At 38.8% G+C, this 144,179-nt stretch overlaps 7 protein-coding genes, 1 long non-coding RNA gene and 6 pseudogenes across 12 annotated transcripts in view; 7 read left to right on the top strand and 7 right to left on the bottom strand.

The window, feature by feature from the left end:
* Window positions 1–2,515: 2,515 nt before the first annotated feature.
* On the top strand, window positions 2,516–25,618 carry LOC149815860 (uncharacterized). Of its 2 annotated transcripts, XM_089989203.1 has the most exons (4): window positions 2,516–3,677; window positions 9,899–10,182; window positions 12,924–13,151; window positions 24,755–25,618. In XM_089989203.1, the coding sequence occupies exons 1-4, from the start codon at window positions 3,278–3,280 to the stop codon at window positions 25,259–25,261; spliced, it is 1,419 nt and encodes a 472-aa protein (XP_089845329.1). In that variant the 5' UTR covers window positions 2,516–3,277; the 3' UTR covers window positions 25,262–25,618. The 2 variants fall into 2 exon arrangements, with proteins under 2 accessions (XP_089845329.1, XP_089845328.1); XM_089989202.1 differs by lacking the exon at window positions 9,899–10,182 and having other exon boundaries at window positions 12,997–13,151.
* A 10,597-nt stretch (window positions 25,619–36,215) lies between these two features.
* LOC149815861 (uncharacterized) lies at window positions 36,216–38,769 on the top strand. The gene is made up of 2 exons (XR_016427891.1): window positions 36,216–37,312; window positions 37,407–38,769. It is a non-coding gene; the product is annotated as an uncharacterized LOC149815861 (long non-coding RNA).
* Window positions 38,770–38,950: 181 nt separating this feature from the next.
* On the bottom strand, window positions 38,951–41,331 carry LOC149815862 (uncharacterized). Its single transcript, XM_089990637.1, has 4 exons — window positions 40,999–41,331; window positions 40,033–40,287; window positions 39,803–39,940; window positions 38,951–39,097 (listed from the first exon to the last, which is right to left on the bottom strand). Exons 1-4 carry the CDS (start codon window positions 41,329–41,331, stop codon window positions 38,951–38,953), a joined length of 873 nt encoding a protein of 290 aa, XP_089846763.1.
* A 9,002-nt stretch (window positions 41,332–50,333) lies between these two features.
* LOC149815863 (glucosamine 6-phosphate N-acetyltransferase pseudogene) lies at window positions 50,334–50,837 on the top strand (annotated as a pseudogene).
* A 5,042-nt stretch (window positions 50,838–55,879) lies between these two features.
* Window positions 55,880–56,383, bottom strand: LOC149815864 (glucosamine 6-phosphate N-acetyltransferase pseudogene; annotated as a pseudogene).
* A 6,624-nt stretch (window positions 56,384–63,007) lies between these two features.
* On the top strand, window positions 63,008–76,968 carry LOC149815865 (glucosamine 6-phosphate N-acetyltransferase pseudogene; annotated as a pseudogene). Its single transcript, XR_016427897.1, has 2 exons — window positions 63,008–63,514; window positions 75,542–76,968. The product of XR_016427897.1 is annotated as a glucosamine 6-phosphate N-acetyltransferase pseudogene (transcript).
* Window positions 68,662–70,423, bottom strand: LOC149815866 (glucosamine 6-phosphate N-acetyltransferase-like). Of its 2 annotated transcripts, none has more exons than XR_016428068.1 (2): window positions 69,421–70,423; window positions 68,662–68,872 (listed from the first exon to the last, which is right to left on the bottom strand). XR_016428068.1 is itself a non-coding variant. In XM_089990060.1 (2 exons), exons 1-2 carry the CDS (start codon window positions 69,952–69,954, stop codon window positions 68,848–68,850), a joined length of 402 nt encoding a protein of 133 aa, XP_089846186.1. In that variant the 5' UTR covers window positions 69,955–70,423; the 3' UTR covers window positions 68,662–68,847. The 2 variants fall into 2 exon arrangements, 1 of the variants encoding a protein (XP_089846186.1); XM_089990060.1 differs by having other exon boundaries at window positions 69,578–70,423.
* Window positions 76,969–90,106: 13,138 nt separating the features above from the next.
* On the top strand, window positions 90,107–92,862 carry LOC149815867 (polygalacturonase inhibitor 1 pseudogene; annotated as a pseudogene).
* A 6,495-nt stretch (window positions 92,863–99,357) lies between these two features.
* LOC149815868 (uncharacterized) lies at window positions 99,358–104,742 on the bottom strand. The gene is made up of 4 exons (XM_089990639.1): window positions 104,728–104,742; window positions 102,613–102,718; window positions 100,947–102,044; window positions 99,358–100,091 (listed from the first exon to the last, which is right to left on the bottom strand). The coding sequence occupies exons 1-4, from the start codon at window positions 104,740–104,742 to the stop codon at window positions 99,358–99,360; spliced, it is 1,953 nt and encodes a 650-aa protein (XP_089846765.1).
* A 3,964-nt stretch (window positions 104,743–108,706) lies between these two features.
* Window positions 108,707–111,536, bottom strand: LOC149815869 (glucosamine 6-phosphate N-acetyltransferase pseudogene; annotated as a pseudogene). The gene is made up of 2 exons (XR_016428133.1): window positions 111,481–111,536; window positions 108,707–109,548 (listed from the first exon to the last, which is right to left on the bottom strand). The product of XR_016428133.1 is annotated as a glucosamine 6-phosphate N-acetyltransferase pseudogene (transcript).
* Window positions 111,361–115,714, top strand: LOC149815870 (glucosamine 6-phosphate N-acetyltransferase-like). The gene is made up of 2 exons (XM_089989996.1): window positions 111,361–111,615; window positions 115,034–115,714. Exon 2 carries the CDS (start codon window positions 115,046–115,048, stop codon window positions 115,547–115,549), a length of 504 nt encoding a protein of 167 aa, XP_089846122.1. The 5' UTR covers window positions 111,361–111,615; window positions 115,034–115,045; the 3' UTR covers window positions 115,550–115,714.
* Window positions 115,715–124,853: 9,139 nt separating this feature from the next.
* On the bottom strand, window positions 124,854–127,444 carry LOC149815871 (polygalacturonase inhibitor-like). Its single transcript, XM_089990640.1, has 2 exons — window positions 127,252–127,444; window positions 124,854–125,749 (listed from the first exon to the last, which is right to left on the bottom strand). The coding sequence occupies exons 1-2, from the start codon at window positions 127,442–127,444 to the stop codon at window positions 124,854–124,856; spliced, it is 1,089 nt and encodes a 362-aa protein (XP_089846766.1).
* A 798-nt stretch (window positions 127,445–128,242) lies between these two features.
* On the top strand, window positions 128,243–130,945 carry LOC149815872 (polygalacturonase inhibitor 1 pseudogene; annotated as a pseudogene).
* Window positions 130,946–137,197: 6,252 nt separating this feature from the next.
* Window positions 137,198–144,179, bottom strand: part of ATVPS33 (Sec1/munc18-like (SM) proteins superfamily) — a 150,326-nt gene continuing 143,344 nt past the window's right edge. Inside the window, exon 22 of the mRNA XM_089988369.1 lies at window positions 137,198–137,577. Coding sequence (XP_089844495.1) covers window positions 137,485–137,577 — 93 coding nt within the window. The 3' untranslated portion in view covers window positions 137,198–137,484. The remainder of the gene's footprint in view (window positions 137,578–144,179) is intronic.

The raw sequence follows: 144,179 nt of genomic DNA on the forward strand, positions 1-144,179 counted from the left end.
TTTGGCCATTTTTTTCTAAATTCCAAAAGATATTTTTTCTAAATAGCTGACAAAATACAACAACAACAACTACGCCTTCATCCCAAAACAATTGGGGTCGGCGATATGAACCAAAAAAGAAAATCATTCTGGGTCTTCCACATGAATAGCTAGCAAAATGGTACGGGGAAAACATTACTTTTGGGCAACTTTTGCGGCGGCGGGTAAGCCATCGGAGTTTTACACTGTCAGGACAGCGACCGTAAGTTCCGCAGGCAGAGCCAACATGATTAGGTGGTCTATGATCCTGGGGTGGTTTCTCCGAGTAAAAAAAAATGAAATTGATGTTACTTATTGCTGCAAAATAACAACCATCATTGATATGATAAAACAAGTTTTTGCATTATTTTAATATGGTACTTAATTTTGTTTAAAGCTTAATTTATGATTTTACCTATTCTTTATACTTTTATATGTGCCAATATTTTCTTGAATAATTTCTTGAGAAAAAGCAAACTACTCAAAATACCACAAGATTTTCTCAAGAATTATTTGCAACTTAGTTTTGTATTCAACAAGTTGTTTTAGGCTCGTTACCAAGGACATATCCCGTGCATTCAGTAATTTATTTTGTTTTCCATTGAATGTTGGATTGGGAGCAATTTGATTGGAACTTGATCCAAATCCAATGCCTATTGTTTTGTATCTAATCTCTATGGTTCTAGACCACCTTCAGAATCAGACCCTAATATCCAACAAAAACTCTTGGATACAGATCATGAAATAGGACCTCTTCCAAAGCCTGTGATTTTATAACTTTCACAGGTTTTTTTGTAATTTTGAATCACATTTTAGAACTTTCACAGGGGCATTGTGAAAATGAAACCCTTGAATGTAATTCCATATGTGAATGAAGCTTCAAAGCTTGTGAAAATTTTACATAAGCCTAACCCTGTGAATAACTTTTACAAGCATTGGATGTTTAACTACGAATGTGACAAAGCAGTGTCATGAGACCTCATGTGATTCACATGACACGACACATTCTCACATGATATATTTTCACACAAGCCAAATTCAAGTCCTAAAAGCAAATATGAGAAAATTAACGCCGGAAAATGTGAATCACATACAAAATTTTCACAGCTAAATAGCCTATGATCAAAACAAACATGCCGGCAGTTGGATTCCTTGACCACTGTGTTTGATTGAAATCCAACATCCATTCTCTTGAAACATGAAACTTGTTTTATTTCTAGATTTGGTATGTTACCTATAAAAAAAATCTTGGTAGCACCTGAACCCAACTCGTTTGAGATGTGCAAATGGATTTGAGTCGGTCAGATCTCTGATCCAAATATTGCACATTATTCTTGGATATGGATATTACATAAGATCTTATTGTATACTGTATATATATAATTCTCTGATATGGATGTTAACATAAAATTTGAATGCACATTCGGGTCAGATTTGGACTTAAATTATCATTTTCTAACTTGGATTCAAACTCGGATCATTACTTTATTTGGGATCTGTTTTCTCAATCCTTTTTTTTTCTTTTGCTGGATACCTTCTTCAAATTAGATATTCTGATCCTTATTCAACTCTACTAAAGTGGATATAGTTCAGGCCCAGATTCCAACTTTCTAAGTAATGTACCATTTTTGGATTTGGATATCTCGTAATCCATCTATATCCGACCCATTTTTGAAAATTAAAAATTGTCATGTCACAATTTTTAGAATAAAGAACAAAAGCTTGACCTAATTGAAAATTTTCATTTTTTTCTTTTGCCCCATAATTTTTTTTTATGAGATGGGATCAGGTCAGTGTGTGCTACGTCAGAGCACCACTGGATGCCGTTGATCTCAAGATGAACGACATCCAAACCTGTACGAATAAGATAACCACCAGTTGGATGGTTTAAAATGAATCGCTTACAATGAGCCTTATTCACTGTTTGATGGGTACCGTTAATTTTTAAGATGAACGGCATCCAAGGTGCCTCTGACCTGATCCTCTCTCTTTTTTGACATGAAGAGGAAGACGTCACAGTGCACGTCACATTCAGAGAGAATGCGAAAGGTCGGATACGAGCCGGATGATTCGAGATCCGGGCTTTAATCCAAAATACATGAAACAGATCCGAATCCGATTGTGGATCCAAAGCGTTTTGGGGGATTCAAACGTAACGTCGACATAGAACGCTGATGCAAAGCTGATCCTAATACGGAAAAATAATCATATTCGGATCGCAATTTAATGTATCAGAGTAGGATAGGATATACAACCGACTCGATCCATTTCACCAAAGATGAAAGAAAGCATTCTTACATGTAAAAAATGCAAATGAATTGGATTCCCATTCGAATTTGAACATAAAAACTATTATAACATAATGATCCGAATTCCGAAAGGCGTCGTTCCTAACCTATTTTATCCAGAAACAGTGTGTCGAAATTCGGGTCGGATATTCTGCAAAACCCAACCCATTTTCACCACCACCACAGCCTCTCCTCCCTAACGCCGGTAACTGGCCACCGTCACCCCCACCTTCTCTCCCTCCCTCTCCTTCTGTCTGAGTCAACCGGTCCCCGGACGGCGTCTGTCAATCGAGAGAGAGACTTTTCCCTCTTTCTCTTATTCCTCGCAGCTCCTCGTCTGAACGCGTTCGTTCCTTGCTCACGAAGCTTCCAGCGACCCTCGCCCGCCTTCTGGAGAAGTAGATTTTTGTCTTTCTTTTCTACTTTTCTCCTTAGAATTTTCTTCTCGTTCTTCCTTCAATTTTCGACGCTAAATTTAAATATACACACTTTTTTACGGGATGATGGGGGCAGTTCGCTATAAACCTCTGGTTTTCTGCGAAGGATTTGTAGAAAAACAGTTCATTCTTATGATATGTTCTGAAATCGCGAAAAATCACCGGAAGAATAGCGGAATTCCGATGTCTTCCGGCCATTATCGTGGGCAAAAGCTTGGGTAAATTTGCGAGAATGGATCTCGGAAAGTGGAAGTTGAATTGCTCTTAGAAACACGAGCATCGGTGCGTAAGGCGATCCTTAATGAAACAAATTCACACATCGATTTGCAGAGAAGTCTGTTAGAGGAGGGGTTCCGATCGAGGCGTTGTCTTCGTGAGAGGGATCTGCGATCGGGAATTTTGTTTTTTTGGAGATAGCGAACGGTAGGGGGAAATCTTTGGGGGAGCTTCTCGGGGAAGAAGGAGACGACGAATCCTTTCGGGAAGAGCAGGGTGTTTGATAAGTAGAGTCCGGCCGGGATAGTTAGGGGGAAGATGACGATGCCGATGGACAAGGCGGGGGTGGAGAAAGCGCAGGTGCTGGCGATCGAATGCCTGAAAGGGAGCTCGAAGGCGGACGAATGGAACGGGGACATGTTGCAGACGGGGGACATCGTGGAGGAGCTGCGTATCGGGAGCTCGGCGTCGGCGAGGTCACCGTTCAAGAGCGGGCGCAGCGGGGTGCAGAAGCTGCTGCACACGGCCTACAAGCAGAACGAGACGTCCATCACGGTCCGGGTTCGCAGGGGCCGCGACGAGTTCGTGGAGCTGGAGGCATGCATCGTTCCCAACGACGAAGCCGGCCGCAAGCAGTACATGCTCCGCTCCATCGACGACCCCAACTACGCCGTCGGCTTCGTCGATCGCACCAACAGCGAGTGCTTCGAGATCCAAGGCAAGCCCCTTCCCCCTTCTCCTCCTCCAACCTTCTCTTTTGTTTTTTGCTTTTCATATACATACTTTTTTGAACTAATTTTCTCTAATAATTCTTATTCTGAAAATTTTTATGTTCTTTATATTCTTCAGTTAGTCATTCGTGCCCTTCACTCAGTTTATATATTTCCAAATCTTTTCCCTGTTCGTTTTCGATTGGCAGAAAGGGCATTAAGAATCTCTCATCTTCGTTGTAATTCCACGGGTTCATTAACAATCTACGTTTTTTTTTTTTTTTATTTACACAGAGAAATCGCACAGGATAATCGGCTCTCTGCCTCATCACTCTTTGGTCATTAAGAATCTACATATTTTTTTTTTTATATTTACACAGAGAAACCGCACAGGATAATCGGCTCACTGCCTCATCACTCTTTGGCTTGCGCAAGAAGTGACGCTCATGAGATCCTAACCTAGATTGTTTGCCTAGCGTCATCTACCTACGTCAAACCCTTTTGGGCAAATATCCACGAGTAAAATTAGGGTTTTCTTTTTTTTAATCAAAGGGAGCTCCGCTTGTCTGGTAGGAGCAGCTTCAAATCCCAATGGTATCATTGTATAACTGGTAGGGGTCTCCCAAACCTAGGGGTGGCAAAACCTGACCCAACCTGCCTCTTAGGCGGGTTCGGGTTGGGCTTAAGCCAACCCGTTTAATAAACGGGTTGACCCGCCTAACCCGTTTATTAAACGGGTCAGGTTCGGGTTTGGGGTATGCCAACCCGCCAACCCGTTTAATAAACGGGTTAGGCGGGCGGGTCAACCCGCTAACTCAACCCGCCAACCCATCCGCCAACCCGCCCGCCCACCAACCCGACCCGCCAACCCGCCTCTTAGGTGGGTTCAGGTTGGGCTTAAGCCAACCCGTTTAATAAACGGGTCGACCCGCCTAACCTGTTTATTAAACGGGTCGGGTTCAGGTTGGGGGTATGCCAACCTGCCAACCCGGCTGACCCATTTAATAAACGGGTTAGGCGGGCGGGTCAACCAGCCAACCCGCCCGCTACCCGCCAACTCGTTTTCCCTACCCAACCCATTTATTAAACGGGTTGGCGGGTCATGTCGGGTTACCCGTTTATTAAATGGGTCGGGTTAGTGTTTGCCACAGCCGACCGCCAACCCGACCAAATTGCGACCCCTACCACAACCCCAGCTTGCTTTTTTTTTTTTTTTTTTTTAAAAGGACTTTTTTTGTGCTTTACAAAGTTTGTACGTCTTGTCATCTAATTTTTGGGGATCGTGTTTGGATACTTGGAGTTCCACAGAAAGGGGATACCTCTACGCCACGACAGTCTCGGACTTTGGTTGTCTGTAGAAAGTCTGAGGATTTTGAAGGTTGCTATAGAAAGTGGCTTTTTCTAGTCAGACGTCATTGTTGAAACGGGAACTCGGGTTGTACCGACATCCAACCAAGATTGGTCAAATTTTTGGGACCTGATGCGTGCTTAGGCTTGGGGTTTGATATTTTGGGCAAGGGTAGACTCGATTAGGTTAAGTCAAGGTCAAGGGACTACCTCGGGTAAATAGAGTCGGGTTTTCTAACTGACTCGGAGAAAAATATCAGAACTCCTTAAAAAATCTCAAATTTTGAGAGATGATTCTAAACACTTTCAAGTAAGTCTTTACCAAATTTGAGGGTTAGAGAACTCAGATAGAGAGAGATACGATTTTAAGAAGTTGTGGATAAATTCAGTATTAAGCAGGACATACCTGAATTGATAAACACAGTTCTTAAGCTGAAAACTCTATAAATCCAAAGAATTTAGGGGGTTAAAACTAAACACCCTAAAAAACAATGAGTCCAAATTGCAAACTCAAATCCTTCACAGCTTGGGTTGAGTGAGTCCGCGAAATATGAAGAAATTATGGGTTCCGCAAAATTCAATTTTGGGGCTGAAGTGGGTTCAGTATGTTCTAACATAGGTTTGGGTCTAGAAAAGGGGTTTAGCTGACTTATTGGGTTTAGGCTAACTCGGGTGGGTCTACTACAAAGGCTGGGTCGGCTGGTTGAGGTCGGATGCACCAAGAGATCAACTTGAAAAAATGAAGACCATTGGGGACTCGATTTGACTATATCAGTTTGAATGGACCTTAACAGCAGCCTTGTCCACTTAGTGAGCTAAACCTATGAGGGATCAACACACCAAGATAAGAGATTGGGACGAGCCCTTGAGAGAGAAAGAGAGATGAGAGGGCCAAAGAGCAAGACATCCTTAGAGAAAATAGAGATGTGAGAAGAGAAAGCGATGAATTTCAAATTTTATTCTTTATTTTTCCATTGAAGCCAAAAGCAAAGCCTATATAAGCCAATGAAGGGCTCATTGAGCCTTACACAAGGTATAAAACATTCTACTTTATGTGGATGACATGATTATCATAGAAGGGATAAGTAGGAAGTTTGTCATATTAAAGAAGTCCTTAAGGCTAATTTTGATATGACTTATCTTGAATTTCTTTGCTATTTTTTGAGTATTAAAGTAGCTTATTCACCTCGCTTATCACATATTAAATATGCACTTAAGATAATAGAAAGATCGAAACTTACTGATGAAAAGCGAGTTAATACTCTAGAGGTTATCTATCTATGCAAAAATGAATAAAGATAATGGAGAACCTTTGAAAGATTCAACTCCACTTATAAGACAAATGATTGGAGCTCTAACTTATCTTTATATTACTCGACTTGACATTACACATGTTATTCATATGCTAGTCAATTTCAACATTCTCCTACTATAGCACACATGAGTGCATAATATGGATTATAAAATATATTAGAAATATTGTTAATCATGGTTTATTTTTATCATCCTCTTTCCCATTAAAAGTAATTGCATATTCATACTCTAATTGGGGAAGTCAAAATATTAAACTCAATCATATATCTAGATAAACCTTGAAATGATCGAGCTATTCTTTATTAAGCCCTTCTTGAACCATTTTATTTATGGAGTTTTGCATCTCAAAAATAGACAAACTCTTTGGCTTACCATCTTTCATCTTTAGGAGAGGTCTTGAAGCACTTTGCACAACCTTCTTTGAGCTCCAAAAATAAGAGGGGTGGTACCATTTGAGTAGGTTCCACTAAGCCTTCAAGTCCAAATTTAAAAAGGGGTGTCCCATGAGTGAGTCTCACTAAGCCTTCAAGCCCATATTTAGGAGGGGGGCCTTGTCAGCTCCATATCTTGGGTAATTGGGTTCAGATTCATATCTTCAAAAATTAGATTTGTATCATCCCTTCTTCTTTGAGAATTGACTAGTCCACTAGATAATAAACACTATAAACAACTTAAGGGCTTTGTACTTGTGCTCTAGAGTCTACTTCTCATCATAGTTGTAACACAGTTCCTGGCTGCACCTTTCTGCCATTTAGTTCTTGATAATGAATTTGGTTTGGACGAGAAAACCGAATTTGGTGTTTTCACCCTCTTCTTTGCTTGAGGTCTCTATTTTTGGTCTACCAAGGGGTCGACTATCCCTCTTTACATATATAATCTTTTTCATGGGCTCTTTCATAACTCAAGCATTTACAAAATACTTTTATGAGGTCTGAGGGCCATGAGCTCAACCCCAATTTTCTCTCATGATCCTCTCATGAATATGCCTACCAAATCGAGTTCAGACCAATCTTCGCACATAGTATTAAGGTTCTCAAATTTTGTTTGGTACTCTTGGATGAACTCTTTTTGCTTTAAATTTTCCATCTCTATGTTATGATCAACATAAGGAGAGAGTCTAAATCTTTTCAAGAGTTCTCTTTCGAACTCATGCCAAATGAGTGTCTCATGGTTTTGCTCAGTACCACCTTAGGGTTTCACCTTCGCGGTGAACCATGATGCATCCTAGCCTATTTTTGAAGGGGTATTGCTTGGTTGCCATAATTTTGTTTTGCTTTGTACATCCACTCATGAGATTTTTTTTCTCGCAAAGGTAGGGAAGGGTATCTTGATGGGTCATGAAAGAGAGATGCTAAATTAATGCATCTTAATATCAGCTCCACAGTCCTCTCGGTGCCATTCAAGGATGGATTCATGTGTGTCCTCCTCTTCATGATCGTCATGCTTCTCATGATAGTCATTACCTCCATTAGTGAATTGAAGATGTTGTTGGGCAGCTTGGACTATCATTTGGAGTTGCTGCAGTATGTTAGTGATGTTCTGAAAGCTGATTTTGAAACTGACCATACGAGTCTCAACACCGAGTTGGTATTGGTGTCCTTCATAAACTTGTTTAGGATTTTAGTGTTCATTTTTTGAGATTTGGTCTTGAGTTTTTCTTAGAAGGCATGAGGTTTCACTCTAATACCACTTTGATGCATGCCTGGGCCTAGGGTTTAGAATTTTGAATAGGAGGTAGGCTCGGTTAGGTCAAGAGGCTAACTTGGGTAAACAGTGTCAGTTTTTTTGACAAACTCAGGGAGAAAAATCAGAATTCTCAAACTGTGCTACATTTTTTTTTTTTTATTTTGAGGTAAGTTCTGACTAAAGTTGATGGTCAGAAGACTCAGATCTAGAAAGATACAATTTTAGGAAGTTGTGGGTAAAATCAGGAAAGATTGGATTTTTGATCCGATAGACCCAAATTGATAAATAGACTTTCCAAAGCTGGGAATTCTATAAATCTTGAATTTCGGGGGGTGGGGGTAAAACTAGACACCCTAAATAACATAAAATCCAAATTGCAGACTTAGATCCTTAACGATTTGGGTTGGGTGAGTCCGCGAAGTTTGACAAAATTTTAGATTCGTCAGAATTTAGTTTTGAGGATAAAGTGAGTTCAATAGGTTTTAACCTAGGTTTTGGTCAAGGAAAGGGGCTTGGTTGACTTATTGGGTTTAGACGGACTCAGGTAAGTTTAATATAAAGTTTGGGTCAGATGCACCAAGGGATCGACTCGAAGAAGTGAAGACTGCCAGGGACTTGTTTTGACCATGCCAATTTGAATGAACCTTTGTCCACTTAGTGAGCTGGACCCACAAGGGATCAACACACCATGATAAGAGAGAGAGATGAGCGTTTGAGAGAGAAAGAGATTAAAAAGGGATATAGAGAGAGTGGGATGTGAGATAGAGAAGAGAGAAGAGAGAAGAGAGAAGAGAGAAGAGAGAAGAGAGAGAGAGATCAATTTCAAATTCTATTTCTCATTTTTTCATTCAAGTAAGCCTATATAGGCCAAAGAGTGGCTCATTAAGCCTTACACAAGTTACAAAACAAATCTAAAAGTCAATCATATATCTAGATAAACCTTGCAATTAGGGTTATTCTTAGTTAAGCCCTTCTTGAACAAATCTATTTATAAAGTTGCATATAAGAAATATACCAACTCTTTGGTTTACCATCTTCCATCTTTAAGAGGGTTTTAAATTACCTTGCATGACCTACTTTTAGCTTCAAAAATAGTATGAGCGCCATTTGAGTCGGTCTCACTAAGCCTTCTAAGTCCAAATTTAGAAGGGGCCATTCCATGAGCGGGACCCATCAGCTCAAGCACTTGGGTAATTTGGTTCGGATCTGTATCTTCAAAAATTAAATTCATACCATCTATTGATTGGGTCTAGATGTTGGATCTTATCATGTCCATTCTTATTTGCGCCAAGTAGGTTGGATTTGGTCTTGGAGCAACCTGGATACCCACTAACCGACCTAGGAAGAGCATGGTGTTCTATATAACGTGCAATGGCATGTAACCCCATCTCTATGTAAACCATAATGACAGATACAATCGATATTTTGCAAATATCATATGTTCTTATCATGACATTTTTTTTAAAGGCAAACTGGGGTTAGGCAGACCCTACCAGTTATTATTCAATCGTACCAACGGGGTTTTGAACCTGCAACGCCCAAACACAAGGAGACGTGCACTGACAGCTCCTACCAACCAAGCCGTGCCCCCGTTCGTTTCATGGTGACAAATTTACCAAAACTAAATGATATACTGATAGTGACTAAACCGTGGCAGTTTCAATTTTTATTTTAAAAAATAACCTAATATTGTGGTTAAATTTGGCATTTTTGTTTTTATTTTCTTAGATCTGTACATTTTTTATTTGTTTATGCAATTTCTTAAATTTTATTAGATTTTATATATGTCGAGATTTTACAGATTTTTTTTTTCTGAAGAACGATTTTCAGTGTTGTTCCTTCTGACAAAATCCGGACAACGAGATTTGTGACACTTTTCCAGGCACCAGGAATACAAGAGTGGCGACAGCACTATGCAGGGCTCAGCTGAAGGACGGATACGTGTCGTATCCTTGGGAAAAGGTGATGAGAGAGTACCTGCCCATCCCAAACTCCAGCTGCTTCCTCTCTCTGCTCGTCCTCCCCAGCGCTCCACACCGCGCATCGGCTCAATACAACGATCTGGACGACACTCTTGCTAGGGCCAACGCGTGGCTCGTTGCTGCCCAGGCCTCCGGCGTACCCATCGTTTTCATGAACGTCCAGACTGAGCCGTTATTAACAAAGGTAATACATCGCCTGTGCCCGGTGACCGCGTCCATCAGCTTTGTGTTCTTTAGGTCAACCAAATCAACTTGTCCTCTCGGACCTGGGGTGCCATATTATTTGGCTTTGTCGAGGAACTATTTCTTTTTTCTTTTTGTTTTTTATTTGATTTTGAAGAACAATGGAGTGTTGATGCAAGGGAATGGTTGATTTTGCCTTCCATTGTTCTTCTTTCATCTTTGCAGACTTTTTCGTGATTCTGAGTTCTCATTAAGAGAGATGGAGGAAACCAAACTGTTTTGAGGAATTCCTTGGATTTCTATAGTTGGTGATTAGGGATGGCAGTGGAACGGGGGAAAACGGGGCCCTGCCCCGCCCATAGTGACAAACGTTTTTATCGGTAAAATCTAGTTTTTAAAAAAGTCGTGAGAAATTGAATTTTTTTCATAAAATCTTGCATTTTTTTCTGCAAAATCTTGGCAATAAAAAAATAAATTAAAAAATATAAAAAATATTTTTTATAAGAAATTATTTAAAAAAATTTATTCAAAAATAAAAATATACAATTTTTTCACGATAAATAGCTGTTTAAAACTTAAATATCACGGTATTTATGTTTTTTTTTCATAAATCTTGCGATATTTTAAAAATCTCACGAGAAATTTCGGTTTTAAACTTTCAAGAAATTTCTTGCGATATTATAGAGATTTTAGTAAATCTCACGATATTTGTTACACTAGCCCCGCTTCGTCTAGATGGAGGATATGAATGAAGGTTAAAATCAAAACTAGTGCGTGGATGGACTTACGCTTTTCTCCGCCAAGCTCCGTCCCCCGACCTTGTCACTGGTCCTTCTTTAGGGATGGCAATGGACCGAGGGAAAACAGAGCCACACCCTACCTTGCCTAGTTTGGACAGGGGATGGAGGACATGAAATGAAGATAGAGGCAAGTAGGGATGGCAGTGGATCGGGGGAAAGCGGGGCCCCGCCCCGCCTCGCCCCGTTTGGACCGGGGATGAAGGGTATGAAACGGGGACGAAGGTTAAAATCCATCCCCGTCCGGGGATGGACGTGCACTTTTCCCCGCCCCACCCCGTCCCTACCATGATCCCCGCCTCATCCACTTTTCTCCGCAATATCCCTGCCCCGCCTCATCCCCGTTTGAATCGGGGATGGAGGACATGAAACGGGGATGAAGGCGGGGATGGAGGATAAAATCCATTCCCTGCCGAGGATGGAGGCGGGGGTGGAGGATAAAATCTTGAGGCGGGGCGGGGGTGGAGACCTTGTCCCCCGCCCCGCCCCACCCCACCCCACCCCACCCCACTGCCATCCCTAGAGGCAGGGATGGAGGTTAAAATTAGAAAACCGTGCAGGGATGAAGGGCAGGATTTTGCTACAGCCCCCACCCCGCCCCTGTCTATGGCCATCCCTATTGGTCATCTTGTTTTGAGAATTCTTCATTTTTTTTTTCTTTTGAATTCGCCCCACTGCATTTGAATTGTGTATTGTTTTCAACATTTTTCTCATTGGTTTTACCCAACACCACTGCCACCCTCAGCTCCACCACCGCTGAATTCATGATTATCCAAGTTGTTCGCACTTATCATCAAATAACGGACATTTTGAAAGGCAAATGTACAGTCCAAACAAACATTAGACTTGATACAATTGTTAAGAAACAAATAGAACTAATGCTTTGTTCGGTCAACAAGCCATCAAACATACCCTAAACAACATGCTTTTTTACTGCAAGGCTGAATCATGTGCAATTACATTGCACATTTTTGTTGTACGGCTGCCCTTGAGCACCCTCCATCTTTTTCATTCACAGCCTGTTATCAACGACAGAAGGTGTGAGGTTGTTTCCCTTTAATGCGTCTCTCTCTCCTGCAGATTAGTGTTTTTTTTATATGAAACCTAAAATCCGTTTTACCAATAGAGAGTTAGAAACCTTTTCAAAGCATAACATGGGCCATTGGGGCAAGGGTAAAAAATCTCATAGGAAAAGAAAGTTTTGCTTATGAGAGTTTTTTATATGAGAACTTTTTCAAAAGAATTTTATTTTTTGTGTAGCCTGAAAAAATGAGAGAGAAGAGTTGGGTGGTGTCTTACGTTTTTTGTTCTTCATCCTTTTCTCTGCATCGTTTATTGCTTGCAGGAGGTGTGATGGTTAGTGGTGATAGTGAGATGGCAGGTGGTGGATAGTGGTTGGTGGTGAGATAAGTAGTGAGGAGTGTAGGAATAAATTTTTTTGATAGGAACATTCCTTCACTTTTTTCTATGAAAAAATGTTTCCTATCAAAAAGTGTAGAAAAACTTTCAGTGAAAAAGTATCTCGTTTAGAAGGGTCTCATTTTGCATCACTTTCTTATATCTTTTGCGCCGCCAGGTCTTCGTGTTGAGTGTGGCTTATTCGGGTTATCAACTTTAAAAAAAAAGTTAGAAACCTACCTGGTGTAAGTGGACAGGTGGTGTGTGTTTTTTCATCAAATTCTGCTGGTTCCGACAAAACGTGGATCTCCGTGGCAGATGGTTGTTTTGAATGGCACAAGATGGGATTGATTGTTCAGCTATGTACCCTTTTTGTGGCTTTCAGTCGTCCCCAAAGCCTTGAAATTTTGTTATCATATTCCCTTCGGTCAAAAAGAAAAAAAGCGAAAAAAGAAAGAAATCTTACCATGTATCATTATGTATCCTCAATTCTGCATAATTATATCGGTATGGTGGTTAGCGATTTAAAGTCGAGTTACGTTGGCAGATATCGGGGGACAGAGCTTCTTCAACAGTGAACGCGGGGTCTCTGACTGAGCTCTCGAATGTGGCCAACGCAGGGCTTTACGGGTTCGAAGATTACCATGGTGTAGACATCGGGGTGGTGAGATCTGTCCGTCTATGGTACGCGCCTGTTTCCGGTGAGTTCCCGGTGGAGCTTGAACTCAGAGATGGAGATGCCAGACTGGGCTTTGCCATCAGCCGCACAGAGGAGGTATGTTCACCCTTCTTCATTCTCATCGCGGATCCATAAATCCATTAGAGTAATTACTTTATCATCACGGTTAAAAGATGGTGAATTTTTCTTCTTTCTGTTCGTTTATTTATTTTTTATTTGATAAATTATATGTTCATTAGAGCACTTAAAAAAAAAACATTATTTAGATAAAGGAGAATCTTGCAATTTCTTTTAATCTACATCCTTCTTTGTTGGCAAACTTTGGCATAGAATATTCCAAGTGGTGAAGAATATCTTCTGCATGCATGAAAAAGCTTTTCTGTGTAATTTAATTAGAAAGGAAGCATGTGTTATGATCACAATCTCTGGAGTTAGCTTTACAATGACTTTATTGGCTGATCTGTTTTTACGTTCAGTTAGATGCTAACTTTTCTTTAGTCAAGAACTTTAGTTACCATATGCGTTATCTTGTCTCTTTTAACAGTATGGATCTTGACAATTGCTTTAATTTTTGGTGATGCTCATCTGGATACCGTTCCTCCCTTCCGATGGATTTGTTTTATCATCTATTATAGTTTATATTCGTTAATTCATTGACAGAAGATCCCGGTGCCTTTCAATTCATACTTCACCCCTTGGTCGTCATACTTCACTTCTTCATTGTAGTAGTGTAACTTGTTCATCCTTCCGTATGCTAGATATAGTAGGTTGTTATACCACAGGAGTTTAGGATACCAAGAAGTTTGCCTCTCTAAATTGGGTTGAAGCGATGAAGCAGAGTTTGTTGTTCTGAATGTATGCAACTTTTCCCAAATTATTTTTCGTCAAAAAGGGCTTTAGAATGAGCAAAAACATTGTTCCCGTCACTTCTTGCCCCTGCTTTATTTTGACATCTCTGTTTTAATAAAATATTGCTTCCTTCCTTTTCAGAAAAACAAAAATATGTTCAGTATCCAATTTGTCTGCTTCTAAGAAAATAGCTTATGCAATTATCAACTACAGAAGCAAACTCTATCACCAGTTCCTTGCTGAACTTATTTCCACATTTCTTATCATTCATGTGAGGATATACATCTATTTGTTTCAAATGAACTTGTATTGTAGTTCCAACCTTGCTTATAGCAACCTTCACATGACAGTACATCAGACTCTACACTAGCATTGCGTATCAGGTGGATGTACCTGCTGTTCAGTTTACATCCTGTTATCTAGCAGGTCTACCTGTTTGTCACTTGAAACGGGCAAATTTCTATGTTTCTGCATTGACTAGGTTTCATTCCCATGAGGGATTTTCTTCAATTGATCACGGAATTTCTGTACTCATCATTTTACATGATCTCTAATGATGTCTATCAACCATGCATTTTGCATGACTCATTATCATTGACCAAGAAGGCATCTGCAGTTGATAGAGTATGTAACTGGAACCGATTATGAATCACAGGGAGAAAACCAGCATCTACTATAAGTGTGACTTTAGAATAAGGGAAATCTAGCATAGATCAAACTGAAATCTCTCTTTTTTCTATGGACTTTAAGAATGTGGTGGTTCAATATGATGTAACATTTGCAATAGCTTCTGTCTACAAATTTCACAAAGTGTTGCATTGCCACGGCTAAGGCACAGATAGATTAATAGAATTTAAACCACCCTTCCAATATGTAACCTCCATGAGAATGTATTCTTCATTTCTTAATCACATTCTAGTGTTATCAGTGTGTGAGAACACTCTCCAGACTTAAATAGGTTTGGTTATGTGAACACCCTTCTCCAAAGCTTAAAAATGTGAAGTTAGCATGGACTATTGCTATCAATGCTTGATTGTGAGATACCATTACTGCCTTTATGATAGAAGGCTGTTTCTGCAGTCCATTCAGTAAGCATGGAAGGTATATATTTGATAAAGACGATAGATGTGGGGCATGACACAATAATACATGACATTTGGGAGTCCATGAAATACAAGTAAATTCTATGTTTTAGTGAAACATATGAGGTTACATAAGGCCCACACTTTAGCTAATAGCATTTGATATGAACGACAGGAAGTTGAATATGGGAATTTGAGGTGAATATTTCACTGGAGTTCATTTAGGAAAGGACGGCCAGATGAAACTAAAATGACCAAATACAGGACACTAGATAAATAATCTCCAAGTAATATGCTAGATCTTAACCTGGTTTCAACGATAGTGTGATGCCAAAGCCTCAACTAGTTCAGTGTTTGTTCAGCTTAGCTAGAGAACGTAATAACTATTGCAAAATGTTAATCAACCTTTCAAAGGAAAGTCACTGGCCGATATCTCCTTTGAAAAATTGCTTTGGAAAGGCCTTGCTATTTTGTGCTTGACATGGGATAAATCCTATATCATGTAGGTAAACATAGGTACACTCCGGGGTTCGAAGTATGACATGTGTGAAGGTATGACATGAGAAATTTCGAAAAGGATGAATATGGGGATACGTCTCCAGATATAAGCATATATATACAAACATATAAAAAATGCACTGTTATGTTATATTTTGCCAAATCCTCTACATATGTAGTTATAAACTATCAAGTATGAACTAAAAGTATAAAACGTCATGCACCATTATGCTACCTTTTACACAATCCTATACATATGAAGTTATATACTGTCAATTATGAACTAAAAAGTATAAAGCATGCCAAAGATCTATAGTTACTTAATAATTAATAACCAACAAATATATAATCAACATTGGACACTTGGTACCATCTACTGGCCATAAGCTCTCTAGATCATAAAATGTATAAAATGAGTTGGTTCAAGTTTAAGATCTATTTTAGCCGTACATAGAAGTTCTCAATACCACCCATGTTTACATTGTGTGTCATAGGTACAATGTGTCAATCTTTCCTTGATATTCATTGTGTGTCATAGGCACCCGGTGCCGCACCCGCACCCGCACCCGCACCCGCACCCGCACCCGCGTCGAGTCGTGTCGACGCGGGTGAGGCACCCTGCTAGCCGAATCCCTGTGGCATAGCCAACAACCTACTTGCTCAAACTATAACCCAAAGATCCAAATTAAAATTCTTATCGAGGCTTTGTCACATGGTACGGGTATTAATGCGGGTACAGGTACGGCTATGGAGGGCACGACAGGACAATTTCAAAAAATGCATGTATGGGAACACGACTATATATATATATATATATATATATATATATATATATATATATATATATATATATATATAAAGAGACAAAAAAAAGTTTCCTCTCTCTCTATAAAAAATAAAATAAAAGGGAAAGTGCCTTCCCATTTTTTGATCTCTCTCTCTCTTAGGCAGATTGGAAGAAAAATGAGGACGAGGTTTAAGAGAGTTTGCTCTCTCTATCTCTCTCTTCTTCCTTCTCCTCCTCTTCCGGTTCCTCTTTCATCTTCTTCTTCATTCTCTTCCTCTTCCTATTTCTTCCCTCTCCTCCTCTTCCTCTTTCGCCTTTTTCTTCCTTCTCCTCTTTTTTTTTCTTCCTCTTCTTCTTCTTCTTTTTCCTCCCTGTATCGACATAAAAAAAAAGGTTTGGGTTAGGATTGGACCCATGCTGCATCTGGTACCAGTGCCCGTGTCGAGACGTGTCGACATACAGCTGCCTGGTTGCCGTGTCTATGTGACATAGTATCTAGGCCACTTTAGTTCATATTCAAACCCAAACCAAATACACAACTCAGTTATCAACTAAACAAACCACAGGCTTAGCCATTGTAACCCATAACAACCCACAAGTCACAGGATCAATTGCTGCCAAGGTCCAAAGCAAGCAAAAAGTTGATATACTGGGCTCAAATTCACATGAGGCATGTGAAGATGTGAGAGTGCAAGCTAAGGCCCATTGAGCTTATTTGTGATGCCTCCTGCCTTTGAAAAGGCTTAAGATCTATTAGAGAGTATGCTGAAGATTTTCATAACTTTCAACTACATGGTTGGATTCAAAAGACTTTTGATGAGCACATCGCTAGGTATATTTTTGGACTTCATCCCCACATATCTATATTTGATGAATTGAATTATGCCACTGTAACGTATTTGGAGCAAGCAATTCAAATTGCATTTGATCTTGAAGAGAAAATTGAAACAAAAACATATTGTTCGTTTACCTATCCCTGTCATATTTCTAAGTTATCTAAACCCTAATAGATAAAATTCAACTGAAATACATTCAAAATGAGCCTCCTTTAGGACCTATCTAAGACCTTAAAAACCTAGATCCAACTAATATAGATTTAGGTTATAGATCTTCTTAATGAGCCCAAATCTATTTTTGTTGTTTTATTCCCCACAACCCATCTTAGAATCCGTTACCCAATCCCCACATAAACCAAATTTAGACCTGAACCGAAACCAATTAGTCCCAATCCAAAGTGAATCCTCAAACCATATCTTGTATTTGGATCCAAAAGCCCTCCATATCCCATTTGCTTAACCCAAACCTAGTCAAAACTTTGGATTTGCTTACGGACCATCAAAACAGCTTATATATGACAGAATGATCGATCCGACCATCAACAACATCTTATATAGGACAGAATGATTGATGTTCCTGTGCAAGAGATCTAATCCATCTTCATGATAACTTAAGACCAGTTCATACCTATGCTAGATCCATTTGATCAGTTTGATCCAAATTAACAGAGGCCTAGAAGAAGACTATTGTTGGTTTGAAGAGAGTATCCTTGGATTCTTCACGCTCTTTATATTCGATCATATTCTACAACTTCTGCTTGAGGATCATGGAAAAGTTCGTTGTGTATTGTGCATTGTGCACCCACAACCCACAAGGTGAAGTAGATTTGGAAAAAGCACAAGCATGGACCAACATTTTGTCTTTTGAGGGAATGGCCATGAAGCTCTGAATATATCTTGGAAATATGAGCACTCCCAAAATAAATGGAAGTTTTTTTCTGCATGGGAGGTGCAAAGAATACAACGGCTAGCCAAGTGAAGGCCCCATCTGCTCATGTTTGAATGGGTCTGCACCTTGTCATGCGAAAGGATCCAAGTAAAGACTTGTGCACGAGGTGTAGGCCCACAACCCCACAATAGGGTCATCCGGGAACATGGGGATTCCAGGCCTAGTTAAGGAAAAATAACAAGAGGAAATGGTGAATACCACCCATGAGGAACTCTTATCATCAATCACAGTATCCCACCACCATTTGCAAATGAAGGCAATGTTTTTAAGGCCCAACTGCTGAACGCCTAGTCCTCCCCCTTGCTTGGGAGAAGTAACAGTTTCCCACCCAACCAAGGACATGTTCTGATTTGGGAGAAACCCGCTCCATAAGAATCGCCTAGTGATCTTGTTAATTTGTAGTTCCACTTTCTTGTGAATGGTAAAAACATACATGAAATGACATGAATTGGAGTGAAGGACATACTTGATTTCGTTACCCTACCGGCTAAGGATACGTATTGGAGTATTGTAAAGCTTTGGTCATGAAGAGTAACCGGGTTGATGAATCCAATACTGACCGCTTGCCAGAAAAGAGCTACAAGCCCTTCTGCAAAGATATCGATCAACAAGGGGAACAATGGATAGCCCTGGCGGAGACCACAATGCATTTTGAAGTTGATGGAATGCAAGTTGGCTCACCAGGCATTACGGAGGAATCAGTTAAGCTGGTGTGATTTGTTTCTATCATTATTGAATTTCCTTTTTTTATCGATATCCTTCCTTTCCATTGTTATTTTTGTGGTTATCCCTTTCCTGCCTGGATGTTATTCTGCTATATATACGTGAGGCATGTAACCTGTAAATGACATTCAATAAAATCTCAAGGGAGTGCGTGTTTGCCTGGCCGTGGAAGTAGGATCATATGATCCGAACCACGTTAAATTTGTGACTCTTTGTTTTTTATTTCACATTTCATCATGGTATCAGAGCAGGAAGTGTATTGATCGTGTGTTTCGGGTTTCTAATTTCTGGCACTCCTCATGGCAAACAATGATCGATAGATCCAAAGTGGTGGCAGCACCACTGACGCACCTAGCAGAAGTAATGTCGAAAAAGTTTTGATTCATGAGCAGGTAACTCCAAATCTTAAGATCACATCTATCTTGCTAAATGGCTCGAATTATTTATCGTGGGCCAAGTCTGTTATACTTTATCTCAGTGGGAAATATAAACTAGGATTCATCACTGGGAAGAGTTTACATCCTGAGGAAGCCAGCCCTGAACTTGAGGAATGGAAAAGCTCCAATGATTTGGTGATGTCATGGTTATTAAACTCTATGGAGACCTCTATTGTCGAAGGTTTTTTATTCCTAAATACATCCCAAGAAATTTGGGACGCTGCCCGTAACCTATATAGTGAAATGAATGAGATAGCCCAGATGTATCAACTTACTCAAAGCATACATGAATACAAGAAAAATGGTATGTCCTTTGGTGTATATCTCATCAAGTTAAAAAGTATGTGGGACAAGCTTGACTCTCTAACAAGCCCTTACCGTGACTTTGTGGATCTTAAAAAATTGAAAGAACATGAGAAAACTTTTCAGGTTCTTGCTGGTCTAGGACCAGATTATGAGCACCTTCGTAGCCAAATTCTTATGGCCTCAGAGTTTCCATCTTTATCTAATGTTTGTTTGATGATAATGAAAGAAGAATCTTGTAGAAAAGTGATGAACAGGAAACTGGAATCCCAGCATCAGGAGGACCAAAGTGAAAAAGTGGTTTTCAATGCTTTCACCACCCATCATAAATATGAAAACTATAACAAGAAAAGAAAAAGACCCCTGTGTACCTATTGTAAAAAAGGTCATGTGAAGGAAAGATGTTGAAAAATTCATGGGAAGCCAGGGAGTAGTGAGAGAGATAAGGAGCCAGCAAAAGCTCAAGTTGCTTGTGTTGAAGAAAAATCACAAGAAATCACGTTGGCTACTATTGCCGACATGATCAGGAATCTTGGCAAGCAAAGTTCTGAACCCGCCATCGCTGCCTCGACCGTTACAACAGGTAAAAGTTCAGGTATGGTCTCATCCTCATTTCATATTACTCTTAATGTATGGATTGTGGATTCGGGAGCTTCAGAACATATGTCATGCAACAAGGTTAAAAAGGTAGAAGACATTCATAATCCAAGAATGATCACAATAGCCAACGGATCTGGAATATCCGTTAAGAGGATATGTGAAACCAAATTTTTTGGAAAAAGTTTTAAAACCCTCTACATGCCAGACCTTGTGTCAAATCTCCTATCCGTGTCAAGGTTGACTTAGGATCTTAATTGCAATGTCGTTTTTACTCTGTGTGATATATTCTTCCAGGACAGGGCGACGAATCTGAAGATTGGTGAGGGAAAAATAGAGCATGGGCTATATGTGATAGATCAACAAAAATCGGCAGCTATGATGACGTTCTCCAGGGATGGTCAACTATGGCATCTGCGGTTGGGTCATCCATCTAGGTCTCTGTCAGCCCTAATGCCTAATGTTACTATTGATCAAAGTATGTGTGATGTATGCCAATACTCTAAAATGTCTCGTCCATCATTTGGTTTGTCTGAAAGTGTGGCTAATAAACCGTTTGATTTAGTGCATGCTGATGTGTGGGGGCCTGCACCTATAGAGTCATATAATGGATTCAAGTTTTATTTGTCGATTATTGATGATTTTTCAAAGACAACTTGGCTATATCTACTGAAAATCAAAGACCAAGTTTTTGAAAAATTTGAGATCTTTTACAATATGATTAGAACACAATATGATACCCGCATCAAATGCTGCGTACAGATAACGAGACTGAATTTAAAAATAGATTCTTTGATAATTTTGAAAACAATAATGGAATGGAACATCAGTATACTTGCATAAAACTCCTCAGCAAAATGGCGTTGCTGAAAGAAAAAATCGTCATCTTCTTGAAATCACCAGATCTCTGCTTTTCCAAGCTCATATGCCAAAATCGTTTTGGAGCAAAGCCGTTATGACCACTTGTTATCTCATAAATCGGCTACCTAGTAGCCGGTTGAACGGGAAATCTCCCCTTCAAATTCTTAGGGGGCACAAAATTGGTGTTGAACATCTTAGAATATTTGGATGTATTGTCTTTGTTATGATTGACAAGACTGAACATGATAAGCTTAGCCCTAAAGCTCGCAAATGTGTGTTTATTGGATATGCAACGGACAAAAAGGGTTATAGGTGCTATAGTCCGGAAGAAAAGAAACTATATATTTCAAGAGATGTCAAATTTGATGAATTTACTCCTTCAAAAATTCTGCTGAGGAAAATGCTAGACAGGGGGGATAGTTCTTCCAAACGTGAATTATTATGATGATCTGGTCATCATGACTGAAATTCATCAAAATAGCAAACACTCATAAACTGATTCTCAGTCTCCATCTGGCAATCATCCCTTAGTGCCTGATGAAAGTGAAATTGAGTAGAACAATGTTGAACTAAGGAGGTCTCAACGTACTAGTCATACACCAAAATACTTGAATGACTATGTTACGTATAAAGTTGTTACTCATCCTATAGAAAAACAAATATCATATAAAAATATTTCATGTGAATATCATGCTTTTCTGAGTGTTCTGCAGCAGGAACCATCTATATATGAAGAAGCAAAAAAGAGTTTGGTCTGGCGTAAGGCAATAGAAGAAGAACTCGAAGCGCTACACAAGAACCATACTTGGGATTTAACTACTCTCCCAAAGGAAAAAAAAGTGTAGGGTGTCAATGGATATTCAAGATAAAATATAATCACGATGGGACAATAGAAAGGCACAAAGCAAGGCTTGTGGCCAAAGGCTACATGCAAACTCAGGGTCTAGACTACGAAGAGACATTTGCTCCCGTAGCAAAAATGAACACGGTTCAGGTATTACTTTCGGTTGCATGTAATTTCAATTGGCCATTATTTCAAATGGATGTAAAGATGTGTTTTTACAGGGAGAATTGCAAGAAGAAGTCTATATGAAGATACCACAGGGCCATCCCCAAGAGCGGTCAAATCTCATTTGCAGATTGAGAAAATCCATTTACGAGTTAAAACAATCTCCATGAGCATGTCACTTCAAGTTAAGTAAGGCGCTAGAAGAGAATAAATTTGTCAGATGCAAGGCAGACAATTCATTGTTTATTCGTAGGGATGGAAACCATTTGGCTCTCATTCACATATATGTTGATGACCTGATAATCACAGAAAACAATTCTAGCCACGTTCAAATGACTAAGGAAATGCTTCAAAAAGAATTTGACATTAAAGACCAGGGCAAACTGAGATATTTCCTAGGGATTGAGTTTGCCTATTCAAAAAAGGGAATTCTTATGTCCCAGAGAAAATATACTCTAGACTTGCTAAAGGAAACAGGGAAGATAGGCAGCCGTCCTAGGGATACTCCTCTTGAAAGCAATTTCAGAAACCAAAGTGAAGGTGATGAGCCCATCTCTGATATTACCCAGTATCAACGACTTGTAGGAAAACTTATTTATTTAACTGTGACCAGACCAAACATCACTCACGCAGTTAGTCTAGTCAGTCAGAATATGCACAGTCCCTACAAATCTCACTTAAATATGGTGGATCGGATTTTGAGATACTTGAAAAAATCTCCGAGTCAGGGTTTGTGGTACAAAAGGAACAATCATATGGAAATCAGAGGTTATTCAGATGCAGACTGGGTAGGCAGTATAGATCGCAGATCCACTACGGGATGTTGTGTGTATATAGGAGATAATCTTGTTTCTTGGAGGAGTAAAAGGCAAAAGGTAGTTTCAAGATCCAGTGCTGAAGCAGAATATCGGGCCATGGCCGCTACAACTAGCGAGATTATATGGATAAAAACACTACTGACTGAAATGGGACTTATATTGCTGCAAATCAAGTTGCCATTCATATTGCTGCAAATCCTGTGTTTCATGATAGAACGAAACACATAGAGATAGATTGCCATTTTGTAAGAGAAAAAGTCCAAAATGGAGAAATTCAAACTCCATATACTCAGAGTTCAAACCAATTGGTAGACGGGTTAACCAAAAGTTTGACTAAACAACAACTTTCTATTGCTCTTAGCAAGTGGGGCTGCTACGATGTATACGCCCCACTTGAGGGGGAGTGATGGAATGCAAGCTGGCTCACCAGGCATCATGGAGGAATCAGTTAAGCTGGTGTGATTTGTTTCTATCACTATCGAATTTCCTTTTTTTATCAATATCCTTCCTTTCCATTGTTATTTTTGTGGTTATCCTTTTCCTGCCTCGATGTTATTCTGCTATATATACGTGAGGCTTGTAACCTGTAAATGGCATTCAATAAAATTTCAAGGGAGTGCGTGTTTGCCTGGCCGTGGAAGTAGGATCATATGATCCGAACCACGTTAAATTTGTGACTCTTTGTTTTTTATTTCACATTTCATCAGAAGTACTTCCCAATAGACCCATTCACTTGGATTGCAAGTGAAGCATTAGAGATCCAACTCTTCAACCATCCATTGTTGCACCCCATATTCTTCATGGTGTCTAACACAAATTTGTGGGAGATAGAGTCGAAAGCCTTTGAAAAATCAACTTTGAGCATGAAGCTAGGATTTTTAGAGTGTGAGATGCTATGTAAAATCTCACTACATTCTTGCAACCGTCTACCCGGAATGAAGGCCTTTTGGGTGACGCCAACAATTTTGTGAATCACCTGTTTAAGACGTGAGGTGAGGACTTTTGCTAAAATCCTTTTGTGAACAAGAACCAGTAGAGTTTTAGTTTTGTTGAGTGCTTTTAGAAAGCTCCTATTTAAGAAGAGTTCGCTAACAAATTCAGCAAGTTTTGTGACTGCAACATCCCAAAAGTGTTTAAAGAAATCCTGTGTAAAACCATCATCACCAAGCGCTTTCATATGAGAGAGTTCCCAAACGGGGAGGGTCAAACCATTTCTGAAAATGTTGAGTGATATTGTGGAGAATATCATTATAAAGAAAAATGGTGCCATCAATATGAACTGCCTGTATGTGATTAATCCTGAACCGATCTGATGCAAGCTTGATGAAAAATTGTCCCTTTGTAAGAATAAATAAAAAACATAACCCAAGAAGAAGAGAATGAGGAAGAGAGGAGCTGCAGCCAAAATGTGTCCCTTTGAGGCATCTCCTCTTTTGTGTGTGTGTGTGTGTTAACAAGAATACCCTTGGTAAAGATACAATAATACAAAAGGCAATGATATTTATGCCCTTATATACAGTTTGGTTATCCTTAACACGGACCTTATAGAAGTACCCATGTTACATAAGATAAATCAGACAAAACAGGTGAAACTTTTGGAAATCTATTTTCTTTTTTATCATAAAATGCCTAGATATGATGCTGGAGGCATTATGTTTGATTTTTGCAGTTGGAATGAAAATTGTCATGCCATGATCTCATGTGATTGACCTCCTGTTTAGCTTGATTCCTGCTAAAGCCTATTTTCATGTGTAGACAAGTGCTGCTGAATTTAGATGAACTGAAAGCCAACACACACCGGTAGTGATTTGACCCACTTGGACTAAAATACGTCACTGCTATGTTGTGCTATACTGGTTAATGCTGCACATCATTGTATGCAACTTAGATAATAAGGCCATGATACATCGATACTTTATTGAATTCCTTAATTTGTTTTATGTGCACCAGGGTTTCATCTACATATCTTCAGTAATTGATAGCGATGGAGACCACCAGTCAGCATCACAGAGAGCAGGACTTAACGCATTGTATAGAGCAGCAACAAAAGCATCAAAACTCCTCATAGTTTCAAGGGTCGCCAATGAGCGGATTCTCCCGTGGATGGTTTCCTCATCTGGTGCAATTCGGTGCTTTGATACAGTCTCTCTCAGCCAGAAACTCTCGTTGCACCGGCACGCTATCAAGCCGATCCTTATTCATCTCTTCCTTTGGGACCGAGCCTGCACCAGTCGTGCGGGTGTGACTGCTAAACGACCACCATCACCATCACCACCACCACTACCGTCAGCAGCACCACCACAGTCAACATTCCCGCCTGAGCTCCGGCCATCGTCTACTCATTTTGATGCCAGGTTAGCTGAGGAACAGAGAGGCATGAGACTAAGCAGAGATACAGCTGGGGAGTTCTCATTCAGGCTAGAAGACATATCCTTGCCTGTCAACAACTGGGTTTGATGGTCCCCTCCTTTTTCTCTTGGTACCATGGCATGTTACCAAAGTCTACGTGAGTCTCAGTCAAGGACATGAAAGAGCTTTGACTTTAATATAATAAAAAAATGACAAAGATGCCCTAACGATGCATCAATGTCTCCTTGGTACTAGGCTGGGCATCGGCATGTTTTTGTCACAGAAAAAATCCAAGGGGCAATACTGGATTTTCATCAACATGACCTTGACTAAGAATTTCACGAATACTTTGGTAATTTCCCCCCTCTTTTTTTTGTACATAGGGCTGACTGTTATACATGTCTGTTTCTAAACAATGGACTTGGTGAACCACAATGCTCAAAAAAGATGGATTTTAGCAGCTCACTAGCATGGTGAAATATTGCTTTTTTTTTGCTCATTTATTATGTTGCTTATCAATCTCTTTTTTTTGGATTTTTTTGCAAATGGTGACGTAGCCAATTTGCAAAATAATCTCTGCCTTATGCCATTTTGTAAATCGGTCCTAGCCTTTCTCACCAGCTGTTAGGACCATGGTTAACTACTCACTAAAATGCCTTCTTTACATTTTACAAATTGGTTCTATCAGCGCTGATTTGCAAAATGTCATAAAGAAGGGAGCATTTTGCGCATAACTTTGCAAATATTATACTAAATTCACATATATGAGATGAACTTTGTGGGATATAGTGTGAACTTATTATGATCTTCTAGGAGATCCACAAATATATGGGGATTTGGACAAATAATATGTTGTGAATTTTCATGTTCACACTAAAAAAAGTCTGCAAATTAGGTAGTAACTTCACAAATCATGTCATTGCAAACATACTCTTTACATGAGGATTTCTTAAGAGATTTATGGATTTTCTTATACCTCGTAAATATTAGAGATGAATACAATGTGATTTTTTTTTCTTTATGAATTTTCGTACGAGCTTTAAATGTGATTTTTTTTCATTTTTATAAAAACCGATTGTCGTACCCAAGGCCATTTTTGCATAAACTAGGTTTTTTTGTAGTTCCCAACAAGTAGTTCCCAATGTGCTTTATCTCGAGAATAATTTTTGGCAAATCATAGGTGGTGATTCATTAGTGACATTTTATCGATGGAAAATCATCGACGGCAATTTTTTCTAGCAAGTATGTCTTTATCGGCTGAACCTGTTACTTTTTTTAAACGATGACTTGAATCAATTGTGTTTTTGAAACATTAGCATGAGTTAGTTATGTTGTAGAAGAATTGCATGGTTTTCGAGTTATCTTTGCATTTTTTATTTTTTCTTTAATTAAATCATTTGTGTGTTAGTGTTCGTGTGATTACATGTTGTGCATCTTGTATTATAAACATGATTAGAGAATACCTTTTGTTCTTTTTGGTTGTTTCCTTAATGATTCAAGTTTCTTTTAATATACTATTATGTTTGTTTTTTGCAATATTTTTTTAAAAACTTATACCCGTTTGTTTATCTATATTCCCCATGTTGTTATTGTAGAAAATTTTGAATTAGTTTAATATGGCGATTGAGAATATTGACTTGAAGGGGGGCCACACCCACAACATCCAATGGTGTTGAAACATGTCATAAAATGCAAATGCATACTAGGTGATAGTTCATATTATGAAGCATGAAGTAGGCTTGACACATGGGTAGAGATGGGGTTTGTTCTATGGCCAAAAGCTTGGGTATCTAAAAATTTTCATAGAAAATGCAACATCAAAAAATTGAGGCCTAGACTTCTAGGTTCAAACTCGCAACTACGAACACCTTTAATACAGGCTAAATAACAGCTAACACTTGAAGTGTGACCCAGATTGAAGAACGAATGCAAAAAATATGTTAACGAGTTTGTGGTCGCATTCATGTCTACTATCTCAGAAACATCTAAAGAAAGGGAGAGGGAAGGGGATGTTAGGGAACAATGCTTTAACCTACTGATAGATTGAATAAACAAGTACAAAAAAAACTAAAAAGAGAAAAAATAGCTACACATAAAAACAAAAATTTTATTTGGTTCGAAAAGACTTGCATACATCAACGATCACACTCAACCTTCTTCTTTATTGATTGGGATACCCAATACAAAGGAAGATGCCTCCTTAAATAAGAGTCTACAAATTTTACATGAATCTACTAGTGTTGTTGGATACAACAAGGATTCTAAGGTAAAATTACATAACTATCCTCTAAAAAAATTCATGAAAATTATGAATTTATATCAAATTAGAAAACATGCTCCACACTCCTCCAACAAGAGACTCAGTGGTGAAGAAGTTTCATCTATTGAATGACTCTGAGGTTGTTGCTAACCTCAATCTCTGGATAGAGAAAGCTTGAGATGCGGCCACCTATAGTGGCAGTGGCAAGATAAAGACAATAACTCAACAAGAGGAGGATATGAATTCTAAGGTTGAGGTTAATATGGAGGGTCCTTAAGAAATGGAGGTGAGTGAGGGTCCTGAGAAAGTGAAGGTGAGTGAGGGTCATTTGGGTGGATCGGATGCTCAGCCAAAGGTTGAGGTTGCAGTAGAGAGTGCACAAGATGAGATGCAGGGGGAAACATGTTTCAATGCTCAGAGGAGGAGGTCACAATGGGGAATAAGTTTAAGTGCTCGTGGATATGTGTTTTATTTATTTATTATTTTGTATACATATTTGTAAGATGTTTGCAATCATTGTCAATTTTACATTCAATCAATGATTAAATTATAATATATATATATATATATATTCAATTTTTAAAATGTTATATCTGTGTGTGTAATTAAATGATAAATTTGACTGATTCTATCAAAATTAATTATGATTGTAGGATCTGTAATCTCAAAATTCAGAGGATCCAACAAGCTGCATGCACCTGTTCTACTGGTTTCAAACACACGAATGATTCAAAACACTAACGGAGGGTGGAGATGACTAGTTGGATCAAATGCATTTCAAAAAATTCTTGAAAATCATACTATGAAACATTAGTCATAATCTCTTAGAAGTCATTATGCGGTTTTGAAAAGTGACAACCAATATATTCCAGTTCGAAGATGTTGAGATGACCATCACGTTGGAGAATGTGACACAAATCAGTGAATTTAAGTACCATGGGAAGCTAGTGAGTACACATTAGTAAGAAAATTTTAAGCACAATTTGTGGTATTTATCTACAGACAGATGGGGATACATAAGACTGAGGTTATCATAGTTGAGGAACAACTATGACCCCAATAGGGTGAGGAAAATGAAGGAAAAATTATTGTGTGTTGGAGGAAAGTTCGATATTAGGGTGGATAAAGATGTGAGAGCATTCTTACTCTACTTCTTTGGTACATGCATATTCATCGATTCTGGTAGAAAGATGATTCACAACTCATACATTCAATTGTTTCAAGACCCAGATTGCATTGATGAATACACATAGGGAGTAACCCCACTTGCATATCTATATAAAAATTTTAGTAGTGTGAGGTGTGAAAGAAGAATCATGATCAACATGTTGGTTTTGTTGGAGGTAACTTTTTCTTTAGTGTACTCAAACATTATTTAGCATTGTTGATGTACTATATTATGTATTAATCTTTGCAAGTTTGGATATGAGAGCACATATTCATTGGAAGGCCCCTGAGACATGACTGTCTTCCTAAATTTCTATGTGTTGCAATATAGAGTTGGTCACACAACAAACAAAAGGGTCCTTCTGTGATAAGGCACTATTGTGATGCATCATTCCATGTGCTGGCTAGCGCACATGTAAGAATTCTTCAAACAATGTCTTATGTTTTTTATACATAATGCGATATAAGATTAATCGTGAACAGAACTTTGGACTATAGGTAATGTGGTGCCCGTATAAAGAAGTAGAGGAGAACCACTTATATGTGGTTTTGCAAGTAAAGGAGATCGCAAAGATGGACATTTTATTGCATAACATGAATAAAGTTGTGTGCCAAATGACTATTTGAGTAGTTTGACAATTTGATTTTGTTCAGCAACCACCTAGTTGTCTTTGTGCAGTTAACAAAACAGTCTTATGCACAATGAAAGACCAACAAAGGATTACCCCACAATCTTAATCTCCGAACTTGAAGACGAGTGCAAAGGTGGCAATGACATCAACTTGTCATCCACAATACATTCTTGTGATGGCATGAATGTAGTTGTTGTCAATTTTTAGTTTGCAAGCAGTTCCTTCACAAAGAGGGACATTGAAGAGGAGAAACTTAGAGCGAGGAGTTCGAAGCACGTAAGGACTACAAGTAGAGCAAATGACCAGTTGGCTCTTACACTGGCTAAAATTCGCATGCTGAATAAATTGCTTCAAGAAAAGGAGTCCATTATACAATATTAAGCTTACCTTATCGCTAACAAGGATCAAGTCATTGATTACCTATGAGGGCGGCTAACACATCCACAACAATGACTTCTGTCTTCAATTGTGTGTGTGTGTATATATATATATATATTTATATATATATTAGTGATTCATTGTTAAACAGTCTAATTGTAAACATTCAAATGCAACGATGATTCATTGTATATCTGCTATAAATTATTTGAATTGAGTATATGAATTTCAATGTAACAAGTGAATTGGCAGTGAATTGTGTATCTGCTACTAATATGCTCACATAAAATATAGATGAAAGCTTAAGAGAACACCACCAATGTTGGACCTTTCGTACATAACAAACTGAACTTGTAAGATTGTTGCAATCACAGAAAAAGAACAAAAGGCTTTGTTTATAATTTAAATATCAAAAGAAGGGAATGAATAATTTGACATTTGAATTAAAAAAGTTTAGCATATTTCATGAATGGTTTAACAAACTTAAGCATATAGCTTAAGTAATTAGAGTTGATGTCCATAAGGGTGTGTTTGATTGCTTGTCCAATATTGAACAAAACAACAGAACATAATAGACAGATTACATTAATATGCGCACAATGACAAAGATTTGTGAGAAAGAGAAAGTCTGCAAAAATGATTTGCAAACAATGACCAAGATTTGCGAGGATGAGGAAGTCCACAAAAATAATTATGTACACAATGACAAAGATTTGTAAGGATTAGGCAAAAACAATTATACATATAATGACCAAGATTTGTGAGGATGAAAAAGTCTGCAAAAATAATTATGCACACAATGACCAAGATTTGCTAGGATGAGAAAGTCTACAAAACAATTATGTGCATAATGACCAATTTTTTGCAGGCTTCCTCATCCTCACAAAAAATTGATCATTATGCGCATAATTATTTTTGCAAATTTTCTTATCTTTTCAAATCTTGGTCATTATGCGCATAATTGTTTGTGAGGATGACCTCACAAATCTTGTTCATTATTCATAAATCTTTTTTGCAAACTTTCTCATCCTCACAAAAATTGGTTATTATATGCATAATATTATTTTGTGGACTTTCTCATCCTCGCAAATCTTGGTCATTGCATACATAATTGTTTTTGTGAACTTCATTATCCTCGGAAAAATTTGTCATTGTACACATAATTGTTTTTGTCAAATTCCTCATCCTCATAAAAATTGGTCATTGTGCACATAAGTTTTTTTTGCAGACTTTCTCACCCTCGCAAATCTTAGTCATTATTCACAAATCTTTGAAATGGGCTTTACGAAAGACCATTGAAGAAGTATTATGCAAGGATCTAGGCATAAACTATTTCAATATTTTTATATTAGATGATGCACAATGTGATATTTCACGATTTCAAGTATCCAAAAAGATCAGTAATTTATTGCTTTTTTACATTTTAGAAGCTTATAAATGATGATATTTATGTAATATTTGGTTTCAATTCATATGTAGACTTGGTTAATTCTTTTACTTTTACTATAATGTACTGTTTTGGTTTTCATCTTCTTTTGGGATCTGATATCACCATTACAGTGCAAGATCAATAATCTAAATACATTAAAAAATCTGTCAAATTTGCATTAAAAAATTTGTCATGTTTACATTAAAAAACCTATCAAATTTATATAGAATATTTTACAATAATAATCAACGTATAGTCCCCAAAATTATTCACTGTTCAACTTTCAAGATCTTGTCCTCCACCTTTTGTTTTCCCTTTAGACATTTTGTGTCATGCTGCATTCCTTTTGGCATTTTCTAAAGTCGTTTTCTCCCTCACAAGTTTATAGAATTGAAACATATGGTTCACGTATTTTGTTACATCATTATGAAAAAAGGGTTGTTAGTTGTAATATCCTAAAAAATTTCATGGTTCAGGTTGGACAAACCAAGGTTGAGATTGGAAGAATGCCCAATCAAGAATCCAGGGCTCACAATAGACAAGTACTCTAATAAGAGTCCAGCAAGCTCTAATGGATATAACCTGCAGTATTTTTTCCTTGGTACCTGTGAGTTGGGTGTCCTAGAGATTGTTTCCGATTGACACAATGAGGGTGAGGACAGAGGTTCCTAACGAGGCGGCACATGTAAGAATGGGGCTAAACGGCTAATCTGGGTGATGCAGTTTGGGTTTGGTGGGGTATTCAGAGATGGTTTGAGTTCCAGAACTTGTAGAACCTGGTCTAGGTGCTCTACAGAGGTCTAGGGACATGAGGGAAGTCTGGGATACGTGCTGCATAGAGGAGGAGAAGGCTATAGGAGGTCAGGGGAACTCGGTTTAGGCAAAACAGTCAAATCAAGTACCCAACAAGGTGTAGTTTTGGTTTTCAGGTTTTAGAAATTAGTGAGAAGTGAATTTAAGGCTATGGATGGGTCATAGGGGTACCTAAAAAGTCTCTAGCAAATTGTGAGTGTCTTTCATGTTATTTAACTTTGGGGCACGATCTTCAATGCAACAATGATAACAAGTTTGATTGAAAGCAAGACCGCACAGTCGGGATACTGGAAAAGCTTGGGCCTTCCAACAGAGGTGAATAACCAACCATTGGATTTTGGTCCTCACATGGATCAGAGAGAGCTTAGAGATGGAGGAGAAGGAGAGAGGAGAGAGAGGAGAGAAAGAAGATAGAGAGAAAAATGCCCAAGAGAGGAGACCTCTATAAAGAAAAAGCTAGAAAGAGAAATGTCAATTCATAAATTCAATGTCTCTCACAAGGAGACCTAAGCCTCTATTTATAATGTTTGGCCTAAGTCTAGGTCCAACTTCAATCCAAAATAGAAAATATAACTCAAATCCTAATAGACCTTCTAAGTGTCAAAACAAGAACTTAACTGACAATTAAAACTAGACTAAAGAGGGGGTCAGTTAGCCTCACTGGAGTCCCTCTCTAACCAAATCCTAAAGACTTAACTAAGATACTTAAAATATCATTTAAATAAAATAAAAACTACCTAAATGTTGGACCCAACACAAAATATAAAGGAGGGAGAAGGGGGACATCCTACCCCCTCTTTTCTTTTCTTTAGTTCAACTCCTTCACAAGGGATGCTCCCCACCTTGTAGATAGGGATGACAGTGGGGCGGGGGGGGACAAGGTCTCAACCCCCGCCCCTCCTCAAGATTAGAACCTCCATCCCCGCACGGGGATGGATTTTAACCTCCACCCCCGCCTTCATCCCCTTTTCATGTCCTCCATCCCCAGTTCATACGGGGATGAGGCAGAGCAGAGCTATTGCGGGGAAAAGTGGCAGGGACGGGGATGAGGTGGGGATCGTGGCGGGGACGGAGCGGGGCGGGGAAAAGTGTACGTCCATCCCCGAACGGGGATGGATTTTAACCTTCGTCCCCGCCTCCATCCCCGTTTCATACCCTTCATCCCCGGTCCAAACGGGGCGGGGCCCCGCTTTCCCCCGGTCCACTGTCATCCCTACTTGTAGACTTTGGCTTTTTCTTATGTAGCCTCCTTTATTTCTTTTTCTTCTTCTTTCTTTTGATGCCAAGTGTCTTTTTTCATAAAAAAAGTTATTTTTCTTGTAGGAAGCTCTCTTACCGTGCTATGTGTTTTGACTACAGGACCATACCCTCTTCCCTAGCTTAAATAAGAAGAAGACATGTGTTTGTTGGCTTTTCTCTATGTAGATCTGTTATGTTAGTTGTTACATCACCTCCTAGGGTCTCACTTTAACTTGGGAGACCCTCTTAACTGGACGTTGGATCCTGGAGTTTTGGATCTAGTGTCTCATCTAGATTTTGGTTTGTAACAGCTCCACCATGCTCTCGTACACCTTGGCCCCAAGGTCTGAAATTTGAGAACCTCCTTTTCATATCGAATTTTCATTCCCAGGTTATCGAGCCAATTTTTTTTTTATTAAAAATCTCCACCTTTCATTGAAATGCATGCTCAATATTCATATCAACCGATCTATTCATTCTTAATTCATAATCCATCAAAAAACTCATTAGTTCATTGAGATAGTAAGTTGACAAGTCCTTAGATTCCTCGATAGCAGTGATAATATGATTAAAATTTGAAGATAAACTCTTCAAAACTTTTTCGGTAATCTTTTGATCAGTAATATTTTCTCCAAAAGTTCACATTTGATTAATAATAACAAAAAATCTAGAGAAAAAAATCTTATACAAACTCACTATCTTTCATAAATAATGTCTCAAATTTCCTACCTAGAGTTTTGAGTTTAACCGTGGTTACCTTCTCATCACCGTAAAATTTTTGCTTTAATATAACTGCTTGTTGCAACACAAGTAAAGCTTTGGAGTCATTTTTTTTTAATATCTTTTGCATCTGTTAGCTTCTCCTTTGCTTTAGAACTATATTCCTACAAAATACTAGATCTCAAAGATCTTGTGAGATGAAGAATATTTGAATTTTTATACTCAAATTCATAATTTTTTTCACTAAAATTAAGAACCAAAGATTGTGAGTCATGAATCACAAAAACAATTATCTCTCTACACCACTCGTAGATCTTCTGCTTCAGCTACGACCTTCAATACCAGTGTTGCACCCAGCTTCATGTAGCCAAGTTCTGATACCAAAAATGTTGAAAGAAGGAGAACACATGCTCTACCACACACATACATACAAAAAAAATACTAAAAATACCTCAATGCATTGTCAAAGGAACACAAGAAATACATAAAGCAATGAACACAGACACTCAAAATCAAAGACACACCACTCACGTTTAAAGTCTTTTTATAAGCACCAAACCATTAAGTCACACACCCACGTATTTGCATCACTAACACATTAATGAAAAATTACACTCTAACACCCGTTTCAACTTATGACTTTCAAACTCTCATCCACAATTTTCACACGACCCATCCTCGTAAAGACTACGTTACACTTGCATCGAATTTCATCGGTTGACACATTAACTCTCATCAGTAAAATGACTAGTTTGCACTTTCTATACGTTTTCTCCCGAAGCCTTCTGTTTTCTTCCTTCCCTAACAGCCTAGCTCTCCCAAACCCAGCAATCCGGCAGCTCCAATAAGGAGTTTTTTGAAATCTTGTCCAACATAAGTAAAAAACACAGTGGTGGTTATTTTGGCAGACATTAGCAGACACCACAAAGAGAGACACATATGATGAATCGCCAAACAGTCGTAGCAAGAACGGTGTGAGATATGGGGAGTGTCACCAACGGGGCTCCGCTTGTCTGGCAGGAGCAGTTAGTGCACGTCACCTTGGGAAGTTGCAAGTTCGAATCCCAATGGTATAGTTGTATAACTGGTAGGGGTCTGCTTAACCCCAGCTTTCTCTGTCGAAAAAAGATACAAGGAGTGTCACAGGAATCATGCGGTTAGAGTTGGTGGGTATGCTGTAAATGGATGCGTAGAATTCATTCTCAACGGTAAAGATGAGACCAAGGCTGCTCTTAAATTTGTTGCCTTCCATTTCCACAAAACCTTTCACAAGAGACACGAGGAGGCTGAGATCGATCGGAGTGCCCTAGCTCTTCCAACAAATAGTATTTTTTTTCATTTTTTTAAAGAAAAAAAGGCCATTGCATCATTGTTATTCAGAGTTTTCTTTTTCAACTGGTAAGAGTTTGTTCTGTATCTGTTTTCTAGGTTGGAGTTGCCTACACCTTGCTGTTTTCAGAATGAATGTAAGGCTCTTGAATTGGCCATGTAATTAAAATGTTGTACCACCAAATATTATGTGAAATGCTATGCAGGTTTGTGGAATCTATCATTCTCAGCGAGCTTTTTATCTTTTATTTTCTTGCCATATTTTTTATTTATGCATTTCTTTTCTCAAAATAATCAAAGGTGGTGAAGTGAAATCCACATATTTACAAATATGCTTGATCACTCCAACTAGGGATGGCAGTGGACCGGGTCTCCACCCCCGCCCTGTCTCAAAATCCGAACCCCCCCACCCCCATCCCTGCATGGGTTTGGATTTTAACCTCCACCCCCGCCTTCATCCCCGTTTCATATCCTCCATCCCCCTTCCAAACAGGGGCAAGGCAGGGCTCCGTTTCAACTCGATCCACATCTCCTAGAAGGATTGGGGACGGGGCGGGACGGGCAGGTGGGGGAAAGTGTAAGTCCATCCCCGCCTCCATCCCACACGGGTTTTGATTTTAACCTTCATCCCTGCCTCCATCCCCATTTCATGTCTTTCATCCCCGGTCCAAACGGTGCATGGCGGGATGGGGCCCGGTTTCCCCCCGGTCCACTGCCATCCCTACCTCCAACTTAAAACATCACTAAACCATTATTTTCTTTTTGCACACGGCTTGTCACAATTTTATTTTTTTCTTCAATATTTACTGTATTCACCACTTTTCGTTTTTGTTTTCTTAAAAATTCTGAATAATGGCTCACTGTTTGCAAATTAGTTCCTACCTTATTTATTGTTTACAAAATGGTCCTTGGATGAGGGTAGAAGAGTCATTTTCCCATGTTTTGCAAATTAGTCCTTACCTTTTTAGCATCTTGCAAAATGCCCCATAAGGGCTGGAGGGTCATTTTTCCTGTCTTTAACAGTTACCGTCATAGAACATAACGGTTGTTAACTTCAGGGACTAATTTGCAAGGGTTAATGAAAATCCGGGGACTGATTTGCAAATTCTTATAAGGCAGGAAATAATTTGCAAATCGCCGAAAAGGCAGGGACCATTTTGCAAAAAAAAAAACTTTTTTTTTATACGCAATACTGGGGTTAGGAAGGAGTCGAAGGACCCCAACCTGTATTAAAAAAAATTTTGTACGAGATTTTCAAACCAGATAGGACACTAATAAGGTGGCTTATCCTTCCATATACGGTCCCAGTCATGGGAGGCTAAATGGATGCAAGAGTAAACCTGAGGAATGAGATCCAATCATCTTTCATATATTCGTTATGTTTTTCACTGAGGTAACTGAAGTTAGATCATTTTTATTAAATATATAAAGCTCAAAGGATAGGTAAAACACTGGTTAGTATTGGCAATATTTTAAAGTTTCTTATAGAATTAGGACTTCCACAATGATCCCTATTGTTCTCGTTCTCTTCATATAACAATTCGAAGTTAGTATTTTATATAGAGAATTATTTGTTTCCTGAGAATTTGATCTACTTGCTTTTCACTTCATACTGATGGAACTAAAAGGAATGCTTTACAACAAAACCATATATATCGCAAAGTTTCTCATGATAAAATTTTTATAGTTTTTTTGAAAATATTTTGCTACATCAATTGAGGGACTTTGGTCCAATTGGGATCAACCAATGATAGTTCTGATGTCAGGTTGGGAATAACAAAACCTTGGATCCTATCTGTGTCTGTTTTGAAGATTTATTGATCTCATCATTGAAGCTGAAATCCTTTTCATGGAAAAGCTTATCAAATTTCATTTTAGGGCTTATGTAATGCACAATATGCAGTATCCATATTCAGTTTAACTGCTTGGCTATTGCTGGATGCATTAAAATCTCTCTCTCGTGCTTCCAATGATAGAAAATGCTACAATATAAGATAGAAGCAGTGGTTATGTCTGCTCTAAACAGCAAAGCTTTTTGCAGCAAGCAGCTAATAGCATGGATAAATACCAATCACGTCCACACTGCAAATAGCATAAAGAAACATAACAGGATTCAGACCAATAGTAGCAGAGCTGGCTAAAGTGGTGTGCCTACTTTGGTACTTAATTTAGCTAAAAAGATGCAGGGACGGGTAAATCACTTCATAAAATGTTTACAATTGACCGTTTACATCCTTGAATACAAAATGCACAAACTATAACTACTAAAATACTTGTGTGTTTCAGACCCATCTCTTCTGTGGGGCTGTACCCTTTGAGCCTGACTGATCCTGAAGACGTTGCCTTCTGAATCTTGGTACTATTGTTGAATTTCTATCTTTTGAACCATTTTCTGCAGAACTTGAAGATCGTGCCTGGAAGTAACCAGTTTCTGAACTGGATGAAGTTACCTTACTTGAAGATTGTCTCTGAATTTTTTTAGAATTAGTGAACATTAGAAGAGGCTGTGGTATCTCAACCTTGGCTGGTGATTGATGTTTACCAAGCTTGTCAGAGCAATCAGAATCAGAAGATGAAGGACTGGTGCTGCTGTCCATGTCGTACACAAGATTAGTCACCATAAGTGGAAGCCGAGGCTGATTGACATTCAAATCCATGAAAGATGGCCTTTGTTGCCTTGTAAGCTGCAGCACCTGATCAGGGAAAGGAAAAAAAAACTAAATACAATGCTACGGTGCTCTGGGAGTACCTACTCCCACATACCAGAAATCATGGTTGTAGGTTGTATCTTCTCAATTAAACCTTAAGTATGTACTCAACATATATATTGCAAGTGCATATGACAAGTTCAGATTGTAGTTTTAAAAGCCGCAATTGCAGCTCAGTGTGTTGTCTCAATTAGCTTGTTCTCTGTTAGCGTTATGACAACAAACATCTGAAACCAATCTCTTGGTATCCACATAGTGTTTTATCTGCAGTGTTTCCAGGGACTAAGGTGATGAAACAAATCTAGGGATGTAAATGGGTTTGGTTCGGATGTGAGTATTACTGAATCTGACTAGTCAGATGTATCCTAACCAGAATCAGATTCGGACTGACTAGAACTCAAACCGAATCCAAGTCCAACAGTAAACATAATATTTGCATCTGAACCAGAACCCCACTACAATTATGATTTTGGTTAGTGCTGCAGTTGGTATTTATTAAGAAAACGTTTCCGCATGCTTACAGCAAGCTGAAGGTGCATGGTTGGCTAAAGTATTCTGTTGAACATTATTCAACATTATGTCTCAGGTTCAACTTGCACGAAAGGCTACTTTTTGAAGGATTTGACAAGACTTCAACCTGATCTCTCTAAGAGTCTGAATCCAGATTCAAATCTGATAGAATTCGGTCCAATTGACTAATGGGATTCACTGTTTTTCGCCAAACCCGAGTAAACAGATCAGTTGGATATCTGACCCAAACCTGAACCATTGACATCTCCCCTTCATTAATTTTACAACCATAGGTGGCTAATCAAGTTCACATCCAAGTTCTTCAAAAGTATGAATTCAAACTTCATCTGATAAACTAAGCCATCCAACTCACAAACAAGTAGGCTAGGCTTTCTATAATATTTAAATAAATAACCAAAACAAGAAAAAAAGTTGGTCATCACTGAACAAGTAAATTTTCTCACCTTCTGTTCTAGAATCAGCATATCCTTCTTCAGTTTGGTGATCGTTGTGCTTTTCCTTCTAATAATATCCTCTAGTTCTGAAATCCTCTGCAAACCATACAGCTTTTTCAGGACATCCAGAAGGAAATGTGTAGATTGGATTAAGTAATCAATCTTCTCTGTCTAAAGAAGTTACCTTCGAGTTAGCAGTATCAGATGCATAAGCAAGTGCATAGAGCTCTTTAATGGTGGCATCCCTCTCCTCACACTGCTTTCGTAGATTATAAATTTCTTGCTCAATTGTTACTGTATGCAGCTACCCAATGAATACAGGTTTGGTTAATCAAGAAAACATCATATTCATTATAATTTATACAACTAATAGTAACAGTTCAAAAGTAGGATACACAAAAAAAGAATCAAGAAAATACATGTGTGTGCACACACACGCACATGTATCCATGTATGTATGTATGTATGTATGTATGTATGTATGTATGTATGTATGTATGTATGTATGTATGTATGTATGTATGTATGTATGTCCTCACATATGTATGTTGTGCTTGTATGTATAGAATTATCTTCCAAATATCAGTCAAAGAGATCAACTGACAGGGCATGAATTTTATTGGCCCAGAAACATGGTACCTGAAATCAAACTTCATTGTTTCCTTGGTATTTTAAGAATAAAAGAGTTTGGTAAAAATTAAAGTGTAGCACTAGCAACCGAATCACAAATAAAGAAAAAGGCTCAGCACCAAGCCAGACTATGATGATGGCCTCAAAGGTCCAGCTCGGTTTATACTGGTCCTGGCCTAATAAACCCAATTCAAGGCTGGCCTGGGTACATGGAACTTGGTCAGTTGGACCTGGGCCATAGCATGCCTAGCCTGATAAGAGAAATAATAGAAATAAGGGAAAAAAATCTGTACTGTTTAACTGATAAGGAACATTTGGATGAAAAAGACTAAGTTAGAAAATTGTCAATGAGAAAAGTTCCAGGTCACTACGCTCTTACTTGTAGATCTGCAGTGGATGAAATAGTTGAACACCAATCCGACAAATCCGACATCCGTCGCTCCTCTTGCTCCGCATAGTTTGCACAAAGCAACGGAAACATATCATCTCCACACAAATCATTGTCAATTGATTCCATCTGATGGAGAAACACCCATCAACTTGCATGAGACCAATGATTCACTTCTAAACAAATCGAAAGAACACTTCAATCTGATCTTATATGCTTACCTTTGCACAATCTACAGGAGCCATATAATGAACAGAGGATGGTTCCCCACTCTTAGCTTCAGAAACTCCATCCCCACAGATTGCTTCTCGGAGATCACAGTACTTTATGCTACCAAGTTTTCCACCATCATCGAGCTTGAATTCTACGACGTCAGAACTCGATCTTTTCCTGAAAATGCCTGATCCGTGCTCCATGTCTCTCAGCCTCTCCACCAAATTGTCAAGTTTTTGTTGCATACCAAGCAGGATCTGATCCTGCATGGTTTTGTTCAACAAGAAGAAGCTGAACTCATTTCCACCATTGCAACTAGAAACAATTCAATTTGGCATCATGCTCCAATGCAGAAGAGATGGTAATGACGTCACTAAATTCTACAACAAGATAACATTCTCCTGCTGTAGTTTGCAAAACTCAGTTTCTTTTTCAATAAAACATTGAAAAAACAAGGGAAATCGATTCTTTTCAATATACAGGGAGAACGAACTCGTCCTTTTGAGAGGAACACTTCAATAATTCATTTATGCCTTTTTCTCCATCAGTATTTCTGAATGGAAAACCTTTTTAATCATGTACCTATTATTTAACAAATTTCCTCCTTTTCATGCATTGCTAACTATGATACCGCCTGCATTTGTGTAACCTAAAGAGCACATTCAAACATTTTTCAGTAAAACTTTGCAAATTGATAGGCGATTTGAAACATCTTAAAAGATGACGTCTTTTCTTTCTTTCTTTTCTCATTTTTTCAATTTCTGGGAGATTGACCATGAACTGGATTGAGGCACGAGAATATGGACTGGATTCGAGGCACGACCTCATAATTAAAATCTAAAAAGAGAAAGGGAAAAGAAAATATAAGCTAGAATCTACCCGTCCGGCTTTCACATTTGGCGCAGAAGAGGTCTGCATTGAAGCCCTAGGGGGGGGGGGGGGGGGGGCGGTTGTAGTTATGGGGAATTCCTTACCCTCATTTCGACTGAACGACGGAGCTGCATGATTTGAGAATTCTTCTCGGAGCCAACCGCAGCAGCAGCAGACACGGCGACTATGAGAACCCGGTGAATGGGAGGGAACAGGTCCCAGGTGATCTTTTCTCCGGTGGAGAGGTCGGCCGCGACTCTCGAGGCCGAGCAGGAATCCTCCGCGCCGACGAGGCAGCCGTCAAGAGAGAGCCATGCCAGAGATGGAGAAGTTGGTGGTGGAGCTCGGACGGGCCTGAATTGGCAAGATAGCCGCCGGGAGAATGGCGAGGAGGGAGTGGCTCTCGGTCTCAGCAGGCACACCATGGACGGCGCCATGAAGCCTAAGTGGTGGCTTTCATCCATTGTTGGAGAGAGAGAGAGAGAGCTCTCGGGTCTGCTCTTCGTAGGAGAGGGTGAATTTTTTCAAATTTGGGGGAAGAGGGAAGGGAGAAAAACAAGGGTCAAATTTTTTGTGCCACGTGGCTCTTAAGTAATTTCTAGGTTAAGTTGGGGTCGTCCCTGACAGCTTTACCCTTCGACTAGTGGTGTCAATGAGTCGGGTTTGACCCGGAATCGACCCGTATTGGTGATAAAGAATGAGGTCCGGTTAGATTCCAAGTCAGACCTAAGGAGTCTGATTAGTATATGGATCTGGGGTATGGTTTGTAAAATTTCATACCACACTCAGGCCCCACCCGATTTTCTGGTGATTTTTTTATGTAAAAAACATTAAAAACAAGTAATATTTTACAGGGTATGAACCAGGTCTGGTTCATGTAATTCTTATAGGGTCTGGGTATGGCTTTTCATAGAAAAGACCCGATAGGATCCAATTCCAGACCGGATACTCACACTTTTAGTTGGATCCTAACTAGATCCGACGGATTGACACCCCTACCCTCGACCCTCATGCTTCCTTTGGATGTCCTTCCTGTTCATGCTTCACACAGCACCTTAGCACTTTCATTAATGACTTTTTTTTTTAATCGTTCACATGGACCCCTTTGGATGTCGTCCATTAGAGGTTTAACGGGTTGGACTCCTGCTTAAATGAGTGAGTTCAAACCCAGATCCAAGTAAGAGGAGTTGGTATCAAGTCCGACAAGATTTTTATAAGAAAAACCATACATGGATCCAATCAAAATTACATAAACTAAACCTGATCCACACCTATGACAATAACATTTATAAAGTTTTTTTATGTCAAAGAAGTGCAAATCTTAATCAAAACTCAAGTTGGACTTGGGTTCGGTATAAAATTTCATAAACCTTACCAGCCCGTACAAGAACCTGACATTACATGTCCAACCCCAATAGTTAATCGGAACCTTCTTTTGTTAACAAATCCTTACCCTAACAGATCTGGTACGGATCAGGATCCAATCATATCCAACCAGATGACATCCAACTCATTCATGAGCTTTTTTCGAGTCTAATTGGGGATAAATGGCATTTAAGGCACTTCAAACGGTAACATCATCTTGGGTAATGGAGCTGTCAATCTCTCTCTCTCTCTCTCTCTCTCTCTCTCTCTCTCTCTCTCTCTCTCTATATATATATATATATATATATATATATATATATATATATATATATAATAAAAGCTTTAGATTTTCAAAATTAATTTTTTTTCGATAGATATATAATCTACAAAAATATTTAGTAGAATTCAAAGGCTAGGACCCCTGATGAGTGAGACTAGGGGTGGCAATTGTGTCGGGTTGACCCGACCGGTTGGCGGGTCAGCATACCTCAACCCGTTTATTGGCAAACATGAACCCGACCCGTTTAATAAACGGGTAACCCGAAACGACCTGCCAACCCATTTAATAAATGGGTTGGGTCGGGTAAACGGGTTCTCAAGTTCGTGGGTCAGGTTGGCGGGTTGACGGGTCGGGTTGGCGGGTTGACCCATCCGCCTAACCCATTTATTAAACGGGTCAGCCGGGTTGACATACCCCTAACACGAATCCAACCCGTTTAATAAATGGGTTAGGCAGGTCGACCCGTTTATTAAACGGGTTCATTTTTTCCAAACCCGAACCTGCCTAAGAGGCGGGTCGGGTTGGCGGGTCGTGTCAGGTTTTGCCACCCCTAAGTGAGACCTATGATAGGCATTGGCTTGCCCAGGGTGACTACACCCATGAGAATTGAACCTTGACGGTCCCTTTAGCAGCCAAGACCTCCAACCCCTTGGGGTGTATACATGCCATTTACAAATATGTCTTAGAGTTTTTATTAGGGAAACAAGAGAGAGAGAGAGAAAAGGATCCTGTGGATTTAGAAAATTATTAAATATAAATATTAAATTATAAAAAGAAAAGAGGGAAAGAGGGGGTGATAAAATCAGTTAAATTATAGATGATTTCCAAGATAGTAGTGCGAATAATTGCATGTGATGTGAGTGTCTTATGTGCATGCCTTCCATAATGATTATGATGCGTAATACATCTCATTGAGGAGCATCCAAGCTCGTCATCATCCCTTTTATCAGACATCATCCCTTTTATCAGACATCATCCTTACAACCTGAGTATGAACAATACATGATAGAAAATTAAAACAAGAAAGCACAAAAAATGGAAGATGGATACAAATGCATAACGATGATGTTGGTGATGATGGTTAGGCTGCAAGAACAGTTGCATAAGGTGAGAAACGATATGGATACCTACATTTTCACATATGATGGTAACAGTAACCAATAACGACGATGATGGTCACAATGATGGCGATGATTAGTAGAAATGGGAATAATGCAAACGAATGAAATGGGGAGCGGTATAGGTTACATAGTTGGGTAATAAGAGCTTCTCGAAGATGGATATTTGCACTCTGCATCTCTGCCATTGAGGGCGCGTTTATGTGTCTCATGGAAACTGGGTTGTTAAATGCATGGCGTTTTCGCTGGGCTCACAGTGACAATACAGATAGTGAAATCGTGCATTTTCACGAAAAACCTTCGACCGTGTGCCATTTTTAGATGCTGGAGGTGGGTTTTTTGCAGAACGGTTCTCATGAGAGGGGTCCAATTCTCTTTCAGAGGCAGTGTAATCTAGGGAAGGGGTGCCGCAGCACCCATTCAGTGACATGCAAAGGCCCGATGAGAGAGAGAGAGAGACGAAAACCAGATGCCACAACTATGAAGCAGGGTCAAACCAAGATTGGTACGTCGAGCGTCTGTTTGAGCATTATTTTCAAATTTGGGGTTGTAATGCCCAAAAATTTTAACCCTTAAATTTTATATATAAAAAAAAATAGCAGAAACAACTTTTTTTCTTTGGATTAAACATTATAGGCAGGTTATAGTGAAATCAATCATCGTAATTAAATTAAAATATAAACATTAAAATTTAATTCAGTTTCAATAATTTAAAATACATATCAGAATATTTTGATAACAATATTTTTTTTCTCAAAACTATCCTCGAAAAATTAAAAAAAATGGCTCTCCATGCCGCCTAAGCATTCTGCATCTGTTTCACAGTTGCGTATCATAATCTACCTTAAACTTCATAAAACAAGTCAAACTCGTGAAACCTAATAGAAAATAACATACTTTCAATAAATACACAATATCAGAATACATTCAAACACAACCATCTATATATCAATCATGTAATGCATATCTTAACATACAATAAATATAAAATCATGCTAATAATTAAAATAACAGTTCAATTTAATGTGTGTTCATTCATACTAGCATCAATACAATAAATTATGTACAAACATAAACATACAAAAGACACATAAACTTATCATTTCAACATTGTGTCATTCATGCATGAATAAATTCTTATCTTCAATTATTATTTTTTTGCTTAAATTATGCATGTCATGTTCTATTTATATGCAATTCATAATCTTCTTTCACTTATCAATATCTGTATGTAGGTATGGCACAAACTCTTTCAGTATAGAAGCACGACCCAAGTTTGTATTTTCAAACAATTTTGTTTTATTAACCTCCATGATGCTCCAACTGTGCATACTTCAAAGAGAGAATATAATTTTATATAGACAGTTCTCAACTCCTATAATCTTGATATATCAACTTTTTATCATAAATCTTATCTACCACACAACAGACAAATCGTGCTAGTTCTCCCAGTTACTCATCCTGTAGATGAGAGGATAGAAGTAACCTCTTGTACTAAGCTAATATCTCATAGAACTGTCAGTACTATGCTTACTCTCTCAATAAACTCCAAACAAATTAATTTTATTTTGATTTCATAATTAACTCTCTTGTTATTGTGTCAATGCAAATATGCAACCATATTCAGGGTTCATATGCAACAATATTCATGGCACTCTATGCATGCTTTCGATTAGTCTCTACCATAAAATCAATACAACAATGCAATCATTATGCATTTACACAATCAAGGTAGGTTAATCATTGATATTTATGCATGTTCAATTCAATTAATAATGCAATGCATACAATTAACATTTATATCAATCCAACATCTTATTTAAACATCAATAAACATATTGTATAAAGTAAAATACAACTAGGCATCAATACATTTTATAATGTGAAGCTTGGATCTCTATTAACTTGATTTTAAAAAATCCACAAAAATCACATTTCACTCTCAATATTTTACTGAGATTGCCCCATTTTAGGTCCAAGAAACAGAACTGCAAAATTTATCATAATAAATTAAAAAAAAATGGGATAGAACCCTGTCCAGGAAAAATATCAGATAGATCCTGTCAATTACAAAAATTTATTCCAGTTTGAGGAATTTCTCAAGATTTATAGAAAAATCTTTTGACAAAATTCTTTTTACAAACTCTTGTTATACAAATTACCTTTTACTCAAATATTTCATAATTTATTTTTGTAAGTTTTGATTAGGGTTTTAGAGTTTTCAAATTCATTGGTCAGAACAGACCTTCTGATAAGAAAAAAAAATTATGTTCTATTGTAATGGACATTTCAGCCTCAAAACTGAACCAAATATAATGAAACAAGATTCTAAATTCAAGCTCTGGATGTGTAGAACACTCTAATATTTTTTTTTTATTTATTGATCTCGTTTCATAAAAATATTAATTTTTTTCTGAAACTAGTTGAAACAAAAAAATGAAGACAAAGTAGTCAAGATTCAAACTTATGCAAGATCCATTAAGTAAGAATAAGAATCATAGTGAAATTAATATAATTATGGTTTTTTATATTCTAAAAATATTTATAACATTATACAATGCATATTCGTTCATATTTATGCTAACATTTCTATAACATTAACGTGCATAATCGAAGAATCACAAAACCTTTATGGAATATCTCAAATACAAATTTATCTATGCAAGAATCATAATAAACATTAAAACAACATGCAATCATGGTTTATTTATGCAATAACATAATATTTAATCATGCTAGACTTATATTAATATATTATATATGATCAAATTAATTTTCTTTAACACGAATAATCAAAACCTTAAAATGTTTTTGGCAAAACCTTCTTTAAAATGATTTTTGCGTATTTTTAACCAAGATCTATATAAGAGACAAATTTACAACATCAAAATCTATGAAAAAATACTAAAAAACATCCTTCTATGTTCATTATAGATACTAAATAATTCAATAAAATATAAATCTAATTATTCACACGATTTTTGCTTTTTAGGGTTTCAAAACTAGTCTCAAAACCGATCTTCCAAATGCCGTTTTTGGTTTTCGAAATTTTTTTTCATATACATTTAATAGCCATAGATATTCTAGGCATAGATTAAATGTAGATCCAAGCATTGAATCAAAAGAGAGTATGTCAATGCATCTCGAAATTGAACTTTATAAAAGTAAAAATTCTCTACCGAAAATATAGTTTTCACAATGATACCATCGTTATTTCCTCTGGTTGCACTTCATTCTAGGTTGGATTAGACCTTCACCAAGGTAGTTGCAGGTCTTTAATGGAAGTCTAAATTATCTCAATGGTTTGGAGAAAGAACAAAATGTGAAGAAGAAGAAGAAAAAGATGTAGTTCAATAGAGAGAGAACTAATAATCCTCCTCATAAGGACCCCTATTTATAGATGAGCTTAGGCAAGAGTCTCATCTCTAATATAAAAAGTTAATATATATTATTTTTTTATTAATAAAATAAGTAAATAAATTATGGGTCCTAACTTATTAAATTTTGAAATTAACTAAGCTAGAGAAGAAAATAGAGTCTTCTTACCTTGACTTGAATTTCAGTGGCATAGTAAACTTTTAGGAGGCCTACAGACCCAAAAACTCAAAAGAATTCGACGTTTAAATAATCGATTTGATACCCTCGAAACGTAGATCATCGTAGTGGTCTTAGATTTAATTATACATTGATCGATAAGAAACTTTAGTTGACATCGGAAAATATTGATTTTCAATCTATAATTAGGCATGAACTTTGCTGGATAATAAAATGCTCAAATTAATACCAATTTGGCCGTGTAGATAGTCAATTTTGATGCCTTCAAAATGAGGAATGTCAAGATTGACTCTTATTTAATAGGTGATCCTTCGATCGGCTGACATTTTTGTCGAAACAATAACAACATTTTTCAAAGATTCCCGCTCTATGAGTCCAATCCAATGAGATAGATATAAAATATCTTGAGTTATATCCAATCTAATTTATCCCTAAATTAGATCCAAATGTCTTAGATTATATCCAACCTAATTGGGTTAGATCCAAAATAAAGTCTAATCAATTTTAAACAACCAAATTCTGAATCTTATCCAAGTTGAAAAACCAAAAATTGAGGTTGGTCAATTTTAAATATTATATTTTTTAATTAACTCATAAATGAAATCACCAAATCTAATCTCATACGACATTTATGACTCATAATGGACCTAACTAGACTTCTAGTTTAATTTAAACTCTTGAATTTTGCTTGAATTTAACCTAATTTTAACTCTCTTTTTTTTCAAATTTAAAAGTTAAAGCAAAATTCGCAGGTGTAAGAGAGGTTGTTAATTATAATATTTAAAATGTTAAATATTTCAATTATTAATTGCCTTTTTATAGATTGTTCTATAAAATGTCATAAATTGCACTTACTTGTTGCACCTACTACTAATATGAAGGTAGGTTTTGTCAATTGGACACAAATGGGGACCTATTTCACTATATCCAAACTTGGGTTTGATTAGATCCAATCACTAAGGTCTGTTTTGAAGGCTACAACGTATGGATCAAGGCGGAGGACACACACCTTAGATCTAAGCTTCAACGTATCCTCAGATCTGAGGTAATGCTGTCAGTATCAATGCGTATTGACCCAAAAAATTGACATGCTTCACCCCTTGAATAAGCTATTTTTTGGTTGATATAGAACGATTCACTTGAGTATCGGTATCGACCGATATAGTTGAATCAGTGGCCAAATGATTCAGAACCGATACTAATACTGAGAACATTGATCTAGGGTCTTCGACACTACTATGTTTGGGAGGGTGTTTGAGCAAACGAAATGGTGTCGAAGAGAATTATCTAAGGTGGCTCACTAAAAAAAAATTGGAAGCATCATGAAGTTCAACTAAGAATCTGCCAAACCCAAATCTAGTAAAACCTCAATTTTGGCTCCCTCTATGGGGAGAAGGTATTTACAACTCCCTGAATAAGGTGGAGTCCGCTAGGTGTAGGGATGACAATAGACCGGGGCAGGAGCGGGGGACAAGGTCTTTACCCCTTCCCCATCTCAAAATTTTGCCCTCCATCCTTGCACGGGTTTTGATTTTAACCTCTATCCCCACCTCCATCCTCGTCTCCATCCCTGCACAAGTTTTGATTTTAACCTCTATCCCCGCCTCCATCCTCGTCTCCATCCCTGCACAAGTTTTGATTTTAACCTCTATCCCCGCCTCCATCCCCGTTTCATGTCCTCCATCTTTGGTCCAAATGGGGTGAGGCGGACCCCTATTTTCCCTTGGTCTATAGCCATTCCTAAAGAAGGATTGAGGGTGGGGCGGGGATATGAATGAGGATAGGGCTGAAGAAAGCCTAAGTCCATCCCCGCATGGGTTTTGATTTTGACCTCCATTCCTGCCTCCATCTCTGTTTCATGTCCTCCATCCTCAGTCCAAACGGGGTGAGGCGGGGTGGGGCACCATTTCCTCCGTGTCGACTGCCATCCTTTGCTAGGTGCTTGATTTGTTGGTTTGTGTAAAAATAAATAATTGTTCTCGCGTCTAACTTAGATGTGATTGTGCAAGTGGAGGTATTACACTTGAAAAGTAGCAATATTTTTCAGAATATCATCATTTTGAACTACCAAAAATATTGTATTAACATGATATTTTGACTCTTTTTTTTTTCCAACACGTTTATGTGTTGTTTAAACAGGTGGTCACACATACCATTGGTAGTCTTTCATTAGCTTCTATTATATTTTTATTTTTTGGTTGGTTATTTTAGTATGCTTAATTTTGATATTTCAATAGATTTAATTAAATTTTCAATTCAACTTTTAATTGCACTTATGAATTTAGCACTATTTTTTAGGCATTTAATTTTTTATTGAAGGTGAATGCTTAATTTTTTATTGTAGACTTTAATCAAATTGTTCTCCAAACATGGTAAGGAATTAGGAGTTAAAAGTGTGAATCCTTCAAGGATTTACAATTGTTTCCAAAGAAGAGAATTTATAAAACTTCCTGGAAAATCATTTTCATTGAAATCCGACATTTGTACTTTTTCAACTCCTTGCAAATCCCTCCAAGTACCTTTCTCCCAAACAGAGTGGTAAATCCTTGCCCTCGATCTAGGGGTGTCAATGATTGGGGTTAGACCTGAACCCCACCCATACCGAACCCTATAAGGTCAGGGTTTGGTGATAAATAAGAAGGTCAAATTAGAATCTGGGCTCCAATTAATATATGGATTTGGGTATGATTCATGAAATTTCATACCATACTCGATCCGACTTGAGTTCCAATTAAGATCCACAAATTTTCAATGTAAAAATGATAAATTTTTATTTTATTTTATTGGGTATGATCCGGGCCCGGTTTATGTAATTCTTATAAGATCTAGGTATGGTTTCTTTTATGGTAGGTCCGATGAGACTGGGTCTGGACCAGGTAGCATCATCTCAAATCGGGTTTGAGTCTGGTTTTACCTGATTTTGAACCAAAACCGACCCGTTGACACCCGAATCTCCACTCTCCACGGGATGGTTTCGGACTAAACATCCACGGATCTAAGATCCAAGGGTCTCTGATCGTTTAAGTAAATGAAATCCGATCTGATTCTCTCAAAGGCACGCAATAGCTCTGTGGGTTGTTCTCTCTCTCTCTCTCTCATTCGGTTTTAGGGGCTCAAGGCAATGGAAGGCAGAGGAGGCTCTACGGAGGAGGAGGACGTAGCGGAATCGAGGTTCTGCGTGCGGAGGTTGGAGGCTTCCGACTACGAGAAGGGATTCATGGATCTCCTTGCTCAGCTCACCGTCCGCCTGCCCATCTCGCCTGAGGAGTTCCGCGCCTGCTTCGATGAGCTTCGTGCCCTCGACGACGACCACATCATCTGTGTTGTGAAGGACGCTTCGTCGGGTAGGGTCGTGGCGACGGGCAGCGTCTTTATGGAGCGAAAGTTCCTTCGCGGCTGCGGCAAGGTCGGCCACATCGAGGACGTCGTCGTCTACTCGGCCGCCCGCGGGTTCGGCCTCGGCCGGAGGGTCGTTCGCTTCCTCTCGAACCACGCCCGCTCCGCCAGCTGCTACAAGGTCATCCTGAACTGCAGCTCCGACAACAGAGGGTTCTACGAGCGCTGCGGGTTCCGCCACAAGGAGCTCCAGATGACCATGTACTTCGATCGACATTCGCCCTCTTAGCTGTTCTGCTCTATGCCTTCTTTTCTCTTTGAATTCGATGTCTGTTTGGTGGCTGGGCAACTCACAATTCAGGGTTTTTCGTTTTTGCTTCTGCGTCTTTCATTCACGCTTAAGTGCACAAGTTGAACCCCTTTTTATCTTTGTTTTAATTGTGTTTTTTTGGAGTAACTGGTAGAACGATGTTCTAATTTTTCTTGGTTTTGATTCTTTTGAATGAGAAAAAAATGGTAGAAATTGGGATCAGATTTTGCTGGTGAAATGGTAGTCTAATTTGTAGTTGTTTTGTGATTTGGAATTTTCTTTTGGATGGTTCATTTGGGGTTTGCTGAGTTTATCTCTGAATGATGAACTGCAATTTGATTAGTGTTTGGTGCTCTGCAGTCTATATACCAAACTGGGAGCAGAATCTTATTCTATAGCGTTTTTCTCACGTTTCAAGCGAATCAAAAGTCTTGTTTGTCGATGTTGTTTGATATGCTTTGATCTATTTTTGGTTTTAGTTTGATTTCTTTCGACGCATGAAATTGATCCGGGAATAGTTATTGTAACCAGCTTGAATAACTTTGTGAATTCTTGATTGGTCTTTGTGTTTGCAAAACTTTGGTAGGTTTAGGTATGTTTTGTTTAGGAAAAGTTGCGTGATTGATGATCTGGGGATTTGTTTTATCAGGAACCATGATTTGCAACTTAAATGAGTCTGAGAATGACAAACAAAAGACGTTGTGGCAGCTTGACTAGAGGATCGAGAACTTTATGGTAAATCATGTTACTGTCAAGAAAATACTTTGTAAAATGCAATCACCTCTGAGAACTTTATTCCCCTTTTTCCCGATTATTCTTTTGAAAAATGCATTACCTCTAAGAACTTTATTCCCAAAGAATCCTTACAGATGTCTTCAGCACAGTTTATTTACCATTTTAGTAGGCTTAGCCTTCATAGTATTTCATAAATTCGACTTCCAAAATGGTGAAAAATCATTATGTCACACACAATTCATGAAGATCAACATGGCTTAAAAATAGCCCATAATATGAAAATATATTGTGGTTTTGTACCATGTGGTGGTACACATTCTTCTTTGGATGGATCTGGCCACTAAATGTTAGAACCAGGGGCGGATCCAAGGATCTAAACTAGGTAGGCACAAACATACAGTAAAAGGAACAGGTGCAATAAAGTAAAGTATATTGGTACATCATATTCGTATGCACCTTAAGATTTACCTATTGCATCGATACCAATTCATATCTGAATACAAGGAAGTCAGATAGAAATAAATGGTGGACGTTTGCAATGTGAAGTCTAAACTATACTTCGAGTATGATCAGTTACAAGAAGATAAGATTGCTAAAGAGGGTGATTACTATCAATCAGATGATATGTATGACTTCTCTTATGGTCACGATGACACAGATAGTCTGCATGTCACATCTTCATTGTTCGATGGCACACGTATGGAAGAATATGATCCAAATGATATACCAAGTGGATGGCCACCCAATGAAGAAGAAGACGAAGATGATGAAGAGGAAGAGGAAGAGGAAGAAGAAGAAAAATATGAAAGTCAAACAAGTGATGAAGAAGCATAATATGATATCTGGTCGTGTGCAGGTATGCACGTACTGCAAACTCCCAACTGACAAAGCATATATGACAGTTGCTATATGAGCATTTTTATTATCATCCCGAGGACAGTCCTTTAGGCTCAATTTTATCCTCTTTCACTATAGGTGTTGATTCAGGAAAACAATTCTTCGTCCCATATCTTTTAAGATCCTTAAGAATATAGGATTTCTGAGAGAGGCCAATGACACCCTTAGTTCTATCACGACAGATCTCAATTCCAAATTCAATTCAACTTTTAATTGCACTTATGCATTTAGCACTATTTTTTAGCACCTTATAGGGTTCGGTATGGGTGGGGTTCAGGTCTAACCCCAATCATTGACACCTCTAGATCGAGGGCAGGGATTTACCACTCTGTTTGGGAGAAAGGTACATGGAGGGATTTGCAAGGAGTTGAAAAAGTACAAATGTCGGATTTCAAAGAAAATGATTTTCCAGGAAGTTTTATAAATTCTCTTCTTTGGAAACAATTGTAAATCCTTGAAGGATTCACGCTTTTAACTCCTAAAATAGAGTTCTGAAGATCATCGAGGAAGAATTTGTTGTGCCTCGCATGAATGTAATTCATGGTTTTTTTGTGTGTTTTTTGGGTTTAATCGGATTTTGGGTTGTGGGTGATGTTAATTATTGCTTGTATTGTTGTCTTGGGTATTTCTGGTGGTGTTGATAGGGTTTGGTCTATGTGTATGGGCATACTGTTGGGGAAAGACTTCTATATTGACTGATTCCAAAGATAATAGGTTGGAGTTTTCCTCTTGTGTTTTATGTTCCCTTTTTGGTGGTTAATTGATTTTCACTACTTAGTCTGTTATTTGGTCACTGTTGTAGTTAGTTTCTTAATTGTTGGAGAGAAGCAAATGGAGTGAGAAATTTTGGGACACTGACATCCTCACTTAGATGGGAAGGCTATATGCCATGATTAAGTTTAATGGAGACTCCAATCTTATTGTCAGGCTGCCTTATGTTGAAGAGAAGCATAATTGTTGTGTTTTGCATGTTCCCTTTGCATGGGCTCAACAGAATGCCTTTTGGAGCATTAAGCCGCATAAAACACAAAGAGAAAGAAAGCATATGTAAACTTTGCGAGGACCTTTGTGAGTTTTTTTTTCTCATCTGAATAGGAATCTCAACTAAGTTGACAATTTACTAATCTCAGCACTAGATGACGCATAGCCAAGTATCGTGGTCTATTAGTGCAATGCAATACATAGATAAATGAAGCATTTTACTATACAGAAAACTAAGAGCCCAATACAGCTTAGGAACTGTCACTTTGATGATTCAGAGACTTTGCAATTTTGGTCAATTACCTGAGCTTCTTGCTTGAGGGATTGACCTAACATGTAGAAACCTATGTCACACGAACTCGGCTAAGGAGATGCCGCACCCGAGTCGACACGCCCCGACACGGGTGCGGACTTGGGTGCGGCTTCGGACTTGGCCCGGACTCGATCAACGAGTCTAGGCTGAGTCCGTCCACATTTTGGACTTGGTCAACTTTGACCGAGTCCAAAAATGTCCATAAAAAACCAATTTTTTATATTTTTTATTTTAAAATATATATATATATATATATATATATATATATATATATATATATAAAGAGGCACAGTGCTGTGACAGTGCTGCAGTCACAGACTGTGACTGTGCACAGTCTGTGCAGTGTGCACAGTCTATGACTGTGCACAGTCTGTGACTGTGCACAGACACACAAACTGTGATGTGGCATTTTAAAAATAAAATAAAATTATATATATATATATATATATTGCCGAGTCCCCGTGTCCAAAAATTTTAAAATTGTGCCACACCCGTGTCGCACCCGCACCCAAGTGACATAGGTAGAAACTAGAACTTTTTGTTGATTGAATCCCAATTGCAGGAGAAAATCAAGAGATTAAAATATGTTGTTATAACATGGGGATCAAGTTGTATCTTGAGCACAAATGACAGATAATGGATGAGAATGAATTTGAGGAAGTCGCTTATAAAAAAAATTTGTTCCTATACCAAGATGCATGTGAGCAATGAATATTTCCCCTAACAGTTTGAGTTTTGCCTCCTTTTTAGTTATTGACCTACTGATAGAGAGAAACATTAAAGATAAATTTTTTAAAAGTTTATCATTTGATAAGTATTCTTATGTGATCATTCCCTTGATCTATGTGAATTGGTATCGATGCAATAGGTAAATCTTAAGGTGCATACTAATATGATGTACCAATATACTTTACTTTATTGCACCTGTTCCTTTTACTGTATGTTTGTGCCTACCTAGTTTAGATCCTTGGATCCGCCCCTGGTTCTAACATTTAGTGGCCAGATCCATCCAAAGAAGAATGTGTACCACCACATGGTACAAAACCACAATATATTTTCATATTATGGGCTATTTTTAAGCCATGTTGATCTTCATGAATTGTGTGTGACATAATGATTTTTCACCATTTTGGAAGTCAAATTTATGAAATACTATGAAGGCTAAGCCTACTAAAATGGTAAATAAACTGTGCTGAAGACATCTGTAAGGATTCTTTGGGAATAAAGTTCTTAGAGGTAATGCATTTTTCAAAAGAATAATCGGGAAAAAGGGGAATAAAGTTCTCAGAGGTGATTGCATTTTACAAAGTATTTTCTTGACAGTAACATGATTTACCATAAAAATCTCGATCCTCTAGTCAAGCTGCCACAACGTCTTTTGTTTGTCATTCTCAGACTCATTTAAGCTGCAAATCATGGTTCCTGATAAAACAAATCCCCAGATCATCAATCACACAACTTTTCCTAAACAAAACATACATAAACCTACCAAAGTTTTGCAAACACAAAGACCAATCAAGAATTCACAAAGTAATTCAAGCTGGTTACAATAACTATTCCCGGATCAATTTCATGCGTCGAAAGAAATCAAACTAAAACAAAAAATAGATCAAAGCATATCAAACAACATCGACAAACAAGACTTCTGATTCGCTTGAAACATAAGAAAAATGATATAGAATAAGATTCTGCTCCCAGTTTGGTACATAGACTGTAGAGCACCAAACACTAATCAAATTGCAGTTCATCATTCAGAGATAAACTCAGCAAACCTCAAATGAACCATCCAAAAGAAAATTCCAAATCACAAAATAGCTACAAATCAGACTACCATTCCACCAGCAAAATCAGATCCCAATTTCTACCATTTTTTTCCCATTCAAAAGAATCAAAACCAAGAAAAATTAGAACATCGTTCTACCAGTTACTCAAAAAAAAAACACAATTAAAACAAAGATAAAAAGGGGTTCAACCTGTGCACTTAAGCGTGAATGAAAGATGCAAAAGCAAAAACGAAAGACCCTAAATTGTGAGTTGCCCAGCCACCAAACAGACATCGAATTCAAAGAGAAAAGGAGGGCATAGAGCAGAACAGCTAAGAGGGCGAATGTCGATCGAAGTACATGGTCATCTGGAGCTCCATGTGGCGGAATCCGCAGCGCTCGTAGAACCCTCTGTTGTTAGGGCTGCAGTTCAGGATGACCTTGTAGCAGCTGACGGAGCGGGCGTGGTCCGAGAGGAAGCGGACAACCCTCCGGCCGAGGCCGAACCCGCGAGCGGCCGAGTGGAGGACGACGTCCTCGATGTGGCTGACCTTGTCGCAGCCCCGAAGGAACTTTCGCTCCACGAAGACGTTGCCCGTCGCCACGACCCTACTCGACGAAGCGTCCTCCACAACACAGACGACATGGTCGTCGCCGAGGGCGCGGAGCTCGTCGAAGCGGGCGCGGAACTCCTCGGGCGAGATGGGCAGGCAGACGGTGAGCTGAGCAAGGAGATCCATGAATCCCTTCTCGTAGTCGGAAGCCTCCAACCTCCGCACGCAGAACCTCGATTCCGCTATGACCTCCTCCTCCGTAGGGCCTCCTCCACCTTCCATTGCCTTGAGCCCCTAAAACCGAATGAGAGAGAGAGAGAACAACCCACGGAGCTATTGCGTGCCTTTGAGAGCATCGGATCGGATTTCATTTACTTAAACGATCAGAGACCCTTGGATCTTAGATCCGTGGATGTTTAGTCCGAAACCATCCTGTGGAGAGTGGAGATCCGGGTGTCAACGGGTGGGTTTTGGTTCGGACTCAGGTAAAACCAGACTCAAGCCCGATTTGAGATGATGCTACCTGGTCCAGACCCAGTCTAATCGGACCTACCATAAAAGAAACCATACCTAGATCTTATAAGAATTACATAAATCGGGCCCGGATCATACCCAATAAAATAAAATAAAAATTTATCATTTTTACATTGAAAATTTGTGGATCTTAATTGGAACTCAAGTCGGATCGGGTATGGTATGAAATTTCATGAATCATACCCAAATCCATATATTAATTGGAGCCCAGATTCTAATCTGGCCTTCTTATTTATCACTAAACCCTGACCTTATAGGGTTCGGTATGGGTGGGGTTCAGGTCTAACCCCAATCATTGACACCCCTAGATCGAGGGCAGGGATTTACCACTCTGTTTGGGAGAAAGGTACTTGGAGGGATTTGCAAGGAGTTGAAAAAGTACAAATGTCGGATTTCAATGAAAATGAACTTACTGTCATTCACACAAAACTCTTATGAACCTTTGAGAGATTAAAATCACAAACTAAGGAGATTCACATGATTAAAATCGCAGACCTACTAACATTTGCACAAAAGTCCTGTAAATATCCAAAAAATTAAAATCGCAAACTAAGAAGATTTGCAAGGTATTTGTACGGACCTGTTGACAGCCGCACAAATATCTTCTGAACTTTTGAAAGATTAAAATCAAACTAAGGAGATTCACATGATAGGTGCATGGACCTGCTGACATTAGCACAAATATCTTGCAAACCTCTGAAAAATTAAAATCTTAAAACTTAAGAGATTTGCATAATATTTGTGCAGATTTGTTGATATCTGTACAAATACCTTGCAGACCATTAAGAAAGTTAAAAAAGAGTTTCACATAATATTTGCACGAACCTGCTTTGCACCTAGAGCATTATGAAGTACCAAAACATATTGTTAAGTGTGCTTATGCCTATTATGGACAATCTAACAATAGATATTGCACTCACGAAAGTTAGCAAAAAAAATTATACAAATTTCAAGAGGTCCATGCAAATATCTTGTGAATCACTTTATTTTTGAGATTTTAATCTTTTAAAAGTTCACAATAATTTTATTCAAATTTGTGAGAATGTTAGAAGCCTGCACAAATGTCATATAAATCTTTTAGAGGTTCACAAAAAAAATGTGATTTTGTGTGAATATCTGGAGGTCCTCACAAAATATCATGTGAATCTCTTAATTTCTTATGTGTTCTGCTTTCATTGCATTGTTGTGTGTGCCTATAAAGTATTTGTTCAATTTCCTAAGTTGTTCGTGTAGAAGAAAAACTTTTCTCAGCTTTTGGTTTATACCCAACATTTTTTTTTCAAATACCTCGATAATCTACACCATCAACTCTACAAGGCCAAAGATTTTGTAAGAATGGTAGTCTCACATGGTAGACATGACGGTTAAGTTATACTGTCATTGTATGGCTAATCTAGGACTATTCCTTCACATTTCATCTCCATACTAGTATTCACAAATTTAGTAAGTGGATTCAGTGCAATTTGCAGCAAAACCTAGCTAAATGGAATAATGAAGGAGAAAAAAAATGAAAAATCAATCGAACAGGTCATATTGCAACCAATTGGTTAACTATCATGCTACCTTAAGCGTGCACCATTGCCATTCCGAAGGTTACGTTTGTGTCATTTCTGCCTTTTGAGGGAAAGCACTTGATTGGTTTCACTTCCATGGTTCAAGGCCAGATTGCACCTGCAACTCATGACCAAAATTCACAATCATCAGTTCTTTTTGCTTGCCATTTCAACCATCATTTAAATTCAAGTGCAAGGTTAGCACAGGTGAGCATAGGATGTGTTTGACTCCCTGGTGCTGCAAATGCCTTCATAGAAGCCTATTCCATCTCCTAGAATCCCTCTGTGCTTTCCTATTGAAGTTTATTTGCCTTGAGAACCCAATCATATTGCCTTCAGCCTAGCATAAGCCATACAGATAGCAACACCATCTGTTGGTTAATTTCTTGATTGCCATCTGAGTTACATGCAGCAGCACCGTGATGTTCGCTTTAGTTGTGATCAGCAGTAGCAGTGTCACATATCTTCCCATTTTTTCATAGTTGACTTCCATACGAAGCCCAAGATTTTCTTTTTTTTTTTTGAGAGTAATAAAGCCCAAGATTATCAGTATCATTCAATGAAAAACTAGCATGTCAAGAGCAAAGCCGGTCAAAGATCAGCAATCTGGTCGTGTCCCAGGCCTAAGTTTACAAAGGAAGAAATGCAGTCATATATACCTAATGTCTTAGCAGTATAGAGCCACGTCGGTCAGTAATAACATCTAACCATACCATCAAAAGACAGATCAACATGGTAAAGCTTTAGAAAAGAGGTTCAGCACTTGTTAACTCAATAGACAACTCTTGTGAGGAAGAAACTTGTCTAGAACTACTGGTTGAATTCAAGAGTTGCTAACCTCATTTTCCTTTTGTCAGAGTCTTCGTTTACCCCCTCTAATTCAAATGACAATGCACATTCAACAAACAATGCTATATCAACGGCAGATCCAACCCTTGGGAAGCACAACTTTCATAATTGGAAAAAGAGATGCTAACAAAAGTGACAGACTAAGCTCTGAGTTGTGCAGTGATATGAATATTCATGCACCTTAGTCACGGAGTAGCAGCGGTGCGATTTGCATTATCTAGTTAGCTACCCATGTAATCCACAGGTAAGGGTCAACACTAGTTAGATCAAATGAGTTCATTAAGCAAGTGACCCATATGGACCCACGCCCCCAACTCACATGTATTTACATTGGCAGCTTCGGCCTTATGAGCCGTGTTCCTAACAGAACTGCATGTGAACAGAGCACTTACAGTGTGTTTCACAAAATCTCACACAGCAGATGTGTCCATCATGGTCCATTTGCTAGTAATAGACACTTGGATCGTGTGTTTTGGACAAAAAAATATGACTTTTGGAGCCTCAAGTATTATGAAAATTTTGGGCCATTAACCCTATAAAAAAATTCTTATAAAAGCAAGCATGTATATCACGTATGTATGATCAATTTCAAAAGAACAAAAAAGAAAAAAACAAAATCTTCATTCATATGTACTTCACACCTGAACCTCTCTCTCTCTATCTATCTATCTATCTATCTATCTATCTATATATATATATATATATATATAGAGAGAGAGAGAGAGAGAGAGAGAGAGAGTAGTGAGTAGGTGCTTGAACTTTGAACACGCTGGCCATCCATCGGCGATGGACGGCCAGTGCAAAAAGAAAAAAAATTCCCAATGGTTCAAGGTGTACCCACCCTGACCCAGTGAAAGGCTGGGTCAGGGTGGGCACCACCCGGACCCAACGCCTTTAAGCATGGGCCATCCCCAACCCCGACTCTCTCCCTCTCTCTCAAAGATTGAATCTTAGTCATTCTTTTATGATGTGTGTTTTTTTTCTCAAATAGAGTTTTGAAGATCATCGAGGAAGAATTTGATGTGCCTCGCATGAATGTAATTCATGGTTTTTTTGTGTGTGTGTTTTTTGGGTTTAATCGGATTTTGGGATGTGGGTATTGTTAATTATTGCATGTATTGTTGTCTTGGGTATTTATGGTGGTGATGATAGGGTTAGGTCTATGTGTATGGGCTTACTGTTGGGGAAAGTCTTCTATATTGACTAATTCCAAAGAGAATAGGTTGGAGTTTCCCTCTTGTTTTTTATGTTCGCTTTTTGGTGGTTAATTGATTTTCACTACTTAGTCTGTTATTTGGTCACTGTTGTAGTTAGTTTCTTAATTGTTGGAGAGAAGCAAATGGAGTCAGAAATTTTGGTACACTGACATTCTCACTTAGATGGGAAGGCTATATGCCATGATTAAGTTTAATGGAGACTCCAAGCTTGTTCTTTTGTGATGCTCATAATAGTATATAGGTGAATTCATGCCTACATATGATTAATTTTGACCTATTAGATGAATGATACATCACGTCTATAATGATTAGCGTTTAGGTTGTTGACTTATCACGCTAACAAATCATTAGTGTCAACCTACTAGGTGAATGTACCACGCCTACATAGTTTCATTGTAGATGACCGTATTATGATTGCCTGAATGGATCTATCATATTTATATAGCGTGATTGATGTGTGTATTGTGAATATTTGACTAAATTTCTTTGTAAATATGTGTATGTGTTTCATGTCAAAATAATTGAATGTGATATAATGTAAGAATTATCAATGCACATGAAATGAGGAAATGATCTGAATATCTCATATACATATATGATTGAAAACTTATCTGCATAACTCGAACTACGTATAAGTTACATATCTTGAGGTTTAATTGATTCTTGATATATACAAGATCTCATTGTATAGGACACATGTTTTGATTACGCATGCTTTGAGGTTAAATTTGGAAAATGTCATGTTCCTAGTGGCAATGATATGATGCATAAGATAATATGCTTTATTATGATATGATTGAAATGCCACGTGATCTGAAATTTTGAAAGCATGCGATATATGCTTAAGTTCAATAGTGAACTATGATTCATGGAACCATATTGGTGAAAGGTGTAATTTTATGATTTATGTGCCAACTGAAGTAATGATGCATATTGATGATATATATATGCTTGTGCCAATATTGGTGGCTACCGACCTTGAGAGCAGTAATTTGTAGTGTCACTATTTTGGCACCTATTGATGACCTTTTCCATTAAGGATTAACTGTGAGGGTATGTTTGACCAAGATCAGGTAATCCGTCTAGAGCGGTAGATCTCCGTGAGGTAGTACATTGTCTCAGACCGGGAAGCTGCAAAGACGGTAAGTTCCTATGAGGAAGTGTAATGTCCAAGACCGGGTATACCATCTAGGGCGGTAATTTCGTTTGAGGTTGTGCATTTCCTAGACCAGGTGATCCGACGTGGATCTTGTTAACCTTTAATTAATAAAGAGTCATGTCAAATTGAGAGAATTTGCTGAGATTAATTGATATAGCCTATTAGAGATCAAGAGATTTGGCTTTAGTTATAGCAGAACTGGATCAATATTGATTTTAAATCTTGATATAATGACATATTTGCGTCTTTTGTGAATAGAAGGGCCACTCTTTGAGAGATTCTAGACCTTGATTTGAGGATATGTTTTGGGTGTTCTGTGAAAAGATGGTACCATTTTGAGAATAACATCTCGAGTGAAGTTATGACATGTGACAACTAGCGATGCAAAACTTTAAGAATTAGGAATAAGTGGAGGATATTCAGGACAAAAAGTCTGTTAGAAATAGTGAGGACAACAAACAACGTCGTGATTATGATAAAATAAAGAAAACTTCACCCAATAATCAAGAACAATCTAAAGAAAAAGCATGTCGTGTCTATTATCCGAGACTAAACAAGTTGGAAGTAGTGAACATACACTCTAACTGTCTTAGGTTAAGACTTTCCATGATTTAGTACAGATTTTTGCCATCAAAGAATCATGTATGAGTTTTGACGAGACCAACTTTTAACTCCAAACTTCTCTTAAAAACTCACTGTGTATTGTCCTAATCCTTATATGTTGGGAGCTTGCACATATATGTGCATCTTTATCGATACCAATTCCCTCAGATTATGATCTCTACGAGAATCCTGCAACGAAATTTTGAGGACTAAATTCTTTTTAGGGGGAAAGGATGTAATACCCGTGAATTTTATCAAACAAATAAACTTGAGATTTAAATCGTTAAGCTGTTTCGAGGTTATTTTTTTATTGTTTATTCATGATTGGATCTTGGATAACCTATTTGGATCTTCAATGTTGGATCCCTAATATCTTATATAGAACTCCGCTATTCCATTCAGATCTTAGATATCGGACCACGAACCTTAAATTAAATAGTTAATGATAGACGTTGGTCAAATGGATTGGATCCTCAAAGTTTAAATCAAATTTTTAATGATAAAATTTCTATATTGGGTCTACAACACTTTAGTGGGATTGGTATAGCCTAGGCGATGTTCGGATCCATAACATTGCATTTGGATCTTCGACATCAGAACTTCAATATTAATCTGGATCCTTGTATGGAAACCGTAAGGACCAATGTATATTTAGTTGGATCCATAATAATTCATTTGGGATCCATAGTTCCAAATCATAGAATTAAAACTTCAGATTTCTGGATCCAAATTTATTAAAAGGATTTACGAAGCACAATGGATCCTGGATCCATATTAAGTTATGTCAATTTTTGGTTAACGTAAACGGATCCATATTAACCTATGAAAGACCCAGAAGATCGTATTGAAGAATAAACCAAATGTATTAAGAATATAATACTTTACCGCCTAAGAAAGAGATCCAGATCCACGAACGGATACGGATAAGTCGAATAAGGATCCATAAAGGAACCATATATATATATGTATAATAGTATATATATATATATATAAATAAACATATCGCGTGGATCCATAGTTGGATCTATTTGGATCCGACCTTCGGATCCACTCCGTAAAGTTGTCACGGATCCACATCGCTTGAGGGACACGGATCCAACACGTGGTTGGATCCCGGGTCTCGGATTTGGACCCCGGCCCGCACCCAGCGTAATGAAAAAAAAAGAAGAAGAAGAAGAAGAAAAAGGCAACCCGATATGGGTTGCCCGATAAAAAAAAAAAAGAAGAAGGAAAGTTAGGGTTCAGTGTGAACCCTAACTGATATCGCATGGGAGGGGGTGGGCCGGAGAGCAGCCGCCGGGGGCGAGGGTAACGGCCTCCTCCATTTTCGGGAGGCCACCCTTCTACTAAAGAGGGATCCGGGACTCCTCTTCCTCCCGTTTCCTGCTCTCATCTCCTTCTCTGTTTCACACCTCCCCGCGCAACAGCAAGCCGTCGGCGCCGGCGATCCGGTTCTTGCGACAACGGCCACCTCCTGTGGTTTCTTACGCCGGTCAAGGTAGGACCTCTGTGCTTTTCTCTTGGGTATTGAGAGTGTCGAGCATGTTGAAGTGGGTTACAGGGAAGCCCTAACTCGAGCGACTGGGGTCCCTCTGATTTTCGGTCGCCATGGAACCCTGGCTCATGGCTGACGGAAACCCCGAAGTCGGAGTTGGGGGTTTCGACAACTGCGAAACCCAATAGTTGGAAATTAGGGAATCCGAAATCCCAAACCCCTGATTTGGGAAATTTTGGATTTGTCCCACCGTTAAAAGGTAATTGGCTTGGGTATTCTGCCAAGTATGGAAGGGGTTTTCCCTGGATGAGTTCAATTTCTGAAGAGAGTAGATGACTTGAAGTCATGGAAACCGAGATTTTTCCGGTCTCCCTGAGTGGTGGTCTTCGGAGAAAGTTTTGTTCGATATGCCGAAGGGTAGTCGAGCTACCTGGTGATTGCTGCGTGTGCTTTAATTTTTCCATGCACATTGTATCTGAACAAGCCGTTATTAGTGTCCTTGCCTCTAAGATTTATCTGTGATGGATAGCATGCTTCGGGAAATCCCAGTTAAAGTTGGATTCAGTATTTTTTTCATGGTTCAGTTGAGGCAGTTTTACCACGTTATCATTAGTGGTCTGTCAGGTTTCCTTTTTGTTCTCTCCTGTCATGGTGCTGAAATGAATTGTCTTTTACTTAAGGTACACTGATAAATAGGTTATTAGTAGGAATTGAATTGTTGCATGGATCCATGGCAAAATTGTGTTTCTAAGTTAAGTTCGGGGCCCAAGCTGTACGCCACACACTGTTTCGATTCCGGTCATTCGCTGTGATTTTATGTACGTAGGGTAACAGGAATAACATGTATGTATAAGGTAGGTTAGGACTATGCGATGAACTTGGAAAAAAATGCGTATGCTCGGGTAAAGTGATGCATGGTTAAGTGCACTACAGATTCCTATACATGCTGAATTATTAGATGGAATCACTTGTGTTTTAATTAATTGTTAAATTGCTGCAAATGTACTAATGAAATACATATAAACACACACACACACACACACATATATATATATGTATATTTTTGTGTTATCATAATGACAAGAATGTGGGTTTGCAGTTGGATCAGAATATGTGCATATTCCTTTTGATTTTCACATGAGTAATCAATGACAACTTAACTGCTTATTATAATGATTTTCGATTTCACATAAAGCTGCCTGTACTCCATAATTCCAAAGGTCATGTTAACTGCCTGTTATTATGATATTTTGTTTTATATGAAATTTCATATTTAATCTGATGGTACTGTCTAGTTAGCTGCCTATTATGATGAGATTCTGTATCATAGGAAGCTGCATATTTAATTGATGCCTGTGTAACTGTACACTAAGCAAGGGCTCAACCTCTCCTATTAGGTTGCATGTCAAGCTGATCCCTAATGTTTTTTTTTATGCATAATGAGGGGCTATTCGAGTTACTACTTAGCTGTATAATGAAAGTCTGAATCTTATTGGAACAACCATGGGAGTGGTTGATATAGGTGTTTATTAGGTGGAATCAACCTTTTTAGTTACCATGTGGTGATTTGTGATTTCCAGTTCAGGATATTAAGCTGCATACAAATTTGGTGTTCAACTGCATATTAACTTGTATATTAAGTTGAGATTTAGTTGCATATTAAGCTGCATAATTTATGATGTTCAATTGCATATTTCCTAAAATGTTCCAATGCCCCTTAAGTGTATATCATCTAGAAGGTTCAAAAGGCCATTAAGATGCTTATCCCCCAATGTTCATATGCATGTTAGACTGTATATTTTTCTGAAGTACTATTGCCTAACACCATATATTTGCTGAAAGTATCAAATGGCAACTAAGTTGTATATCTTGTGGAAGGTTCAAATGAGAAGGTGTTTGGAAAAATGTATATAGCTGTATTACCAAATCTCTAAGATTACCCTGCATGCTCAATAAGGGACACCAATAGTGTCTTTGCTTGTTGGTAGAGCTTTTAATACATGCAACCCTTTTTATACATGGAGGCGGTGTGGCAATTTGCTATGAAAGAATAAATAAATCATAATAATGATGATGAATGATGATTTGATAACCGAACCTATGGGTCGGTTTGTTATGGACATATGAATGTCAAGCAAGTGTATTGAGGGTCATGCATAGACCATCGAAGTTATGATGTGAATCCACATGAAAAAAAAGGAAAACATAATATTGTTGCTCGACTGGTTTAAAGGCACCAGGGCATTTGTGCTTGACTGGTTTAAAGGCACCGGAGCACTTTGGGTGGGTTATGCAATCAATATGACAGGATTGAGACTCTTCTATATCTTTGGTAAATTGACTAAGGTTGGGAATTCTACTGCTATGATAGTAGAAGGAAGTTGGGGAAATGCCCTGTACTTCAGGAAATAAATTAAATGAAAAGATTAACCCACTCAGATTCGAGCTTACCTTGGAGAGGGTAGGTGGAACAAAACTCCGGGGACGTGCTTATCTGTTTCGAGCTAAAGTGACTCGTTGGTCCCCAGTCCTCGGAGTTGGGGGGGACCCAGACTACCAATGTGTCCTAGGTGGTAGCTCTTTGTTCTTCTGCAGAAGTTAGGGATGCATCCTGTTTTTGGTTTTGGCCTTTGGGAGGTTCTCTCGGTCATTGACCGCTCCCTTAGGATTTTCAGTCTCAGTTAGAATGTTCGGGTTAATAAAACAACTTTGAATAACATACCCCCGAACGTTCTCTTCTGTGATGGTTGCCTTGGCCCGTGTGTACCCACGGGATAAGAAAAGATAAACAATTAGAACAGCTAGGTATCACAGTGAGTGAAGTTACTAAAGAGACAATTTCATTTTCTTTCTAGCATGCTTTATGTTCTGAGAGTGTGATGAAATGCAAATCCTGAAATGTGTGGATATGAAGTAATTGTGATGAAATGCAAATCCTGAAATGTGTGGATATGAAGTAATTGAATTCATATTGTGACCATTACCTGAAAGTGGTGCATGTTACAGTTATTGTTGTTGCATAAAAACTTTATTTGCTTAATTATAACTATTGTATAACCTGCTTACTTACTTAGATGTATATCTGTTATTGCTATTGCATAGTCTGCTTTACGTGTTTTGGTATATGCTAAAAATTCACACTTGACACTCACATCACATACTAGACACATGATATACTTGCAAGAAAAATTACAGTTTTCCTACTTAGACGTGGTAGTTTAATTCCAATCAATTTACTATTTTTCAGGTAGAGAATAGGGTAACTTGAGCGGCTGCGGGATGAGGCATCGGATTGAGATTTTTGGATTTATTGTTCCAGGGATAGTTTGAGTTGCTTTTATGTTTTTAAAACTCTGATGTCATTATTCATTGATAGCGAAATAAAATAAATGTTTTGGCTTTCTCTCCACTGTAATGTTCCAGAATGTTTAACCCCATAATATTACTTGTTTTCGCTGTTATATATAAAAAAAATCCTCTTAAATTTGGGTTAAAAATTTGGGGCGTTACATCTATATTGACTAATTCCAAAGCCTTTAAGCATGTGCCATCCCCAACCCCGACTCTCTCCCTCTCTCTCAAAGGTTGAATCTTAGTCATTCTTTTATGATGTGTATTTTTTTTCTCAAATAGAGTTCTGAAGATCATCGAGGAAGAATTTGATGTGCCTCGCATGAATGTAATTCATGTTTTTTTTTTGTGTTTTTTGGGTTTAATCGGATTTTGGGTTGTGGGTATTGTTAATTATTGCATGTATTGTTGTCTTGTGTATTTATGGTGGTGATGATAGGGTTAGGTCTATGTGTATGGGCTTACTGTTGGGGAAAGTCTTCTACATTGACTAATTCCAAAGAGAATAGGTTGGAGTTTCCCTCTTGTTTTTTCTGTTCTCTTTTTGGTGGTTAATTGATTTTCACTACTTAGTCTGTTATTTGGTCACTGTTGTAGTTAGTTTCTTAATTGTTGGAGAGAAGCAAATGGAGTCAGAAATTTTGGTACACTGATAGTCACTTAGATGAGAAGGCTATATGCCATGATTAAGTTTAATGGAGACTCCAAGCTTATTGTCAGGCTGCCTTATGTTGAAGAGAAGCATAATTGTTGTGTTTTGCATGTTCCCTTTGCATGGGCTCCACAGAATGCCTTTTGGAGCATTAAGTTGCATAAAACACAAAGAGAAAGAAAGCATATGAAAACTTTGCGAGGACCCTTGTGAGTTTTTTTTTCTCATCTGAATAGGAATCTCAACTAAGTTGACAATTTACTAATCTCAGCATTAGATGACGCATAGCCAAGTATCGTGGTCTATTAGTAAAATGCAATACATGGATAAATGAAGCATTTTACTATACAGAAAACTGAGAGCCCAATACAGCTTAGGAACTGTCACTTTGATGATTCAGAGACTTTGCAATTTTGGTCAATTACCTGAGCTTCTTGCTTGAGGGATTGACCTAACATGTAGAAACTAGAACTTTTAGTTGATCGAATCCCAATTGCAGGAGAAAATCAAGAGATTAAAATATGCTGTTATAACGTGGGGATCAAGTTGTATCTTGAGCACAAAAAGACAGATGATGGATGAGAATGAATTTGAGGAAGTGTCTCTTATAAAAAAAAATTGTTCCTATACCAAGATGCATGTGAGCAATGAATATTTCCCCTAACAGTTTGAGTTTTGCCTCCTTTTTAGTTATTGACCTACTGATAGAGAGAAACATTAAAGATAAATTTTTTAAAAGTTTATCATTTGACAAGTATTCTTATGTGATCATTCCCTTGATCTATGTGAATTGGTATCGATGCAATAGGTAAATCTTAAGGTGCATACGAATATAATGTAACAATATACTTTACTTTATTGCACCTGTTCCTTTTACTGTATGTTTGTGCCTACCTAGTTTAGATCCTTGGATCCGCCCCTGGTTCTAACATTTAGTGGCCAAATCCATCCAAAGAAGAATGTGTACCACCACATGGTACAAAACCACAATATATTTTCATATTATGGGCTATTTTTAAGCTGTGTTGATCTTCATGAATTGTGACATAATGATTTTTCACCATTTTGGAAGCCGAATTTATGAAATACTATGAAGGCTAAGCCTACTAAAATGGTAAATAAACTGTGCTGAAGACATCTGTAAGGATTCTTTGGGAATAAAGTTCTTAGAGGTAATGCATTTTTCAAAAGAATAATCGGGAAACAGGGGAATGAAGTTCTCAGAGGTGATTGCATTTTACAAAGTATTTTCTTGACAGTAACATGATTTACCATAAAGTTCTCGATCCTCTCGTCAAGCTGCCACAATGTCTTTTGTTTGTCATTCTCAGACTCATTTAAGCTGCAAAGCATGGTTCCTGATAAAACAAATCCCCAGATCATCAATCACGCAACTTTTCTTAAACAAAACATATCTAAACGTACCAAAGTTTTGCAAACACAAAGACCAATCAAGAATTCACAAAGTAATTCAAGTTGGTTACAATAACTATTCCCAGATCAATTTCATGCGTCGAAAGAAATCAAACTAAAACCAAAAATAGATCAAAGCATATCAAACAACATCGACAAACAAGTCTTCCGATTTGCTTGAAACATGAGGAAAACGCTATAGAATAAGATTCTGCTCCCAGTTTGGTACATAGACTGCAGAGCACCAAACACTAGTCAAATTGCAGTTCATCATTCAGAGATAAGCTTAGCAAACCCCAAATGAACCATTCAAAAGAAAATTCCAAAACACAAAACAACTACAAATCAGACTACCATTCCACCAACAAAATCAGATCCCAATTTCTACCATTTTTTCCATTCAAAATAATCAAAACCAAGAAAAATTAGAACATCGTTCTACTAGTTACTAAAAAAAACACACAATTAAAACAAAGATAAAAAGGAGTTCAACCTGTGCACTTAAGCGTGAATGAAAGACGCAGAAGCAAAAACGAAAGATCCTGAATTGTGAGTTGCCGAGCCACCAAACAGACATCGAATTCAAAGAGAAAAAAAGTGGGGAGGGCGTAGAGCAGAACAACTAAGAAGGCGAATGCCGATCGAAGTACATGGTCATCTGGAGCTCCTTGTGGCGGAACCCGCAGCGCTCGTAGAACCCTCTGTAATCGGGGCTGCCGTCCAAGATGACCTTGTAGCAGCTGGCGGAGCGTGCGTAGTCCGAGAGGAAGCGGACGACCCTTCGGCCGAGGCTGAACCCGCGGATGGCCGAGTGGACGACGACGTCCTCGACATGGCCGACCTTGCCGCAACCGCGAAGGAACTTTCGCTCCACGAAGACGTTGCACGTCGCCACGACCCTGCCCGACGAAGCGTCCACAACACAGACGACGTGGTTGTCGCCGAGGGCGCGGAGCTCGTCGAAGCGGGCGCGAAACTTCTCGGGCGAGATGGGCGGGCTGACGGTGAGCTGAGCAAGGAGATCCATGAAGCGCTTCTCGTAGTTGGAAGCCTCCAACCTCCGCACGCAGAACCTCGATTCCGCTGCGTCCTCCTCCTCCTTCCATTGCCTTAAGCCCCTAAAACCGAATGAGAGAGAAAGAGAGAGAACAATCCACTGAGATATTGCGTGCCTTTGAGAGCATCAAATCATATTTCATTTACTTAAACGATCAGAGACCCTTGGATCTTAGATCCGTGGATGTTTAGTCTTAAACCATCCCGTGGAGAGTGGAGATCCGGGTGTCAACGGGTCAGGTTTGGTTTGGACTCAGGTCAAACCAGACTCAAACCCGATTTGAGATGATGCTACCTGGTCCAGACCCAGTCTAATCAGACCTACCATAAAAGAAACCATACCTGGATCTGATAAGAATTACATAAACCGGACCTAGATCATACCCAATAAAATAAAATAAAAATTTATCGTTTTTACATTGAAAATTTGTGGATCTTAATTGGAACTCAAGTTGGGTCGGGTATGGTATGAAATTTCACGAATCATACCCCAATCCATATATTAATTGGACCCCAGATTCTAATCTGGCCTTCTTATTTATCACCAAACCCTGACCTTATAGGGTTCGGTATGAGTCGAGTTCAGGTCCAACCCCAATCATTGACACCCCTAGACCCAGGGCATAGATTTACCGCTCTGTTTGGGAGAAAGGTACTTGGAGGGATTTGCAAGGAGTTGAAAAAGTACAAATGTCGGATTTCCAGGAAGTTTTATAAATTCTCTTCTTTGGAAACAATTGTAAATCCTTGAAGAACTCACACTTTTAACTCCTAATTCCTTACCATGTTTGGAGAACAATTTGATTAAAGTCTACAATAAAAAATTAAGCATTCACCTTCAATAAAAAATAAAATGCCTAAAAAATAGTGCTAAATGCATAAGTGCAATTAAAAGTTGAATTGAAAATTTAATTAAATCTATTGAAATATCAAAATTAAGCATACTAAATTAACTAACCAAAAAATAAGAATATAAATAAAAGCTAATGAAAGACTACCAATGGTGTGTGTGACCACCTGTTTAAACAACACATAAACGTGTTGGAAAAAAAAGAGTCAAAATATCATGTTAATACACAATATTTTTGGTAGTTCAAAATGATGATATTCTGAAAAATATATTGCTACTTTTCACGTGTAATACCTCCACTTGCACAATCACATCTAAGTTAGACGGGGCAACATGAACATTTAAAAAAGTTGTGTGAAACGCGAGAACAATTATTTAATTTTACACAAACCGACAAATCAAGCACCTAGCAAAGGATGGCAGTCGACACAGAGGAAATGGTGCCCCACCGCGCCTCGCCCCGTTTGGACCGAGGATGGAGGACATGAAACGGAGATGGAGGAAGGAATGGAGGTCAAAATCAAAACCCATGCGGGGATGGACTTACGCTTTCTTCAGCCCTATCCTCATTCATATCCCCGCCCCACCCTCAATCCTTCTTTAGGAATGGCAATAGACCAAGGGAAAATGGGGGTCCGCCTCACCCCATTTGGACTGGAGATGGAGGACATGAAATGGGGATTGTAATAACCCAAAATTTTGAGTAATTTTCATGCATATTGAGTTCGAGATCCATTATCAGATCCAAAAGAATATAATTAAAAAGTATTGGGTAATTGGGGCTGGACCCAAATAAAGCATACTATGGATCCATCGATCCATTTTTTGACCCGGATCCATTTGTGGATCTGTCAAATGGCTGCCAACTCGGATCCACATTAGAGTGGATCCATAACTTATTACTGACCTGGATCCACGTCAGAGTGGATCCGATACAGTGGCACCGCGGGTCGCGGGACCTGGCTCGATATTAATAAAGCATCACATGTAAGGATCGTGCTTAGGGCACGATTCTTGTGAAAATGTAAACCAAGAACTCGAGAAGGGGGAGGGTTGCAGCAAGATCTCGCTACCGTAGTTCTTGGAGGGAAGGGGAAAGGGTTTCGAAGTCGTTAAAAGGGGGATTCGTGGGAAGAGTCTCACCTCTCATATCTCACTTCTCTTGTCTTCCTCTCGGCTCTTTCCTCTCACATTGCCGGAGCATCGCTTTCATCGCTGCTGGTCATCCATCGACGCCGATCACCTGCAGCCACCTTCTCCAGTCGCCAACAACCGTTCTTCCGCCAAGAGAGGTAGGATTCTAGCTTTTCTTGATGGCTATGGATTGAATTAGTCTGTGGTGGGTCGGTCAAGGGGGAACCTGATTCCTTTCACCTGCCAAGCCTTTTAATATGTTCTTCATTACATTCTTGCTTGACAGTGGGATTTCTTGTAGGGGAGAGGATAGAGTTTGGAGGTTTCCTATTTTGGAGTTACGGTATGGATAACAATTGATTTGGGGGTTTATATCAAACCTAGTCCGAAAACCTCAAATCTACGATTTGGGGGTTTCCGATTTTTGTTTTATAGAGGGGATTTGCATACGGTGATCAAGGGGTTTTGAGTGTTACTTCGATCTTGCTGTCATGTGTTTCGGTTTGAACTGTGCCAACAACGAATGATGAAATCTGTGTATGTGTCTTGGTTGATTTTTGTATTTGAAATTTCTGTTTAGAGGGTATTAGTATGGTTTCGGCAGACACTGAGTACGAATGTGGATTCTGTGCATCTTTTTCTGAGTTTTCCCTTGCTTTGTAAACCTAATGTTCTATTGTTGGGCAGCTGAGTTATTGGGTGTGCTTTTCTCTTGATGGGATCTTGGTAGTTTGGTAGAAATTATCACTCTATGTAGTTTGAAGCTTGAATAATGAGAGTTCACTGTAGTGGTCCTCACTTTTATGCCTGAAACTGTCTCAAAGGTTCTTTGGGAACTTATGCTGGCATATTATCTTTGGAATAAATAAACCGATTGGATGGTGCTTTATATCCTTTTCTAGTTTTTGGTACATGTATGAATCGACATGGATGTCATCATTGTTTTGGTTTAAATTTATCATCAGATGGTATAATGTGATTGGATGGCACTTTCTCATTTATTGTTTTCTTGTCTGTCTGTATGGATTACTTCAGATAATGTGATCATATGGGTTTTCTTGATCCGATTTATTGTCTTGATCATATTTATTGTCTTGATCAGATTTGTTTTGTGATCAGATGGGTTTTCTTGATCCGATTTGTTTCCTGGATCATATTTATCTTCTTGAGCAGATTGGTTTTTCTTGATTCCTGCATTGGATTCTATATCATCTACAAAGCTGTATGTCTTGATTCTGTTTTAGGCACCTGATTTCATGTGGAAAAATATATAAGTAAACCATGTCTTAGCATTGTGTGCTTTATTGATTGATTAACCGAATATTTCTATTGTTATCTGGTAAACATAATAGGTTTGATGTTACTTCTGAATCTTCTAAACTGTGCCTGGAATGCTATGTATCTCATGTTTTTATTTAGTAATTAGCATGTCTGCCTGACTGCAAGATTGTGGTACAGATGAGTCACTTCACTCTTAGATTTGTCTTACAGGATTCAGACCAGTTTACATCCACTGTAGGCCTTGTCATATGCTGAATAGATAACCTGTTAGCATATCTTATTCTAACTAATGTACCATCTTATATTTTGATTAGACATTGTTAACAATATTCACCACATTGATTTCATTACAATAATTTGATTTGTTTTCACAGTACTGTTAGTATTGCACTATTATGACTGGTTTTCACAATAATGATCTTTTTAAAATAACACGGATTGATTTCATTGTAGCAAGTGAGGGAGGGTTTCACTTGATTACAGCAGCCTTACTATGGGTTTTGCATAAGGTTGTATCAGTTGGTTTGACTCTGTGCTGTATGATAGTGACAACAAAGTACTTGGGTTATATTTTTCCTGAAAGTGGCTAGCTGGAAATGTTGTGATGGGGTTTGATGTAATACCATGTATGGTACTCTGTGTTGGGTTCATATGTATGCACATGCCGCTAGCTTGTGCTATAAAAATGTTCCTGATACGTAGATACACATGATCTATATACTTGTTATAATGATCCTTGATTTCTTATGAAGCTGCATGCATTCCATATTTCCAAATGTCAAGTTAGTTGCCTGTTATGATGTATATGCCTTACTGTTTCAAATGCATGATAAGCCGTACATTCGGAAGATTAGTTGCAAAGTTTTAATGCTCAAATGCCTATTTAGTTGCATATTCGCTTCTACCTGTTAAGCTGCAAATGTTCTAATATTCAATGATAGTTTCGAATTCTTATGATAAATTCTCTATCTCTTTTCGTAGAAAAGGAGTGTGACATATCAAGGAGATGTTGTGTATTGACACTATTTGTTACATATATTTAGATTATGGGAATTGTTTTTTTTTTGGTTCATTGTGAATTGAAAATATATAAATTTGAACTACTTGTATGCAACCTGTTACCTGGGTTGAGGAATGGGGTTGTTATATTGGTTTCACACGTATGATGGTGTATTTAGTGATATATGGATATGTGCTTTGCCTAAGAGGAAAACATATGAGTGGGTTATCCGACGTGGGTACTTGAGTTATTGGCTTGCGTGCTATGTTAATAAGAGTGATGAAAACTTAATTGTAATTATTGTGTGCTTGACTAGTTTAAAAGCACCAGAGCACTCTGAGTGGGATTAAGAAATCAATGTGGAAAAAGTATATGGATGGTTTATATACCTTGGTTAAGTGACAAAGGTTGGGATCTACTGCTATGGTAGTAGGAGGAAGTTGGGGAAATCCCTGAACTTTAGAACAATAATTAAACAATCAAACTAGTTTTTGAGGCTTGCCTTGGAGAGGGTAGGTGGTACAAAACTTCAAGGACTTGTGTTGTGTTTCGAGCATGAAGCGGCTCGTTGGTTCCCGTCCTCGGAGTTAGGGACTAGGACTACCTATGTGTCCTAGGTGGTAATTCCATGTCTTCTGTAGAAGTTAGGGATACATCATGTTTTGAGTTGAGCCCTTGGGAGATTCTATCGGCTATTGGTCGCTTCCTTGGGGGTTCAGTCTCCGTTAGAATGTTCGGGTTAATAAAATACCTGAAATAATATACCCCCGAACGTTCTCTTCTGAGATGGTCACCTGTGCCCGTGTGTACCCACGGGGTAAGATAATTTAAACACAATTTTAGAGCAGTTAGGTATCACAGTGAGTAGAAATACTGTAAATATGTGTTTATGTTCTTTAACATGCTTTATATTCTGAGCTTGTGATGATATAAAATTATGAAATGTGTAGATACGAGGTATTTGAACAATTATTTGAGAGTTGTACATGTTAATGCTATGATTGTTGCAATACACATCTCACTTACTTATTAATGTTACACTCTATTATTATTATGACTGTTGCATACCATACCTCTCTTGCTTATTAATGCTATACATTATGCTTTACCTGCTCAGTTATGATTGTTGTATAACTGTTCACATACTCATGTATATGAATGTTGTCTTTTGTTGCATAAATTGCTTACTTGTTTAGACATATGTTGAGAATTACCTTTGACACCCACATCACCTGTTAGATTCATGACATACCTGCATTAAAAGTCATTGTTCTCTCTCTCATTCGGTTTTAGGGACTCAAGGCAATGAAAGGAGAAGGAGGCTCTATGGAGGAGCAGAACGCAGCGGAATCGAGGTTTTGCGTGCGGAGGTTGGAGGCTTCTGACTACGAGAAGGGATTCATGGATCTCCTTGCTCAACTCACCGTCTGCCCACCCATCTCCCCCGAGGAGTTCCGCGCCCGCTTCGACGAGCTCCGCGCCCTCGGCGACGACCACGTCGTCTGTGTTGTGGAGGACGCTTCGTCGGGTAGGGTCGTGGCGACGGGCAGCGTCTTCGTGGAGCGAAAGTTCCTTCGCGGCTGCGGCAATGTCGGCCACATCGAGGACGTCGTCGTCCACTCGGCCGCCCGCGGGTTCGGCCTCGGTCGGAGGGTCGTCCGTTTCCTCTCGGACCACGCCCGCTCCGCCAGCTGCTACAAGGTCATACTGGACTGCAGCCCCGACAACAGAGAGTTCTACGAGCGCTGCGGGTTCCGCCACAAGGAGCTCCAGATGACCATGTACTTCGATCGACATTCGCCCTCTTAGCTGTTCTGCTCTACGCCCTCTTTTTCTCTTTAAATTCGATGTCTGTTTGGTGGCTGGGCAACTCACAATTCAGGGTCTTTCATTTTTGCTTCTGCGTCTTTCATTCACGCTTAAGTGCACATGTTGAACCCCTTTTTATCTTTGTTTTAATTGTGTTTTTTTTAGTAACTGGTAGAACGATGTTCTAATTTTTTTTGGTTTTGATTCTTTTGAATGGGGGAAAAATGGTAGAAATTGGGATCTAATTTTTCTGGTGGAATGGTAGTCTGATTTGTAGCTGTTTTGTGATTTGGAATTTTCTTTTGGATTGAAGCTTGGAGTTGATGTTGCCCTCAATGTTCGACCAATGCTTCACCCAAGTGATGCTCAAATCTAACGGAATGCCAAGGTAGCACATTGATAAGTCATCCTTTTGGCAGTTGAAAATAGTTGATGCAATATTTTGCAACTCTTCCCCCAATAGCATTGAATACTAAGACTTGGCTCTTAGATCCCTTTATTTTTAAACCCAAAATGGCTGAAAACATCTTAAGTCAACCACAAGAATTTTAAGTTTTTGACCGATGCCTCTCTAAAAATAATCAAGTCATCGACAAACAATAAGTGAGAAATTTGTGGCACCCGGTAGTTTGATTCCCTTGTGCTATGGCGTCTTCCAACATTACACTAAGACCTTCCATGGCAAGGATAAAAAGCAGTGGCAATAAAGGATCACCTTGGTGCAGCCCACATGATGGTTTGAAGAAATTACCCTTTTTTTCATTCAGAGACTGCAATGGAAGCCGAGTTCAGGCATTCATTGGATCCACTTCTTTTCAACCCTAATATTTCCAAACATTGAGTTAAGGCCAACTTATAAGTTGGTTTTCTACATGAAAGATTTTGACTTGGAAATGTGTATGGATTGTAAAGCTTCATGGGCTAATAGGCAGCAGTCACGTAGCGTGCTTTTGTGATGATTTTTATGTGTCCCAATGCAGGAAATCAGATTAAATCTACTAATATTAGCTCCTTGTACTTTTGGGACTAATATAAGGGTCGATTTACCTCAGGAAGTTTACCATTTTGGTGAAATTCAATCATGATATTTCTTTGCATTGTTTTCATGTTTCTTAAGTCTTTGGAAAAATGATTGACATCTTAGAAATATTCAACATGAGATAAATTTGAGGCAAGCTTTGAAGTGAAGATGTTAAAGTACATTCGAATGAATGAAAAGTCCTAGGCTTTTATATGCTTAGAGCTCTCATTTTTGGGGCTTAGATGGTCAAAGAATTTTGCTGAAGTTTGTAGAGTCTCAATCTTTTATGAGATTTGATTAGCAACTATTAAAAACATGAGCTGATCATACACTTTTATAACTAGTTGCTTTTTGAAATTTGAGAGCCAAAAAAAAGAATTTATCCTAGTAAAAAAGAACAAGCATGTTTATTTTAAAGACTTCAATTAGGGGCAAAAAATGAAAAGTAAAATCAGATCAACATTGACAAAAAAGTAAAGTAGATAAGTAATGTGAGTTGCACACACTCCTTTTTCACTCATCATTCTCATGTCTGAAACACTTTTCAAGACAAGTACCCAATCAGGTGATGAAAATTTTCACTTTAAAAATTTGTTTCCAAATAAAATTAACAAGAGGCAATTTCTTAAAAAAAAAAGTCATTTGAAGCATTGTTTTTTTATTCAAATCATCATTCATATTGAATTTTATAAGTCCCACCATGACACTTAGCATTTTGTCATGCACCCTTGTCTCTCATGAATGTTATTTTGTTTTGTCACTTGCTTAGCATGAGGTTTTCTAGCATCAAGTCTTGATATTGTATTCAATCATTTAGGTTGTCTCATTGGACCCAATAAATGTCAAGATCATGTAGAAAGTTTCATTTTGAAATTTTTATTCTGCAATCCTTGATAATTTTTATCCAAAATTAGGTTTTTTGCAATACATTGATCATTATAGTTTTTGCAAGAAGTGTCATTTTGAGTCTTTTCAAAATGTATCATTGTCTTATTGCATTTTGTCATACTTGTTTCGTCTTGAAATTGAAGGTTGGTCACCTCCCACCTTGAATGGCTATTCATCAAGTTGGGAAGACCCTCAAGTAATGTTTTGTGGCAGACCTCCTAACATTCGCACAAATTTACATAAATTTCTTTCAGACCTTGAAAAGATTAAAATCTAATTCAAGAGATTCACATAATATTTTATGTAGACATCTTGACATTCACATAAATTCACATAAATGTCTTTCAAACATTTGAAAGATTAAAATCTAATTAAAGAGATTTTTATGATATATTGTGCAGACCGCAGACACTCGTACAAATATCGGGTGAACCTTCGAAAGATTAAAATCACAAACTATGAAAATTTACATGATATTTACACAAACTTACTGCAAAATTCTTATGAACCTTTGAGAGATTAAAATCACAAACTAAGGAGATTCACATGATTAAAATCGCAGACCTACTAACATTTGCACAAAACTCCTGTAAATATCCAAAAAATTAAAATCGCAAACTAAGAAGATTTGCAAGGTATTTGTACGGACCTGTTGACAGCCGCACAAATATCTTCTGAACTTTTGAAAGATTAAAATCAAACTAAGGAGATTCACATTATAGGTGCATGGACCTGCTGACATTAGCACAAATATCTTGCAAACCTCTGAAAAATTAAAATCTTAAAACTAAAGAGATTTGCATAATATTTGTGCAGATTTGTTGATATCCGTACAAATACCTTGCAGACCATTAAGAAAGTTAAAAAAGAGTTTCACATAATATTTGCACGAACCTGCTTTGCACCTAGAGCATTATGAAGTACCAAAACATATTGTTAAGTGTGCTTATGCCTATTATGGACAATCTAACAATAGATATTGCACTCACGAAAGTTAGCAAAAAAAAATATACAAATTTCAAGAGGTCCATGCAAATATCATGTGAATCACTTTATTTTTGAGATTTTAATCTTTTAAAAGTTCACAATAATTTTATTCAAATTTGTGAGAATGTTAGAAGCCTGCACAAATGTCATATAAATCTTTTAGAGGTTCACAAAAAAAATGTGATTTTGTGTGAATATCTGGAGGTCCACACAAAATATCATGTGAATCTCTTAATTTCTTATGTGTTCTGCTTTCATTGCATTGTTGTGTGTGCCTATAAAGTATTTGTTCAATTTCCTAAGTTGTTCGTGTAGAAGAAAAACTTTTCTCAGCTTTTGGTTTATACCCAATATTTTTTTTTCAAATACCTCGATAATCTACACCATCAACTCTACAAGGCCAAAGATTTTGTAAGAATGGTAGTCTCACATGGTAGACATGACGGTTAAGTTATACTGTCATTGTATGGCTAATCTAGGACTATTCCTTCACATTTCATCTCCATACTAGTATTCACAAATTTAGTAAGTGGATTCAGTGCAATTTGCAGCAAAACCTAGCTAAATGGAATAATGAAGGAGAAAAAAGGAAAAATCAATCGAACAGGTCAGATTGCAACCAATTGGTTAACTATCATGCTACCTTAAGCGTGCACCATTGTCATTCCGAAGGTTAAGTTTGTGCCATTTCTGCCTTTTGAGGCAAAGCACTTGATTGGTTTCACTGCCATGGTTCAAGGCCAGATTGCACCTGCAACTCATGACCAAAATTCACCATCAGTTCTTTTTGCTTGCCATTTCAACCATCATTTAAATTCAAGTGCAAGGTTAGCACAGGTGAGCATAGGATGTGTTTGACTCCCTGGTGCTGCAAATGCCTTCTTAGAAGCCTATTCCATCTCCTAGAATCCCTCTGTGCTTTCCTATTGAAGTTTATTTGCCTTGAGAACCCAATCATATTGCCTTCAGCCTAGCATAAGCCATACAGATAGCAACACCATCTGTTGGTTAATTTCTTGATTGCCATCTGAGTTACATGCAGCAGCACCGTGATGTTCGCTTTAGTTGTGATCAGCAGTAGTAGTGTCACATATCTTCCCATTTTTTCATAGTTGACTTCCATACGAAGCCCAAGATTTTTCTTTTTTTTTTCTTTTTTTGAGAGTAATAAAGCCCAAGATTATCAGTATCATTCAATGAAAAACTAGCATGTCAAGAGCAAAGCCCATCAAAGATCAGCAATCTGGTCGTGTCCGAGGCCTAAAGTTTACAAAGGAAGAAATGCAGTCATATATACCTAATGTCTTAGCAGTATAGAGCCACGTCGGTCAGTAATAACATCTAACTATACCATCAAAAGACAGATCTAACATGGTAAAGCTTTAGAAAAGAGGTTCAGCACTTGTTAACTCAATAGACAACTCTTGTGAGGAAGAAACTTGTCTAGAATTACTGGTTGAATTCAAGAGTTGCTAACCTCATTTTCCTTTTGTCAGAGTCTTTGTTTACCCCTCTAATTCAAATGACAATACACATTCAACAAACAATGCTATATCAACGGCAGATCCAACCCTTGGGAAGCACAACTTCATAATTGGAAAAAGAGATGCTAACAAAAGTGACAGACTAAGCTCTGAGTTGTGCAGTGATATGAATATTCATGCACCTTAGTCACAGAGTAGCAGCGGTGCGATTTGCATTATCTAGTTAGCTACCCATGTAATCCACAGGTAAGGGTCAACACTAGTTAGATCAAATGAGTTCATTAAGCAAGTGAAACCAAAGGCTTAGGTTACATTATATAATGTATTCACCCATACCTAAAGCTACTCACATGGACCCACGCCCCCAACTCACATGTATTTACATTGGCAGCTTCGGCCTTATGAGCCGTGTTCCTAACAGAACTGCATGTGAACAGAGCACTTACAGTGTGTTTCACAAATCTCACACAGCAGGTGTCCAGCATGGTCCATTTGCTAGTAATAGACACTTGGATCGTGTGTTTTGGACAAAAAAATATGACTTTTGGAGCCTCAAGTATTATGAAAATTTTGGGCCATTAACCCTATAAAAAATTTCTTATAAAAGCAAGCATGTATATCCCGTATGTATGATCAATTTCAAAAGACAAAAAAGAAAAAAACAAAATCTTCATTCATATGTACTTCACACCTGCACCTCTCTCTCTCTCTCTCTATATATATATATATATATACACATATATATATATATATATATAAAACAAAACAAAAATCTTCATTCATATGTACTTCACACCTGCACCTCTCTCTCTCTCTATATTTATATATATATATATATATATATATATATAGAGAGAGAGAGTATATATATATATATATAGAGTGTGTGTGTATATATATATATATATAGAGAGAGAGAGAGAGAGAGAGTAGTGAGTAGGTGCTTGAACTTTGAACACGCTGGCCGTCCATCCAGTGCAAAAAGAAAAAAATTAGCATCAAAATGATGAGTTTTTTCACCCAAATAGCTTTAGCGGCACTTTTTGAGCACGGCTAAAGGTTTGGGCAGAAAAATGACTTTTAGCGGCGATCAAAAAGCACCACTAGAGGTACAAGGGACATGCGTGGTATTACAAAATTGTAATGCTGTGTGTGTCCCTTATACATTTAGCGGTGCTTTTTGAGCATTAAAGGTCATTTTTTCCGTCAAGACCTTTAGCAGTGTTCAAAAAGTGCCACTAAAGCCATTTGGGTGAAAAAACAAAGCATTTTAACGAGTTTACCATTTTTTTTGTGCTGGACATCCATCAAGCAAGCGATGAACGGCCAGCATATTCAAGTAGGTGTTCAAGCACCTACTCACTACTATATATATATATAAGGAGAGACAGAGGTGCTTCTATTGTGATATTGAACCACCATAACTTAAGGTCCACGTCACGTGGATACAGCTGCGGATACCAAAGTCATTTTCATGAAGTTTTCATTATGACTAATATTGAAGGAGATATGATGGCCAAATATAGTCTGTGTTACAAAGCTTACAGTGACATACCTTTGATTTACATAGATTTAATCTCCAAAAAACAAAAACTAACCTTTGGATCATGTTTAGCATGTTCTATTTTTCACGTGTTAAAGTTGACCTGAATATGGTTTTCATTCGCATTTCTAAATCATCCTCAGTTGTTTTTTCACAATTTCAAAAATAAAACCTAGTCGTGTATTAGGCATGATGAAACCACTACAAAACAAACCATGTTAAAACACATCTATATGGTTCTAACCAGGGACAAAGCCATGTTAGTAACCCAAAAAATTTCCCAATGGTTCAAGGTGTACCCACCCTGACCCAGTGAAAGGTTGGGTCAGGGTGGGCACCACCCGGACCCAACGCCTTTAAGCATGGGCCGTCCCCAACCCTGACTCTCTCCCTCTCTCTCAAAGGTTGAATCTTAGTCATTCTTTTATGATGTGTTTTTTCATGAATTGTGTGTGACATAATGATTTTTCACCATTTTGGAAGCTGAATTTATGAAATACTATGAAGGCTAAGCCTACTAAAATGGTAAATAAACTGTGTTGAAGACATCTGTAAGGATTCTTTGGGAATAAAGTTCTTAGAGGTAATGCATTTTTCAAAAGAATAATCGGGAAACGGGGGAATGAAGTTCTCAGAGGTGATTGCATTTTACAAAGTATTTTCTTGACAGTAACATGATTTACCATAAAGTTCTCGATCCTCTAGTCAAGCTGCCACAACGTCTTTTGTTTGTCATTCTCAGACTCATTTAAGCTGCAAATCATGGTTCCTGATAAAACAAATCCCCAGATCATCAATCACGCAACTTTTCCTAAACAAAACATACCTAAACCTACCAAAGTTTTGCAAACACAAAGACCAATCAAGAATTCACAAAGTAATTCAAGTTGGTTACAATAACTATTCCCGAATCAATTTCATGCGTCGAAAGAAATCAAACTAAAACCAAAAATAGATCAAAGCATATCAAACAACATCGACAAACAAGTCTTCCGATTCGCTTGAAACATGAGAAAAACGCTATAGAATAAGATTCTGCTCCCAGTTTGGTACATAGACTGCAGAGCACCAAACACTAATCAAATTGTAGTTCATCATTCAGAGATAAACTCAGCAAATCCCAAATGAACCATCCAATAGAAAATTCCAAATCACAAAACAGCTACAAATCAGACTACCATTCCACCAGCAAAATCAGATCCCAATTTCTACCATTTTTCCCCGTTCAAAAGAATCAAAACAAAAAAAATTAGAACATTGTTCTACCAGTTACTAAAAAAAAACACAATTAAAACAAAGATAAAAAGGGGTTCTAAGCGTGAATGAAAGACGCAGGAGCAAAAATGAAAGACCCTGAATTGTGAGTTGCCCAGCCACAAAACAGACATCGAATTCAAAGAGAAAAAAAGGGCGTAGAGCAGAACAGCTAAGAGGGCGAATGCCGGTCGAAGTACATGGTCATCTGGAGCTCCTTGTGGCGGAACCCGCAGCGCTCGTAGAACTCTTTGTTGTCGGGGCTGCAGTCCAGTATGACCTTGTAGCAGCTGGCGGAGCGGGCGTGGTCCGAGAGGAAGCGGACGACCCTCCGGCCGAGGCCGAACCCGCGGGCGGCCGAGTGGACGACGACGTCCTCGATGTGGCCGACCTTACCGCAGCCGCGAAGGAACTTTCGCTCCACGAATGGGTTTAAAAATAAAGGGATCTAAGAGCCAAGTCTTAGTATTCAATGCTATTGGGGGAAGAGTTGCAAAATATTGCATCAACTATTTTCAACTGCCAAAAGGATGACTTATCAATGCGCTACCTTGGCATTCCGTTAGATTTGAGCATCACTTGGGTGAAGCATTGGTCGAACATTAAGGGCAACATCAACTCCAAGCTTCAATCTTGGAAGACAAGATTTTTCTCATTTACGGGACACAGTACATTGGTAAGATTTGTCATTTCATCAATGGCCACCATTGCATGCAAATATTTTTTATGCCAAAGAAGGTGAAGGTGATCAAGAGGTTGATTCAATCAATGAAAAATTTTATATGGGCTGGTCCAAATCTGCCAAAGGATGGGTTATGAAGAATTGGAAGCATGTGGAACAACCATTGCAAGTAGGTGGTCTTGGGGTTGTGGACCTAAGAAGGTCTAATGATGCTTTGCTTGCCAAATGGTGGTGGATATTTACCACAGAAAATTCATTAGTTGTGAATGTTTTGAAAAAAAAAAATATGATTTACATGAATGGCCATGGCGGTGGTGTGAAAATAGCAAATGAAAGAGGGGTTTGGGGTGTTGGAAAGGTCTGCAAAAGGTTCTAAACATTTTTCTTTTTGGAAGGGATCAAAGTCCAAGTGAAGGATAGAAACATGACATTTCTGGAGGGATATATGGTGCAATGATCAAACACTAAGGGAGAAATACCCATTGTTATTTTCATTGGCCAAGGGTACTAACCAATGGGTTAGCGCTATTTACACCAACAATACTTGGGACAGTTTTGAGAAGACATCCCAATGCATGCGTTTTACAACAATGGCTCTATTATGCAGTCACTATCTCAAACTAACAGTTTTGATATGCAGTCACTATCTCAAGCTAAGCTAACAGATGGGCAAGACCATCTCATTTGGAGATTTTCGAGTTCAGGTAAATTTTCTGTTTCATCTTGTTACCTGACTCTTACCCTCCCACTTGCCGTCTCGAGGCCTATTAATGCCCTGTGGGGACATGGTCTACCTACACTTGGATGGTTGGTACTGAGTGAGGGAGTTAAAGCCGATTTAGCTATGAAGGGACGAGGATTATACATGACAAGCATATGTTATTCGTGATTTGCATAGTGTTTGTATATCAACAAGCTCTTTCAGTTGGATTGGATTGGGATGATAGATGTAACATTATTAACAATATAACACTAAGGGACTCGATTATGGCCAAAAGCAGCAAGTGACTATTTGCTTGGAGCTGCTGGCTCCTCCTTACATGGCGAGTTGATTTGTCTAGCATATGTAATGTGTAGGATGGATTATTTTAAATTTAGCATGAGTTGTAATCTTATTCTTACCTAGATCTATGCTAAAAATACATAAAAATTGTTTTGTAAAAGAGAATAGGCAAAATCAAATTTGGAGTTTGGTTTGCATGCTTGAATCAGATTAATATATGATCATGCTAGTGGATTTATTTTATGTTATAAAAGAAAATAAAAAGAATATAATGTCTGCAAATCTAGGATGTCATGATTTAATTGATTTACCATATAATTAATGTTAGAAATTAGATCGGTATTTGTGCTTTACAAATAAAATATGTGAATGTTCCATGGTGGGTCAGCATGAAAAAGGCTAAATACTTAATGTGAATTACTGTATTCATGTTTATGAAAGAATTAAAATTAAATAGGCTAACAAAAATGCTAATTGATTGGGTGAACCAAGAATATGATCTGTCTCATATATTTATTGCTTTTTTTAATGTTTTTGTTGCTTCTTTGTACATGCTGCAAGTGACATCTCATCACCTGTAACTATGATCTGAATAAAAGTTAACTTTCATAAAAAAAAAACCGTTTTTTTTTTAAATTAATATGAAGAGTAGAAAACCAGAAATTTGAATATCTGATTTGCAAACAAATATGCCCTTAATTTCTATGGATTATGGGACAAGGGCTTATCGCCAAGAGCTGCATTAATGATTGGGTGGCTGGTAATTTTGGATAAAATTGAAAGCCTTTTTCTCCATCAATAAAGGATGGCTCTTTGGGTGAGTTTTTGTTGTGCTTTTTGCAAGTTGTGCAGAGACGGCAATGAGGCATATGGTTTGAAAATTTTATTATGTTTAGAAACTTGTACAGCTGGCTTGGGATGATTTATACGAACCTAGGGTAGGATAGCTATAATGCAGCATTGTGGCTCTTCTTTGAGGGAGCTTTATCCTAGTTGGAAGGGTCAGGAAGCTAGGGTGGAATTGCATTCTCAGTTGCAGGAGGAGATTATTGATGTTTGGCATGGAGAAGTGCTTGACTTGGTTGGAGAGAAATGGTCGTCTTTTTCGCGACAAAAGGCAATAGGTTTCAAACATCTTGATGGAGATGTCATATATAGGCCCCACTCTCATACTTTGCAAATGAGATGCACATTGCTCAAGTGAAACGTCCGGTGGGATAAATTATAATCCATGTCTTTTTCTTCTTCTTTTTTCTTTTTTTTGTAGATAAGAATATCATCAATGAATATCGGTCATATACTAATATTACCTGATCTGCTCTCATTAAAAATAGAATGGATTCACACATCAGATTTCAAAGCCACCTAGGACAAGCCAATTTGCAGCCTAGATAGCCGAAAGAAACATCAACATTACTAAGGCATGGCATCAACAAAAAGTTGAGCCCGCGAAAACCAAAAACAACAGACCCAAAAAAAAAGGGGCCGAAAGCAGGCAAAACATAAAAATAGAAGCCTAGAGAGAGAGAGAGAGAGAGAGAGAGAGAGAGAGAGAGAGAGAGGCTGAAACAAACTGATTAGAATCACTGAAATAGTTTATTCATTATTCAAATTAATGACTCACAATACAAGACACTTTATTCATTCTTTTGAGCCTTTGCTAGTTGTAACACAGCACTCCGTATCACAGGACGACAGAAGCTGGCTAGTAATGCAGAACCACGAGTGGGACCCAGGCAAGCTCAGCAGGTAGCAGAGAGTGGAGGCCCACACAAGCACTTGTTGTGCATAAAGGACCATACAGGAATGTTTTGCACGGCCCCACCTTGGGGTATCCTCCCACAGAGGCTGTTGTAGCTCACGTTGAAGTTGAGCAGACCCACCACATTGATTACGTCCACTGGGATGCTGCCACGTACCATGTTATGCGAGAGATCTATGCTGTACAGAGTCTTCACGGGGAAGACCGCGTTGGTCAGATCAAAATCGAAGCGATTCCGAGACAAGTCGATGTAATTCAGAGACTTGGTGCGGTTGCTGAAGAGATGAGACGGGTCTCCGATGAACTGGTTCCTCTGGAGCTCGATAAAGTCGAAATTGACACGGCCAAGAGACTTGGGCACGGCGCCGGAAAGTTGATTGTATCCGAGTTGAAGCCTTTTGCCGCAGAACCGGCCGAATGAATCGGGTATCGATCCAGTGAGCTGGTTACGGTCCAAGCGCATCGATGTCATCTTTGGCAGATCAGCAAGGATGGGTGGTATCGAACCGGTGAATCGGTTGAAAGAGAGGTCAAGTGTCTCTAGCTCCTTGAGTTGGCCGAGCCAAGCTGGTATAGGCCCGGTGAGGTTGGTCCAGGTGATTCTGAGGTAGGTGAGCTTGGTGAGTTTCGCGATCTCCGGTGAGATTTGGCCGCGAAGATTCGGCAAGTGGTTGAGGACCAGCGCGTGTAGGTGGGTCATCTTGCCGATGGCAGCCGGGATCTCACCGGAGATGGCATCACCTTTGATTGTGAGGTAGTCCACCCAGCTGGTGTTCACATTGCAGTTGGTATCAGTCAGTCTGCAGCAGTCATCTATAGTTGTGTTGAAGATCTCGCTGAGGACTCGTGCGTCTTCTGGCCGGCATCTGTGAACGGCCGACGAGTAGGAGAGGGAGAGGGAGAGGGTGACAAGGAAGAAGAAGAAGAAGCGAGGCATCATGGGATGTGTAAGTTTCTTTGCTCTTTCTCTCTTTTGGTGCCTTTGGGATGAGGTGAAGAGAATCGAGTGTGTTCGATCTTTATAAGAGTGGTAGCCACTTGGTTTAGTCCACCGCGGCCGTTTGTTTTGAGCTCATTGATTTGGACTGTGAAGATAAGGGAAGGGAAGGGATTGGACAGCCTATGAAGTTAGGCTCACTTTGACCACTAAAGCAAATGTTTTGGAGGGCCCGGATTGAGACCCCTTTAATTCTTTTTCACATCGTCTGTTTTTCCAGGCAAATCACTTGGCAGCATTAATGCATATCATGATGTTCTTGTTTGTTAATGTAGAACATTTTAGTTTAGGAAATCAAGGACCTAAAAGTTTGCCAGTTTAACTGGGTGTTAATCTTAGGTTAAGCCACAGTGACAAACGTTTTTATCGGCAATTTCTCGTTTTTCAAAAACTCACGAGAAATTGAAAAATTTTCATAAATCTTGCATTTTTCAGCAATAAAAAAGTTAATTAAAAAATAAAAAATATATTTTTTATGAGAAAATATTAATAAAAATAATTTAAAAATAAAAATACATGATTTTTTCGTGATAAATAGCTGTTTAAAAAATTGTGGTATTTATGTTTTTTCATAAATCTTGCGATATTTTGAAAATCTCGTGAGACATTGCCGTTTTAAACTTTCAGGATATTATCACGAGATTTTTCATAAATCTCGCGATATTTGTCACTATGGGTTAAGCATAGTGAAATGGCCTAACTATTCTTAGTTCAAATGTTCCTGTACCCTTTCCTCATCAATCACCCACAAATCTACGTGTTTTCCTTAGTAGGAATGCTCTTGAATCATTATAACAATTAGATAGGTTTTCACAAGGCTTCTAAAATCAATGGCCTATAATTTATTTTGGATCATATGATCTGATCCGTCCACCATTTTACATGTTTTAACAAGATAATGGTACGTTGAAAGGGGAAAAATCACTAGATCCAGCCAACAATATTTTCATGATATTTTTCCAAGAAATTCAGTTTTCTTTTTCTTGCTTAGATTGTTCTCAAGTTTTTTTTTCAATTATTTATTATACATTTTTAAGTGCATTCACCAAATCGCTAGGACCATCAAAATCTGCGCATGGTGTCGAGTTTATGTGTCAAATACTAGAACAAGGAAAAAGATCGGCAAAAATATATGGGAATATAAATAACATGGCTGCATTGAAAGGGGAAAAAACCAAGAGGTATTTTTTTTAAACTTTGTTTTCAGTCCCTGTTCTTTTCGTAACAGGGGGTGGAACGGTATTTACCCCTCATTCTGGACGTGACAGACAGAGTTCCAAGCATCAATAGCGTCCCACGATTGTTATAAGATGTATAATTTTTGGTCATTTAGTCCCTGAGAAAGCACCATCACACATGTCCTTAAGGGTATGTTTGATGCGTCGTTCCCAGCGTGATTCGGACAAAAATCTCGCTGGAAACAGCGATTTCCAACAAACGTTGGATGTGGCGGATGGTGTTCCGCGCGTCCGCTGCGTCCTTATACACATGAACTTTTAGTTTCACCCTCCCCCCTGTTACAAAAGCAACAGGGATGAGGGGAACAAAATCTCCTCGATGGGCGTGCCTCGACTCTGAAGCGGGGTTGCCGTCGGTGCTTCGTCCGGGTGCGCCTCCATCCCTACTCGCCATCGTCACAGACCAGCAGTATGAGAAAGATCATCGCCGGTTTGTTTTGGGGTTTCACATCCCTCCCTCTCTCTCTCGCCATTGTTGCAAACCATTGCTACTCCATGTGAGAGAGAGACCATTGCCATTGTCGCAGACTAGTCTCTCTCTCTCTCTCTCGGCTTCTTGTTTTCGACCAATCTCAAAATTTAGGGTTTGTTCCAAGCCTTGATTTCATTGCTTCAGTTCTGAAATTTTTTAGGTTTAGAGAGATCGATCGTGGTATTTTGACCATGATAATCTTCTCCCGATCGATTTCCCTCTTTTGATCTCGTTGGAGTCCCACTGTTCCTCATTTCTCTAAACCCCAATTTGTTGTGGGCCATTCCTCACTAGAGTCGCCGCCCGGTGAGATAGACTTTGGATGTTAACAAGTAACGAACTCATATTACCCCTTTATTTTGGGTGATGCTAATAAGGGACATTTCTATAACAAAAAGGAAAATGAATTTAGCATATTTTACTTTTTTAAAACCAGTGATATTTTTCCAAGTAGTAGTGTGTTGCATGTGTTACAATTTTTTTTTGTTTTCCCTTGATGATGGTCTTTCCAACAGTCCATTACTATAGAATTGTGTAGTATGTTAGAGTTAATAAAACATGGTGAACTTGATCAGCATGTGCAGTGTTCATTATAAGCATGTCATCCTTGCCAGTGATGAGCATGTGCTGATGTTGATGGCGATTTCTTGATTTTTTTGGTGGAATACGTACATCTTTTATTTTGTTGCGGCATGAATCTCAATGGCAAGGTCGACAAATGGAGATCAACCCTGAGAACCCGATGATAGAGGAGCTAAGGAAGCGACTAGAGGCTTACAAGAATGATAAATCAGTGAAAGATCTAGTGTTGCTGCTGTATAAGATGACTCTTCTCAATTTTGAATGGAGCATGGATGATTCAAACACCTTCTCTACAAGGATTCATATCGAATATTGAAATTGGGTTTGAACATTAGAGAGGATGAGGCTGGTGGGACCGAGGACACAGATATGCCAACATTGGAGTAGGTTGAAAATGAGGATAGCAAGATGGATGAAGTTGGTTGAGTTGAAAGCAGAGGAGTCTCTGGCGTTCAGTTTTTCTTCTTTTTTTATAGACTTTAGTTTGTTACTCCTATGCTTCTTTCACTTTGTTTTTCTTATCCATATGTAGTTACATATATATTTGTATGATACATCTTAGTGACTTATGATTCATAATTGTACTTTCCATATTATAAAAATGAAACTTTTTGTCTTAATTATCAAATGTTTCCATATGATTAAGGTGGTTTGTTAATTTATATCTTTAAAAACTAACATATATTGTTTCATTTTATTGAGCCTATGATAGATATGACATATATGATCAATTGTTCTCTTATGTGATGAAGGTGGTTAGGTTCCTTGGAAAGTTGGAGTATGTTGGTTTTGTAGCCTTTTTGTGGTCCTGATAACTTTTTTCCTTTCAATCTGATGAATATGCTCAACATGTTAACAATAGACTCCACATTTTCTGTTGTAGATTTTCAAAGTTCATATTTGTTTTCTTTCAGCAGTGTTCATGTGAAGCCTTTCTTGCAATATCCTTCATCTCTTGTTTTTATCACATTTGATGAATTCTAATTGGAGCACACCTGAATTACAAACCATTCTGTTTTCTATCTGTATTCATATGGAATAACTAAATGGTTCTACTTTAAACTGATCTGATGTTTGTTCTTTTTGAAGCTCAAGTCCACAATCAACATAAATCAGATAAAATAGAGTCACCTATTTGTTATTATTTTTTGAGTTCGTCATTTTTATAAGCTGAATGATCTGCTAAAATAGATATGATTTTGCAATTGGATCCATATCCGAGAAAAAACCATAATAAACTTGTTAAAATATATAAAATGGTGGATGAATCGGTTCATTTGATCCAAAATGAAGTAATTTGACCCATTATCCATGACTGTTCAAGTTGTTCACACATCATCATCAAACAACGGACATTTGGAACATAGCATTTGAGTACGGTCCAAACAAACGTTGGACTTGGATCAGTTGTTACGGAATGAACAAAACCAATGTTGTGTTCCATTCTTTTTGTTCATTTCGTCCAACCCAAGACAAGCCATCAAACATGTCCTTAAGGAACCGGTTTCATAAAAACCGACAGAACCATCCCAGTTACACCAAATTCTTACTTGTGATCTCAGTGTCATAAATGGAGTCTGGATTCTTGATACAAATCCAAATTCATGTTTGAAATACAAGGCAAAACTCAGGGTGGGTCAGAGAGAGAGCTGAACGAACTGTATCGGTTTCCTTTTTCTATTTTGGAATACAAAAGTTGACCAATCTTTTATTAATCGTACATGTGAGCCTAATGTGATAGACTACGAAAAGTCCCTCTCCACTCCATCAGGCGGCTTTACTAAGTTAAGTGGTGGCTCAAAACATACGGCAGTGGAGTGCTAAACAAGGCGGCCTCCGCTTTTATAAATTGATGAACATACCCTCGTTTCTCTTCATTCCATCCCAAAGGCATCAAAAGTGAAAGCACTAGCGAAGAGAGCTACAGAGCCCATGATGCCTCGCTTCTTCTTCTTCTTCTTCCTTGTCTCCCTCTCCCTCTCCTTCTCGTCTGCCATTCGCACCCAATGCCGGCCGGAAGACGCGCAAGCCCTCAGCGAAGTCTTCAACAGAACCATAGTCGACTGCTGCAAATTATCTGACACCAGTTGCAATGCCAACACCAGCTGGATCGACTATCTCACCATCAAGAACGATGCCATCTCCGGCGAGTTCCCTGCCGCCATCGGCAAGATGACCCACCTGCACACGCTCATCCTCGTCCGCTTGCCGAATCTTCATGGCCAAATCTCACCGGAGATCGCCAAACTCACCAAGCTCACCACCCTGATGATCAGCCATACCAACCTCACTGGCCCTATACCAACTTGGCTCGGCCAACTTAAGGAACTGGAGAGCCTTCACCTCTCTTTCAGCCGGTTCACCGGTTCGATACCACCTTCCCTTGCCGATCTGCCCAAGCTGACATGGTTGGGCTTGGAATGGAACCAGCTCACCGGGCCCATACCAGAGTCCTTCTTCCGGCTCCGTCTTAAGGGGCTCAGCCTTGGACACAACCAGCTCTCCGGCATCGTGCCCAAGTCCGTTGGCCGTGTCGATTTCGACTATATCGACCTCCAGAGGAACCGGTTCATAGGCGACCCGTCTCACCTCTTCAGCAACCGATCCAAGTCGCTGACTAGAATCGACCTGTCTCGAAATCTCTTTGACTTTGACCTTACGAACGCGGTCTTCCCGGTGAAGACTTTGTCCAGCATAGACATCTCGCATAACATGATACGTGGCCGCATCCCAGTGGACGTTGTTAATGTGGTAGGCCTGGACAACTTCAACGTCAGCTACAACAGGCTCTGTGGGAGGATACCCCAAGGTGGGTCCCTGCAAAACCTTCCTATCTGGTCCTTCGTACACAACAGGTGCCTGTGTGGGCCACCACTCTCTGCTACCTGTTGAGCTTGCCTGGGTCCCACTCTATCTTTGTCCTAATAAGCAGCTTCTGCCTGTGCTGTGAAATCGATGGTTTGTTAGCAAATGCTCTAAAGAGTGAATAATTAAAGCCCCTTTGTAATTCTAAGTCAATATTTTGAATAATAAATAATGTATTTTCGCAGTTCTAAGTCATTATTGGATGGGCAATTGCTTAAAAAAATCTAATAAAATGTAGTTGTATAAGTAGGGATGGCAGTGGACCGGAGCCAAGGCAGGGACAAGGTCTCCAACCCCGATCTGTCTCAAAATTCTGTCCTCCGTATTCACATGGGTTTTGATTTTAACCTCCATCCTCACCTCCATCCCCGTTTCATGTCTTTCATCTCTGATTGAAAAGTCTCGAGGGGGGCCACTTTTTTTCTCAGTTCACTGCAATCCCTAAAGGTATTTTAGTTATTTTACTAACGGGGATCGAAGACTGGGCGAGACGGGGAAAAGTGTAAGTTCATTCCCACCTTCATCCCCGTACAAGTTATGATTTTAACCTCCATCCCCGTTTCATATCCTTCATCTCCGGTCCAAACTGGGTGAGGCCGGGCCGAGCCCCATTTTTTCACAGATCCACTACCATCCCAATATATATTCTAATAAATGAATAAATTACTTGGCATCATACATACACACACACTCTCTCTTTCGTTTATGCATTTTTTAATTATGAGAAATTATTGCCTTTCAAAAAAAAAAACTTGAGACCCATCTTTTACTCGGCATCTCTATCTCTTCGCATTTTTTAATTATGAGAAATTCCTGAGACCCATCTTTTACGTCAAAAAGAGTACTCGCGATTTAAAAAATAACTCATTTTTTTTATAGGCAAGCTGGGGTTAGGCAGATCCCTACTACCAGATATCTCTTAAGCCTATGTGGCAGAGGGATTCGAACCTGGGCAGGACCCCGCTGCGTCTCATCTTTGATGATATTGAATTTGGATTTTTAAGTAAAAAATTGTGTTTCTGGAAAAAAAATAATTTACAATGAAATTTTTCATATTGATTTAACTAAACTGCCCCTTGTATACACTAACATGAGAGCAGAAACATTTTATCCAAAGCAATGATAGAATAAGCTTGTAGGCAGTTTTTTGATATTTACAGGGAGAAACCACCCAAGGATCAGAGACCTAGCCGTGCTGGCTTTACCTACAGGGCTTATAGGCATTTACTTTTATCCCTTTGCCTATTTTTTTAAAAAAGATTGATATTTGAAATCAACATTTAAGATACTATCTTTAAAGGTACAATTAGCTTTATGTTTTTCCATTATCTCAATATCTATTGTTCAAAAGCATGGATTTTTTTTTCTTTTATCATTTCTTGTTTGTTTCTCATGAAACTAACCTTAGAGATGTGATCTACGTGTTTTTCTTAGTGGGAATGCTCTTGAATCATTATAACAAGTAGATAGGTTTTTACAAGGCTTCAAAAATCAATGGCCTACAATGAGTAATACTTTGTCGGGACATAAAATAGTGTTTTTTCATTAGAAAAAACATGATCCAAAAGTTGATTCCCACCATTTTGAACATGCTGAATAAATCGATGAGGTCAGATTGTATCAAAACAATGTCGGCCGTGAAACTTGTTGGAACAAACTGTGTTAGAAAATAAGATTTAAAAAATTCAAGATCTCAAGCTTAAAGGCACGTTCTCAAGATCACTATCTTTAAAACTTTAATTACTCCGTTTCAAGATTTTTGAAATGCGACACTGCTTTGCAAGATCTCATGACCTCTCCCACATGTTAAACTTTGCAATCACCACAAAAACAAAAGAATAGAAAGAAAAAAAACTTGTGAATCAAAAAATCTGATAATTCAAAAGATGAAAAGGTTGAGTTTTATAAACTTTTTGAAGTATATGGCTAGGTCAAAAGGTTAAGGTGCAAACAAAATGGACTATGGCACGAGTATGCCAAAGTGCAAAGTGCATCATCAAAGTACAACATTACACCTTAAGTAACACATATACGTGTACTTGTGCACAAACAATGTCTGCAAGCCAAATACACAAGGGTTACCAAAGTATATGATAAAGAACAACAGCTCTATTTAAATCAGCATAAATATTGCCCCCTCTTATAAATATAAGATTAAACACTTTTCAAAACACATTTAGAAGAAGCAATAAAAACACCAAAACTTAAAAAGAATATGAACTTTTTCATGAACATTTTGAAACTTTTCCCAACGGCTGCACAAAAGTGTTTGTAGGTAGGGGTGGCAAATCGGGTTGGCGGGTCAGCATACCTCAACACGAACCCGGCCCATTTATTAAATGGGTCGGCTGTGGCAAACACGAACCCGACCCATTCGACACGGTTAACCCGTTTAATAAACGGGTCGGGTTGGGTAAATGGGTTGGCAGGTCGGGTTCGTGTTAGTGGGTGGGTTGGCGGGCGGGTTAGCGTGCGGGTTGGCGAGCGGGTCAGGGTCGGGTAAACGGGTTGCCGGGTCGGGTTCGGGTAAACAGGTTGACCCACCCACCTAACCCGTTTATTAAACGGGTCAGCCGGGTTGGCATACCCTTAACACGAACCCAACCCGTTTAATAAATGGGTTAGGCGGGTCGACCCGTTTACGATACAAATCCGTTTAAGCCAAACCCGGAACCCGCCTAAGAAGCAGGTTGGCGGGTCGTGTCAGATTTTGCCACCTTACCAAATGTTACCCGTTTTTAAAACGTCATTTTTGTTAAACATTGGTTAATTTTTGCTACGCGGGGCAAAAGATGGAAATCTTGTATTCTTTTTCATTTCCTATTTTCTTTTCAACCATATAGTAAAAGCAAAAAAAAAATGCAGTCAACATGCCTAAAAGACCAAAATTCTTGAATATCTTTGTGTTGGTTGTTCACATCCGTGTCATCAAATCAATCTAATGTTCCTTTCCCTTAACTCATTTGTGTAAAATCCAAAAAGAAAAATTTTAAAAAAAGCAAAAAGATATTGAAGAAAATGCAACTGGATTGCTTTATCATGTAGTGGTAGTACTGCTCTAATAAGGGCTGTGTGTCACCTACTGCATCGCACAAGTTTTCTGAATGGAATATGCTGTTGACAAAAACGCAATTCTATGTGTGCCAACGGAGAAAAAATATCACGTCCTCTGCGGGGGCCCGGGCTGGCGCAGATTCTTTCATGGTCATAATTTATTTTTAAATAGCAAAGTTATATCAGTTTGTCCATACGGTTGGGGCACTAGATAAGTCAATTTCACATTGATTTTTTTATGACAAATAAAATAAATAAGAACATTAAATATAGTTATCACTTTAAAAGATTTAAAAAAAAAAATACCGGCCCCAAGATCAGATCTAGCGCAAAGGACTCCTCCTTAACAAACACTTCAGGATGTCTCCAGGTCCTGCTAAAGAGTTCCACAAATATTGGGCAAGACCAGAACAAGTGAAACGTAGATTCTTCTGCAGCTTGACAAAGCACGCACCAACTCGGGAGCTGAATGCCCCACTTCTTTAAATTACTGTGGGTTTGAATCCTATCGTGCAAAATTAACCAAGCCAGGACTCCAGAATGGGGAGAAGGACCCTTCGCCCAAAGGACTAGAGAGAGAGATGGACAGCTCTTCCATAAGTTTACTGCCTAAATCATCCTAAATACTTCTAAAAGATATAGTTGTACACCTTTTTTTTTGCTTAATCGTATCTTTTAAATGTGTTTGTCATTAAACTTGGATTTCTACATACACGCACCCCAAATAGTAAACCTAGCCTTTGGTCGAAAAATGAGAATTTGGACATTTATTATTCACTCTTACAGTAACATGCATAGTTTAAGAAAAGAGGAATTGCATCCTCAAACTAATTATGCCTAGGTACATTCGATTTGCCTTGAATCTAAAATACATAACATAATCCTCCTACTGCAGTTGGGAGTCTATAAGAGAGCACTTAAAATAATAAGAATAAGACGTATCACCATTTTTATTTATTGGGGTGGGCGGTTCACTTTGCAAACTTTTTGCCATGGAACCCAATGTCACATTGCCATGTGGCATCCCCCCCCCCCCCCCCAGCGGATCGTGAAGGAGATGATCTATTTTAAACAAGGCCACGGACTTCTTCAAGGTACGTATTTCTCATTGTGTTGGAACCAAATAAGATATGTCACAAATGGACTTTAAATCTACAAGTGAAGATGATGGGGTCCACCTCACACGGATCTTTGAGTTTTGACGAGGTCAAGAGGGTTGCATGGTCCTTGCCAAATGGAAAAACTTCGCGCTTGGATGGATTCCCAATCGAGTTCTTCAAAGTTCCCCGAGACTTCGTCAAGGCCGATCGATGAAGCTTATGCAAGAATTCCATTCAAATGCCAAAGTACCCCTTGCTCTTGAGAGATCACTTCTAATTCTCATCCCCAAGGACCCACAGGCTGAGGACATAGGTCGTTTCAGACCCATCTCTTTGGTGGGAATGGTGTTTAAGATAATCTCCAAGACCCTTACACAACGAATTTCCAACATCCTTGGCCACTTTGTATCGAACACACAAAATGCATTCATCCTAGGCGATCATTACATGAATCATGCATTGTGGTGCATGAAGCGATCCACTCCATCAACCTCTCAAGTACAAAACCCTTCGTCCTCAAAATTGATCTTGAAAAAACATTTGATTCTATTGATTAGAGATTTTTGTTGGAATGCTTGCGAAAATTGGGACTTGGTGTGAAATGGCATGCTTGGATCGAGGGTTTACTATCTATCGAGTCAATTGCATTATCTATGGTTTTGAGAGTTTACTATTTACTATTTACTATCTTGGTGTGAAATGGCATTTGAAATGCTTGGATCGAGGGTTTACTATTTACTATCTATGGTTTTGAGAAAATATCATGGCTTAGCATGAATAGAACTAAGAGCCAAATCGTGATATTTATTGATCCCGCGTATGATGCCCAACGAATAGCACCAAATATCTTTGATTGTGAAGTGGGCTCCTTACCACTCAAATACTTGGGGCATCTGTAAAATAAAAGAACACAGTAAAGAAGCAAAGAAGAAGACTTTACGTGGTTCAGCCAGTATGGCTTACATCCACGGTACAACCAGAGAGAATCTTTTTTCATATATAGAACAACAAATACAAAGGGCTTAATATAGCCCAGCCATAAGAGGCGATAAGCATAAAGAAAAGGAAAGCTAATCTTTCCAAAAAGGAGAAAAGGAAAGCAGCTCATGTTGCACAAGGAAAGACAAACTTAACACTCCCCCTCAAGTGGGGAATGTATATCAAAACAACCCCACTTGTTCAAAATGATTTTAAATTGAGCACAACTTAATCCCTTAGTGAGAGCATCGGCAAGCTGATCTTGACTCTTGGTAAATGGAGTACATATTTCTCCTTTTTGAATTTTTTCTCTAATGTAGTGGCAGTCAATCTCGATGTGCTTCGTTCTTTCATGAAAAACTGGATTGGCAGCAATATGAATAGCAGACTTGTTATCACAATACATATTTATTGGCAATTCAATGCTAACTCCTAATTCAGTGAGAAGAGACTTGGTCCATATCAATTCACAAGTAGTAGAGGCCATTGCATGATATTCGGACTCAGCGCTGGATCTTGAAACCGTGTTTTGTTTTTTGCTTTTCCAACAAGTAATATTTCCTCCAACAAAAATACAATATCCTGTGGTAGACTTTCTGTCTGAAGATCCTGCCCAGTCGGCATCAGAATAGCCTTCAATTTTATGATGGTTATTTTTGGTATAGAGGATACCTTGCCCAGAACTACTTTTGATGTATCTGAGAATACGATCAATAGCGTTGACATGGCATGGCTTTGGATCATGCATGTATTGGCTAATAACGCTGACAGCATAAGCAAGATCAGGTCTTGTCATAGTAAGATATATAAGCTTTCGTACCAGCCTCTGAAATTGTTCAACATCTCTTTTTGAAAGACTTTCTTCATCAGTATCGAACCTAACATTAGTCTCAATAGGAGTATCGACAGGCTTAGATCCAGTTTTACCTGTTTCTTTGAGAAGATCCAAGGCATATTTTCTTTGAGATAGAAAGATTCCCCTTTTTGAGTAGGCAACTTCTATTCCAAGAAAGTACCTCAATTTTCCTAAGTCTTTAATATCAAAGGCTTCATGAAGGTACCTCTTGGTATTGAGAATTTCATCCTCATCATTTCCTGTTATTATAATATCATCAACATATACCAATACAACAGTGAGATTGTGACGATTTTTAAGAACAAAGAGAGAATTATCAGAAATACACCTTTTGAAACTTTTTTTCTCAAGAGCAAGACTGAGTTTAAGATACCAAGCTCGTGGAGATTGTTTTAACCCATAGATAGCCTTTTTTAATTTGCAAGCAAGTTCTGGATTTCCTTCTTGGGGGTGTCCAGGAGGTAACTGCATATAAACTTCTTCTTCTAGATCTCCTTGAAGAAAAACATTTTTAACATCAAGCTGAAACATTTTTCAATTATAATTGCAAGCCACAGACAAAAGAATCCGAAGACTATTCATTTTGGCCACTGGGGCAAACGTTTCTTCATAATCAACACCATAAGTTTGAGTAAATCCCTTGGCTACTAGGCGAGCCTTAAAGCGCTCTATAGTACCATCACTCTTATATTTTGTTTTATATACCCATCGACATCCTACAGCCTTTTTATCTTTGGGTAGCTTGCAGATTTCCCAAGTTTCATTTTTATTCAAGGCATATAATTCTTCCATCGTAGCTTTAATCCAAACATCTTGACTTTTTGCCTCATTAAAAGTGCTAGGTTCTTGCACAATAGAACTAAGAAAAGCAACATACCTTTTTGAGAGATTGTTGTAGCTAATGCATTTTTCAATAGGATGCTCAGTTGTCATGTAAGTGACAAAATCTCTAAGATAGCTTGGTGGCCTAATAGTCCTCTCAGATCTTCTTATAGATTGCTCTTCCGACTGATTTAATGAGTCACTTGGCTGGGTGGCTTGGATATCACTTGGCTGAGTATGAGTTATAGCTTCAGTGTTGCTAGCTTCAACAGGTATCACATCATCAAAAGGGCTTGGCTGAGTATGTGGCTGAGTGTGAGTTATAGCTTCAGTGTTGCTATCTTCAACATGTATCACATCATCAAAAGAGCTAACATTAGGAAGGACAATAGAATCAAATATATTTTTCTCCCCCTGATGAAGTTTTTTGGTTTCATCAAAGTTTTCTGAAAAATAGGGAGCAACTTCATCAAAACTAACATCTCTAGAGATATATAAACGACTATGAGTAACATCATAGCATTTATATCCTTTCTTGGACGAAGAATATCCTAAAAACAGGCACTTAATAGCATGGGGAGTCAATTTGTCCTTTTCATATGGGCTGGTGGATACAAACACAGAACAACCAAAAGTCTTAAGATGACTAAGACTCAATTTCCTTCCTTTGAGAATTTCCATCGGAGATTTTCCATTAAGACGTTTACTATGGAGCCTGTTGATTAGATAACATGCAGTAAGAACAACATCACTCCAGTAGTATTTAGGAACATTCATTTGAAAAAGTAAGGCTCGAGTTTTTTCCAACAAATGCCTATTTTTCCGTTCGGCGACTCCATTTTGTTGAGGTGTCCCAACACAAGAAAATTGATGGTCAATACCATTTTCTTTTGCAAAAAACTCAAAGAACTGATTTTTAAATTCAGTTCCATTATCAGACCGAATAGCTTTAATCTTGGCCCCATATTGAGTCTCAACAAACCTATAAAACTCCCTGAATTTAGAAAGCACTTCATTTTTGGTTTTCAACAAGAAAATCCAAGTAAGTTTGGAGAAATCATCTATAAAAGTGACGTAGTATCGAAAACCAGAATATGAATCAATAGGGGCTGGTCCCCACACATCAGAATGAATCAATTCAAACATGCAAGAAGAAACAGTCTCTGAAGTAGAAAAAGGACGACGTGATAATTTTGCAAGTCTACAAATATCACAATTATTGCAATCAAACTTATGACCAAAAAATAAGCTTTCAAGAGCATAATTGGATGGATGTCCAAGACGAAGATGCCATAATTTACTCTCTTCTCCCCTTGACATGAACGCTCTACAGTTTTGCTCAAGAATATAAAGCCCATGAACTTTTTTTCCTTCACCAATCGTCCTCCTCGTCTTGCGGTCCTGAAATAAAACATTAGTTGAAGAAAAGGTGACAGTACAATCGAAGTCTTCAACTATTCTGGCAACAGACAACAAGTTTGATGTAAACTGAGGAATGTAAAGAACTTTGGAAATAGTCTGATTGTTAAAAAAGTGGATTTTTCCAATCCCTTCCACTTGAACGACTTTTCCATTAGCAACAGTAACAAGTCTCTTTCCATGATCATAACTGAAATCTTCAAGAAGAGAAACATTTTTTGCAATATGTTCTGAAGCTCCACTATCAATTATCCAGGTGTCATAAGAGTTAGAAGGCATACCTTTATTTGTAGAGCTTATGGCAGAATGGGAGAAAGCAGTTTCGGTCTGACCATCTTTTAGAGATTGGAGAATATCAAAGATCTTGTCTAAAGACCGAGTGTTATCAGATCTTTGTTCTATAGCAGCATGCACCAGTTTTTGCTTTTCAGTGCCAGGTCGACCATGAAGAACCCAACATCTCTCACGAGAGTGTCCCTCTTTTTTGCAATGAATGCAAAACCATTTCTTGTTTTTAGCCTTTCCACGATCATCAAGAGTTTTCAAGGCTTCTGTTTTAACACTGAAGGCAGTTTTATCAGGAGTTTCAATCCTGCTGACATGGTTCATAACCTTCCTTCTGGATTCTTCTCTCATAAGAGTAGCAAAGACAGAGTTTAATAAAGGAAGCTCAGAATTCATAAGGAACTGGCTTCTCATTTGTTCAAAATCAGATCCAAGGCCAGCGAGTAATTGAAAAATGCGTTCTTGCTCTTTGGCTTTATGGAGAAGCCTAACATCAGTGATAGTGGGAGAATAGGAGTCCAATTCATCCCACATCATACGCATTTTACTAAAGTACTCACTAAGAGGAAGATCACCCTTTTTAAAATCATGTATGTCTTGAGATAATTGATATATTCGGGCAATATTATATTGTTCTCCATACAATTCACTAGTTGACCGCCAAACATCTTCAGCATTATTAAGAAACAAAAAACCTTCAACAATTTTTGGTTCCATAGAGTTAAGTAACCATGACATAACTAAGTCATTATTGGATTTCCATTCATCATATTTTGAATCTAAGGTACCGGGATTAGTGATCTTCCCATTTATAAAGCCAAGTTTAGATTTGCCACTCAAATAGAGTGAAACGGCTTTAGACCAAGCAATGTAGTTTGTCCCATTTAATAATATAGAAGTGATTTTGGAGCTAGGGCTGACCTGTTCGTGCACAAAAACAATTGTGCTGGATGAAGACTGACTAGGATTTTCATAGTGTCGATCCGCCATGATAAAAAAAAAATGACAACCCCTCTAACTAATCTGACAAGCTTCAACCCTTCTAACTGATCTGATAAATTTCAGCAATATGAACCCACTATTCGGACAATACTGGTAGCAAAAAAAACAGGCGACTATTCTTGAATATGCAGCAGCGAACTCCGAAGAGGCAAACACAAACAGGGAATGCAGCAGCAACTCTGGCTGAAAGCATCAATCAGAAATCTGCAGAGATCTTTTGAAACACAAAAGAAGCGTGACTGCCTTCTCTCATTCAGCAACCTGTAATCAGATCTGGGTGCTGGAAGGCATCAGCAATCAACAAAAAAGAATCCGCAGAAGTGTCTGCTATCAGATCCGGATGCTGGAAGGTCTCCACAATGATGATCTGGAATAGCAGCATATCACCCAAACGTGCAGGAATCCTGAGAGCTTTGATACCATGTAAAATAAAAGAACACAGCAAAGAAGCAAAGAAGAAGACTTTACGTGGTTCATCCAGTATGGCTTACATCCACGGTACAACCAGAGAGAATCCTTTTTCATATATAGAACAACAAATACAAAGGGCTTAATATAGCCCAGCCATAAGAGGCGATAAGCATAAAGAAAAGGAAAGCTAATCTTTCCAAAAAGGAGAAAAGGAAAGCAGCTCAGGTTGCACAAGGAAAGACAAACTTAACAGCATCCCTTACATTTGGGGATTTCAAGAGAATTTCATTAGAGTCGGGTTGAGAACTTGGTTCGAGAAAAGACCCAAATATGTGCATCCCACCTCCTATCAAGGGCGGGAAGGGTCAATCTTGTGTGTTTTAATATTTCATGTATGGTGTTGCACTTTCTTCAAGTTTTCAAAATTCCATACAAGGTCGTGAAACACATTGCCAACATTTTTCAACACTTTATTTGGAATGGGAAACTCGATGTCCGATCCAAAGCAAAAGTGGTTTGGGACTCCATTTCCCAACCTCTTGAAGTTAGAGGGTTGGGCATTCACAATATGAGTAGATTTAACTCAGCTCTCTTGGCAAAATGGATTTAAAAAATTTGCACAAAAGATGGTAAAATTGCAAAAGATTTTTGCAGAAAAATATGACCTTCATGGTTGGCATTAGCTATGGTCTGAAAATTATTAAGTGGTGGCAGGGATCCAGTATTTGGAAGGGATGGGTTGCAACCATCGAAGATTTCTACCATTAAAGTCAGTGATGATAGGGAAATACTTTTTTGGCATGACAAATGGCAGAATGACCAGATACTCAAAGATGCATTTTCCGACCTCTATGGCACGGTTGGGGAAAAGTATAGTTTAATCATGGATGTATGGTCTCCACAAGAAAATTCGTGAAACATTGTTTTGAGAAGGCAACACTTTGAGCTTGTTTTTCAGCAATGGAATTCACTTATGGGTACGCTCTCAAATGTTTCCCTATTGCACAATGAGAACAAGTTTAGACAGACTCTTTCGCGGGATGGCATTTTCACTGCATCCTCGTTCTATAGAGCATCATTATCCAACCCCACGCAAACATGGTAAGGAATTAGGAGTTAAAAGCGTGAATCCTTCAAGGATTTACAATTGTTTCCAAAGAAGAGAATTTATAAAACTTCCTGGAAAATCATTTTCATTGAAATCCGACATTTGTACTTTTTCAACTCCTTGCAAATCCCTCCAAGTACCTTTCTCCCAAACAGAGTGGTAAATCCCTGCCCTCGATCTAGGGGTGTCAATGATTGGGGTTAGACCTGAACCCCACCCATACCGAACCCTATAAGGTCAGGGTTTGGTGATAAATAAGAAGGCCAGATTAGAATCTAGGCTCCAATTAATATATGAATTTGGGTATGATTCATGAAATTTCATACCATACCCGATCCGACTTGAGTTCCAATTAAGATCCACAAATTTTCAATGTAAAAATGATAAATTTTTATTTTATTTTATTGGGTATGATCCGGGCCCGGTTTATGTAATTCTTATAAGATCTAGGTATGGTTTCTTTTATGGTAGGTCCGATTAGACTGGGTCTGGACCAGGTAGCATCATCTCAAATCGGGTTTGAGTCTGGTTTTACCTGAGTCTGAACCAAAACCGACCTGTTGACACCCGGATCTCCACTCTCCACGGGATGGTTTCGGACTAAACATCCACGGATCTAAGATCCAAGGGTCTCTGATCGTTTAAGTAAATGAAATCTGATCCGATGCTCTCAATGGCACGCAATAGCTCCGTGGGCTGTTCTCTCTCTCTCTCATTCGGTTTTAGGGGCTCAAGGCAATGGAAGGCGGATGAGGCTCTACGGAGGAGGAGGACGCAACAGAATCGAGGTTCTGCGTGCGGAGGTTGGAGGCTTCCGACTACAAGAAGGGATTCATGGATCTCCTTGCTCAGCTCACCGTCTGCCCGCCCATCTCGCCCGAGGAGTTCCGCGCCCGCTTCGACGAGCTCTGAGCCCTCCGCAACGACCACGTCGTCTGTGTTGTGGAGGATGCTTCATCAGGTAGGGTCGTGGCGACGGGCAGCGTCTTCGTGGAGTAAAAGTTCCTTCTCGGCTGCGGCAAGGTCGGCCACATCAAGGACGTCGTCGTCCACTCGGCCGCCCGCGGGTTCGGCCTCGGCCGGAGGGTCGTCCGCTTCCTCTCGGACCACGCCCGCTCCGCCAGTTGCTAGAAGGTCATCCTGGACTGCAGCCCCGACAACAGAGGGTTCTAGGAGCGCTGCGGGTTCCGCCACAAGGAGCTCCAGATGACCATGTACTTCGATCGGCATTCGCCCTCTTAGCTGTTCTGCTCTACGCCCTCTTTTTCTCTTTGAATTCACTATGAAGGCTAAGCCTACTAAAATGGTAAATAAACTGTGCTGAAGACATCTGTAAGGATTCTTTGGGAAGAAAGTTCTTAGAGGTAATGCATTTTTCAAAAGAATAATCGGGAAACAGGGGAATGAAGTTCTCAGAGGTGATTGCATTTTACAAAGTATTTTCTTGACTGTAACATGATTTACCATAAAGTTCTCGATCTTCTAGTCAAGCTGCCACAATGTCTTTTGTTTTTCATTCTCAGACTCATTTAAGCTGCAAATCATGGTTCCTGATAAAAAAAATCCCCAGATCATCAATCACGCAACTTTTCCTAAACAAAACATACCTAAACCTACCAAAGTTTTGCAAACACAAAGACCAATCAAGAATTCACAAAGTAATTCAAGCTGGTTACAATAACTATTCCCGGATCAATTTCATGCGTCGAAAGAAATCAAACTAAAACCAAAAATAGATCAAAGCATATCAAACAACATCAACAAACAAGACTTCTGATTCGCTTGAAGCATGAGAAAAACGCTATAGAATAAGATTATGCTCCCAGTTTGGTACATAGACTGCTGAGCACCAAACACTAATCAAATTGCAGCTCATCATTCAGAGATAAACTCAACAAACCCCAAATGAACCATCCAAAAGAAAAATTCCAAATCACAAAACAGCTACAAATCATACTACCATTCCACCAAGACCTTTAGCAGTGTTCAAAAAAGTGCCACTAAAGCCATTTGGGTGGAAAAACTTATCATTTTAATGAGTTTACCATTTTTTTTGTGCTGGACATCCATCAAGCAAGCAATGAACGACCAACATGTTCAAGTAGGTGTTCAAGCACCTACTCACTACTATATATATATAAGGAGAGACAGAGGTGCTTCTATTGTGATATTGAACCACCATAACTTAAGGTCCACGTCACGTGGATACAGCTGCGGATACCAAAGTCATTTTCATGAAGTTTTCATTATGACTAATATTGAAGGAGATATGATGGCCAAATATAGTCTGTGTGACAAAGCTTACAGTGGCATACCTTTGATTTACATAGATTTAATCTCAAAAAAACAAAAACTAACCTTTGGATCATGTTTAGCATGTTCTATTTTTCACGTGTTAAAGTTGACTTGAATATGGTTTTCATTCGCATTTCTAAATCATCCTTAGTTGGTTTTTCACAATTTCAAAAATAAAACCTAGTCGTGTATTAGGCATGATGAAACCACTACAAAACAAACCATGTTAAAACACATCTATATTGTTCTAACCAGGGACAGAGCCACGTTAGTAACCCAAAATTTTTCCCAATGGTTCAAGGTGTACCCACCCTGACCCAGTGAAAGGCTGGGTCAGGGTGGGCACCACCAGAACCCAACGCCTTTAAGCATGGGCCATCCCCAACCCCGACTCTCTCCCTCTCTCTCAAAGGTTGAATCTCAGTCATTCTTTTATGATGTGTGTTTTTTTTCTCAAATAGAGTTCTGAAGATCATCGAGGAAGAATTTGTTGTGCCTCGCATGAATGTAATTCATGGTTTTTTTTTTGTGTGTTTTTTGGGTTTAATCGGATTTTGGGTTGTGGGTATTGTTAATTATTGCATGTATTGTTGTCTTGGGTATTTCTGGTGGTGATGATAGGGTTAGGTCTATGTGTATGGGCTTACTGTTGGGGAAAGTCTTCTATATTGACTGATTCCAAAGAGAATAGGTTGGAGTTTCCCTCTTGTTTTTTCTGTTCTCTTTTTGGTGGTTAATTGATTTTCACTACTTAGTCTGTTATTTGGTCACTGTTGTAGTTAGTTTCTTAATTGTTGGAGAGAAGCAAATGGAGTGAGAAATTTTGGTACACTGACATCCTCACTTAGATGGGAAGGCTATATGCCATGATTAAGTTTAATGGAGACTCCAAGCTTATTGTCAGGCTGCCTTATGTTGAAGAGAAGCATAATTGTTGTGTTTTGCATGTTCCCTTTGCATGGGCTCAACAGAATGCCTTTTGGAGCATTAAGTTGCATAAAACACAAAGAGAAAGAAAGCATATGAAAACTTTGCGAGGACCCTTGTGAGTTTTTTTTTTCTCATCTGAATAGGAATCTCAACTAAGTTGACAATTTACTAATCTCAGCACTAGATGACGCATAGCCAAGTATCGTGGTCTATTAGTAAAATGCAATACATGGATAAATGAAGCATTTTACTATACAGAAAACTGAGAGCCCAATACAGCGTAGGAACTATCACTTTGATGATTCAGAGACTTTGCAATTTTGGTCAATTACCTGAGCTTCTTGCTTGAGGGATTGACCTAACATGTAGAAACTAGAACTTTTAGTTGATTGAATCCCAATTGCAGGAGAAAATCAAGAGATTAAAATATGTTGTTATAACATGGGGATCAAGTTGTATCTTGAGCACAAAAAGACAGATAATGGATGAGAATGAATTTGAGGAAGTGTCTCTTATAAAAAAAAATTGTTCCTATACCAAGATGCATGTGAGCAATGAATATTTCCCCTAACAGTTTGAGTTTTGCCTCCTTTTTAGTTATTGACCTGCTGACAGAGAGAAACATTAAAGATAAATTTTTTAAAAGTTTATCATTTGACAAGTATTCTTATGTGATCATTCCCTTGATCTATTGATCTATGTGAATTGGTATTGATGCAATAGGTAAATCTTAAGGTGCATACGAATATAATGTAACAATATACTTTACTTTATTGCACATGTTCCTTTTACTGTATGTTTGTGCCTACCTAGTTTAGATCCTTGGATCCGCCCCTAGTTCTAACATTTAGTGGCCAGATCCATCCAAAGAAGAATGTGTACCACCACATGGTACAAAACCACAATATATTTTCATATTATGGGCTATTTTTAAGCCATGTTGATCTTCATGAATTGTGACATAATGACTTTTCACCATTTTGGAAGCCGAATTTATGAAATACAATGAAGGCTAAGCCTACTAAAATGGTAAATAAACTGTGCTGAAGACATCTGTAAGGATTCTTTGGGAATAAAGTTCTTAGAGGTAATGCATTTTTCAAAAGAATAATCGGGAAGCGGGGGAATGAAGTTCTCAGAGGTGATTGCATTTTACAAAGTATTTTCTTGACAGTAACATGATTTACCATAAAGTTCTCGATCCTCTCGTCAAGCTGCCACAATGTCTTTTGTTTGTCATTCTCAGACTCATTTAAGCTGCAAAGCATGGTTCCTGATAAAACAAATCCCCAGATCATCAATCACGCAACTTTTCCTAAACAAAACATATCTAAACCTACCAAAGTTTTGCAAACACAAAGACCAATCAAGAATTCACAAAGTAATTCAAGCTGGTTACAATAACTATTCCCGGATCAATTTCATGCGTCGAAAGAAATCAAACTAAAACCAAAAATAGATCAAAGCATATCAAACAACATCGACAAACAAGACTTCCGATTCGCTTGAAACATGAGGAAAACGCTATAGAATAAGATTCTGCTCCCAGTTTGGTACATAGACTGCAGAGCACCAAACACTAGTCAAATTGCAGTTCATCATTCAGAGATAAACTCAGCAAACCCCAAATGAACCATTCAAAAGAAAATTCCAAAACACAAAACAACTACAAATCAGACTACCATTCCACCAGCAAAATCAGATCCCAATTTCTACCATTTTTTCCCATTCAAAAGAATCAAAACCAAGAAAAGTTAGAACATCGTTCTACCAGTTACTCAAAAAAAACACACACAATTAAAACAAAGATAAAAAGGGGTTCAACCTGTGCACTTAAGCGTGAATGAAAGACGCAGAAGCAAAAACGAAAGACCCTGAATTGTGAGTTGCCGAGCCACCAAACAGACATCAAATTCAAAGAGAAAAAAAGTGGGGAGGGCGTAGAGCAGAACAGCTAAGAGGGCGAATGCCGATCGATGTACATGGTCATCTGGAGCTCCTTGTGGCGGAACCCGCAGCGCTCGTAGAACCCTCTGTTATCGGGGCTGCAGTCCAGGATGACCTTGTAGCAGCTGGCGGAGCGGGCGTGGTCCGAGAGGAAGCGGACGACCCCCCGGCCGAGGCCGAACCCGCGGGCGACCGAGTGGACGACGACGTCCTCGATGTGGCCGACCTTGCCGCAGTCGCGAAGGAATTTTCGCTCCACGAAGACGCTGCCCGTCGCCACGACCCTGCCCGATGAAGCGTCCACAACACAGACGACGTGGTCGTCGCCGAGGGCGCGGAGCTCGTCGAAGCGGGCGGGGAACTCCTCGGGCGAGATGGGCGGGCAGACAGTGAGCTGAGCAAGGAGATCCATGAAGCCCTTCTCGTAGTCGGAAGCCTCCAACCTTCGCACGTAGAACCTCGATTCCGCTGCGTCCTCTTCCTCCTCCTTCCATTGCCTTAAGCCCCTAAAACCGAATGAGAGAGAGAGATAGAGAACAACCCACAGAGATATTGCGTGCCTTTGAGAGCATCAGATCAGATTTCATTTACTTAAACGATCAGAGACCCTTGGATCTTAGATCCGTGGATGTTTAGTCTGAAACCATCCCGTGGAGAGTGGAGATCCGGGTGTCAACGGGTCGGGTTTGGTTCGGACTCAGGTAAAACCAGACTCAAACCCGATTTGAGATGATGCTATCTGGTCCAGACCCAGTCTAATCGGACCTACCGTAAAAGAAACCATACCTGGATCTGATAAGAATTACATAAACCGGACCCAGATCATACCCAATAAAATAAAATAAAAAATTATCATTTTTACATTGAAAATTTGTGGATCTTAGTTGGAACTCAAGTTGGGTCGGGTATGGTATGAAATTTCACGAATCATACCCAAATCCATATATTAATTGGACCCCATATTTTAATCTTGCCTTCTTATTTATCACCAAACCCTGACCTTATAGGGTTCGGTATGGGTCGAGTTCAGGTCCAACCCCAATCATTGACACCCCTAGATCCGGGGCAGGGATTTACCACTCTGTTTGGGAGAAAGGTACTTGGAGGGATTTGCAAGGAGTTGAAAAAGTACAAATGTCGGATTTCCATGAAGTTTTATAAATTCTCTTCTTTGGAAACAATTGTAAATCCTTGAAGAACTCACGCTTTTAACTCCTAATTCCTTACCATGTTTGGAGAACAATTTGATTAAAGTCTACAATAAAAAATTAAGCATTCACCTTCAATAAAAAATAAAATGCCTAAAAAATAGTGCTAAATGCACAAGTGCAATTAAAAGTTGAATTGAAAATTTAATTAAATTTATTGAAATATAAAAATTAAGCATACTAAAATAACTAACCAAAAAATAAGAATATAAATAAAAGCTAATGAAAGACTACCAATGGTGTGTGTGACCACCTGTTTAAACAACACATAAACCTGTTGGAAAAAAAGGAGTCAAAATATCATGTTAATACACAATATTTTGGTAGTTCAAAATGATGATATTCTGAAAAATATATTGCTACTTTTCACGTGTAATACCTCCACTTGCACAATCACATCTAAGTTAGACAGGGCAACATGAACATTTAAAAAAGTTGTGTGAAACGCAAGAACAATTATTTAATTTTACACAAACGGACAAATCAAGCACCTAGCAAAGGATGGCAGTCACGGAGGAAATGGTTCCCCACCCCGCCTCGCCCCATTTGGACCGAGGATGGAGGACATGAAACGGAGATGGAGGCAGGAATGGAGGTCAAAATCAAAACCCATGCGGGGATGGACTTACGCTTTCTTCAGCCCTATCCTCATTCATATCCCCGCCCCACCCTCAATCCTTCTTTAGGAATGACAATAGACCAAGGGAAAATGGGGGTCCGCCTCACCCCATTTGGACTGGAGATGGAGGACATGAAATGGGGATTGTAATAACCCAAAATTTTGAGTAATTTTCATGCATATTGAGTTCGAGATCCATTATCGGATCCAAAAGAATATAATTAAAAAGTATTGGGTAATTGGGGCTGGACCCAAATAAAGCATACTATGGATCCATCGATCCATTTTTTTGACCCGGATCCATTTGTGGATCTGTCAAATGGCTGCCAACTCGGATCCACATTAGAGTGGATCCATAACTTATTACTGACCCGGATCCACGTCAGAGTGGATCCGATACAGTGGCACCGCGGGTCTCGGGACCCGGACCTGGCTCGATATTAATAAAGCATCGCATGAGCACGATTCTTGTGAAAATGTAAACCAAGAACTCGAGAAGGGGGAGGGTTGCAGCAAGATCTCGCTACCGCAGTTCTTGGAGGGAAGGGGAAAGGGTTTCGAAGTCGTTAAAAGGGGGATTCGTGGGAAGAGTCTCACCTCTCATATCTCACTTCTCTTGTCTCCCTGTCGTCTCTTTCCTCTCACATTGCCGGAGCATCCCTTTCATCGCTGCTGGTCATCCATCGACGCCGACCACCTGCAGCCACCTTCTCCAATCGCCAGCAACCGTTCTTCCGCCAAGAGAGGTAGGATTCTGCCTTTTCTTGATAGCTATGGATTGAATTAGTCTGTGGTTGGGTCGGTCAAGGGGGAACCTGATTCCTTTCACCTGCCAAGCCTTTTAATATGTTCTTCATTACATTCTTGCTTGACAGTGGGATATCTTGTAGGGGAGACGATAGAGTTTGGAGGTTTCCTATTTTGGGGTTACGGTATGGATAACAATTGATTTGGGGGTTTATATCAAACCTAGTCCGAAAACCTCAAATCTACGATTTGGGGGTTTCAGATTTTTGTTTTATAGAGGGGATTTACATACGGTCATCAAGGGGTTTTGAGTGTTACTTCGATCTTGCTGTCATGTGTTTCGGTTTGAACTGTGCCAACAACGAATGATGAAATCTGTGTATGTGTCTTGGTTGATTTTTGTATTTGAAATTTCTGTTTAGAGGGTATTAGTATGGTTTCGGCAGACACTGAGTACGAATGTGGATTCTGTGCATCTTTTTCTGAGTTTTCCCTTGCTTTGTAAACCTAATGTTCTATTGTTGGGCAGATGAGTTATTGGGTGTGCTTTTCTCTTGATGGGATCTTGGTAGTTTGGTAGAAATTATCACTCTATGTAGTTTGAAGCTTGAATAATGAGAGTTCACTGTAGTGGTCCTCACTTTTATGCCTGAAACTGTCTCAAAGGTTCTTTGGGAACTTATGCTGGCATATTATCTTTGGAATAAATAAACCGATTGGATGGTGCTTTATATCCTTTTCTAGTTTTTGGTACATGTATGAATCGACATGGATGTCATCATTGTTTTGGTTTAAATTTATCATCAGATGGTATAATGTGATTGGATGGCACTTTCTCATTTATTGTTTTCTTGTCTGTCTGTATGGATTACTTCAGATAATGTGATCATATGGGTTTTCTTGATCCGATTTGTTGTCTTGATCAGATTTATTGTCTTGATCAGATTTGTTTTGTGATCATATGGGTTTTCTTGATCCGATTTGTTTCCTGGATCATATTTATCTTCTTGAGCAGATTGGTTTTTCTTGATTCCTGCATTGGATTCTATATCATCTACAAAGCTGTATGTCTTGATTCTGTTTTGGGCACCTGATTTCATGTGGAAAAATATATAAGTAAACCATGTCTTAGCATTGTGTGCTTTATTGATTGATTAACCGAATATTTCTATTGTTATCTTGTAAACATAATAGGTTTGATGTTACTTCTGAATCTTCTAAACTGTGCCTGAAATGCTATGTATCTCATGTTTTTATTTAGTAATTAGCATGTCTGCCTGACTGCAAGATTGTGGTACAGATGAGTCACTTCACTCTTAGATTTGTCTTACAGGATTCAGACCAGTTCACATCCACTGTAGGCCTTTTCATATGCTGAATAGATAACCGGTTTAGCATATCTTATTCTAACTAATGTACCATGTTATATTTTGATTAGACATTGTTAACAATATTCACCACATTGATTTCATTACAATAATTTGATTTGTTTTCACAGTACTGTTAGTATTGCACTATTATGACTGGTTTTCACAATAATGATCTATTTAAAATAACATGGATTGATTTCATTGTAGCAAGTGAGGGAGGGTTTCACTTGATTACAGCAGCCTTACTATGGGTTTTGCATAAGGTTGTATCAGTTGGTTTGACTCTGTGCTGTATGATAGTGACAATAAAGTACTTGGGTTATATTTTTCCTGAAAGTGGCTAGCTGGAAATGTTGTGATGGGGTTTGATGTAATACCATGTATGGTACTCTGTGTTGTGTTCATATGTATGCACATGTCGCTAGCTTGTGCTATAAAAATGTTCCTGATACGTAGATACACATGATCTATATACTTGTTATAATGATCCTTGATTTCTTATGAAGCTGCATGCATTCCATATTTCCAAATGTCAAGTTAGTTGCCTGTTATGATGTATATGCCTTACTGTTTCAAATGCATGATAAGCCGTACATTCGGAAGATTAGTTGCAAAGTTTTAATGCTCAAATGCCTATTTAGTTGCATATTCGCTTCTACCTGTTAAGCTGTAAATGTTCTAATATTCAATGATAGTTTCCAATTCTTATGATAAATTCTCTATCTCTTTTCGTAGAAAAGGAGTGTGACATATCAAGGAGATGTTGTGTATTGACACTATTTGTTACATATATTTAGATTATGGGAATTGTTTTTCTTTGGTTCATTATGAATTGAAAATATATAAATTTGAACTACTTGTATGCAACCTGTTACCTGGGTCGAGGAATGGGGTTGTTATATTGGTTTCACACATATGATGGTGTATTTAGTGATATATGGATATGTGCTTTGCCTAAGAGGAAAACATATGAGTGGGTTATCCGACGTGGGTACTTGAGTTATTGGCTTGCGTGCTATGTTAATAAGAGTGATGAAAACTTAATTGTAATTATTGTGTGCTTGACTGGTTTAAAAGCACCAGAGCACTCTGAGTGGGATTAAGAAATCAATGTGGAAAAAGTATATGGATGGTTTATATACCTTGGTTAAGTGACAAAGGTTGGGATCTACTCCTATGGTAGTAGGAGGAAGTTGGGGAAATCCCTGAACTTTAGAACAATAATTAAACAATCAAACTAGTTTTTGAGGCTTGCCTTGGAGAGGGTAGGTGGTACAAAACTTCGAGGACTTGTGTTGTGTTTCGAGCATGAAGCGGCTCGTTGGTTCCTGTCCTCGGAGTTAGGGACCAGGACTACCTATGTGTCCTAGGTGGTAATTCCATGTCTTCTGTAGAAGTTAGGGATACATCATGTTTTGAGTTGAGCCCTTGGGAGATTCTCTCGGCTATTGGTCGCTTCCTTGGGGGTTCAGTCTCCGTTAGAATGTCCAGGTTAATAAAATACCTGAAATAATATACTCCCGAACGTTCTCTTCTGAGATGGTCACCTGTGCCCATGTGTACCCACAGGGTAAGATAATTTAAACACAATTTTAGAGCAGTTAGGTATCACAATGAGTAGAACTACTGGAGATATGTGTTTATGTTCTTTAACATGCTTTATATTATGAGTTTGTGATGATATAAGATTATGAAATGTGTAGATACGAGGTAGTTGAACAATTATTTGAAAGTTGTACATGTTAATGCTATGATTGTTGCAATACACATCTCACTTACTTATTAATGTTACACTCTATTATTATTATGACTGTTGCATACCATACCTCTCTTGCTTATTAATGCTATAACTATGCTTTACCTGCTCAGTTATGGTTGTTGTATAACTGTTCACATACTCATGTATATGAATGTTGACTTTTGTTACATAAATTGCTTACTTGTTTAGACATATGTTGAGAATTACCTTTGACACCCACATCACCTGCTAAATTCATAACATACCTGCATTAAAAGTCACTGTTCTCTCTCTCTCATTCGGTTTTAGGGGCTCAAGGCAATGGAAGGCGGAGGAGGCTCTATGGAGGAGGAGGACGCAGCAGAATCGAGGTTCTGCGTCCGGAGGTTGGAGGCTTCCGACTACGAGAAGGGATTCATGGATCTCCTTGCTCAGCTCACCGTCTGCCCACCCATCTCGCCCGAGGAGTTCCACGCCCGCTTCGACGAGCTCCGCGCCCTCGGCGACGACCACGTCGTCTGTGTTGTGGAGGACGCTTCGTCGGGTAGGGTCGTGGCGACAGGCAGCGTCTTCGTGGAGCGAAAGTTCCTTCGCGGCTGCGGCAAGGTCGGCCACATCGAGGACGTCGTCGTACACTCGGCCGCCCGCGGGTTCGGCCTCGGCCGGAGGGTAGTCCGCTTCCTCTCAGACCACGCCCGCTCCGCCAGCTGCTACAAGGTCATACTGGACTGCAGCCCCGACAACAGAGAGTTCTACGAGCGCTGCGGGTTCCGCCACAAGGAGCTCCAGATGACCATGTACTTCGATCGGCATTCACCCTCTTAGCTGTTCTGCTCTACGCCCTCTTTTTCTCTTTGAATTCGATGTCTGTTTGGTGGCTGGGCAACTCACAATTCAGGGTCTTTCGTTTTTGCTTCTGCGTCTTTCATTCACGCTTAAGTGCACAGATTGAACCCCTTTTTATCTTTGTTTTAATTATGTTTTTTTTTGAGTAACTGGTAGAACGATGTTCTAATTTTTCTTGGTTTTGATTCTTTTGAATGGGAAAAAAATGGTAGAAATTGGGATCTGATTTTGCTGGTGGAATGGTAGTATGATTTGTAGCTGTTTTGTGATTTGGAATTTTCTTTTGGATGGTTCATTTGGGGTTTGCTGAGTTTATCTCTGAATGATGAACTGCAATTTGATTAGTGTTTGGTGCTCTGCAGTCTATGTACCAAACTGGGAGCAGAATCTTATTCTATAGCGTTTTTCTCATGTTTCAAGCGAATCAGAAGTCTTGTTTGTCGATGTTGTTTGATATGCTTTGATCTATTTTTGGTTTTAGTTTGATTTCTTTCAACGCATGAAATTGATCCGGGAATAGTTATTGTAAACAGCTTGAATTACTTTGTGAATTCTTGATTGGTCTTTGTGTTTGCAAAACTTTGGTAGGTTTAGGTATGTTTTGTTTAGGAAAAGTTGCGTGATTGATGATCTGGGGATTTGTTTTATCAGGAACCATGATTTGCAGCTTAAATGAGTCTGAGAATGACAAACAAAAGACGTTGTGGCAGCTTGACTAGAGGATCGAGAACTTTATGGTAAATCATGTTACTGTCAAGAAAATACTTTGTAAAATGCAATCACCTCTGAGAACTTCATTCCCCTGTTTCCCGATTATTCTTTTGTAAAATGCATTACCTCTAAGAACTTTATTCCCAAAGAATCCTTACAGATGTCTTCAGCACAGTTTATTTACCATTTTAGTAGGCTTAGCCTTCATAATATTTCATAAATTCGGCTTCCAAAATGGTGAAAAATCATTATGTCACACACAATTCATGAAAAAACACATCATAAAAGAATGACTAAGATTCAACCTTTGAGAGAGAGGGAGAGAGTCAGGGTTGGGGACGGCCCATGCTTAAAGGCGTTGGGTCCGGGTGGTGCCCACCCTGACCCAACCTTTCACTGGGTCAGGGTGGGTACACCTTGAACCATTGGGGAATTTTTTGGGTTACTAACGTGGCTCTGTCCCTGGTTAGAACCATATAGATGTGTTTTAACATGGTTTGTTTTGTAGTGGTTTCATCATGCCTAATACACGACTAGGTTTTATTTTTGAAATTGTGAAAAACCAACTAAGGATGATTGAGAAATGCAAATGAAAACCATATTCAGGTCAACTTTAACACGTGAAAAATAGAACATGCTAAACATGATCCAAAGGTTAGTTTTTGTTTTTTGGAGATTAAATCTATGTAAATCAAAGGTATGCCACTGTAAGCTTTGTCACGCAGACTATATTTGGCCATCATATCTCCTTCAATATTAGTCATAATGAAAACTTCATGAAAATGACTTTGGTATCCGCAGCTGTATCCACGTGACGTGGACCTTAAGTTATGGTGGTTCAATATCACAATAGAAGCACCTCTGTCTCTCCTTATATATATATATATAGTAGTGAGTAGGTGCTTGAACACCTACTTGAACATGTTGGCCGTTCATCGCTTGCTTGATTGATGTCCAGCACAAAAAAAGTGGTAAACTCGTTAAAATGATGAGTTTTTCCACCCAAATGGCTTTAGTGCACTTTTTGAACACTGCTAAAGGTCTTGGCGGAAAAAATGACCTTTAATGCTAAAAAAGCACCGCTAAATGTATAAGGGACACACACAACATTACAATTTTGTAATACCACGCATGTCCCTTGTACCTCTAGTGGTGCTTTTTGAGCGCCGCTAAAAGTCATTTTTCTGCCCAGACCTTTAGCCGTGCTCAAAAAGTGCCGCTAAAGCTATTTGGGTGAAAACTCATCATTTTGATGCTAATTTTTTTCTTTTTGCACTTGATGGACGGCCAACGTGTTCAAAGTTCAAGCACCTACTCACTACTCTCTCTCTCTCTCTCTATATATATATATACACACTCTCTCTCTCTCTCTATATATATACTCTCTCTCTCTCTCTATATATATATATATATATATATATATATAGAGAGAGAGAGAGAGAGAGAGAGAGAGAGAGAGAGAGAGAGAGAGAGAGAGAGAGAGGTGCAGGTGTGAAGTACATATGAATGAAGATTTTTGTTTTGTTTTATATATATATATATATGTGTATATATATATATATATATATATATAGAGAGAGAGAGAGAGAGAGAGAGAGAGAGAGAGAGAGAGAGAGAGAGAGAGAGAGAGAGAGAGAGAGAGAGAGGTGTGAAGTACATATGAATGAAGATTTTCTTTTTTTCTTTTTTGTCTTTTGAAATTGATCATACATACGGGATATACATGCTTGCTTTTATAAGAAATTTTTTATAGGGTTAATGGCCCAAAATTTTCATAATACTTGAGGCTCCAAAAGTCATATTTTTTTGTCCAAAACACACGATCCAAGTGTCTATTACTAGCAAATGGACCATGCTGGACACCTGCTGTGTGAGATTTGTGAAACACACTGTAAGTGCTCTGTTCACATGCAGTTCTGTTAGGAACACGGCTCATAAGGCCGAAGCTGCCAATGTAAATACATGTGAGTTGGGGGCGTGGGTCCATGTGAGTAGCTTTAGGTATACATTATATAATGTAACCTAAGCCTTTGGTTTCACTTGCTTAATGAACTCATTTGATCTAACTAGTGTTGACCCTTACCTGTGGATTACATGGGTAGCTAACTAGATAATGCAAATCGCACCGCTGCTACTCTGTGACTAAGGTGCATGAATATTCATATCACTGCACAACTGAGAGCTTAGTCTGTCACTTTTGTTAGCATCTCTTTTTCCAATTATGAAAGTTGTGCTTCCCAAGGGTTGGATCTGCCGTTGATATAACATTGTTTGTTGACTGTGTATTGTCATTTGAATTAGAGGGGTAAACAAAGACTCTGACAAAAGGAAAATGAGGTTAGCAACTCTTGAATTCAACCAGTAGTTCTAGACAAGTTTCTTCCTCACAAGAGTTGTCTATTGAGTTAACAAGTGCTGAACCTCTTTTCTAAAGCTTTACCATGTTAGATCTGTCTTTTGATGGTATAGTTAGATGTTATTACTGACCGACGTGGCTCTATACTGCTAAGACATTAGGTATATATGACTGCATTTCTTCCTTTGTAAACTTAGGCCTCGGACACGACCAGATTGCTGATCTTTGATGGGCTTTGCTCTTGACATGCTAGTTTTTCATTGAATGATACTGATAATTTTGGGCTTTATTACTCTCAAAAAAAGAAAAAAAAGAAAAATCTTGGGCTTCGTATGGAAGTCAACTATGAAAAAAATGGGAAGATATGTGACACTACTACTGCTGATCACAACTAAAGCGAACATCACGGTGCTGCTGCATGTAACTCAGATGGCAATCAAGAAATTAACCAACAGATGGTGTTGCTATCTGTATGGCTTATGCTAGTCTGAAGGCAATATGATTGGGTTCTCAAGGCAATTAAACTTCAATAGGGGGATTCTAGGAGATGGAATAGGCTTCTAAGAAGGCATTTGCAGCACCAGGGAGTCAAACACATCCTATGCTCACCTGTGCTAACCTTGCACTTGAATTTAAATGATGGTTGAAATGGCAAGCAAAAAGAACTGATGATGAATTTTGGTCATGAGTTGCAGGTGCAATCTGGCCTTGAACCATGGAAGTGAAACCAATCAAGTGCTTTGCCTCAAAAGGCAGAAATGGCACAAACTTAACCTTCGGAATGACAATGGTGCACGTTTAAGGTAGCATGATAGTTAACCAATTGGTTGCAATCTGACCTGTTCGATTGATTTTTCATTTTTTTCTCCTTCATTATTCCATTTAGCTAGGTTTTGCTGCAAATTGCACTGAATCCACTTACTAAATTTGTGAATACTAGTATGGAGATGAAATGTGATGGAATAGTCCTAGATTAGCCATACAATGACAGTATAACTTAACCGTCATGTCTACCATGTGAGACTACCATTCTTACAAAATCTTTGGCCTTGTAGAGTTGATGGTGTAGATTATCGAGGTATTTGAAAAAAAATGTTGGGTATAAACCAAAAGCTGAGAAAAGTTTTTCTTCTACACGAACAACTTAGGAAATTGAACAAATACTTTATAGGCACACACAACAATGCAATGAAAGCAGAACACATAAGAAATTAAGAGATTCACATGATATTTTGTGTGGACCTCCAAATATTCACACAAAATCACATTTTTTTTGTGAACCTCTAAAAGATTTATATGACATTTGTGCAGGCTTCTAACATTCTCACAATTTTGAATAAAATTATTGTGAACTTTTAAAAGATTAAAATCTCAAAAATAAAGTGATTCACATGATATTTGCATGGACCTCTTGAAATTTGTATAATTTTTTTTGCTAACTTTCGTGAGTGCAATATCTATTGTTAGATTGTCCATAATAGGCATAAGCACACTTAACAATATGTTTTGGTACTTCATAATGCTCTAGGTGCAAAGCAGGTTCGTGCAAATATTATGTGAAACTCTTTTTTAACTTTCTTAATGGTCTGCAAGGTATTTGTACGGATATCAACAAATCTGCACAAATATTATGCAAATCTCTTTAGTTTTAAGATTTTAATTTTTCAGAGGTTTGCAAGATATTTGTGCTAATGTCATCAGGTCCATGCACCTATCATGTGAATCTCCTTAGTTTGATTTTAATCTTTCAAAAGTTCAGAAGATATTTGTGCGGCTGTCAACAGGTCCGCACAAATACCTTGCAAATCTTCTTAGTTTGCGATTTTAATTTTTTGGATATTTACAGGAGTTTTGTGCAAATGTTAGTAGGTCTACGATTTTAATCATGTGAATCTCCTTAGTTTGTGATTTTAATCTCTCAAAGGTTCATAAGAGTTTTGTGTGAATGACAGTAAGTTTGTGTAAATATCATGTAAATTTTCATAGTTTGTGATTTTAATCTTTCGAAGGTTCACCCGATATTTGTACGAGTGTCTGCGGTCTGCACAATATATCATAAAAATCTCTTTAATTAGATTTTAATCTTTCAAATGTTTGAAAGACATTTATGTGAATTTATGCGAATGTCAAGATGTCTACATAAAATATTATGTGAATCTCTTGAATTAGATTTTAATCTTTTCAAGGTCTGAAAGAAATTTATGTAAAATTGTGCAAATGTCAGGAGGTCTGCCACAAAACATTACTTGAGGGTCTTCCCAACTTGATGAATAGCCATTCAAGGTGGGAGGTGACCAACCTTCAATTTCAAGACGAAACAAGTATGACAAAATGCAATAAGACAATGATACATTTTGAAAAGACTCAAAATGACACTTCTTGCAAAAGCTATAATGATCAATGTATTGCAAAAAACCTAATTTTGGATAAAAATTATCAAGGATTGCAGAATAAAAATTCAAAATGAAACTTGCTACAGGATCTTGACATTTATTGGGTCCAATGAGACAACCTAAATGATTGAATACAATATCAAGACTTTATGCTAGAAAACCTCATGCTAAGCAAGTGACAAAACAAAATGACATTCATGAGAGACAAGGGTGCATGACATAATGCTAAGTGTCATGGTGGGACTTTTAAAATTCAATATGAATGATGATTTGAATAAAAAAAACAATGCTTCAAATGACTTTTTTTTAAAGAAATTGCCTCTTGCTAATTTTTTTGAAACAAATTTTGAAAGTGGATCCAATGAATGCCTGAACTCGGCTTCCATTGCAGTCTCTGAATGAAAAAAAGGGTAATTTCTTCAAACCATTATGTGGGCTGCACCAAGGTGATCCTTTATTGCCACTGCTTTTTATCCTTGCCATGGAAGGTCTTAGTGTAATGTTGGAAGACGCCATAGCACAAGGGAATCAAACTACCGGGTGCCACAAATTTCTCACTTATTGTTTGCCGATGACTTGATTATTTTTAGAGAGGCATCGGTCAAAAACTTAAAATTCTTGTGGTTGACTTAAGATGTTTTTCAGCCATTTTGGGTTTAAAAATAAAGGGATCTAAGAGCCAAGTCTTAGTATTCAATGCTATTGGGAGAAGAGTTGCAAAATATTGCATCAACTATTTTCAAGTGCCAAAAGGATGAGTTATCAATGCGCTACCTTGGCATTCCGTTAGATTTGAGCATCACTTGGGTGAAGCATTGGTCGAACATTGAGGGCAACATCAACTCCAAGCTTCAATCTTGGAAGACAAGATTTTTCTCATTTACGGGACACAGTACATTGGTAAGATTTGTCATTTCATCAATGGCCACCATTGCATGCAAATATTTTTTATGCCAAAGAAGGTGAAGGTGATCAAGAGGTTGATTCAATCAATGAAAAATTTTATATGGGCTGGTCCAAATCAGCCAAAGGATGGGTTATGAAGAATTGGAAGCATGTGGAACAACCATTGCAAGTAGGTGGTCTTGGGGTTGTGGACCTAAGGTCTAATGATGCTTTGCTTGCCAAATGGTGGTGGATATTTACCACAGAAAATTCATTAGTTGTGAATGTTTTGAAAAAAAAAATATGATTTACATGAATGGCCATGGCGGTGGTGTGAAAATAGCAAATGAAAGAGGGGTTTGGGGTGTTGGAAAGGTCTGCAAAAGGTTCTAAACATTTTTCTTTTTGGAAGGGATCAAAGTCCAAGTGAAGGATAGAAACATGACATTTCTGGAGGGATATATGGTGCAATGATCAAACACTAAGGGAGAAATACCCATTGTTATTTTCATTGGCCAAGGGTACTAACCAATCGGTTAGCGCTATTTACACCAACAATACTTGGGACAGTTTTGAGAAGACATCCCAATGCATGCGTTTTACAACAATGGCTCTATTATGCAGTCACTATCTCAAACTAACAGTTTTGATATGCAGTCACTATCTCAAGCTAAGCTAACAGATGGGCAAGACCATCTCATTTGGAGATTTTCGAGTTCAGGTAAATTTTCTGTTTCATCGCCTGTGTTTAACTGTTTAGTTATACACTGCCGGTCCCAAGCCCGGATAAAGGATGAGGGTTGCGTTAGGCCAGTGACAATCAACATAAAAACTTAGTCACACCCTATGTATATGAACCACTTGGAGTTTTGGTTCATATCGCCGACCCCAATTGTTTTGGGATGAAGGCGTAGAAGAAGAAGAAGATCTTGTTACCTGACTCTTACCCTCCTACTTGCCGTCTCGAGGCCTATTAATGCCCTGTGGGGACATGGTCTACCTACACTTGGATGGTTGGTACTGAGTGAGGGAGTTAAAGCCGATTTAGCTATGAAGGGACGAGGATTCTACATGACAAGCATATGTTATTCGTGATTTGCATAGTGTTTGTATATCAACAAGCTCTTTCAGTTGGATTGGATTGGGATGATAGATGTAACATTATTTTAGCAAAACAATATAACACTAAGGGACTCGATTATGGCCAAAAGCAGCAAGTGACTATTTGCTTGGAGCTGCTGGCTCCTCCTTACATGGCGAGTTGATTTGTCTAGCATATGTAATGTGTAGGATGGATTATTTTAAATTTAACATGAGTTGTAATCTTATTCTTACCTAGATCTATGCTAAAAATACATAAAAATTGTTTTGTAAAAGAGAATAGGCAAAATCAAATTTGGAGTTTGGTTTGCATGCTTGAATCAGATTAATATATGATCATGCTAGTGGATTTATTTTATGTTATAAAAGAAAATAAAAAGATTATAATGTCTGCAAATCTAGGATGTCATGATTTAATTGATTTACCATATAATTAATGTTAGAAATTAGATCCGTATTTGTGCTTTACAAATAAAATATGTGAATGTTCCGTGGTGGGTCAGCATGAAAAAGGCTAAATACTTAATGTGAATTACTGTATTCATGTTTATGAAAGAATTAAAATGAAATAGGGTAACAAAAATGCTAATTGATTGGGTGAACCAAGAATATGATCTGTCTCATATATTTATTGTTTTTTTTTAAATGTTTTTTGTTGCTTCTTTGTACATGCTGCAAGTGACATCTCATCACCTGTAACTATGATCTGAATAAAAGTTAACTTTCATAAAAAAAAATGTTTTTTTTAAAAATTAATATGAAGAGTAGAAAACCAGAAATTTGAATATCTGATTTGCAAACAAATATGCCCTTAATTTCTATGGATTATGTGACAAGGGCTTATCGCCAAGAGCTGCATTAATGATTGGGTGGCTGGTTATTTTGGATAAAATTGAAAGCCTTTTTCTCCATCAATAAAGGATGGCTCTTTGGGTGAGTTTTTGTTGTGCTTTTTGCAAGTTGTGCAGAGACGGCAATGAGGCATATGGTTTGAAAATTTTATTATGTTTAGAAACTTGTACAGCTGGCTTGGGATGATTTATACGAACCTAGGGTAGGATAGCTATAATGCAGCATTGTGGCTCTTCTTTGAGGGAGCTTTATCCTAGTTGGAAGGGTCAGGAAGCTAGGGTGGAATTGCATTCTCAGTTGCAGGAGGAGATTATTGATGTTTGGCATGGAGAAGCGCTCGACTTGGTTGGAGAGAAATGGTCGTCTTTTTCACGACAAAAGGCAATAGGTTTCAAACATCTTGATGGAGATGTCATATATAGGCCCCACTCTCATACTTTGCAAATGAGATGCACATTGCTCAAGTGAAACGTCCGGTGGGATAAATTATAATCCATGTCTTTTTCTTTTTTTTTGTAGATAAGAATATCATCAATGAATATCAGTCATATACTAATATTACCTGATCTGCTCTCATTAAAAATAGAATGGATTCACACATCAGATTTCAAACCCACCTAGGACAAGCCAATTTGCAGCCTAGATATATGAAAGAAACATCAACATTACTAAGGCATGGCATCAACAAAAAGTTGAGCCCGCCAAAACAAAAAACAACAGACCCAAAAAAAAGGGGCCGAAAGCAGGCAAAACATAAAAATAGAAGCCTAGAGAGAGAGAGAGAGAGAGAGAGAGAGAGAGAGTTGCTGAAACAAACTGATTAGAATCACTGAAATAGTTTTTTCATTATTCAAATTAATGACTCACAATACAAGACACTTTATTCATTCTTTTGAGCCTTTGCTAGTTGTAACACAGCACTCCGTATCACAGGACGACAGAAGCTGGCTAGTAATGCAAAACCACGAGTGGGACCCAGGCAAGCTCAGCAGGTAGCAGAGAGTGGAGGCCCACACAAGCACTTGTTGTGCATGAAGGACCATATAGGAATGTTTTGCACGGCCCCACCTTGGGGTATCCTCCCACAGAGGCTGTTGTAGCTCACGTTGAAGTTGAGCAGACCCACCACATTGATTACGTCCACTGGGATGCTGCCACGTACCATGTTATGCGAGAGATCTATGCTGTACAGAGTCTTCACGGGGAAGACGGCGTTGGTCAGATCAAAATCGAAGCGATTCCGAGACAAGTCGATGTAATTCAGGGACTTGGTGCGGTTGCTGAAGAGATGAGACGGGTCTCCGATGAACCGGTTCCTCTGGAGCTCGATAAAATCAAAATTGACACGGCCAAGAGACTTGGGCACGGCGCCGGAAAGTTGATTGTATCCGAGTTGAAGCCTTTTGCCGCGGAACCGGCCGAATGAATCGGGTATCGACCCAGTGAGCTGGTTACGGTCCAAGCGCATCGATGTCATCTTTGGCAGATCAGCAAGGATGGGTGGTATCGAACCGGTGAATCTGTTGAAAGAGAGGTCAAGTGTCTCTAGCTCCTTGAGTTGGCCGAGCCAAGCTGGTATAGGCCCGGTGAGGTTGGTCCAGGTGATTCTGAGGTAGGTGAGATTGGTGAGTTTCGCGATCTCCGGTGAGATTTGGCCGCGAAGATTCGGCAAGTGGTTGAGGACCAGCGCGTGTAGGTGGGTCATCTTGCCGATGGCAGCCGGGATCTCACCGGAGATGGCATCACCTTTGATTGTGAGGTAGTCCACCCAGCTGGTGTTCACATTGCAGTTGGTATCAGTCAGTCTGCAGCAGTCATCTATAGTTGTGTTGAAGATCTCGCTGAGGACTCGTGCGTCTTCTGGCCGGCATCTGTGAACGGCTGACGAGAAGGAGAGGGAGAGGGAGAGGGTGACAAGGAAGAAGAAGAAGCAGGCATCATGGGATGTGTAAGTTTCTTTGCTCTTTCTCTCTTTTGGTGCCTTTGGGATGAGGTGAAGAGAATCGAGTGTGTTCGATCTTTATAAGAGTGGTAGCCACTTGGTTTAGTCCACTGAGGCCGTTTGTTTTGAGCTCATTGATTTGGACTGTGAAGATAAGGGAAGGGAAGGGATTGGACAGCCTGAAGTTAGGCTCACTTTGACCACTAAAGCAAATGTTTTCGAGGGCCGGGATTGAGACCCCTTTAATTCTTTTTCACATCGTCTGTTTTTCCAGGCAAATCACTTGGCAGCATTAATGCATATCATGATGTTCTTGTTTCTTGTTTGTTAATGTAGAACATTTTAGTTTAGGAAATCAAGGACCTAAAAGTTTGCCAGTTTAACTGGGTGTTAATCTTAGGTTAAGCCACAGTGACAAACGTTTTTATCGGCAATTTCTCGTTTTTCAAAAACTCACGAGAAATTGAAAAATTTTCATAAATCTTGCACTTTTCAGCAATAAAAAAGTTAATTAAAAAATATAAAATTTATTTTTTATAAGAAAATATTAAAAAAAATAATTAAAAAATAAAAATACATGATTTTTTCGTGATAAATAGCTGTTTAAAAAATTGTGGTATTTATGTTTTTTCATAAATCTTGCGATATTTTGAAAATCTCGTGAGACATTGCCGTTTTAAACTTTCAGGATATTATCACGAGATTTTTCATAAATCTCGCGATATTTGTCACTATGGGTTAAGCATAGTGAAATGGCCTAACTATTCTTAGTTCAAATGTTCCTGTACCCTTTCCTCATCAATCACCCACAAATCTACGTGTTTTCCTTAGTAGGAATGCTCTTGAATCATTATAACAATTAGATAGGTTTTCACAAGGCTTCTAAAATCAATGGCCTATAATTTATTTTGGATCATATGATCTGATCCGTCCACCATTTTACATGTTTTAACAAGATAATGGTACGTTGAAAGGGGAAAAATCACTAGATCCAGCCAACAATATTTTCATGATATTTTTCCAAGAAATTCAGTTTTCTTTTTCTTGCTTAGATTGTTCTCAAGTTTTTTTTTTCAATTATTTATTATACATTTTTAAGTGCATTAGAACAAGGAAAAAGATCGGCAAAAATATATGGGAATATAAATAACATGGCTGCATTGAAAGGGGAAAAAACCAAGAGGTATTTTTTTTAAACTTTGTTTTCAGTCCCTGTTCTTTTCGTAACAGGGGGTGGAACGGTATTTACCCCTCATTCTGGACGTGACAGACAGAGTTCCAAGCATCAATAGCGTCCCACGATTGTTATAAGATGTATAATTTTTGGTCATTTAGTCCCTGGGAAAGCACCATCACACATGTCCTTAAGGGTATGTTTGATGCGTCGTTCCCAGCGTGATTCGGACAAAAATCTCGCTGGAAACAGCGATTTCCAACAAACGTTGGATGTCGCGGATGGTGTTCTGCGCGTCCGCTGCGTCCTTATACACATGAACTTTTCGTTTCACCCTCCCCCCTGTTACAAAAGCAACAGGGATGAGGGGAACAAAATCTCCTCGATGGGCATGCCTCGACTCTGAAGCGGGGTTGCCGTCGGTGCTTCGTCCGGGTGCGCCTCCATCCCTACTCGCCATCGTCACAGACCAGCAGTATGAGAAAGATCATCGCCGGTTTGTTTTGGGGTTTCACATCCCTCCCTCTCTCTCTCTCGCCATTGTTGCAAACCATTGCTACTCCATGTGAGAGAGAGACCATTGCCATTGTCGCAGGCTAGGCTCTCTCTCTCTCTCTCGGCTTCTTGTTTTCGACCAATCTCAAAATTTAGGGTTTGTTCCAAGCCTTGATTTCATTGCTTCAGTTCTGAAATTTTTTATGTTTAGAGAGATCGATCGTGGTATTTTAACCATGATAAACTTCTCCCGATCGATTTCCCTCTTTTGATCTCGTTGGAGTCCCACTGTTCCTCATTTCTCTAAACCCCAATTTGTTGTGGGCCATTCCTCACTAGAGTCGCCGCCCGATGAGATAGACTTTGGATGTTAACAAGTAACGAACTCATATTACCCCTTTATTTTGGGTGATGCTAATACGGGACATTTCTATAACAAAAAGGAAAATGAATTTAGCATATTTTATTTTTTTAAAACCAGTGATATTTTTCCAAGTAGTAGTGTGTTGCATGTGTTACAATTTTTTTTTGTTTTCCCTTGATGATGGTCTTTCCAACAGTCCATTACTATAGAATTGTGTAGTATGTTAGAGTTAATAAAACATGGTGAACTTGATCAGCATGTGCAGTGTTCATTATCAGCATGTCATCCTTGCCGGTGATGAGCATGTGCTGATGCTGATGGCGATTTCTTGATTTTTTTGGTGGAATACGTACATCTTTTATTTTGTTGCGGCATGAATCTCAATGGCAAGGTCGACAAATGGAGATCAACCCTGAGAACCCGATGATAGAGGAGCTAAGGAAGCGACTAGAGGCTTACAAGAATGATAAATCAGTGAAAGATCTAGTGTTGCTGCTGTATAAGATGACTCTTCTCAATTTTGAATGCAGCATGGATGATTCAAACACCTTCTCTACAAGGATTCATATCGAATATTGAAATTGGGTTTGAACATTAGAGAGGATGAGGCTGCTGGGACCGAGGACACAGATATGCCAACATTGGAGTAGGTTGAAAATGAGGATAGCAAGATGGATGAAGTTGGTTGAGTTGAAAGCATAGGAGTCTCTGGCGTTGAGTTTTTCTTCTTTTTTTATAGACTTTAGTTTGTTACTCCTATGCTTCTTTCACTTTGTTTTTCTTATCCATATGTAGTTACATATATATTTGTATGATACATCTTAGTGACTTATGATTCATAATTGTACTTTCCATATTATAAAAATGAAACTTTTTGTCTTAATTATCAAATGTTTCCATATGATTAAGGTGGTTTGTTAATTTATATCTCTAAAAACTAACATATATTGTTTCATTTCATTGAGCATATGATAGATATGACATATATGATCAATTGTTCTCTTATGTGACGAAGGTGGTTAGGTTCCATGGAAAGTTGGAGTATGTTTGTTTTGTAGCCTTTTTGTCGTCCTGATAACTTTTAGGTTGTAGATTTTCAAAGTTCATATTTGTTTTCTTTCAGCAGTGTTCATGTGAAGCCTTTCTTGCAATATCTTTCATCTCTTGTTTTTATCACATTTGATGAATTCTAATTGGAGCACACCTGAATTACAAACCATTCTGTTTTCTATCTGTATTCATATGGAATAACTAAATGGTTCTACTTTAAACTGATCTGATGTTTGTTCTTTTTGAAGCTCAAGTCCACAATCAACATAAATCAGATAAAATAGAGTCACCTATTTGTTATTATTTTTTGAGTTCGTCATTTTTATAAGCTGAATGATCCGCTAAAATAGATATAGTTTTGCAATTGGATCCATATCCGAGCAAAAAACCATAATAAACTTGTTAAAATATATAAAATGGTGGACGAATCGGTTCATATGATCCAAAACGAAGTAATTTGACCCATTATCCATGACTCTTCAAGTTGTTCGCACATCATCATCAAACTACGGACATTTGGAACATAGCATTTGAGTACGGTCCAAACAAACGTTGGACTTGGATCAGTTGTTACGGAATGAACAAAACCAATGTTGTGTTCCATTCTTTTTGTTCATTTCGTCCAACCCAAGACAAGCCATCAAACATGTCCTTAAGGAACCGGTTTCATAAAAACCGACAGAACCATCCCAGTTACACCAAATTCTTACTTGTGATCTCAGTGTAATAAATGGAGTCTGAATTCTGGATACAAATCCAAATTCATGTTTGAAATACAAGGCAAAACTGAGGTTGTGTATAGAGAGAGAGAGAGTTGAACTGTATCGGTTTCCTTTTTCTATTTTGGTATACAAAAGTTGACCAATCTTTATTAATCGTACATGTGAGCCTAATGTGATAGACTACGAAAAGTCCCTCTCCACTTCATCAGGCGGCTTTACTAAGTTAAGTGGTGGCTCAAAACATACGGCAGTGGAGTGCTAAACCAGGCGGCCTCCGCTTTTATAAATTGATGAACATACCCTCGTTTCTCTTCATTCCATCCCAAAGGCATCAAAAGTGAAAGCACTAGCGAAGAGAGCTACAGAGCCCATGATGCCTCGCTTCTTCTTCTTCTTCTTCCTTGTCTCCCTCTCCCTCTCCTTCTCGTCTGCCATTCGCACCCAATGCCGGCCGGAAGACGCGCAAGCCCTCAGCGAAGTCTTCAACAGAACCATAGTCGACTGCTGCAAATTATCTGACACCAGTTGCAATGCCAACACCAGCTGGATCGACTATCTCACCATCAAGAACGATGCCATCTCCGGCGAGTTCCCTGCCGCCATCGGCAAGATGACCCACCTGCACACGCTCATCCTCGTCCGCTTGCCGAATCTTCATGGCCAAATCTCACCGGAGATCGCCAAACTCACCAAGCTCACCACCCTGATGATCAGCCATACCAACCTCACTGGCCCTATACCAACTTGGCTCGGCCAACTTAAGGAACTGGAGAGCCTTCACCTCTCTTTCAGCCGGTTCACCGGTTCGATACCACCTTCCCTTGCCGATCTGCCCAAGCTGACATGGTTGGGCTTGGAATGGAACCAGCTCACCGGGCCCATACCAGAGTCCTTCTTCCGGCTCCGTCTTAAGGGGCTCAGCCTTGGACACAACCAGCTCTCCGGCATCGTGCCCAAGTCCGTTGGCCGTGTCGATTTCGACTATATCGACCTCCAGAGGAACCGGTTCATAGGCGACCCGTCTCACCTCTTCAGCAACCGATCCAAGTCGCTGACTAGAATCGACCTGTCTCGAAATCTCTTTGACTTTGACCTTACGAACGCGGTCTTCCCGGTGAAGACTTTGTCCAGCATAGACATCTCGCATAACATGATACGTGGCCGCATCCCAGTGGACGTTGTTAATGTGGTAGGCCTGGACAACTTCAACGTCAGCTACAACAGGCTCTGTGGCAGGATACCCCAAGGTGGGTCCCTGCAAAAGCTTCCTATCTGGTCCTTCGTACACAACAGGTGCCTGTGTGGGCCACCACTCTCTGCTACCTGTTGAGCTTGCCTGGGTCCCACTCTATCTTTGTCCTAATAAGCAGCTTCTGCCTGTGCTGTGAAATCGATGGTTTGTTAGCAAATGCTCTAAAGAGTGAATAATTAAAGCTCCTTTGTAATTCTAAGTCAATATTTTGAATAATAAATAATGTATTTTCGCAGTTCTAAGTCATTATTGGATGGGCAATTGCTTAAAAAAATCTAATAAAGTGTAGTTGTATAAGTAGGGATGGCAGAGGACCGGAGCAAGGCAGGGACAAGGTCTCCAACCCGGACCTGTCTCAAAATTCTGCCCTTCATATTCACACGGGCTTTAATTTTAACCTCCATCCTCACCTCCATCCCCACTTCATGTCTTTCATCTCTGATTAGAAAGTCTAGAGGCCGAGCAGGGCCACTTTTTTTCTCAGTTCACTGCAATCCCTAAAGGTATTTTAGTTATTTTACTAACGGGGATCGAAGACCGGGCGAGACGGGAAAAAGCGTAAGTCCGTACAAGTTATGATTTTAAACTCCGTCCTTGCCTCCATCCCCGTTTCATATCCTCCATCTCCGGTCCAAACTGGGTGAGGCGGGTCCGAGCCCCATTTTTCACAGATCCACTACCATCCCAATATATATTCCAATCAATGAATAAATTACTTGGCATCTCTCTCTCTCTCTCTCTCTCTCTCTCTCTCTCTCTCTCTCTCGTTTCTGCAATTTTTAATTACGAGAAATTATTGCCTTTCAAAAAAAAATCTTGAGACCCATCTTTTACTTGACATCTCTCTCTTCTGCGTTTTTTAATTATGAGAAATTCTTGAATCTTTTACGTCAAAAAAGAGTACTTACGATTTAAAAAATAACTCTCATTTTTTTTTATAGGCAAGCTGGGGTTAGGCAGATCCCTACTACCAGATATCTCTTAAGCCTATGTGGCAGAGGGATTCGAACCTGGGCCTTTAGCTTGGCACAGGACCCCGCTGAGTCTCATCTTTGCTGATATTGGATTTGGATTTTTAAGTAAAAAAAAATGTGTTCCTGGAATTTTTTTTCATAATGGAATTTTTCATATTGATTTAACTAAGCTGCCCCTTGTATACACTAACATGAGAGCAGAAACATTTGTAGGCAGTTTTTTGATATTTACACGGAGAAACCACCTTAAGGATCAGAGACCTAGCCGTGCTGGCTTTGCCTACAGTATTTACGGTCACTGTCCTGGCAGCGTAAAACTCAGGCTTATAGGCATTTTACTTTTATCCCTTTGCCTATTTTTTTAAAAAAATTGATACTTGAAATCAACATTTAAGATACTATGTTTAAAGGTACAATTAGCTTTATATTTTCCATTATCTCAATATTATTGTTCAAAAGCATGGATTTTTTTTTAAAGGGATAACATTTGGTAACAGGGGCATGAGGTACGAATGTTTCTATTTTCTTTTATCATTTCTTGTTTGTTTCTCATGATTTTCTTAGTAGGAATGCTCTTGAATCATTATAACAAGTAGATAGGCTTTTACAAGGCTTCAAAAATCAATGGCCTACTGAGTAATACTTTGCCGGGACATAAATTAGTGTTTTTTCATTAGAAAAAACATGATCCAAAAGTCGATTCCCACCATTTTGAACATGCTGAATAAATCGAACAATGTCTGCCCTGAAGCTTGTTGGAACAAACTGTGTTAAAAAATAACAACAACAACAACTACGCCTTCATCCCAAAACAATTGGGGTCAGCGATATGAACCAAAAAAGAAATTCATTTTGGGTCTTCCACATGAATCCTTTTCCTCCAATCATTTCTATCCAACGCCATGTCCTCGGTGAGGTTCAAAGCATTCATATCCTTTCCTATCATCTCCATCCAAGTCTTCCTAGGCCTACCCCGACCTCTTTTAACTAATATATTTTCCCATTTCTCCAACCTTCTAACTGGAGCATCATTAGGCCTTCGCCGAATATGTCCAAACCACCGTAAACGATTCTCTCGCATCTTATTTTCAATGGGTGCAACACCTACCTTATTACGTATCTCTTCGTTCCGAATCTTATCTTTTATTGTATTTCCATACATCCATCTAAGCATCCGCATCTCAGCTACACTCATTTTTTGAATATGATGTCTCTTGGCAGCCCAACATTCCGTACCATATAATAAAGCGGGTCTAATAGTCGTCCTATAAAACTTTCCCTTCAACCGCAATGGCATTCTACGATCGCACAACACTCCAGTAGCACTTTTCCATTTCATCCACCCAACCTTTATCCTATGATTTACATCTCCATCAATTTCTCCATACTTTTGAATGATGGATCCCAAATATTTGAAATAATCATTCACCGGTATATCTTGCTCACCAAGCTTCACTACACTCCCATCACTACTTCGTTGCTTACTAAACCGACATTCCATATATTCAGTCTTACTCTTACTCAACTTAAAACCTCTAGCTTCCAATGTCTGTCTCCATAATTCTAACTTAGCATTAACCCCAGCTCTAGACTCATCAATCAAAACAATATCATCAGCAAACAACATACACCACGGTACATTTTCTTGAATTGATCTCGTAAGCTCATCCATCACTATCGCAAATAGGAAAGGGCTTAAAGCAGATCCTTGATGTAACCCAACCGTTATCGGGAAATTGGTTGTCACCCCTCCACAAGTGCGGACATTGGTTACTACTCCTTCATACATATCTTTAATTATACTAATGTACTTGAGAGAAACACCTTTCTTCATCATTGTCCACCAGAGAACGTCCCTAGGTACTCTATCGTATGCCTTCTCTAAATCAATAAAAACCATATGCAAATCTTTGTTCCTCTCTCTATATCTTTCAATAAGTTGTCTAAGAAGATGTATAGCTTCCATAGTTGATCTTCCAGGCATAAAACCAAATTGATTCTCCGATATCATGACAACCTTCCTCAACCTAGACTCAATCACCCTCTCCCAAAGTTTCATAGTATGACTCATGAGTTTTATACCACGATAGTTTGTGCAATCTTGTATATCACCACGATAGTTTGTGTTAAAAAATAAGATTTAAGAAAATCAAGATCTCAAGCTTAAAGGCACGTTCTTAAGATCACTATCTTTAAAACTTCAATTACTTCATTTCAAGATTTTTGAAATACGAACAGGGCTTATAATAAACTGAGTTCAAGATACAACTAGGCTTGAACCTTAAGAGTGTCACTGCTTTGCAAGATCTCATGACCTCTCCCACATGTTGAACTTTGCAAGCACCACAAAAACAAAAGAATAGAAAGAAAAAAAAAACTTGTGAATCAAAAAATATGATAATTCAAAAGATGAAAAGGTTGAGTTTTATAAACTTTTTGAAGGCGAAGTAGTTTTTGTTGATAAATGATATTAAAGGTCATAAATTCAATGATTTGAAAATGAACAAAAATAAACCTGAAAAAGTCAAATATAGTTAGGTCAAAAGGTTAAGGTGCGGACAAAATGGACTATGGCACGAGTATGCCAAAGTGCAAAGTGCATCATCAAAGTACAACATTACACCTTAAGCACCCTTGCAAACACATATTCGTGTACTTGTGCACAAACAACACGTTCATTGATGCTTGAAGCACAACAATGTCTGCAAGCCAAATACACAAGGGTTACCAAAGTATATGATAAAGAACAATAACTCTATTTAAATCAACAGAAATATCGCCCCCTCTTAAATATAAGATTAAACACTTTTCAAAACATATTTAGAGGGAGCAATAAAAACACCAAAACTTAAAATGATATGAACTTTTTTCATGAACATTTTGAAACTTTTCCCAACGGCTGCACAAGTGTTTGTAGGTAGGGGTGGCAATCGGGTCGGGTTGGCGGGTCAGCATACCTCAACACGAACCTGACCCATTTATTAAATGGGTCTGCTGTGGCAAACACGAACCCGACCCATTCGACATGGTTAACCCGTTTAATAAACGGGTCGGGTCGGGTTAGCGGGTGGGTTAGCATGCAGGTCAGGGTCGGGTAAACGGGTTGGCGGGTCGTGTTCGGGTAAATGAGTTGACCTGCCCGCCTAACCCGTTTATTAAACGGGTCAGATGGGTTGGCATACCCCTAACATGAACCCAACCCGTTTAATAAATGGGTTAGGCGGGTCTACCCGTAGAACCCGTTTAAGCCAAACCCAAACCCGCCTAAGAAGCAGGTTGGCGGGTCGTGTCAGATTTTGCCACCCCAATTTGTAGGTAATGGCGCCATTACCAAATGTTACCCGTTTTTAAAACGTCATTTAATTTTGTTAAACATTGGTTAATTTTTGCTACACGGGACAAAAGATGGAAGTCTTGTATTCTTTTTCATTTCCTATTTTCTTTTCAACCATATAGTAAAAGCAAAAAAAAATGCAGTCAACGTGCCTAAAAGACCAAAATTCTTGAATATCTTTGTGTTGGTTGTTCACATCCGTGTCATCAAATCAATCTAATGTTCCTTTCCCTTAACTCATTTGTGTAAAATCTAAAAAGAAAAAAATTTAAAAAAGCAAAAAGATATTGAAGAAAATGCAACTGGATTGCTTTATCATGTAGTGGTAGTACTGCTCTAATAAGGGCTGTGTGTCACCTACTGCATCGCACAAGTTTTCTGAATGGAATATGCTGTTGACAAAAACGCAATTCTATGTGTGCCAACGGAGAAAAAATATCACGTCCTCTGCGGGGGCCCGGGCTGGCGCAGATTCTTTCATGGTCATAATTTATTTTTAAATAGCAAAGTTATATCAGTTTGTCCATACGGTTGGGGCCCTAGATAAGTCAATTTCACATTGATTTTTTTATGACAAATAAAATAAATAAGAACATTAAATATAGTTATCACTTTAAAAGATTTTTTTTAAAAAAAATACCATACTTATCATAGTTAAAAGTTGAAAAATCTGAGGCAATATAAGTAGAAAGTAAAATAGACATCATTTTAAGGCTATTAAGAGAGATACCAAAGGGGGGCTCCGGTTGTCAGTTAGGAGCAGTTAGTGCACGTCACCTTGTGTTTGGACGTTGCAAGTTCGAACCTCAAATGGTATGGTTGTATAACTGGTAAGGATGTCTAACCCCAGCTTTCTCTGTTGGAGAGAGAGAGAGAGAGAGAGAGAGAGAGAGAGAGAGAGAGAGAGAGAGAGATGGACAGCTCTTCCATCAGTTTACTGCCTAAATCATCCTAAATACTTCTAAAAGATATAGTTGTACACCTTTTTTTTTTCGTTTAATCGTATCTTGTAAATGTGTTTGTCATTAAACTTGGATTTCTACATACACGCACCCCAAATAGTAAACCTAGCCTTTGGTCGAAAAATGAGAATTTGGACATTTATTATTCACTCTTACAGTAACATGCATAGTTTAAGAAAAGAGGAATTGCATCCACAAACTAATTATGCCTAGGAACATTCGATTTGCCTTGAATCGAAAATACATAAAATAATCCTCCTACTGCAGTTGGGAGTCTATAAGAGAACACTTAAAATAATAAGAATAAGACGTATCACCATTTTTATTTATTGGGGTGGGCGGTTCACTTTGCAAACTTTTTGCCATGGAACCCAATGTCACATTGCCATGTGGCACCCCCCCTCCCACACCCACACACACCCACCTCCCATTCCAACCTCTCTCATGGCTGGGCCCCTCAATCATTTAAGTGTTGTCCACCATTCTCACATGGAGGCCAAAAAGATGTCACCTCATCTCTCAAAAACGGTTCCATTTCTGAAACCTAGATTGATTTGGATATGATCCAGATGAACCAAGTAGATCCAGATCCGTCACTTGTGAACAGAATGGATCCCAAAGCAGACCCATCAACTGAATCTGGGTCCGGACCAGAGTACGCAGGAACCGAGCCCCCAGCCTGTCCAATCTGTTGCAACTACATCCTCCACAGCGGATCTTGAAGGAGATGATCTACTTGAGGGCAGTCACGCATTGAGTGTCATCCTTGATGTGATCAAGCTTAAGCCCTGCAATAAACGGCTAATAGAGGGGCACTTACCAAACTGATGGAGATGTTCATAATATCAAGGGTTACAACTTCTCAAAATAGTTTTACAAAAACTTAAATAATAATTATTATTTTGAAATCTTATACAACAGGCTTCACCATATTGTTTACTTAAAAAGGCAAAGCCATATGGATACATTCCTACTATAATCTGGGCTAAGCACTAATGATGAGTACGAAAAATAGACTATCCATCATCACAATTGAACTGATGGTTCAGCCCGCTTCACATTCTGAAATAACTGACCGCTGTGCATAGCAAGCACAATCAGATGCACTACTATAAATAAGAATGACAGAATACAGAAAAAAGTTTCATAAGGAAAAAAAAGAGGGAAGAAATCTCTCAAATCCTACACTTTTATCCAATCATGTAAAGGAATGGACTCGCACTTGCAACCCAGTTGACCAAACCACAATGCAGGCATGTTTTATATGAGGAACTTTTAAGATCACAGACGAAAAAAGTCTGAAAGTTGTCAGAAGAAAATACTAAATTATCTCTTATATTGGATTTACTACCCTTGCAAGTTCTCAGTGAATGTCTCCAGCAAGGTTTTACCATTTACTACCTTTGTTGTGGCAACAATCAACTCGTACGCCATCCCTTCCTGAAAAGAAGAAAACATCGAGGACAAAACATCAAGGAGTTAAACATAAAAAATGAAGCCAGTTTAACACCTGTAACACAACATCCGAATGAAAATTAAGGCCTTCGGATCATGATATTGGCATTTTGAAATCAAGAGGATGAGGAAAAAAAAGGATGCCATCTGGTGCAAAACAACCTCTCTCTCTCCCTCGTATGTGCGTGCAAATGCAAGACAATAAAACTTAGTAACTGCATGAGCATTGGCTTCAAAATTTGCTATCAACTGTAGATCTTCATGGAAAATCATGCTTTTCCAATACTAATAAGGGTTTAAGGAAAAGGAAAAAGCCTTGTAATGCATATGGGAAAAAGACAAAAAGAACAAGATGATTTCCCAGCATGCCTTAAATGTTCAGGCTTAACCTTATTAACACATCACTTGTATCCTTATTGGAACAGAACAAGGCCAAGCTTTATCACGGATGTTGTAGAATCTGCGTGGGCCTAAAGCAACCACAGAAAGATAGGCCATACTGGCCAACAATCCTTTGAAGCCAAACATCAGCATCCAGCATGAGCAACTTGCTCGTAAGATAACTTCCAAAGAGTAGGCAATCGATAACCTGTTCTTGGGAAACCTATTGCATTGTTGTTGGGGTATTTTCAAGGATTGCTGAATTATTTCCTAGATGTGGTTGGACTGCTTATAGACATTGGTGCTTGGGTATCGCTGTGATTGGTCGCAGTGCCATTATGGATAGTGACTACCCACTTGCCTCTATTCAAATGGCAACCAGCATGAATGGTGATTAGTTTTGGATATTGCCTTACAATACTTTACTGGCTGATAATTGTAAATACTCTTTCTGATTTATCATATGCCAGAATCATCCTAGTTGACACACCAACCCTACATGTACTAAAATCTTAATGTCCCTTATGATATTGCGTGGAAATAGGGAGAAAAGAGATGAACAGGAAGGAGAAGAAGTGTTGACTATGAGAAAGAAACCCTGACCAGTAAAATAGCAATGATTACTATGGGGCTGTTAGGGTGACAAGGGGGGCAAAACCTGGCTTGCCAAAAGCCAAGTTTTTAAACCGATTGGATGACCAAAAGGTTTTTGGCCATTAAACATTTAAAAAAAAAACAAAAAATAAAAAATAATGCCAGCCAGCCACTGGCAGGGATGGTGCCGCCCTGGCTGGGTGACACCATCCCAGCGATTGTCCTTCCAGTGGGTGGCCGGAGTATAAAAAAAATAATCCGGCTAAAAAAAAAAACGGCCAGTTCCCAACCAGCCATCGGCCGGAATGGGTACCAGTCCAGCAATTTTCTGGCCGGAAATGACAACCAAGGGGGGAGAGGTTTTTTCACTTAGCTAGGTTTTGGCAAAAACCCAGCTTTCAACTAAGTTTTGGTGTCAGCCAAACACCAGAACCCAGTTAACACCGAAAACCCTGTTGAAAACTGGGTTTTGGGTGTCATCCAAACGATACCTATATCTTTTCTAAAACACACAAAGTTGGGGAAAAGATGTCAACGAATGCCAACTTGTGCATTCTTTCTTGGCCTTTTAATGTATTCACTGCTTTAGTAAGAATATCAACCAACTGAAAATGTGCATGGACATGAGTAATTTGAAGTTGCTACACATCAATCCTTCTCTTACAAAGTGACAAATCTATATTCATGTGTCTGGTCCCAGGCAAAAAAACAGAAACAGAAGAAAAGCCAAGGATCTGTCATGAAATGAATGAGGCTGACTTCATCCAAGTTGGCAAAACTCAGTGTGAGGCTGATTCAATCCATATTACTCCACACCATAAGGTACTTTTTTTGTAGTTTGGGGCTTGCGGTTTATAAGACAATGTTCAACTACACCAAAGGCTTGAAGGGCCACTATAAAAGAGAAGCTACAAGTGGGTAGTGAAGGTCGAGAGTAGGCAACAAGCTTAGCACATTGAATGTAAAGAAATGGCTATAACAGAGTTTCTGTTATTTGTATTAGTAGCTACACTTGGAGGAACATTTTATGCAGTGCTACTTTGTTCGTTCTATTACCAAGCTTTGCTTTCCACTTTATGAGGCTTTCTTTATAAAAGGATCGAACCACGGACCTCTTTTCATTGAGCATTTCACCCTCTTGACTTCACTATGCTCAACAGCTTGCCAATAGTTCCACTTGCTTCTTTGTTGGGAGAATAGTTCCAATGGTAGAACATGGTTTTGAAAACCACAAGTTAAGGGTTTAAATCCTTTCTCTTCTGATCTAGAATTTCTTCTTCATTCCTCTGAAGGCATAGAATATGAAAGGAACACTAGTGGGTGGCAAAAAAATTTATTTGTGGCACAGAGTGCACAGAACATAAAAAGGAGATAGGTGGGAGGTGAAAACAATTGCCTATGCCACGTACCTGTGGAAAGGAGGACTAAGGCAGGAGAACAAGGCATATGGCCCAAGTAGTTAAAAGCACTAATCAGTGCCTTTGCACCAGCCCCTTAAAAGGCCTAATGGTGCCTCGGCAAGACTAGTCAGCCTAGTCGATAGCAAAAAATAAACATAAAATATCAACTTTGCTGTCCTCTCACTTGGGTACTCACCTAGGCACTCCTAGTTTGTAGGCTTGTGCCTAGGTAGTCTATGCAGCCTACGCAAGAGCCTAGGTGGGATTTTAACTACATTGCATATGGGGTGTTAGTTTGGATCATGGATCCGACCCGATCCACCTCGAGATGCGTGAGCGGTGGCATGTTTGTAATTAGTTCTTATTACCTGTGTAAAGTTATGTCCTGCATTGTACCACTTATAAATAATAAGTAAAGAGGGGAAAACCCTATTGCCGCCGACTACTCTTCTCTCTCTTCTCTTCCTTCACCTCATCCCTAACCCCTGCAGGTTGGTATTTCTGATATTTCTGACATGGTATCAGAGCACAGGCGCGGAAATCGATCATCTGGAAGGCCTATAAGGACCAGCGCATGAAAGGACGTAGGCTCTATTTCTGATCTTTTTTCTGTCTCTTTTTCTTAAATCAGATTTCTCTAGTTTTTTTTTTAATCTGATTTCACGCATCCTAGTTTCACGTATCCCTATTTCTCTGTCTCTTTTCCCTTAATCAGATTTCTCCAGTTTCTCCTTTTCTTAATCTGATTTCACGCATCCTAGTTTTGCGCATCCTTATATTTCTTTCGATTCCTTTTCTTTTCTAATATTTTTCCTGGTTCGCACGTTACACAACATTGCTATTTCTCTGTGCACACAGCATTGCTATTCCTGGTTCACACGTTACACAGCATTGCTAATTTTTTTTTTTCTGAATAACGTGTGTGTGTGAAGATTATTTTCAGCACACAGCATTGTTCTTTCCCCTTCAATATACTGTTAAGTACAGTCGGCATTTAATATTTTCTGGTTTGCACATCATTATATTTCTGTGCAACGTGTGTGCTGATATCATTTCCAGCACACAGTATTGCTGTTTTTCTTTCCCTTAATACACTGTTAAGTACAGTTTGGCCTCTCATTCTTCATATAATCCATGGATTCCAAATTGAACCCTAGTTTTCTTACTCACCTCATGACCCACAAGTTATCCCATGATAACTATTTGCTTTGGAAACGTCAAATTGTTTCTTTTATTCGCAGTCATGGTCTTTATGGGAATCTAGATGGGCGATCACCCGCCCCACCTACACATATCATGCAGGAAATAACAGGTGAAGATGGAAAGGTGAGTCAACTTCGAAGCACCAATCCGGCTTATGACATATGGGTACAATGGGATCAGACATTAGTTGCTTACATAACCTCCACACTTTCTGATCGTGTTTTACAAACTATCTCTGATGACCAATCTGCTGCCGAGTTGTGGAATGGACTAGCTCATTCTTTTTCTCAGGTTTCCGAATCTCGGGCTTTGCAACTCAAGTGGAAATTTCAATCCATGCGAAAAGAAAACAAATCCATTACAGAGTTCATGGGGGATGTCAGAGTGATTACAGATCAGTTAGCTGCCATTGGAAGTCCTGTATCAGATAAGGATATGGTACAACAGTTATTAGGTAGTCTTGGACCTGAATATCGCATGTTTTGCACGGCACTCCAGGTTGTCTCAGTCCTTCCATGTTTTGATGATCTTCAATCTAAGCTTTTGCAATATGAGGTCAGTTTAAATCAGGAACACGCGTCAGATGATGCTCATCCTGTAATGATGACACATACCCCTATTCAAACAGGAGTTTTATTTACTCCCCCTCGTCCCAATGGAACACCTATGAACAAAGGAGGATTATTGCCTACACCAGGTGGAGGAGGTATTGGTTCAAGCAGTGTACCACGAGGAGGACGTGTTCCTACTTGTTTTCTATGCAACAAGCGGGGACGTGTTAAAGCAAACTGCTGGTACAATCCTCAGAACCAGAATAAATAAGGGAGGCCAGATAGTAGGCCAGGGCAGAAGGCAACTCATCAGTTTGCCCGTACTCCTCAGGGACAGGTTCTTCCACAGGACGTACAAAATATCCTTATGACTACTTTCAATCAGATGAACTTGCGCCAAAATGAGGAAGGTATATGGTATATTGATTCAGGGCAGCAGCACACGTTACTTCTGATGCAGGTAAATTTTCTCACTTGACTCCTTACACTGGAAATGGCACTATAGTCATAGGAGATGGATCTCACCACCCCATCTCTCACACTGGAAATATCTCCCTTTCTTTGCCTGAATCTCAATTACCCTTGTCAAATGTCTTACTCACACCTGCTATTCAAAAGAATATCCTATCTGTGTCAAAATTAGTTGATGAAACAAATTCTTCCGTTGAATTTACTCCTTTTGTTTATCTTAAGGACCTTCACACCAAGAAGACGCCCGCTAAAGGTGAACGGCGCGGGAACATGTACGTCTTTGAAGAATCTCATGTGCCTTTGAAGACGTCGTCTTCCGTAGCCGTGGCTTCTTCAGCTTCTTCCTTTCCAACATTTTTGAGTCGATCTACAGATCATAGTTCTTCATCTAGAGTCTTGAAACTTAATAAGCCAGACTTATGGCATCTTCGTTTGGGTCATTGTAGTCAAGTTTTTCTTGACAAGTTGTCTGCTAAAGGTTTAATACCCGCAGTCAGTTTAGAGTCAAAATGTCCAAGTTGTCACTGTTAAAATACACATGTAATCAATATATTTATATATATATATATATATATATAAATATATACAAGTATATTCACCCATACCCGATAAGGGGTATTTCTGTAAAATCGCCCAATAGGGGCAGTATAGTCTTTTTCCTTTATTTTTTACTTTTTCTTTTCTTTTTCCTTTTTCTCTTTTTCTTATTTTTTTCTTTTTCTTTTTTGTGCATTAAATGCACTTTCATTGGGGGCCCCAACAAAGAGTCGTTGGGCCCCCAACGGTCACAATTGTGACCGTTGGGAGCCCAACGACACCTTGTTGGGTCTCCCAATGGTGCCTTTCCCTCTCTCTTCTCTAAACCCTCTCTTACTCCTCTCTTGCCTATAAATAAGTGGGGTCTCCCCCTTTGTAAAGGGTGGCTTCTTCAAGCCCTTTAGTGCATTTATAAGATTTTATGCTTTCTAGCCATTATTGGCTTTTGTGTATGTCCTCTTTTGGACTTGTTCTTTGATTTCTATGTGTGAATGTCCATTGTAGGACATACATTTCTTTTCCGCATATTTCATTACATGGTATCAGAGCCTTGGTTGTGCTCTTGATTCATATTGCTAGTTGTCTTGTTCTATCTCTCTTTGCTTGTCCTCCATTGTTGATTATATAATGGAAGGAGAACAAAAGATTGATCTCTCCTTCAAGCTCAATGGTATTAACTACATGATGTGGGCCGCCGCCATGGAGAACAACCTCAAAGGTAAAAAGCGGGATACGTTATGGGCACCATTAGGGAACCTCAACTTCAACTTACAAAAATAGATGGTGATCAAGAAAAAGCTCTAGAAAGAAATGCTCGCATGAAGGCTATTGAAGATCACCAATCCAAGGTAGAAGATTGGGAAAGTAAGCATGCAAAAATTCTTGCATGGTTCATGAACAACGTGGAGCTAAAGATTTGCGCCAACATTGCTAAATTCCGCCTAGCAAATGAAGCATGGTTCTTTATGAAAGGTATGTATACCCAAAAAGACCTTGCTCGTCAATTCTTTATCCAAGAGAAAATCCGTACCATTAAGCAAGGTGAAATGAGTGTAAGAGATTACTATAGCACTCTTGGCCCTTTGTGGGATGAGCTATCCCTTCTTGAACCCAAATGGGTATCAAGTGAAGATGTGGAAATGCGAAGAGAACAAATGGAGAAAGAACACTTTTTCCAATTTTTACATGGGCTTAGGCCCGAATATGAACAAGTGAGGTCCTCCCTCCTTCATAGATCCAAACCACTTCCTTTGGAAGATGCCATAGCCGAAATATGCCAAGAAGAAACACGTCTTGGCATGATTAAAGGAGGAGATGAAGTTCTTGCCGTGTCTAAACCCGGCAATCATATGAAAACCTACAAGCCTCCACACTTTGGGAGGCAAAATAACTATAATGGCAATTATAGGAAAGCCATTTGCCATCATTGTCAAGAACCGGGTCATATAAG

The sequence above is a fragment of the Nuphar pumila genome, chromosome 15, assembly GCF_984573655.1.
Source record: "Nuphar pumila chromosome 15, dmNupPumi1.hap1.1, whole genome shotgun sequence".
Lineage (NCBI taxonomy): Eukaryota > Viridiplantae > Streptophyta > Magnoliopsida > Nymphaeales > Nymphaeaceae > Nuphar > Nuphar pumila.

Coding starts and splice junctions, on each gene's coding strand:
- LOC149815860 (XM_089989203.1), top strand. CDS start 3,278: ATGACGATGCCGATGGACAAGGCGGGGGTGGAGAAAGCGCAGGTGCTG. Junction 3,678..9,898: donor CGAGTGCTTCGAGATCCAAG/GCAAGCCCCTTC, acceptor ACACTTTTCCAG/GCACCAGGAATACAAGAGTG. Junction 10,183..12,923: donor CTGAGCCGTTATTAACAAAG/GTAATACATCGC, acceptor TTACGTTGGCAG/ATATCGGGGGACAGAGCTTC.
- LOC149815862 (XM_089990637.1), bottom strand. CDS start 41,331: ATGGCGCCGTCCATGGTGTGCCTGCTGAGACCGAGAGCCACTCCCTCC. Junction 39,941..40,032: donor CTCCTGTAGATTGTGCAAAG/GTAAGCATATAA, acceptor TTTCTCCATCAG/ATGGAATCAATTGACAATGA. Junction 39,098..39,802: donor CATCCACTGCAGATCTACAA/GTAAGAGCGTAG, acceptor TTCATTGGGTAG/CTGCATACAGTAACAATTGA.
- LOC149815866 (XM_089990060.1), bottom strand. CDS start 69,954: ATGGATCTCCTTGCTCAGCTCACCGTCAGCCCGCCCATCTCGCCCGAG. Junction 68,873..69,577: donor AAGGAGCTCCAGATGACCAT/GTACTTCGATCG, acceptor TTGTTTTATCAG/GAACCATGCTTTGCAGCTTA.
- LOC149815868 (XM_089990639.1), bottom strand. Junction 102,045..102,612: donor GCACCCAGATCTGATTACAG/GTTGCTGAATGA, acceptor AAATTGTTGAAG/GTTTTTTGTTTCTTAATAAT. Junction 100,092..100,946: donor CATGTCAAGGGGAGAAGAGA/GTAAATTATGGC, acceptor CCTATTTTTCAG/AAAACTTTGATGAAACCAAA.
- LOC149815870 (XM_089989996.1), top strand. CDS start 115,046: ATGGAAGGCGGAGGAGGCTCTATGGAGGAGGAGGACGCAGCAGAATCG.
- LOC149815871 (XM_089990640.1), bottom strand. CDS start 127,444: ATGGCGAGTAGGGATGGAGGCGCACCCGGACGAAGCACCGACGGCAAC. Junction 125,750..127,251: donor CACCATCCGCGACATCCAAC/GTTTGTTGGAAA, acceptor CCTTCTCGTCAG/CCGTTCACAGATGCCGGCCA.